The sequence below is a fragment of the Zingiber officinale genome, chromosome 1A, assembly GCF_018446385.1.
Source record: "Zingiber officinale cultivar Zhangliang chromosome 1A, Zo_v1.1, whole genome shotgun sequence".
NCBI lineage: Eukaryota > Viridiplantae > Streptophyta > Magnoliopsida > Zingiberales > Zingiberaceae > Zingiber > Zingiber officinale.
The window spans coordinates 10883825-11026786 of record NC_055987.1 but is presented as its reverse complement, the minus strand read 5'-3'; the positions used below and the strand labels follow the sequence as shown (position 1 = coordinate 11026786).

Below are 142962 nucleotides of genomic sequence, written 5' to 3'. Positions count from 1 at the left end.
TGTGGTGGTATAATCCGACAACTAGGATGAAGCCGAAGGAAGCTCCTGAAGGCAAGGCGTGAAGGATGGGAGATATTTGAGAGACGCAAGGCTGATGAAGGAGGCTATAAGGCTAGTTCAAGGTTGGTCAGGTATGGTCGGATGCTAGGCATGATGTACCAACATGTCATGGATTGACCGGATGTTGATTTTAGGGGGCTTTGGACTTGATTAGGCAAGTCCACAGGAGCTGGATCGATCAACCGATCGATTGGCAGCTTCGATCGGGTGATCGATTGGGAGAGCACCCGTGACAAAAGGTTCTCCCAATCGATCGATTGGGCAGGGGAATTCTCGCGCGATCGCGAGAACACAAAAAGCTTTTAAATCGATCCACCGATCGATTCAGATGTTCCCAATCGATCGATCGATCAATTGGGATTCGACCGTTGGGCAGGATGCAGGTGATGGATGGCTACGATGGAGCGGTGCTGACGTGGCAATCGATTGGGGATGGATCGGATCGATTGGGAGCACTGTTTAAAGCCTTGGCGGAGCGTTTTCTCCGTAGATCTTTATGATTTCTTCCTGCGGTTTTCTGCGATCTTCACTAGCGATTTCCTCCGAGTTTCTTGCCAGTTCTTGACAGTTCTTGGAGTGCATCTCCAAGATTCAAGAGACAACAACAACACACAACAAGTAAGCAAGAAGAGTGTGTTTTCCCTTATATTTTTGTATTTCTCTTCTTGTGTGAGTTGTATTTATGTGGTTGGGGTTTGTACGAGGCTTCTCCGCCTCTGGCTGCGACTGAAAAGGAGTATTTCATAGTGGAGGAGTGTGTCATGTGTGAATCCTTGGATTAGTCACCTCATCTTGAGGTGGATACCAAGTAAACCCTAGGTGTTAGCATTTTGATTTATTATGTCTTCCTTTTCACTGCATATCATCAAGATGCAACCGACGAGCGTGCAACGAGACGCTATTCGTCCCCCTCTAGCGGACACATCGGTCCTAAAATACAAGTCATCTTGGTCATAGAGATTTATACTTTGGCATCTTAAGCAAGCATCTTATTGAGGTGTGGCCCCGGGATGATTGGGTATAAGTTGAAATGTCCAAAGGTGTTTGGATAGCCCATAGAAGATTCACCGCTCCTTGCGAAGAGACGAATACCCTTTGGCCACTCGTCAGGATTATTACTCAAAGTGTTTGGCCAAATCATCACATGTTAAGAGTGTGAGACTCTTGTACATATGTATGAGTAATTTGAATCCGTAGAATGAAGAAGTATTACTTGGGCTAGGTGTGACGTAGTTTAGCCAGTGGGGACAAGACACATAAACCATGTGCTGAACCAAGTGGTATAAGACGAGTGAAAGGAACAAGGCACGACTCATTGTAGCTGCTGAAGGGTTTAGAATTAATTCTAAGATCAACTATGATTTTCCGACTAATTGAGGATCATAATGTACTATTAGGTGTCACTCATGATCATTCTATAATTAAGTAGTTAATTATGGACGACCAAGATAAACTGGTAACTTATTGGATCACACGCACTAACGAGTCTCTAAAATATGTAAAATAAATTAAAGAATATGATTCTTAGATCAAGTGATATGTTAGGACCCTTGGTGGCCGGCTAGAGGGGGGGTGAATAGCCCCTGCACAAATCAAGCAAAACGAACCATTCTCGGACTTATAACTTAATTAAAATAAACACTTGCATAAAAGAATAATAAAGAAACTAAAAGGAAAGAGACGTCGAGAATTTACTTGGTTACAATCGGGAAGGTTGTTAATCCAACGAAGTTAAAGCGCACTAAAAATCTCCTTCGGGCGAAGAAGCCTCTTTACAACAATGAACACACAGAAAGATGAAGCTAAACAGAAAAGTAAAAGTACACAAGTGTTATTTGGATATTTCTAGTTGTAGTTAGCTTCTAGGAGCAGGGCGGCTTATATATGTTGGTGCAACATCCCTCAGGTCAAGGTTGACCTGGTTGACCAAGCTTGAGTCTTGGTTTGGGTTTCGATGTTTGACAATGCAAGGTTGATTGAAGAAAAGTCAAGTAGGTCAAGGATGACCGGATACTTGACTAGGAAGTCCTAACTGGGATGTTAGGCAGAAGGAAAGACCTAGTGAGTGAAGCTAGGCAGGAGGAAAATCCTGGTGAGCCGGTGAAAGACCTAGTGAGTGAAGCTAGGCGGGAGGAAAATGGTGAGTGAAGCCAGTGAAAGACCTAGTGAGTGAAGCTAGGCAATTGGGAAGTCCTAGTGAGTGAAGCTAGAGGAAAATCCTGAGTGAAGCCAGGTGAAAGACCTAGTGAGTGAAGCTAGGCAATTGGGAAAGTCATGGTGAGTGAAGCCAGGCAAGAGAAATCCAGATGGGTCAAGGTTGACCAGACATCTGGTGAGAGTCCAAGTAGGTCAAAGGGATTGACCGGATACTTGGCACGAGGAAGAAAAGTCCAAGTAGGTCTTAGGGAGTGACCGGATACTTGGCAAGAAGAGAAAAGTCCAAGTAGGTCTTAGGGAGTGACCGGATACTTGGCAAGAAGAGAAAAGTCCAAGTGGGTCAAAGGGATTGACCAGACACTTGGTGAGAGAGTCCTAGCTGGTCAAGGGTGACCGGATGCTAGGTCTTATGTACCAACAAGTCACGGTTGACTAGATGTTGGTTTAGGGGGCTTAGGACTTGGTTTTGGGCAAAAACTAAGAGCTGGATCGATCAGTGGATCGATCCAGGAGCTGGATCAATCAGTGGATCGATCCAGGCCTTTCCCAGCGAACAGAGAGCCTCTGGATCGATCAGTGGATCGATCCAGAGGTCCCAATCGATCAGTGGATCGATTGAGACGCTGCTGCTTCGCGCAATAAGCGCTGGATCGATCCAGGCATTTTTCCATAGCACAGAGGCGCTCTGGATCGATCCGTGGATTGATCCAAAGTCTCCCCGATCGATTGGGAATAATCGAATCGATCGGGATCCGACCGTTGCGTCGTATTTGAGCCGCAGGCGAGCGTTGTCTTCGGCAGATTTTCACCGATTCATTCCAGATTCATCACAGCTCCTCCCCAGCACTCTCTAAGCTCCTCACCGCCAGTTCTTGAAGGTTCTTGGAGGTTCATCCAAGTCAAGAGGCGAGTTGCAACGAGAAGAAGAAGAAGCTAGGGTTTTTACTGCATCTCTTGTAAGCTTTTGCTTATTCTTTACTACCCTTTCTTCTACTTGTATTGAGAGTCTTGTAGGGCTTCTCCGCCTTCGGTAGTTACCGAAAAGGAGTGTTTATTAGTGGAGGTGTGTGTGTGTGCGTGGATCCTTCGACTAGTCACCTCTTGTGAGGTGGATACCAAGTAAAATCCTATTGTTAGCATTGTTGTAGTTTGTTTCTTTGTATTCCGCTGCGCATCACTTTGAAGAAACAAGCAACGAAGCACGACGAGCACACGCGAAGCTATTCACCCCCCCTCCCTCTAGCTACTTTTCGGTCCTAACAATATAGCTCTGCTCGAGGCGCCTGGAATGGGATAATATTTTATCCCTGACTAACGGTACGCAACACGTCGAATTTGGCTAAGTTTTGGGTTCCGAACGCCCGTAAGGGTTCCGAGTGCCCCGGACTATTCCGGGTGCCCGGATTGGTTCCGAGCACCCTGGACTGCTCCGAGCGCTCGGAATGGTTCCGGGTGCCCCGAAGGTGAAAGTCAACCTTTTGTTGACTTTCTCTTCGGGCCTCCAGCTTCGGTTCCGCTTGCTTCGGTCCAGGTCTTCAGCTCCAGCTCCGCTCGCTTGGGTGATTTCGCCCATTCGGAACAAGGCTCACCCAAGTCCAACTTCCGGCCTTCTCCTAAAGTAAGCTTCCGCTTTGGCTTTTCGTCCCTCGGAATCACCGCGTGCTTTCTTCTTGCCTGCCAGTGTACTCTTTTATAGCTTTTTGTCCCTCGGACGCACCGAGCCCGTCGGCTCTTCCCGTGTTGACCTTCTCGCTAGCTACGTCTTTTGCTCCTCGAGCAATCTTCCGCTCCAGGCTTCTCGTCCCTTGGAAACACTGAACGCTCTCTTCTTATCCGTCAGTGTACTCTTCCGCAGCACCTCGTTCTTCAGACGCACCGTGCCCGTCGGCTCTCTCCCATGTCATCTTTCTCGCTAGTTGCGTCTTTTGCTCGACATCCTGTGCTCCTAAGTTCCTGCACACTTAGACATAGGGTTAAACATAACAAGACTTAACCTAACTTATTTGATCACATCAAAACTACCTTGGGATACCAACAATCTCCCCCTTTTTGATTTGAGTAACCTAAGTTAAGTTAGGGTAAATCAATCATAAAGTAAAGATAATAATTTACAATTAAATGCAAAAATTTGAAATGGAGTACTAAAAAAGTTAAGCTACCTCCCCGTAGACTTAATCTTCTCTTCTCCTCCTTTGATCACATAAAAAATGGGGTACCAAAAAAATCTAAGGGTAATTTTTCAAAAATAAGAAAACTTTTAGTTTTAAAAAACTTTGAATTTATCAACTGAGAGTCAGATTAATTTTCATCTCTTTGAGCTCTCGACCTTAATCTCTAACTTCCTCAAGGCCTTAGTCTCTCTCGTCGATCTCATCGAGGTCTTGACCTCTGCAACTGATCTCTTTTTTGGGGTCGTGGTGGTCACTGATTTATATCGTTTCTCGTCTTAGGTGGGACTTGGAGTTGTTTGGACCTAACAGGGAGGCGACCATTGTGGGGTCATCCGATCCTTTTTCTAGGGTTGGACCGTGGCTCATTCCTCAGTCTCAGGATAGACTATCTCATGAGTGCCAACTCAATGGCGGGAGCCGGTGTCTTGGTAGAAGAATTAGAAACCTTGGGTTCGGCCTTGACAACAAAAGATTCATCCTCTTTTGGAAGACAAGGTGATGGTGGCTCTGAGGAACCTTTAGCTGCATCCTCCGAAGCCCATATGCTATCTATGAAAGTCAAATTTCAATTTAAAAAAATAATTACCTAGACTGGGTAACGTCGATTCTGGGATGACCGACCTGGTCTCACGGAAGGTCAAATTCAATTCAAGGTGTTACTCATCGAGGGTCTAAACATGATTCAATCTTCATGTACAAGAAAATTAGCCAGTTAAAAAAATAAGCTACCAAAAGGAATGCAATACTCAGTGTGTCATCTAGTGAGGCAGCTTAGGGCTTAGCCCCAACTCGGAAGAGCAAGACCTCATTCTCCACTAAATGGTTAGCATTGAACTTCAATCTAGTTAGTATCTCAGTCACAGTCAAGTAAGTCTGCTCCAGCTTATAATGACCCAGCAGTGACTAAGTCGATAGATCATCTCAGCAGACAGTCGGCCAAGTGTATGAATGAGGGATCTTGACAAAGATAAAACGGTTCTTCCATCCCTTGTGTGAGAACATATCTGGCTAAGAAAACTACACCTTAATCGAGCCGTGAAGTGAAAGACTTTGGGCTCTATTTGTTAGGGATAAAAACGATAGTGGAAGATGGTGGAGTCAAGCGGGATTTGATATAGCTGAAAAATAATAAGTGCAGGATAAATCAAACGGTAAGAGTTGGGTTGCAAACTGAGACAAAAGAATTTGAAAGTAGATGGAGAGGTCTTGAATGAAGGAGGGGATTGGAAACCTTAGGTCACTCACTAGTTGGCTCTGGAAACAATTGATGTAACCTAGAGGTGGCTTGTGCGACCGATGCTTCGACATTGAGACCCTGATCTTATGATCAGATGGGATACCATAAAATATTTTGTGTCGTGCTTTAGCACCCCTTGTGTATACAATCCGATTGGACTCATACCACTGGGCCAAAGTGTTAGGATGTATACTAAAAGCCTAGCTTTTGGTATAAACATTTATCTAGAAATAAGAATCACATTGGTCAAATGTCTACATTTATGATAAATGTAGTTGTTCAATTAATTTATATTGTAGATAACATGGTGTGTGGTGTCACACACAGAAGATCATGTTATCGGTTCCTTATAAATTATAAACAGTAGCTCACGACCAAGATGGAAAGGAACAAACCATTGGAAGGTCGTAGTATAATTAGGTATTAGTTTATCTTAACTATATAATTACACTAGTACACTTAGAGTGTATTGAGTAGAACCATTTGAGGTCGTTCCTTTTATACTGACTTTATGAAGGAACAAAGACCTCAGTTATTATGGAAGTGTGTGCACTTAATCCTAATATAATAACAAGCACATATATTTGATATTTATTTCTTTAATTTATCAATGGATGAGATTTAGTTCGATGAATCAATAAGCCCGATAAGTTGGGAAATGATATCACTTATAGTGTGTGTTGTTGATTATAGAAGGAAACTGTGTCCTAGTGATCTAGGTTGAGAATGTCCCCAAGAGGAGCTCATAAGGATTGTCATGTTAAACCCTGCAGGTGGACTTAGTCCTGACGATGAAGTTGAGTGGTACTACTCTTGGAGCTAGATATTAATTAAGTGAGTTGTCAATAACTTACTTAATTAGTGGACATTGTTGTCTTAAACACAGGAGACTAACACACTCATAATAAGGAGCCCAAATGTAATTTGGGATTGGTGCGGTAGTTCAATAATAGTTCTTTAGTGGAATGAATTATTATTGATGAAATTAAGTTGTGTGTTAGGGGCGTAATTTCATCGAGAGACCAAACCAATTCCTCCTCTCGGTCCCTATCGTAGCCTCTTAATTATAGAGTACTATACCCACATATACCCACCTTCTTACCCATCCTATAGGGGCCGGCCAAGCTAGCTTGGAGACCAAGCTAGGGCCGACCATGGGTATGTTCATGGGTGAATTCATGTGGCCTATTAAAATAAAAAGGAATTTTAATTTTAAAATTTTTCTTATGTGGATAATATAATTTAAAAGAGAGTTTAAAAATTTAAATCCTTCCTTTTATAAGATTCTACAAAAGATTAAGAGAAGAGTTAAAATCTCTTTCCTTATTTGTAGATTAAAAGGTTGATTTTAATTTTGGTAAAAACTTTCCTTTTAATTATATTCATGATTTAAAAGAAAGTTTAAAAATTAAAAATTCTCTTTTATTAGTTTCTACAAAAGATTAAGAAAAGATTTAATATCTTTCCTTATTTGTAGATTGAAAGGAGATTTTAATTTTTAGAGATAACTTTCCTTTTTGGAAATTATCCACATGTTTAAAAGAAAGATTTTAATTTATAAAATTTCTTTTTATTAACCAATCATGAAGGGATTAAACTTATTGGAGAAATTTTTATAAATTTCTAAAAACAAATTAGGAAGTTTTAATTTTTGTTTTAATTAAAACTCTCCTTGTTATGGGGAGAAGAGTGGTCGACCATTATAATTTGAAAAGAGAAAATTATTTTAATTAAATAAATTTTCCTTTTCAATGACAAAAGAATTAAGAAAGTTTTTATTAAATTTTCCTTATTTGCCAAGATCAAGGATTATAAAAGAGGGGGTAGAGGAGGCTTCAATGCTAACGACTCTATTCTATTTTTCCTCTCTTTTCTCCTTGGGTGTGGCCGACCCTTTCTTTCCTCTCCTCTCCTTTGTGTGGCCGAAACCTTCTCATGGTGGAGATAGCTTTGGTGGCCGGATCTAAGAAGGAGAAGAAGGAGAGAAAAGAAGCCTCTTTTCTAGCATCCCTTGGAGCATGGTGGTGGTGGCCGAACCTCTTCATCCTAGGAGAAGTTTTGATGGCCGAAACTTGTAAGGAAGAAGAAGGTGCTTGGTGGTTCTCATCTCGGAAGATCGTTGCCCACACAACGTCCGAGGTTAGAAGAGGAATACTGTAGAAGATCAAGAGGTCTTTCTAAAAGGTATAACTAGTAATTTTTGTTTCCGCATCATACTAGTTATTTTTGGAAATAATACTAAATACAAGAGGCATACGATTCTAGAGTTTCGAATTTGTTTTCGATATAGTGTTCTTTTGTTTTTTTTTCCCTTTGTGATTTGATTGTTCTTTTCGGTTAACCTAAAGTTATTTTAGGAAATTAAATATTATCTTTCCATAAAAGGTTTTGTCTAGTCGGTGGTGGTTGCTCCCATATCCAAGAAGACCATGTGCCTCTCCACGTCAGTACTGGGAACCAATTATGGAAATTAATATTTAATGGAATTAATAACTTAAGGTGATTTGGGTCGAACGTGTTAAGTTCCGCAGGAGACCCAAGTCAAAACCTAAAAGAACGAATAGATTAAGTTTTGGATCAAACGTGTTAAGTTCCGCAGGCGATCCAAAATTTAATTTAAAAGAACACATGGTAGCTAGGAAAAGGTTCAGACCTTTGTACAAAATTTTTGTACAGTGGAACCTCTAGGTTTTCCGAGTAGCAACCAACACAAAGATCGCTAGAAGTCATAGGAGGAAAAGGAAGGCACGAACAAGAAGGCAAGGGTTGAAGATGGAAGGAAAAAAATTAGTAAACTTACTATGTCAACAGACGAAGAGTGGAGGAAGACGAAGGCAAGGAGCAGCGAGAGCGAATGAAGATGGTGTCACTTTCGAATAACTGAAGATACTTTAGTGACAACACAGTAGGGGTTGTCACCTCAACTCGCTAAGCCATCAGATGGCAAGGAGAAAATACCTTCAAAGCAGTTTGATCGCTCGACTAAATGGTGTCGATCACGATGCAATCTTCATCATTAAAACACAACAATGAGAAGTTATGGAGCAACACATCAATTTTCGAGGCAATTCAAAAGTGGTCGTTGGATATAGAGGCTAAATAGGCACCAACACGTCATTGTTGTCAAATCCAAGGATGCGTCTGTAGTGACACAACTGCCCACTTCTATAGTTAAGGCAGTAAGGTGTTCCCATAGCTCGAAGTGGATATCGCACGTCGTCCATTACTGCAATAGTTCAGTGTGCCATTCATAAGCGTGATACATGATCTTGCATATTGCATTCATTAAATGCGATGAATTATCTCTTCAGACTCGGCCAGTTGCTTCACTTGGATACTGACATCTCAGCTCAATATTCTGGACAAATCATCATTGGTAGGCAGAATGATAACTTAACATAGTCCAGTCAGTCAGACTACACTTTTTTCAACTAGACTTGAAGGGAGACTTGTGATGTGAAGGTTTTTTATCCCGTGCGATCAAAAGTCATGTTAATATGTTAGTCAAAGTCATGCTAATATGTTAGTCAAAGTTAAGATGCATAACCCAAAAGGAATTAAGCTATGCTTACTCCGAGTCTAATTGAACTGGCTCAATATGCTCATCCCAGATATTCAACTTTAGTTAAGTGCAAGATGATTGTAGTGACTTCTATCTCAGCTCTTAATCCTGACATCTGTTCCGGCCTCAGTCGCCAACACCTTGCGGGCCTCCATCTCTTATTCCGACATCATCTATTTAGCTCGGTCTTAGTCGACGACATCCTTCAGATTTTAGTCTCAAATTTCGACACTCCTACCTAAATCGCCCGCAATCACTGACAATCATTAGGCCTCAGTCTCAGATCTCGACACCATCTACCTAGCTTGACCTCAGTCTCCGATACACTCTAGGCCTCAGTCTCAAATCCCAGTACATCTACCTATTTCGGTCTCGGTCATCGATACCCTACAAGCCTCAGTCTCAGATTGCGACACTATCTACCTAGCTCGGCCTCAATCACCGAGATCTTTCTGGCCTTAGTCTTAGATTCAAACTTTGTCTACGCTAAAGGCTACTTCACAATAATTCTAATTTCTCGCTTTCTCATCCTTGTATCCGACCCACACCTCACGTGGCTTGCTTAAAGCACGTGAGGGACAACATAACCTTCTCATCATTTAAATCATTCCTATGTGAATATCTCAGGGCGTGTGGCACTTTAATTTACTAGATTGTTAGAGTTGGTTGCTTAGATGTCATCCTTTAGACGGATCTCCTCAGCGGCCGTCTAACTCTCTATTGAGTGTGTTTCAGGACTTTTTCGTCATCCACTCTAGCAATCTCCGAGGAACACGTGAGTTGGATTGTCCGTTGACTAGTGGCTTGACCATCCACGATATTTGGTCGGAAAATATGTCCATCACAATACTTTCCCTTCCACTTGTCTCTACTGCAACCTATGCAGCTAGAGGAAAATATGTCCATCACAATACTTGCCCTTCCACTTGTCTCTGCTGCAACCTATGCAGCTAGAGGATGCAATCCATGGGAGAAAAAAAGAGACAGGTTTGCGAAGGTATTATTGTCCTAGACTACATAAAATGCAAAACCTTTAGTTTCGACAAATGAGGCAAACCACATAGCTATAAAAGACAGTCACTGATAAAAAGGTTTACCACAAAGAATAAGTAGGTAAACAAACAAAAATTGCCTTGTTACAGATTGTGCATCTATGTGATGCAAGTTAGAGAGTCACCAAAGAATCCCCAAATTCTAATAGAATAATCAATTAACGAGTTTGCATCTTCATCTTTTCAGACTGTCTTGGACCATTCCTTAACCAACCATGCAATCAGTTGGCTCCTTTGACTTGTTCCACTGCGACACAAACTATTAGGGTATTAGTGATGCCATGGTGCTCAAGTACAGCTCGCTGTAAGTAAATTTTGTGATGTACCAGACACAGGAGGAGGAATTGCAGTAGGCTTGGTGGAGATGATGGTGGGGATGGCAGCAGTTGGTGAGGTAGGGAAGAAGTGAGCTGTAGGAAGTGCCATGCCCTGAGATTGGTGAGGATGCCAGTGGAATAAAGGGTACATTGGCAGCATTCCATTAGCAGCTGCTGCTGGGTAAGCGAACTGCCCCTGGTAGAATCCTCCTCCCCCACCACTCGGGCTCAGCTTCTGTAACCCAACTCATGTCATTTATTTGATGTTCATTAGAATTTAAACAATTATTATTATTTATTAGAATTATCAATTTTCCTTTCTATGTACGAGAAGTGTGTAAGATTTACCGAATTGTTAGGGAAGTTCGTGTAATTCGGCGAGTACCTGCACGTGATTAGAAAGAAAGACGACTTATTAGTTACGACAGTGGCATGTGCGTCGCACGTGATGCGCATGTAATTAGATGGCACTCGACAGCTGCGATCTGACTCAATCTAAGACGTGGGGACCACAGTGAAACAGGACCACGTGGGAGCCAACCAGCGGGCGCCGGAGACGGCGCCCGGCCACCGGCTCCATCGGCGAACCGCAGGCTGTGAGGGCGGAGAGACTTACGCGTCGGCGGAGTAGAAGGGGATGAGGCCGTGGGGGTACTGGTGCAACTGGAACGGCGGAGGCGGAGTTCTCGCGGGGTTCGGGTAGTACCACTGCGCAGCCGGCGGCGCTGGCGACGCGACTCTCGATCCCACCGCCATGCCTTTCCGGTAAACAAACAAAGACCACATTTTCGTCACCAAATCAGCAACTTCCACGTACTCAAAACCAGAGGAAGGGAAATGCGTCCAAGGCTCCGTACCAGGCGGTGGCTGCTGGCCCCCACGCGAAGTGAACGGTGCTGGAGCGGAGGGAGGAGAGTGTCGGATCCCGACGCCTCCGCGCTTGGCTCCCAGCGAAGCCAGGTTGCAATTCGCTCGGCGGCCGTCGATCACCGGCGCCGCGTCCTCGCACGCCCTCTTCGCCGCCTCTGCTTCCTTGAACGTCACCTATATACCATTTCCAAAGCACTACTTTACATAAGCCGCAAGCTTCCTTAGTCAGACATTGCGAAAACTTACGAAGCCGTAGCCCTTGGATCGGCCGGAGATCTTGTCCGAAATGACGACGGCTTCGAGGATCTCCCCGTACTTCTCGAAGTGCTCGCGAAGCGCCTCCTTCTGCATCTCCCACGCGAGCCCGCCGACGAACACCTTGGTGAGCGTCGTGTCGACGAACTGCTGCCCCATCTCCGAACGAGGAAGGCAGGCCAAGAAAGCAAACCGAAGAGAGGGATTACGGTGAGAGAATGGCGAGGAAGAAAGAGGACGATCGAAGAGGGAAAGAGGAAGTGGATAATATAAAAGCAGCGACAGCCTATCAACGTGCTCTCCTCGTCTTTAATTGGCCTCCACAAATTAAGGCCGCGACGTCATGCGCCCGACTTTCGCACTGCCAATGAGGCGGCACGCGGAAGCCACATCAACCCTACGACTGACGGTCCTGTTCCCGCGTCGAGGATGCCGTTCTGCCCTTCCCCGTCCAATCACGGGCGCCACTCCAGAGGCTCAGGAGAGGAATCCCGGTCCCCAATTGCACGTGGAAACTGGTCCGAGACGTACTGTTGAATGCAGTCGCCCAACATCCGTAACAGACAAAACGGTCTCCTACGAGGCTACGACCGGACAATCGAAGCTGCAGACCGCAAAGATCACGCTACGTAACGGAAAACGACAAGGAGAACATACAAACTAGTATCCGACCAACCCAATCCTTTAGATTCCTTTCGTGTTGCATTCGTATGGACAACTGTAGGGCAACTAAATTAATGGATCATTCAGAGTTAATTAGCACGTTGGACGGATGAATCAAGTGAAATTTAATGGAATAGCAGATTGCGGATGAATTAGCTGGAATCCCTGACAAGTGAGCTGGCTGAGGGACGACGACATAATACTGAAGAAAAAACGTAGCTCCATAAGCTCAGAATCAAGCCAGTGGCCACATGCACTAGAGCTGAGTCCAGATCCTCTGCGCCCGCCTCCCGTGCGCCCTCTGCATCTGTCGCTACGTGATAAAAAACCCACGCGCTAAGCACGTGCGTTTCTCCGCTCCAGTAATAAAACCCAACTCCAATGCCGCGTAACGACAGACGCAGAGGGCGCACGGGAGGCGGACGCAGAGGATCGGGACTGACTAGAGCTAGTTACTCTTGTGCGCGTAGACACAGGAACTAATCACTGCAAATCACATGCCTCCATGTGTCGAGAACCCTTTTCAGCTGGGAACAATTACATAGCGGAAGTTTGGACTAAGCCACGGAGTAGCACACAGGACTAGCAGATCTCACTTTTTGTTTTTAATGATTAACCCTAGTTGGCATGCATTGGTGCAGCTGGCAGATGGACAGGCATGGCACCATGTCGAGGTGCCAGCTGCATTGGTACCGTCGTGGACTCCCAAACACATCAAAATGATTTATAAAATAATTTTACAATAAAAAAAAAATCAGTAGATAATCTAATTTATAGCATTGTATTTACCCAATTTAATATATTGGTAAAAATAAAATAAAAAAAAAATCCGGAGATAGCGGCAAATAGGGGATCAAATAAATCACGTATTTATAAATAAGTTTCGATTTAGTAAAAATTTATTTATATTAGTTCAATATATATAAGATTAATTAAATAAATAAATTTAAATAATTTATTAAATTAAATAATAAGTTTGAACATATATATGTTTAACTCATTAATATTTGTGAATAATGTTCACGAACCATATTTATTAACAAAATTCTTATCAATATACAAAATAAATAATAAAATAAATAAATAAGTTTGAATTATTAATCTCAGTAACCAATCAAACAATTAAAAGTTTCAAACAATCAAATAAATTTGAATTGAGAGTTCGATAACATCTAAACGAACCAAGCACAAACAAAACTCAAGCCAAACTTGAATTAAAAATTCAATAACAACAAAACAAACTAATTTCAAATAAGCTCAAGCTTATAAAAAATAAATCAAATCAAACTTGAAAAATTATTTCAAAAACTTAGTTTATTTTAAGTTTAACTTGACTCGATTACCTAATTAAATAAATTTGAACACCCTAAAATTTAATTCGGTTAAGCTCATTTACAACCTTTGCGGCAGAGCCTATTTCTTAATTTATCAGACATCTAAGTATGGATGAATTTTTCTCAAACCAACTAAAAAATAAAAAAATGTCACTTTAGTTTTAAATAGTAAAAAATGTCCCACTTTGACTCTTTTTGTTTTAATCAAAAGCACACTCCAGCCGAATAACCTATTTAATAAAATGATACAAATAGCGACACACACATTAAATCCTTATACAATCGACTCATTTTATAAATATGACAAAACGATATAGTAATAATTACGATTTCATAACTACTATAATTATAATAATTATAGTAACAACGGAACTATATACTATAATAATAAGTTGAATTATGTTGTAATAACTATAAGATCATAGATCCTATAGTGAATATTTTTGAACACTAAGTATGTCAAATGAATTGTAGCAACTATGAAACCGTAATTATTATGATGTCACTATAAAAAAAATCAGTAATTTGGAATGAATTTTGTGATGAATTAAAAAAAAAATTCATCGTAAAATAAATTTGCGTCGAAAAAGTTTTCCTTGTAAATAAGCCATTGCCAAATTATGCGATGATAACATGTAAATTCATCATAGAATTTGCAATAAATTATATTTTCGTCACCAAATTCATTGTAATTTTGCAACGAAAACTAAATTTGTCGCAAAATTACCAAACGCAAATCTACGATGAAATTCTATTTTCGTCCCAAATTTGACGACTATTCTAGTTTTCGTCATAGATTTGGCAACGTTCATCACCAAATCTAGTTTGCAACGAATCCCCATTACGTCCTTGATTTGGCGATAATACTATTTTCATTGTCAAATATGTGACGAATATAAATTTGTTGCCAATCTATAAATTTGCCAAATCTGCAATAAATATAATTTGGTGACAAAAATAATTCGTCTCCAAATTCAACCCAAAATTCTAAAAGAATTTCTGGAACCTAGCCTTTTCTACATTTTATTATATTAATACAATATACATCAACAACCATTTACAAACTTGTTTATATAACACATCCTATTTAACATATAGATCCAATACATCCTAATTACACATCCTATTTCACAATATACACATCCTATTTATATCCTAAACCAAATCCATATAAAATTCATACATCCAAACAAGTCAATAGGTTACATACACATCGTATTTACATATCAAATCTATAAAAATAAGTCAATACAAGAAGTATCAATTACATATTAAATCCACCATACAAGTTAATTGATACATCACCAAATCATCTTCTTCTTCCATACCAAATACTTTATTTTCCTTTAATTTTGTTTCTTTTCCTGCATCAAAACAGACAAAAAAAAAAAAACAAATAAACAAACAAATAAAAAGTATCATTTATAAAAAGAAAGAAAATACTATAAATTAATACAAAACATAATACTTCGTGCATGGATTTTCAATTTGTATTGGTCTCACCAGCTCTGTTCAAAATAAATTAATAGTATTAATCATAATTACAAAAACAGATTAAAAAAACACTCATTTTTTTTTAAATGTGTAGGCGAAAGTATATATAAATGCAAGTTCCTTCCCTGTTTCCTCGGTTTGAAAAAACACGGCTAGAAATAATAAATAGATTAAAAATTTTATGAGAATGTTAAAAACGTTACTAATCTGCATGCATGCTCATCCATATTAATAGAGTCTCCTGTAAGTACCCTGTGTTAGTTTTGATATGATCAACTGAGTCAGAATTAGATTATGTTGTCTTTTGATACTTTGTGTCTAAGTGTGCAAAAACTTAAGAGCATAGAAACTTGAGCAAAGACACCGCTAATGAGAATGACACCACGGGAGAGAGTCAACGGGCTTGGTGTGTCCAAGGCATGAGGCGCTGCGGAAGAGTATGCTGGCGGATGAGAAGGAGGCGCGCGATATTTCGGAGGATGAGAAGCCGGAGCGGAAGGTTGCTTGAGAAGGCCGGAAAATGGGTTTAGGTGAGCCCTATTTTGGATGATCGAAATTATCCAAACTAGTAGAGCCTGAGCAGAAGACCCGAACGGGAGTTAACTGGAGTTCGGGGGTCCAGAGCTGTTCCGGGCGCTCGAACCGGTTTGGTCCAACCGGGGCATCTTGGCGAGGTACTCCTGTGCGAAGGCGGTTCGGGTGCCCACAACCCTTCTAGGCGCCCAAACCGAAAAGTTTATCTAGACTCATTGCGTCGCGATCCATTACGATGTGGATAAAATTTTATCCACGTCCAGACTCCCGGAATCCTTTCAGGCGCTCGGATCAGGGCTATAAATACAACCCTAATCCTAGTAGTTCAGAACAACATTTGTAAATAATATTTTTTTCTGTCCTACTTTGTGATTTAGTGCTTTAATTATTGTAAGAGCCTTCTTCGCCCGAAGGAGATTTGATAGTGAGCTTTCAACATCTTGGACTTACAATCTTCTGATTGCAAACCAAGTAAATTGTTGAGGCTCTTTTCATTTATTAATTAGCTTATCAATCTTTATTATACAAGTGTTTTATTATTTCCAAAGTCGAGAAGGGTATTTGTTTATTTTATATTTTACAGGACAATTTACCCCCTCTTGCCGGTCGTAAAGGACCAACAAGTGGTATCAGAGCCCAACCGCTCTAGAAGGACAAACTACTGACCAAAGCACAAAAGAATATGGTCGAACCGAGCATTTATCCACCGAAGTTCGAGGGAGAGTTTGTGAACTAAAAAAAGAATATGGTCGAACCGAGCATTTATTATGAAGTATGATTTTGTAGCACCAAAGGATAAAAAAGAACATCAGTGGACGAAAAAGGAACAAGCCTACTTCGTGGCAAACGATAAAGTAGAATTTCATTTGCTGAGTGTTTTATCGCTACAAGAAGTCAATTGAATCGGAGCCTACGAGTCAACCAAAGAGCTCTGGGATAAATTCTTGGAACTACACGAAGGGACCTCGGAGGTAAAACTCGTGAGACGAGACCTACTCCTGAACCAGATCAGCAACCTCTGGTTAGAAGAAGGCGAAATCGTCACACACCTCCACTTGAGAATCAAAGAACTTATCACCGGACTCATGAATCTCAGAGAAAAGGTAATCAACCGAAATTCACTAAGGTACGCGCTTAACGTTTTTCCTAGGACTCCTGAATGGGAAATCCTAGTAGATGCATATTTCATCTCTTGGGACTTAGAGGTAAGTAGTTTAAAAGAACTTTTTTTAACTTTTGAAATTCATGAGTCAAGATATGCAGATCTAAAGAAAGCGTCAAGGCACAACATTGCCTTAAAGGTAAAAATTGATGAACCAAAATCTGAAACTTTTCTCGATGATGACGAAATGACATTCATGTTAAGGAAGTTCAAAAGTTTTTTTAAAACTAATAAATTTAATGAAAAATGATATGTTCAAGGAATGAATCTCAATGAAATGTCGAAGGATAGACACATAAAATGATGGAGTCCACAAAAAGTGAAATAGTAGACCATGAATTTATGTGTCTATCCTTGAGCATTTCATTGAGATTTTTCCTTGAGCGTATCATAAGTACAGGGTAAAAGAAGAAGAAAAAAAGTAAGATGCTACCACTGCAATGAGGAAGTGCATGTCAAAAATAACTGCCCAAAATTAAAGAATAAGGAGAAGGACAAGAAGGGAACCCAGACAAAGCATAGAAACTTAAAGGCGACGTGGGAAACATCGTCAGAGTCGGAGATCGAAGCCCACGCTAGACTTGCGCTGATGGAAAGTCACCAAGAAGAAGAAGATGAAGCGAGCTCATATGAGATTAGCATCGAAAGCATCAAAGAAGGGGAAGCAACGTCAGGAAGAAAGCAGCTCTATAGAGAGAGCATTAGATATCAACAAGGTAAGTCAAGTACGGTCTCTACTTCCTGACCAGTTATTTAAATTTTATAAAAAAATTATTATAAATTAGAAAATTACAATAACAAATTATTAACAAAAAATAATGAGTTAAAAGGAACTTTAGCACGTACATCTTGCCAATTAGAAGATTTCAACAACCTAAAAATTGAAAATAAAAAATTAAAAGTAGAAATAGAGAATCTAAAGAATTCTGCATGTTCGAATATTGCTATTTCAAATTTCAAAAAGTATCAAGGATTAAATTGATAATTTAGGTACCACAAGGAACAAATTAAAACATTATCAAGAAAATATATTCTTAGAAAATTCTTGATTAATTCAATTGGTAGGAACTTATTTTGAGTTCTAAAATCGTGCTTAAATTAAATTTGTATGCATATCGTACTTTTAATTGATTTAATTTTTATTGTTTGCTTAGAATTATCTAAATAAATTGTTTCATATAATTTTTATTGGAAAGTAATTTATTCTTTAAGTTTTTCTAAGAAAAAGAATTTCATCACTTATCTATAAGAAAATTTTCAAATTTTCCTGACTGATAAATTATTTTTTATAAATTTTATAATAAAAATTATATTTTTCTTTAAAAATAATTCATAGAGTAATTTTTGAAAACTTTATTTTTCTTTGAAAAGTTATCATGCTCCTTGTTCAAAAAAATATTTTCAAAATGTTTTGGCCATTATTGAATTTTATATGAATTATTTATTCAAGTGCTACCCTTTAATATTAAAAATTCTAGAAAAGTTATTTTTTGAAAATTTATTTTTTTATGCAAAGTTGCATGCTATAATACATACTCAAACAAATTTTTAAGATTTTTTGAGCTTAAAAACTATTTTAAAGAATTTTTCTACAAAAACATGTCTTTATATAGAAAAAAAATTATTACTACTTAGGGTAATTTTAATTTTTAGTGAAAATATTAATTCTGCTTTGACTATGTGTCTGATTAACAATTTTAAAAAATTTCAAAATTTTTCAATGATTAAACATCTTTTTTAAATTATTTTTTTCAAAAATAATTTATAAATTATGAAAATCTAGATTTTCAAAATTTAAAGTTCATTATTTTTCTAGATAATAGTCATTATATTTTTAACCCTTAGACTCTTTTTGAATTTATTTCAAATTCTTTTCATGGTATACCCATATTTTTAATGTGATCAAAGGGTAAGAACTAAAGGTTAAGTCTAGGGTGAGGGTACTGATCCTGCCCAGAAGCTGAGTAGATAGCCACCAGGATGCGACGCTGAGGTGGCCCTTCGTCTTCACTGATGCTCCCGCGCTCCTGCAACCACAAGTCGTTAGTGTCAAGACGGGAAGGAGTTCCCGGCGACGGCCCTCCGACGCTCAAGTCACACATCGGCACGCGAGGAGAATAAGGGAAGCAAAGAAGAAGAGAATAGTGGCTCCAGAAGACGTCTGTGCGTACCTCCGCGGGAGGGTTGCTCCTCTCCTTATATAGGACTTCGACGGGTAGACTGCACGCTTCCCGAACGGACATGTATTCCCAAACTTTCCCCAAAAGCTAACATTGAAAAAGGATCCCTGACCTCTTACCATAACGGGCCAAACGTATCTCTGCCACGGCGGTGCGATCTTCTTCCGTACGGTCCTCCGTCCTTCCCCGCCGTCAATCGACGAAACCGACTCCCAAAAGGATATTCGCCCCATTAATCGGCGGCACTGACTCCCAGAAGGATATTGACATATATCCCCGTCTTATTTGTCGGTTGTCGTCTGGTCGGCTTCCCCGTGATCGAGCCAACCGACCTCTTCTTTGGCTTCGTACGCATATGTCTTGGCCGATCGGCGTGAATGTCTTTTGCCTAGCTGGATTCCGCCTTAATCGGTCCGATCGGCCTCTTCTTTGGCATCATGCGCCTATGTCTATGTCGATCGGCGTGCTATCCCTTGCCTAGGCCCGACCAACCCCCTCCGAACTTCTTCTGATCGGACGAGGACGAGGGGCCTTCTGTCACCGGCTAGTATCTCGGTTGACCACCCCTTGACTTCGACATCTACCAAAGCGCTGAACTTCCTTAGGGGACTTCCTTGGAGGTGGGCCCTTCCAGGTCATCACCGGCCGGATCACATGCCTCCCCTTTAAGTCTAGTCGAAGGAGGCTGTAAGTCCGACTGACTGGACAAAATAGTGCGAAGATATTACTCCCTGTTTAGCGTTTTGGTCGGCTATGCTTCTTCGTGGGAGACCTACCGATCGGCCTAAGTTTTCTTTACGAGGTGAGACCCTCAGCGAGCCGATCGGAAAGTATGAGGGATTGCCTGACCATGAGTCAGCTACTCTTATTGGCTCAGCTTGTAGAGTCGTTGCCTTGGAACCCACATCGATTCTGAATCATTAATGCGGAGCATGCTTCCTTAATTCTTCTGACAACCGCCCTACGATTGCACGCCACGTGTCACCGCCTGCCGCCGCACGCTTGATGTGACAGGGGGCTGACGCGACGTTTGGCGATTTGAATTTTAACGGCCAGATCTACCTCTGGGTGTTTGTGCTGTAAATCGGATGGCTGGGCGGGGTCTCTTGATATTTATAAGCTAGTCGCCGCCGCCTTCTTTCTTTAGTGCTTTTGTTTCCGGCGATTTCACTACAAGAAAAAAACCTAACAACAACGGTTTTTCTCCGTTGTCGTAGCCCATTTTGAACTGTTGTTAAATGCTGTGTTGTTAAAAGGGGTGCCCAAAAACAACAGTTTTTAACCGTTGTCTTTGAACGCAAAGACAACATTTTTACAACAGTGAAAAACAGTTGTCTTTTCCTTTAAAGACAACAGTTTTTCACCGTTGTCTCTTCAACAACAGTTTTAAACTATCTACGACAACGGTGAAAAACTGTTGTCTTTTTTAGATAAAAAATAAAAAAAATACACAATTTTCCAATATTATAAATCATTCAAAATACTAAATTTCAAAATAAAATTTAATATACAATTTTCTAACATTCAAAAATAATATCTATAACATTCTGAAGAAATTTCATAAGCAACCAACAAAATAATAACACTATTAAAACAAAGGTAGAACAATATAACATGAGATTTTCTACTTAGATGTCGGTGAAGAGGAGCGACTGCAGCTCCTAGTGCTCCTTAATTTGTTAAAGTCTCTCCATGTTTTTTAGCTTGTCGCCATTCTTCCCAGTACTCTTGAGGACACCTATTCGAATAAAGATATATATTATAAATTAGAAACTAAACTGTATGCGTGATTCTAATTGCACTGCATAAATGTTACATAACCATAAAAACCATTTGATCTAGTCATCTAACAGAAGTGCAAAAAGCGTTATCTATGTAACATAAATGGTAACCTCTTGAAACAATATGGTGGCTCTTAAATTTCTTATTAAGCAGAATTTTCATTCTATGTCACTGCATACAAAGCTTCTATTATAAACCATGTAAACATTATTTTTCCCCGTGATTAAGCAACATTAATTCTAAAAGGTACAATCTAATGCAAATATTCCCACACACTCCATATGATGCTAAGGAGTAAGTCATACATTAAATTCTAAAAGGGACCATTAAATGAAAGAATGCCTTAAATAAAAATGAATTCAGAAAGTTACCATAAGCTTTGTATTAATACTTTAAGTTTACATTGATCATGAGCTAAGAGGGTGTTTGGCTGAGCTTATAAGTTCTCTAAAACAGCTTATAAGTTGTTTTGGAGCTTATAAGCTCTTCAAATTTGTTTGGTAATTTTTTTTTCAAATAGCTTATAAGCTGTCAAAATAAGTTGTTTTGGAGCTTATAAGCTGTTTTTAAAAAAGTATAGAAGACCCTACTTTTTTAAAAAAGATCTTATTTTAATAATTTGTTTCTCTAAAATATCCTTATATAATTTTATAAATCCCCATCTTATCTTCCATAAATTTTTATAAGCCTAATATCTTTTTATCTTCGCCGACTTTTCTTCCAACATTGTATCATCTTCTCCGCCAACGCCTCTTTCTAATTTTCTCTCCCCCGGTACAGAAATTCACCCAAAATCCTCTATTAATAAAAATCTCAAAACCCTCTATTAATAGTATTATATCCTTTTTGGTAATTTTATTAATAAAAAGATCTTCATACCAAACACATCAATATCTTTAAGTTGATTGTAATAAGTTCACCCAAACACTTTAACAACTTATTTTTAAAATAAGACCTAACAACTTATAAGCTCCTAAAATAACTTATAAGTTGTACAAGCTTATAAGTTGTTTTTAATAAGTTTAGCCAAACACCCTCTAAATCATAAAAAGAGGTAGCACTGTAAATCCAAGAGGCGGCACTGCAGATATTGCAATACAACAAAAAGTAAATTCTTTTTTCTCAAACTAGTAAAGGAAAATAAAAGGACTAATGATCTATAAGTGTGAAGGTTTAATGTGAGATTTAGGCTACGTTTGGTTGGGTGTAATGTAATATTGCTTGTAATGTAATCAAATCTGTAATGTAATGTAATGTAATCTTGATTACATTACTACGTTTGGTAATATAATGTATGTAATTTTTTTATTACAAGGATGATTACATTCTTTTGTTTGGTGTCCATTATTTTTTATAAAGAATGTAATTCGTATTATTATAAAATGATAAAAATATCCAGCGAACTCTATCAATGACCGCCGCACCTCTGCCGGAGCTTGCGGCCGGCCGGCGGTGGTCGACGACGGCCGACAGTGGTCGCCTACGGCCGGCGGTAGTCGACGGCGGCCGGCGGTGGTCGACGGCGGCCGGCGGTGGTCGTCGTCCGCGACCGGCAGTGGTCGTCGGCGGCCGACGGTGGTCACCGACGGCAGTGGATGGCAGCCACGGTGGACTAGGAGTATATTCGACATTTAAATTTTGGTTAAACGGTGACCTCGTAATGTAATCCGATTACATAGTATTTGTTTCGTAATCCATATTACAAAACTTCACTATCTTTTGTAATTCAGATTACATTACATTAAAAGTTTAAAATTAAATCAAACAAAATAATCAACCTTGTAATGTAATCCTGATTACATTACAAGGCAGATTACACCCTACCAAACGTAGCCTTAATGTTCACAGATTGCAACAATAATTTCACCTTGCTTGGTGGTTGAGGAGGGAATGGAGTATATGATTTCTTCTCTTTAGCCTTTACTTTCCTTTGAACATTCTTCCTTGATAGTGATCTTCAAAATTATATTAATTGTCAAGATGCATGCTATAAAGCTATTCAAACAATGACTTAGATAAAGTATACTGATATGATTTTTGATACTATCACTACAAGCCAAGTTTGATTTTCAAAAACTCAATGTAAATGGGAAAGAAAAAACACAAAACTCTTATATGGTACAAGAACAAAAAAAACTAATTATTTATCCTTAGAACTAGATGAATAGAGACACGTGTTAAAGATTGCCAAGTGATATGCAAACACAAGCAATGGGATTGGTAGTGTAAAACATACAAGTACATACTTTAACTTGTTGTCAATTTGAGTATAAGTTTCCAAATAAGAGTTGTCTATTTCATAAACCACAGTAGCATAGTTAGGCAATCCAAAGGTCTGGAAATTATGACTTTAAAAATGATGACAATAGAAAGAGGAATTTCAACAATGATGATTTTTTGTTCGTGAACTAAAAAATAATCGAAAAATTTCATCTTTATGTTTAGACATTCAAAGAACGAGATAATATCATCTTTTGATACTTTGTGTCTAAGTGTGCAAAAACTTAAGAGCATAGAAACTTGAGAAAAGACACAACTAATGAGAATGACACCACGAGAGAGAGTCAACGGGCTTGGTGTGTCCAACGCATGAGGCGCTGCGGAATAGTATGCTGGCGGATGAGAAGGAGGCGCGCGATATTTCTGAGGATGAGAAGCCGAAGTGGAAGGTTGCTTGAGAAGTCTAGAAAATGGGTTCAAGTGAGCCTTATTCCGGATGATCAAAATTATCCAAACTAGTAGAGCCTGAGCGGAAGACCCGAATGGGAGTTGACTGGAGTTCGGGCGACCAGAGCCGTTCCGTGCGCTCGAACCGGTTTGGTCCAACCGGGGCATCTTGGCGAGGTACTCTTGTGTGAAGGTGGTTCGGGTGCCCAGAACCCTTCTAGGCGCCCAAATCGAAAATTTTATCTAGACTCATTGCGTTGCGATCCATTACGACGTGGATAAAATTTTATCCACGTCCAGACTCCGGAATCCTTTCAGGTGCTCGGATTAGGGCTATAAATACAACCCTAATCCTAGTAGTTCAGAACAACATTTGTAAATAATATTTTTTTTCTGTCCTACTTTGTGATTTAGTGCTTTAATTATTGTAAGAGTTTTCTCCGCCCGAAGGAGATTTGATAGTGAGCTTTCAACATCTTAGACTTACAATCTTTTGATTGCAAACCAAGTAAATTGCTGAGGCTCTTTTCTTTTATTAATTAGCTTATCAATCTTTATTATACAAGTGTTTTATTATTTCCAAAGTCGAGAAGGGTATTTGTTTATTTTATATTTTACAGGACAATTCACCCCCCCTCTTGCCAGTCGTAAAGGACCAACAAGTGGTATCAGAGCCCAACCGCTCTAGAAGGACAAACTGCTGACCAAAGCATAAAAGAGGATGGTCGAACCGAGCATTTATCCACCGAAATTTGAGGGAGAGTTCGCGAACTAAAAAAAGAAGATGGATGTATTCTTCAAGATAGATTTTGAATTATTAATTATTATGAAGTATGATATTGTAGAACCAAAGGATAAAAAAGAACATCAGTGGACGAAAAAGGAACAAGCCTACTTCATGGCAAACGATAAAGTATAATTCCATTTGCTGAGTGTTTTACCGCTACAAGAAGTCAACTGGATCGGAGCCTACGAGTCAACCAAAGAGCTCTGGGATAAATTCTTGGAACTACACGAAAGGATCTCGGAGGTAAAACTCGTGAGACGAGACCTGCTCCTGAACCAGATCAGTAACCTCTGGTTAGAAGAAGGCAAAATCATCATACACCTCCACTCGAGAATCAAATAACTTATCACCGGACTCATGAATATCAGAGAAAAGGTAATCAACCAAAATTCACTAAGGTACGCGCTTAACGTTTTTCCTAGGACTCCTGAATGGGAAATCCTAGTAGATGCAAATTTCATCTCTAGGGACTTAGAGGTAAGTAGATTAGAAGAACTTTTTTTAAACTTTTGAAATTCATGAGTCAAGATATGCAGATCTAAAGAAAGTGTCAAGGTACAACATTGCCTTAAAGGTAAAAATTGATGAACCAGAATCCGAAACTTCTCTCGATGATGATGAAATGACATTCATGTTAAGGAAGTTCAAAAGTTTTTTTAAAACTAATAAATTTAATGAAAAATGATATGTTCAAGGAATAAATCTCAATGAAATGTCCAAGGATAGACACATAAAATGATGGAGTCCACAAAAAGTGAAATAGTAGACCATGAATTTATATGTCTATTCTTGAGCATTTCATTGAGATTTTTCCTTGAGCATATCTAGGGCTGAGCAAAAAAACCGACAAACCGAAAACCGGACCGAAACCGGTAACTTACCGGTTCCGGTTAACCGGTTAACTGGTTCGGTTTTCGATTTAATTTTTTTTAAACCGGTTAATCTAAGCTAAGATCTGCTTATGCCGACATGTTTACAGGCGACGCTAAGGGATCTGCTAATGCATTAGTATAAAGAACAAAAAGACAACATACATGAATTAAAAGCTGTAGCTTTGTTGATGTAGAAGGAACCAGTACATTGTTGATGCAGTGCTCTTCTGATATATTATGACAAGTGATGAAGAGAAAGCTAAGGAAAATCAAAGGAAGGCTGATGATGAGAAGGCCAATGGACTCCTTCCCTTGGGCATGGCAGAGGAGCTGGTTGAGCAAGGTATGTTGGATATAGCTGCCCTGGCATCAACACTAATTAAGAAATCCACTGCAATGCTACTTGCTTCCTGCAACAACCTAAATCGGTTTTGTGATCTCCTTAACGAATCGAATGGGGTGAAATTTACTTGTTTCATGAAATGAATTGCTAAAAGCAAAGAAGCATTGATCTAGAAACCATTTCAACGATTAATGTTAAACTCAACTTGCACTGTGTGAATTCTTCTTCTTCTTTGCCTGAGTCTAATCTGCCTCTTGTCGCACTCTGATGGCATCGTCGAGGGGAGATGACGTGTGGGAGGCCCTTGATCTGAACATGTGCTCAAAGATTGCCATGAAGAGGAACATCAAAATCAAGATTGCAGTGGCAAGAAATCCAAAGGACAGAGAATTCATGGATGATCCATAGTTCCTGAATGGAGCAGCATTCTTGTCACTTGTTACTTACTAGGCTTACCGATTCTGGGTTAGAACCGGTTAACCAACCGGAACCGGTAGAACCGGTAATAATACCGGTCGGTTAACCGGTTGGCAATAAAATGTGTTTAACCGGAATTAACCGGAACCGATAAACCGGTAAACCGGTTAACCGACCGATTGAACAGGCCTAAGCATATCATAAGTACAGGGTAAAAGAAGGAAAAGAAAAGTAAGATGCTACCACTGCAATGAGGAAGGGCATGTCAAAGATAACTGCCTAAAATTAAAGAATAAGGAGAAGGACAAGAAGAGAACTCAGATAAAGCATAGAAACCTAAAGGCGACGTGAGAAACATCGTCAGAGTCGGAGATCGAAGCCCACGCTAGACTTGCGCTGATGGAAAGTCACCAAGAAGAAGAAGATGAAGCGAGCTCATATGAGATGAGCATCGAAAGCATCAAAGAAGGGGAAGCAATGTCAGGAAGAAAGTAGCTCTATAGGGAGAGCATTAGATATCAACAAGGTAAGTCAAGTACGATCTCTACTTCCTGACCAGTTATTTAAATTTTATCAAAAAATTCTTATAAATTAGCAAATTATAATAAAAAATTATTAACAAAAAATAATGAGTTAAAAGGAACTTTAGCACATCTTGTTAATTAGAAGATTTCAACAACCTAAAAATTGAAAATAAAAAATTAAAAGTAGAAATAGAGAATCTAAAGAATTCTGCATGTTCGAATATTGTTATTTCAAATTTCAAAAAGTATCAAGGATTAAATTGATAATTTAGGTACCACAAGTGCCAAATTAAAACATTATCAAGAAAATATATTCTTAGAAAATTCTTGATTAATTCAATTGGTAGGAACCTATTTTGAGTTCTAAAATCGTGCTTAAATTAAATTTTTATACATGTCGTACTTTTAATTGATTTAATTTTTATTATTTGCTTAGAATTATCTAAATAAATTGTTTCATATAATTCCTATTGGAAAGTAATTTATTCTTTAAGTTTTTCTAAGAAAAAGAATTTCATCACTTATCTATAAGAAAATTTTCAAATTTTTCTGACTGATAAATTATTTTTTATAAATTTTATAAATTTTAAGTTTTTCTGATCCGGTGGTAAGGACGGGGGGATCACTCGTTGGCGGGAGGTCAACGACACGCGGAGGCCAAGGGTCAAGAGGGTCAACACCAAGGTCGTGTCGAGCGGACTAGCGGACTATCCCCGGACATCCGACCGACCGGGCGCCCGGTCCGGGTCTCCCAGGTGACCGGACAAAAGACAACTCGACCATGGTGCGGGTTTCCGATGCTCAAGGTAAAAGAGTCTTTAAGCCGAGCGGCCAGGACGCTCAGCCGAGCTACAGGACATTAATCCACAATCCCGGCCGAGCACGTGAATAGGGCTTCTTGGAGGACATGAGCGCCGAGCGACCGCTCGGCCCGGCCCGGGAATAGATAAGAGCGTTAGGAGACAAAAAGGACAGCTGGTAGCTTCATCCTCGAGACACCTGCCGTCGACAAACGGCATGATCGGCGGCTAGAGCGGACAGAATATCATACGGTAGAAACTTCCACCGTCACATTCGAGATATGGTCGGACGATTGCGGAATGACGTCAGACGTACTTTTCTGACCCAACCTTACTAAGGTATGTTTGGGGAAGCGTGCACGCATCGAGAAGCATGCCTGCGCCTCCCCGGGGTCCTATATTAGGACCCCCAGACTTCGATGGAGGTATGCAATCTTGATCACTGTAGCCACAGTAACATTACTCTGCTTCTTCGTTGCCTGACTTGAGGGTCGGAGGGTCGTCGCCGGGAAACCCCTCCCGGCTCGGCTTCTTTGCAGGTTCGCCGGAGGTCCACCTCAACACCAAAGGACAGCGGAGAGTGCCACGTCCCCAACGTCCGTCGACTCAGCGCTCGGATAGGATCAAATTGGCGCCGTCTGTGGGAACACACCTGAATCCGAGCCTAGAAGATGGAAGAAGTTGGACGTCAACTCCTGGTAACGCTCTCTCCTGAGGAGCTCGAAGCACTCATTCAAGCGCGAGCCGCAAAGATGGTTGAGCAACAGCAGAAGGCTCAAGCAGAAAGGATAATGCAGCAGGCATCATCCGTCTCTGGAGGCCGAGCGGCAATGGAGGACCGGCCGGAACAATATTCTACGTGGGCTCAGAACAAGGGGCAGACTGGCACACCAGGAGACGCGTCGGCCGCCCCTATTCCATTCCATCGAGCACTCTTCCAGACGCCGTCAGAATTGGCCCTAGCCAACCAGGGATCGTCCGACGAAGCGCCTATCCGAGACGCTAGGAAGGGCAAGGCGCCCTGGACGGATTCATTCCCCGAGCGGATCAATCGACAGTTCTCCGACGCCATCCTGAGAGACCCACTACCAAAACATTATGCGCCTCCGGCGATCGGAGAATACAACGGGACCACCGACCAGGATGACCATCTGGGTAAGTTCGACAACATGCCACTTTACATCAATATACAGATGGGGTGAACTGTCGAGTGTTCCTCACCACCCTTTCTGGGTCGGCACAGCGGTGGTTCCGAAGACTGCCGGAGGGATCAATAACAAGCTTCAAAGAGTTCCGCACGGCTTTTCTCCACCACTTCGCGAGTAGCAGACGCTATCAGAAAACTAGCGTCAGCCTATTCACCATCAAACAAGGACCAAGAGAGTCGCTCCGGGCCTACATCCAACGCTTCAACCAGGTGGCCATGGATATCCCGATGGCCACCTCGGAAACTATGATGAACACATTTACACAGGGGCTTGTGGATGGGGATTTCTTCTGTTGACTCGTCAGAAAGCCGCCCCGTAGCTACGACCACATGTTGAACAAGGCCAATGAGCACATCAACGTGGAGGAAGCTCAGATGGCGAGGAAAAAGGAAGCACCAGCCGAGCCACCAGTCCCCGCCGAGCGGAAGACGCCTTCCCATTATCAACCGCCAAGAGGACCCCGCGCAGAGATGACTCGTCCCCATCAGCAAGCGAGGTCGCACGCCATTCAACAAGTAGCGGACGACCGGCCTAAGCCAAAAGGGAAGGTGTGGACTGTTGGTGCAACATCCCTCAGGTCAAGGTTGACCTGGTTGACCAAGCTTGAGTCTTGGTTTGGGTTTCGATGTTTGACAATGCAAGGTTGATTGAAGAAGAGTCAAGTAGGTCAAGGATGACCGGATACTTGACTGGGAAGTCCTAGTGAGTGAAGCTAGGCAGGAGGAAAATCCTGGTGAGTGAAGCCAGGTGAAAGACCTAGTGAGTGAAGCTAGGCAATTGGGAAGTCCTAGTGAGTGAAGCTAGGCAGGAGAAAAATCCTGGTGAGTGAAGCCAGGTGAAAGACCTAGTGAGTGAAGCTAGGCAGGAGAAAAATCCTGGTGAGTGAAGCCAAGTGAAAGACCTAGTGAGTGAAGCTAGGCAATTGGGAAAGTCCTAGTGAGTGAAGCCAGGTGAAAGACCTAGTGAGTGAAGCTAGGCAATTGGGAAAGTCCTGGTGAGTGAAGCCAGGCAGTTGGGAAGTCCAAGTAGGTCAAAGGGATTGACCGGATACTTGGCACGAGGAAGAAAAGTCCAAGTAGGTCTTAGGGAGTGACCGGATACTTGGCAAGAAGAGAAAAGTCCAAGTGGGTCAAAGGGATTGACCAGACACTTGGTGAGAGAATCCTAGCTGGTCAAGGGTGACCGGATGCTAGGTCTTATGTACCAACAAGTCATGGTTGACTAGATGTTGGTTTAGGGGGCTTTGGACTTGGTTTTGGGCAAAACCAAGATCCGGATTGATCAGCCGATTGATCCGTGGATTGATCCGTGGATCGATCCGGATCTGGATCGATCGGTGGATCGATCCGAGATCTGGATCGATCGGCCGATCGATCCAGAACCCCCGGATCGATCGGTGGATCGATCAGAGGTCAATCGATCGATGGATCGATTGGCAGCGTGTTGATCCGCTGGATCGATCCGTGGATCGATCCGGCATTTTTCCAGCGCGCTGGATCGATCCGTGGATCGATCCAAAGCCTCCACGATCGATTGGGAGCAATCCAATCGATTGGGATTCAACCGTTGGCGTAGGAATTCTAGAGAACTCAAGAACTTCACCGATTCATTCCAGATTCATCAGCTCCTCCCCAGCACTCTCTAAGCTCCTCACCGCCAGTTCTTGAAGGTTCTTGGAGGTTCATCCAAGTCAAGAGGCGAGTTGCAACGAGAAGAAGAAGAAGCTAGGGTTTTTACTGCATCTCTTGTAAGCTTTTGCTTATTCTTTACTACCATTTCTTCTACTTGTATTGAGAGTCTTGTAGGGCTTCTCCGCCTTCGGTAGTTACCGAAAAGGAGTGTTTATTAGTGGAGGTGTGTGTGTGTGCGTGGATCCTTGGACTAGTCACCTCTTGTGAGATGGATACCAAGTAAAATCCTATTGTTAGCATTGTTGTAGTTTGTTTCTTTGTATTCCGCTGCGCATCACTTTGAAGAAACAAGCAACGAAGCACGGTGAGCACACGCGAAGCTATTCACCCCCCCTCTAGCTACTTTTCGGTCCCAACATGGACTCCCATGTTTTGCTCGCTCCACGAATCCGCCACACACAACACCCGGAATTGTCGGAGTCTCCCTCCGATCGCTCATCCCGCTCCAAGGAGTTATCGTCGTCAATCCCCATCTCCTGATAAGCGACATCGGGACCAAGAGGTTGGGCGGCGGGCGGCCAGAGAATCACCCGAGCTGCACCGTCACCAACCACACAGAGCTAATCCCCGGACGTCACATGAACGACCTAAGTCGTCCGCCCGGGAGGAAGAGAATAGAGGAAATGCCTCGAGGGGCGAAATCAACATCATCGCCGGAGGCCCGACCGGAGGAGATTCCAACAGGGCACGGAAGGCGCATGCAAGGTAGCTCACGATCCATGCAGTTGGCTGCAGTCAGGAGAGGGCGAACGGGCCCGAGATTAGCTTTGGGCCTAGGGACCTCGAAGGAGTTGAAATCCCGCATGATGACACCCTTATCATTCGAGCGGTAATAGCTAACTACACTATTCACCGCATTTTTATTGATACAGGCAGCTCGGTCAATATCATCTTCCGGAAGGCATTTGACCAATTGCAAATCGACCGAGCCGAGTTGCTACCGATGACAACCCCCCTCTACGGATTCACCGGTCACGAAGTTTTGTCGGTCGGACAAGTCCGGTTGGCTATCTCGTTGGGGGAGGAGTCACTCAGAAGAACGCGGACGGCCAACTTTATCGTGGTCGACGCTCCCTCCGCGTACAATGTTATCCTGGGGCAACCGGCTCTCAACGAGTTCCGAGCGGTCGTCTCCACCTTCTGCCAGAAGATCAAGTTCCCGGTGGAAGATCAAGTTGGGGAGGTCCGAGGAGATCAACTAGCAGCCCGACGATGCTACGTAGAGATGGTCCGAGCCGAGGCTAGATCCATTCAGAAAATGTCACGAGTCGAGGTAAACACTATAACCGAAAAGTCACCTTCTCTAGTTTATGAAGAAAAAGATGAGGTACAGATCAACCCTTCCCGACCGGAGGCCACGACTTTCAGAGCAGCCGACCTGGAAGCAAGTCACGCAGCACGAGCTTCACGTTTGACTGGATGCTCGGCCGGTAAAGCAAAGGAATAGGGACTTCAGTGCCGAACAGAATATCATCATCCGGGCGGAGGTGGAGAAGCTCTTGAAGGCTGACCACATACGGGAGGTGCAGTTCCTGAGCTGGCTCTCAAACGTAGTGTTGGTCTCCAAACCAAGCAACAAGTGGAGAGTCTGCATCGACTTCCGAGATCTGAACAAGGCCTGCCCAAAGGATTTCTACCCCTTGCCCCGAATCGATCAACTGGTAGACTCCACGACCGGATGCGAGCTGATATGCATGTTGGATGCATATCAGGGCTACCATCAAGTGTCGCTCGCTCGAGAAGACCAAGAGAAAGTCAGCTTCGTCACTGCAGATGGCACTTACTGTTACAACGTGATGCCGTTCGGACTGAATAACGCGAGAGCTACCTATCAGCGGCTGATGAATAAGGTACTACGGGAGCAAATCGGGTGCAACTTGGAAGTGTATGTGGACAATATACTTATCAAATCCTTTCGAGCGGTGGACCTTTATGCGGATTTGGAAGAAACTTTCCAGACACTGAGGAGATACGGGGTCAAGCTGAACCCCCAAAAGTGCTTGTTCGGAGCAAAGGGCGGGCGTTTCTTGGGTTATCTTGTGACCGAGCGGGGCATAGAAGCGAACCCCGGCAAGGTAAAAGCATTGCAAGATATGCGTCCTCCCAAAAATCTTCGAGAAGTACAACGCCTCACCGGTCGGATAACGGCGCTATCACGATTCATCTCCCAAACGGCCGATCGAAGCTTCCCATTTTTCAAGATTCTGCGCAAGGCTACCAAGTTTCAATGGGACGAGGAGTGTGATCGGGCGTTCGAGGAGCTGAAGACTTATCTCAATTCTTTACCCGTGCTGGCCAAACTTGCTGTAGGAGAGCCGCTCCGTATTTACTTGTCTTCGACCGAGCATGCTGTGGGCTCGGCGTTAGTAAGGCCGAACGGCGAAGAACAGTCCGTGTACTTTTTAAGCCATATTCTAAAGGATGCTGAAGTTCGCTACACTGGTCTCGAGAAATTGGCTTTTGCTTTGATCCTCACCGTGCGGAGACTGTGCCCTTATTTCTTGGCGCATACAATCATCGTGATGACGAACAGCCCACTGGGAAGAGTGTTCCTGAATCAAGAAGTGTCCAAGCGGCTCATCAAGTGGACAACGGAGCTGAGTGAGTTCGACATTCAGTATCAACCCAGCTCAGCGATTAAGGCCCAGTCCTTGGCAGATTTTGTGACCGAAGTGCAAAATCCCGACCCCGAAGCTATGTGGAAGGTATTTGTGGACGGGTCGTCCACTCGGCTCGGAAGCGGAATTGGCATCCTGTTGCTTTCCCCTTAAGAAGAGCGGATGCACCTGTCCGTCCGGCTGGACTATCGAGCAACCAATAATGAAGCGGAGTACGAAGCCCTAATAGACGACCTACACGTCGCGCGACACGTGGGAGCTAGCCGGGTGACTCTGTTCTCAGACTCCCAGTTGGTCGCTCAGCAACTCTCAGGGTCCTTCGAGATAAACAGCGCGAGGCTCAGGCTCTACGCGGAGGCCTTTGAAAAGCTCAGGACCAACTTCGTAGAGGTTGTCATACAGAAGATCCCCCGAACCGAGAACCAGTCTGCGCACGAGCTAGCCAAGCTTGCCAGTTCGATATCGCCGGTCGTCATCCAGCAACCAATCGAGCAAGTGTCTCTGGTGGCGCACATCGACCGGATGGAAGGTCTCACATTCCCGAGCGATTGGAGGACATCCATAATTGAATTTTTACGATCGGAGGCCACGCCGTCAGATCAGGATGAAGCCCAACTATTGAGGAGGAGAGTCGGACAGTTCACGCTCATCGGGGACCAACTCTACAAGAAGGTATTCTCCCGACCGCTACTAAAGTGCGTCAGCTCGGAGGACGCAGAGTACATTCTCCAAGAGGTACATCAAGGATCTTGCGGAGGTCATCCGGGTGGCCGGTCTTTGGCTAGGAAGATCCTGCTGGCCTGATACTTCTGGCCACCTCTACAGGAACACGCCGCTCAATATGCCTACGACGGAAATGAAGGCGTCCACAGTATCCTGCCCATTCGACCAATGGGGCATGGATATCGTAGGGCCTTTCCCCATGGCGACCAGTCAGCGGAGGTTTCTACTAGTGGCAGTCGACTACTTCTCCAAATGGGTCGAAGCCGAACCACTAGCCAAGATAATCGAGCATATGGTCAAAAAGTTCATTTGGCAGGATATAATCTGTCGGTTCGGCATCCCTCGTCGACTCATCTCAGATAACGACTGACAATTCGTTGGTCAGGAGCTTGGAGAATGGTGCAAAGGATACGACATCGAACGACACTTCACTTCCGTGGCATATCCTCAAAGCAACGGTCAAGCCGAAGTGGCCAATCGAGAGATCCTGCGAATACTTCGGGTTCGGCTCGATCACATAGGAGCAAGCTGGGTAGATGAGCTGCCCGGCGTACTATGGGCCATCTGCACAACCCCAAAAGAGGGAACGGGAGTAACACCATTCCACTTGGTGTACGGCGGCGAGGCAGTTGTCCCAGTCGAGGTCGGAGTGGAGTCCGATCGGATCCAAAGCTACGATGAGGACAATGCCGAGCGGAGGCAAATGGAGTTGGACTTGGTGGATGAAGCAAGAGCTAAAGCAGTCGTCCGGCTAATGGCTTATAGGCAAAGAATGAAGCAGAATTACAACGGGCGTGTAATTCCTAGAGCATTCCAGGTCGGTGATCTTGCATGAAAGAAGGTGAAGCCGGTCGGCGACGTAAGCAAAATGGCGACTCCCTGGGCGGGGCCCTTTAAAGTCGTTGAGAAGCTCCGATCGGGTGTCTACTACCTGGAAGATGAAGGCGAACGACGGCTAGATCGACCATGGAGCGCAAACCACCTCCAGTCGTATCGTGCTGGATAAAAGGTGCACCAGTGTAATTCCTTTCATGTACGTTCCGTTCGTATGTATCCTTTGGCTGCAGGATTGAAGATGAGAAAAATTACGAAGAGTCTGAGCGTTATTCGCCGAACGGCAAACTACTAGAAGACCGTCGAGCAGCGACGTTATACTCTAGAGTCGAATCGGCGACTATAAATACCCCTGCTTGAAGACCGTCGAGCGGCGACGTTAAACTCTAGAGTCGAACCGGCGACTGTAAATACCCCTGCTTGAAGACCGTCGAGCGACGACGTTAAACTCTAGAGTCGGACCGACGACTATAAATCCCCTGGCTTGAAGACCGTCGAGAGGCGACGTTAAACTTTAGAGTCGGACTGGCAACTATAAACCCCCAGAAGAGGCAGCGTCGTGTTGAAGCACTTCAGCGAGACACTAGCAGAAAGTCCATGTAAAACAGACAGTCGTTTGACCAATCGACGAAGTTAAGAAATTCCCTGCGGGAAAAAGGTCGAGAGACCGGTCGGCTCAGTTACAAGGAACACCCAGAATGAAAGACTAACGCAGCAAAAGTTGACATTCATTTAAAAATTACTTTTAAAAGTCCGCCGACCGGGTGTAAAGTTACAAAGGCCACTCATTAACATTAAAGTATAGCCGATCGGTAGAATTACAGAAAATACTTCATTCAAGGTAGTTGAAAATATGTTTCGGGATGGTAGTGAGAAGCACTGCATGCTCTGTAGCAGGGATGACCACGGAGTCGGGGAGCTGGCCCTTGGACTTCAGATAGTCCGTAGTAGCGGTGATGGCCAACTCGAAGGCGATGACCAGCCGGTCACAAACCTTCTCCACAAACTCCGCCGAGCGGATGTAGTTTTGCCTTGAGTTTGGTCACCTCCTCCGAGCGGCCTTTCTGCTCTCCTTCTAGCAGCTCGGCTAGCTCATTTACACGCTGCTCCAGAATTCGGGCTTCCACATTCTTTTTATCTAGATCTGCGATAGCGGTGTTCTTCCGAGTGGTGGCTATCTCAATCTTGCGGTCATAGGTTTTGACCTGCTTGTCAAGCTGGTCCAACATGTATGCCTGGTCGGCCGTCTTTTTCCTCTCGGCCTCTAGCAGATCCTTGGTTTTGGCGAGCTCCTTATGCAGCTCGGCATAAGAAGGGTCTCGGGAAGACGACGGGCCGCCCTGACTCTTCAGTCTTCTCAGCTCCTCCTCCACCATCGCCAAGCGGTTGACAACAACAATTTCTTCCACCCATCTCTGATATACAAAGGCATGTTAAAAGGCCGACCGGGAAGGCTACATAAGGCAGAAATGAATCTTACCCCTGTGGACTGCTGCATATGACTGTCGGCCGGCTTGTCGAGTGGTATCATGGCTACACGGGCCCGGGCGTCCGCCCACATCTCAGCGAGGGGCCCCTTGATGGTGATCATATGTTCAGGAGTTGTAGGCTGATCGGACTCGGTCATAAACGCCTTAGTAGGGAGGTGCAAGGTGACCCTAATAGTGCGGCGTCGACCCGGAGTCGTCTGAATGGACACCAAGGGATCAGAGGCCGGGCTGGACATGGTGGACAAAATGCCCGAGCGGAGGACTCGGTGTGGTGCAGGAGGAAGGGAGGTAACCGTCGCCGCTTCGATGGGGGCCGCATGCGCATCCAGCTGAGAGGGAGTCCGGTCGGAGGAGAGCGCCTCGACCAATGGTTCTTTGCCGCGTTGAGAGGCGGTGCCCGCCCGCTCGGACGCTTGCACTGCGGAGGTTGCCGAACGGAGAGGCTTCTCAACTCGCCGTCTTTTCCTGTCGAGCGGGAGTTCGTCCTCCGGATCGGAGTCTTCCTCCCGAACGGCCGACTCCCCTACCTGCGCTTCACTCTCGTCCTCGTGAGAGCTGACCGGAGCAATGCCCAATTGCTCCATTTCCTTGGCAGCTGCCGCTTTGAGCGTGGGCGCCTTCTTTTTCAAAATCTCGAACAGCACCGACTCCATTACGATGTTTGCTGCAAGGAAAGGAGAAAGAAATCAGTTAGAACTCAAGGCAAATGTACAAGTGAAGTTCTTACCAAAGCTGCTCGGGAGCGGGGTTCGGCTCGGACTCAAGGCAAATATATACATCACTCCTTCAGGTAGAAGCTTGTTGATGTCGAGCTTCAGACCTCCGGTCGGGTCTTAAACTTCTTACTCGGGAGAGGTTGGCGGTCCGACCTGCCATTTAGTCTTGAAGGGGAGCATCCGGGAAGTTTTTCTTTCCAATGTTTGTTGGAAGAGGGAAGCGATCAAAAAGACTAAGTCGACGAGCCTAAAAGATAAGTGCGCTCGGATTCTGATTGGAGTAGAAATAGAAATAATAGAAGACTTCCATGAGGAATGTTGTGTATCTTAAATAATACACAACTCCATACTAAAAGTGTTGGGAACCAATTGAGGCGGAATGCCAAAGAAGTTACAAATTTCGACGATGAAGGGTGGAGAGGAACCGCAGATCGAAATTCATCGGAAAATAGATAGTGTCGCGGGGTTATATGGTCGAGCGGAAGGTAGGATAAGATTCGATCATGGATCGAAGGGTCGAGCGTTAATCATGCCGAACGATGTCATCGAATGGCCGGTATCATCCATGCGGATGCTTGACCGTAGTGAGAAGTAGGGAGAGGTGGTGAAGGAGGCTTGAGAGCAAAGGCAATGAGAGCGGGGGTGGGAAGGCTTGAGAGGAAGAGAATAATTGACAATAATTCGGAAAAACAAAAACACAAAAAGAAAGAGGAAAGACAAAGAACCTTACAGAGAAATTGAAGGAAGGAAGAAGGGATTGGATCGCCGAGGAGTCAGGAGCGTGGTCAGTGGGGCAGAAGAGGCTCGACGTGGGCCCCTATGCCGCAAAGGAGAAGAAGGCTAAGGCTATAGGGTTATGCCCGATCATCCCTGAGCGATCCGTCAGTGAACCTAGGCCCACATCGCGGCGTCATTTCAAACCGCCGTCGATGCGTGTGTAAGGAGGCGAGAAAGACGCCACGCGCACGTGGCACTCGGTCGGAGAAGGCATTTAATGAGCCCCATCACGAGAGGCAGCAGCTGTACTCAACCATAATGGCGGAGATTTGCATCCCGAGGACATCATCACATGCCATTGCAGCGCACCAGCCGGCTATATTATAAATACTATACTTGTATTGAGAGGGCTGGACGTCGATTGCTAGACTCAGTCAATCGGACTTAATGCCTCCTTCGACTAGACTTGAGGGGGAGGCATGTGATCCGGTGGTAAGGACGGGGGGATCACTCGTTGGCGGGAGGTCAACGACACGTGGAGGTCAAGGGTCAAGAGAGTCAACACCAAGGTCGTGTCGAGCGGACTGGCGGACTATCCTCGGACATCCGGCCGACCAGGCGCCCGGTCCGGGTCTCCCAGGTGACAGGACAAAAGACAACCCGACCATGGAGCGGGTTTCCGATGCTCAAGGTAAAAGAGTCTTTAAGTCGAGCGGCCAGGACGCTCGGCCGAGCTGCAGGACAGTAATCCCCAATCCCAGCCGAGCACGTGAATAGGGCTTCTTGGAGGACATGAGCGCCGAGCGGTCGCTCCGCTCGGCCCGGGAACAGATAAGAGCGCTAGGAGACAAAAAGGATAGCTGGTAGCTTCATCCTCGAGACACCTGCCGCCGACAAACGGCATGGTCGACGGCCGGAGCGGACAGAATATCGTACGGTAGAAACTTCCACCGTCACATCCGGGATATGCTCGGACGATTGCGGAATGACGTCAGGCGTACTTTTCTGACACAACCTTACTAAGGTATGTTTGGGGAAGCGTGCACGCATCGAGAAGCATGTCCGCGCCTCCCCGGGGTTCTATATAAGGACCCCCAGACTTCACGGAGGTATGCAATCTTAATCACTGTAGCCACAGTAACATTACTCTGCTTCTTCGTTGCCTGACTTGAGCGTCGGAGGGTCGTCGTTGGGAAATCCCTCCCGGCTCGGCTTCTTTGCAGGTTCGCCGGAGGTTCACTTCAACACCAAAGGACACTGGAGAGCGCCACGTCCCCAGCGTCCGTCGACTCAGCGCTCGAACAGGATCATTGGCGGACGAGGAGGCGCGCGACATTTCCGAGGGACGAGAAGTCAGAGCGGAAGGTTGCTCGAGAAGGCCGAAAAATAGGTTCGGGTGAGCCTTATTCTAGATGGCTGAAATCACTCAAAGGAGTGGAGCCGGAGCGGAAGACCCGGATGAAAAGTCAACACATAGTTGACTGGAGTCTGGGCGCCCATACCGATTTGGTCAAGCCAGGGCGCCTTGGCGAGGCACCCATGTGCGAAGGTGGTCCGAGCGCTCGGAACCCTTATAGGTGCTCGAATCAAAATGTTTGTCTAGACCCATTATGCTATTATCCGTTGTGACATGGATAAAGTTTTATTCACACCCAAGTGTCCAAAACTCTTCCAGACGTTGGGAGCAGGGTTATAAATACAGCCCTGATCCTAGTAGTTCATAACAACACTTATAAACAATCTTTTTTCTGTTCTACTTTGTGATCTAATGCTTTAACTGCTGTAAGAGACTTCTCCGCCCGAAGGATTTTGCCCCAGAGTTTTCACCTAAAGTCCTCGACTCTAGGATTTTGCCCAAATTCCTCGGCCCGCCAAGACTTCCCTCAGTCCTCCAGACCAGGACTTCGTTGCCTAACCACAGCTAGAACTTTCCACTTGTCTAACCACAATTAGGACTTTCCTTGCCTAAGATCACTTGGGACTTTCTTATATACTTAGTTCAACTTGTTAAATAACAAGAAACCTTAACTTTGAACCCTTTATCATAAACAAAACATAAGTTCAATTATCTGGTGTTTTATACACCGACATCTTTTAGTCTCAGAAATCCACATAACTTGAAATAAGTCAATTAGACTTGTTTAGGTCTATTAGTGGATTTTGACATAAATCCACTGATGGACATGTTAGGTCTGATGTAATTCATATCATACCCACATTGGGGTTTAGAGTCAATTCTTCCTTATTATATTTTAACACATTTAAGAAGTCGAAATAAGCAACGAAGGACGTCGTTGGATTCCTTGTAGTCTCAGAAATTTACAAGACCTGAAATAGATGCAATCGATGGACATGTTGGGTCTGATATGAATCATATGAGGCCTACATTGACCCTGATATGATTTATATCGGGCTCACATTAGGGATTTGAGTCGATTATTCCTGATTACATTTTAACACATTCGAGAAGTCAAAATAAGCAATGGAGGACATCATTAGACTTCTTGCAATATCAGAAATTCGCATGACGTGAAATAGATCCAATCGGACTTGTATAAGTTCATCAGTGGGGTTTGACCAAAATCCATTGACGGACACATTGAGTTTTGGTATGAACCATATTAGGTCCATTTTAGGGTTTAGAGCTGATTCTTCCAATAATATTTTAACACCTCCGAAGAAACCAAAATAAGCAATAGAGAATATCGTTGAAGTCTTTGCAACCTTAGAAATCCAAAGGACTTAAAATTGATACAATCAGATATGTCTAGATCTATTAGTAGGTTTTGACCATTTGACTCATTTCATGTCTTGTGAATTATAAGACTACAAGGAGTCCAATAATGTCCTTTATTGTATATTTCGGCTTTTTAGGGAGGAAGAATTATGTCTAAACTCCAACGTGGCCTTGATATGAATCATATTAGCCCCACGTTAGGGTTTGGAGTCGATTCTTTCAATAATATTTTAATTTATCCGTATAAGTCGAAATAAACAATGGATGACACCGTTAGATTCCTTATAATTTCAAAATCTCATATGATCTAAAATGAGTCTAATATGACATGCTTATGTTCATCAATGGATTTTGATAAATTTTAGGTTCTGTGAATTTCTGAAACTATAGGAAGTCTAATGATAACCTTCATTACTTATTTTATTTTTTTTAAGAAATATTTAAAAAAAATGTAATAATAAGAAACAATTGACTAATCCTAATATGTTCCTAATATGAATCATAGATCCAACATAGACCTATATGAATATTTATACATACAGATGTTCCTGTATAAAAGAAAGGAAAAAAAAAACAAGATAAAGAGAAAAAAAATAAATTTAATATGATGGGAAGAGCGCATAATTGAATGCGTCTTTTATATTAAAAGTAGCGTGTGCATATTGGGCCAGTTGGAAATCTAAATGGGCTGATAAAATGCTATTTTCAAAATACAAATGAACCTCCCGCCTGTAGGGTAAAATGGTAATTTTACCATCATATAAAAACACAAGACGCACGCAATTGGATTAGGCTGATTCTGTCAGAGTACGTACATATATAATTAAAAAAATATATCTACGAAATCATAAAAATAATTTTTTAAACAAAATATTTCTATTGGGCAAAGTCAAAGGACTATTTTTTTTTAATCGATCGTGATTTTTTAATGAAAAGAACGCCTCTTATCAATTAATACAATTATGCTTCACTCATTTAAATCGAATGAGTTTTAACGTATCGATTTCATGTTGATGCTGAGAACCAAATTATCTGTAACCTAAAAAAATTAAATATTTTTTGAGTTTGGAAATCGCATGATTATGAGTTCCATTATATAATATATAATTAAGATGTGTATTGTATGGTTCAATCCCCATTCAAAGTTATGATCTTTTAAAAATTAAGATTTAATATTCATATTATATTGGTTCAGTAGTTATTATAATTTTTTAACTCTAGTTGAATTATATAGTACACAATATATTAAAATTCTGTTTAGTAATCTGCAACAAATTATTAAGCGAAATCTATAATAACCTCGTTTAAGACTTAAAAATATAATTTAGAGTAATTTGTAAGATTTCAAACCATTATTATCATTCAAAAGTAATTTCCCTAAAAGATAATATATTATTTTATACAGTATGATGTCTTTATAAGAAAAAATAATAATATATTGATTAATCTAGGATGACTGATTTGATACTATAGAATTTTTCTATCGATATCAAGATAAATTAAAAGTGTTGGTGATGAGTAGTCAAGAATCCTAACATCATTTGCCTACACGTCCCATTAAAAAATATTATAAATTTAAATTATTAATATTTGAATAATAACTTAAATATCCTATTACTATATCATAATTATAAGAATAAAAAATAATAAATCTAATTAGATTTATTGATTAATCCTGAAATGATGGATCTAATTTCATAAAATTTTCTCTTTGATAATCAGAACACCATGCGATCAACTCAAAATTTCAATATCTTTTGATTTTACATATAAGGTGTTTAACTAAACTTATTAAAAATAGCTTAAGGTGTTTAACTAAACTTATTAAAAATAGCTTATATGCTCGTACAATTTATAAGTTATTTTAAAAGTTTATAAGTTGTTAGATCTTATTTTAAAAATAAATTATTAAATATTTGGGTAAACTTATTACAATCAACTCAAAGGTATTGATGTGTTTGGTATTATAAGATCTTTTTATTAATAAAATTATCAAAAAGGATATAATACTATTAATAGAGGATTTTGAGATTTTTATTAATAGAGAGTTTTGGGTGAATTTTTACACCAGAGGATGAAATTTGGAAAGAGATATTGGCCAAGAAGATGACACAACGTTGGAAAAGTCGACAGAGATAAAAAGATATTAGACTTATAAAAATTGATGGAGGATAAGATGAGGATTTATGAAATTATATAAGGATATTTTAGAGAAAATAATTATTAAAATAAGATTTTTTTTAGAAAAGTATGATTTTTCATATTTTTTTTAAAACAACTTATAAGCTCTAGAACAACTTATTTTGACTTATAAGTTGTTCAAAAAAAATTTTATCAAACAAATTTGAAGAGTTTATAAATTTCAAAACAACTTATAAATTATTTTAGAGAGCTTATATAAATTCAGTCAAACACCCTCTAAATTAGGGGTGATCACGGATCGGGTTGATTCGATTATTGTGGTAAAAAACTATCCGGTCCTACTAGATCAGATAATGCAATATCAGGACCTACATCCGATCCTATATCCAGCGGTTCTTATGTATCAGATATCTGACGGGTTGTCAGTTATTTGGATATCTGACCCTATATCCAATGAAATATAAAATATAAATATAAATACAACAAAAAAAAATTAAAATGATAATAGGCATTACTCATTATACGTTGTAGCAGCTAATCAAAAATAGCTACTATAACATGTAGTAACTTATCGACAGCTAATCAAAAATAGCTACTATAACATGTAGCAACTTATTGACAGCAGCTGCTATAACGTATAGCAGCTTATCAACAGTAGTTGCTACAAGTAGGGGTGATCGCGGATCGGGTTGGTTCGATTATTGGGATAAAAAACTATCCGGCCCTATTAGATCAGATAATGCAATATCAGGACCCTAAAATCGGTCCTATATCTGACGGATTATTTTTTTCGATTCGATTCGGGTCGATATAAGCGGATTGGTCGATTTGACGGGTTGACTGTTCATCCCTACTCTAAATATATTATAGTTGGCATTAAATCATAAATACGAAGATGATTTGACTTTCTTCGCATAATTTGAATTCACTGTAGGTTTTTAATCGTGCTACAAAGTCCATATTAATGGCTTTAAAGGATGCGAGTCATGCGACCATTTCTTCCACATCGTGGTTGTCCTTGCAGATCATCAGTCCACGACACGTGTTCTCCGCCTCTCCCTCCGCCTTCCTCTCTCCCTCACCCTTCACGCTGTCTTCTTCTTCTTCTTCTTCTTCGTCTTCACCTTCGACTCTATCTCCGCCCTCGGCTTTGTTCCCAAGCTATCTATCGCCTGGTATAAGGAAGAAGCCTACTCATCCAGCCTTGCTCCATTTTGCAACAGCAACAGCAAGAACAATGGCGCTGGCTTCCTCGCGTGGGAGAATGGAGCCCCTGCGGCAGTGGAAGGATCAGGACACCAGCCCCGAGAGGACCAAGGTCTGGAAGGAGCCTAAGCCCAGGAAGGTCGCTGTCGTTTACTATCTATCCTCCCGCAGTGGCCAGTTGGAGCACCCCCACTTCATGGAGGTCACTCTCTCCTCCGCCGACGGCCTCTACCTCCGAGGTATGCTCCATGCTCTCCGCCTAATCTATGGAAAGCCCCATTGTTCTTTGCATGAGATTTGTTGTTTTCTAGATGTGATCGACCGCCTCAGCTTCCTCAGAGGCAAGGGGATGACTAATTTGTATTCGTGGTCTTCTAAAAGGTGTGGCTGAATCGAGATTTGCTACGCTGATTTTGGTTTCGTCTTCTTATTGGATTGAGAATGTTTCAGGAGCTACAAGAATGGATTCGTGTGGCACGACCTCACCGAGGATGATCTGATCCACCCGACGCATGGCCATGAGTACGTTCTCAAGGGTTCTGAGCTCTTCCAACCTCTCGCCTCTCCCAGCTTCCAGGAAGACAGTGCGGCAGTTCCTGCCTCCGAGAAGCCGCTGCAGGTTCCCAAATCCGTGCACGACGATTTCGAGAGCTTGCAGATTAGAAGAAAGAGGGCGCCCTGGGGCTCCTTCGACCTCAACGAATACAAGGTCTATAAGACCGACCTGACGGCCGACGCATCGACGCAGACGGACGACGGGAGGAACAGGCGGCGGTCGGCAGTCCCGAGGGCGGAAGAAGAGGGTCCACCGACCACGGAGCTGGAGCCGGAGGATATCTCACCTCCGCTGTCGTCGTCGAGTTCGGAGACTCTGGAGAAGCTAATCAAGGCGGACGGCCGTGCCATCACTGCCGTCGCCGCTGGGTCCGAGGGCCAGGGGAGGACGGCGGGGACATCCGCGAGCGGGCGGATGCGAACCTCGACCGTGCTCATGCAACTTCTCTCGTGCGGCTCCATCAACACGAAGGACCGCCACGGCCTCTCGGTGTCGACGCAGACGCCAGCACAGAGCAAGCAGGGAGCGGCTGCTCGCGTTGGGTCGGGTTCAGGCGGCAAGAAGGAAACGGACGGATTCACCGACGGCAAAGAATACTTCAGCGGGAGCTTGATCGAAACCAAGAAGGCGAGTTATGGCCGAGACGAGTTCCCATGCCTGAAAAGGTCCTCTTCTTACAATGCCAACAGGTAAACTTTCACAAGGATCTTCCTTTTCGTCCTCAACTCTACCAAACATTTGCTTTAGTAGTCGTTTTTGATCAACAAAATAGATTGAAATATGTTTGGATGGATCAATGTTTCCTCGATCTTGATTGAATATAATATACCACACAACACCACTGAATAGTTTTACTGCCAAGATGCTGAAGCTGACCTCTCAGCTAGAAGCTGTGTACTATAGCTCTGATAGGAATTCCTGTTTATGGAGTTCAGATCCTCTGCGCCCGCCTCCCGTGCGCCCTCTGCGCCCGTCGCTACGCGACAAAAAACCCACGCGCTAAGCACGTGCATTTCTCCGTTTCAGTAATAAAACCCAACTCCAACGCACACATATCGCTTCCTGCTGATCGATCTGTTGACCGATCAGCAAGAATGCTGATCGGTCAGCAGACCGATCAGCAGGAATGCTGATCGGTCTTGCTGACCGATCAGCATTCCAGCAGGATTTTCATACGCAACTTACAATGTTATCTTTCTCACTGCAAGACTAGGCAACCTTCTGCAAGGTTACAAGTAGCTCGATCGATAGGGGCTAATGACTGAAATGAGGTTTCCTTTTTCTCTTCCAGCTTGATCTTTTCCTTCGTAGACTCCTCTAGTCCAAGGGCCCCAAAGATGTAGTCTTCCACTTCTTTGAACCTTGCCTCCGAAAGAGAGACCTCAGCTAATAGCCTCCAAGCATATTGCTCTGTTGCCTCTTCGAAGTCTTTCTTGCGCTTCAGCACCATATGCCCACTGATCTTCCACACAGCAGGGTTCACTTGAGTCTCTAGGATCTCCTCACTCACTTCGCCCAAGGCTTGTTTTTCGGCATAACACTGCAAGAATGATACGATAAATAATACCTCTTTATTGACTGATAAATCTAAGAGCTATATTTTGAATATGACTAGTAAGTTCATGTGATCAATAGAAGTTTACCTGGGGAAAGAGAAAGATCCTCCAGCCTGAATCAGAAATAAGAACATTAAATGGGATATTGTTCTCTTGAAGACACTTGCAAGACTTGGAAACTACATCAGATAAGTCTTTCAAACTAGTTCCTCCCTCGTAAACAAGGCCCCTCACTGGATAGTTCAGCAATAGTGAGATCTTCACTCCACCATGGCACAGCAGACCTTTAGCAATTGGAACTCTTTGAGTAGGAGCTCTCTCCACAGGAAAAGGCATGGACAAAAAAGAAAAAAAAAAAAGTTAATAAAGCAAATCCTGCTGGAATGCTGATCGGTCAGCAAGACCGATCAGCATTCCTGCTGATCGGTCTGCTGACCGATCAGAATTCTTGCTGATCGGTCAACAGACCGATCAGCAGGAAACGATATGTGTGCGTTGGAGTTGGGTTTTATTACTGGAGCGGAGAAACGCACGTGCTTAGCGCGTGGATTTTTTGTCGCGTAGCGACAGGCGCAGAGGGCGCACGGGAGGCGGGCGCAGAGGATCTGGACTCGGTCGAAAGAGCTACTGTCAGACATTCCTTTGCAGCACTCTGGTCTTGTCTGCAGAAGCACAGCCTTTTGCTCTGCTTGTTAAAGAAGAGCTGAAGTCACTGCAGTCGAGTCCATTTAGCTGGCCTCCTTTGCCTTGTTCTTGAAACTTTTCTATGTTGCCATTTTCTAACAATGGATGATAAGAGAGGTAGTTGGATGCTCATTACCTTCTCTTTATAACAACTTGGGCATCTAGCTGAAACTGTTTATTAAGCTTTCAATTTACATGGCATTATGCTAAAAGATTAGCCTACAATGTTAGCAGGAGGCACAAAGGCACAATGGAAAGGGAGTGAGGCAACCACACCAATCTCACCCAGCTCTCTCGGAAGCAAATGGATTAACAATGAGCCCAAGGAAGGAAGAAGAAGAAAAAGAACAAAGTTACAAAAAGAACTCTAAGATAGAGACTGGATCCGCCTAAAAAGACCCAAAGAAACATATAGTACTTATGGGTGAAGAAGGCTTTCTTTTGCCTTCATGATTAAGGCACGTAGTTAAGCGGCCGAGGGAGGAATTTTAGGAAAGTTAAATGTTATTTGCTTCTCCAAAACCTCTCTTTGCGTGCATAAAGAAATGGCACTGAATCCTTTTTTTTGTTCATTGAGAAGCTCAAATTTTATTGACTCTTTTCGACTTGTCTCTTTCTCTTTACGTGTTTAGCCCTCCGTTTTGGTTCGTTTGGTAGCTTACACAAGTCAATGTATGTTTGTCTTCTACTGGTTGCTGCCATTATATTTTTATAGCTGGTGAAAAAAAAACCAGAGGTTTATTTGTCTACTGGAGTGTTACTTTTTTGAATTTATTTATTATATAGCAACAAAATTATAAATTTGCTAGAAGCCAGAGAAATTTTAAAAAATGATTTAAGCAAAAATCAAAAGGCAGATAAACTCAAAGGGATGATTTTATTTCAAAAATACCGTTTAACTCAGTGTTGTAGTAGTTTGAAGCTTCAATAACTGGTACAACGTGAACAGGTTATCTAATAACTACTAAAGTATATTTAAGGTGAATTTTGGATTTAGAATAGTAGCAACTACCTTATAATTTTTATAATTATTTTAAAATTATTTCGATAGAGTTTACATAAATTTGATTAAGTTTTTAAATTCTAAATCTAAATTTTAAATTCTAAATACTGATAATTTTTATATAATACCATGTAAATCTTAAATTATAAATCCTAATTTATCTTAAATATATTGTAACCGCTATTGGATACTTGTATAAACTATTTGATAGCTTGCACGCGTTGTAATAGTTATTGGCAGCTGAATGAACAGATTAATTTCTAGAAGAATGCAACTATATATATTTTTAAATATTTTAATCTATCTAATAATTCAATACTATCTAATCTATCTAGCTAGATGTATGTTAATTGTTTTATTAAAATTATTAAATAATTTAGAATATCTAAATTTTAAAAATAAGTCCGAATTATTTTTTCACATCATTTCAGTAACACAAATATGTTTTCATTTTTTCACGTGAAATCCATTTTGTCTCTTTAGAATAATCGCAACCTTAAACTTATAAACTTAACTTCATTATAGGACCTACTATATAACATCATTACCACATCAAAAAAAAAAAAAATCTACAACTTTTATAAATCTCTTTCTACAATCATAAACCCAACAAATAATTTTATATTGAACCCATCACATCATTATCTATATTTTTTATTTACTATCTTTATTTAATATTTATTTATATATTATCATAAAGATATATTTATAATATACATATTAATCAATTTATTAATAATATATATTAATTTTATTTAATATTTTGTAAATAAATTATTAATTTACTAATTAATATATAATAATTAACTCTCTTTTTTATTTTCACTAATTTTATTTACGAACAAAATAATAATATACAAATATTATTGAAAATTTAATAATTTACAATATTAACACTTAAATCATTACGATGAGAAAAACACTATGAACCCAACAACCCATTTTGGATGTTGGATTCTTGTATCCTCAATTTTTACAACACGTATAATGCCATTGGATTTTGTAAATCCAACTTCTTAGGTTTTGTAAATCCATGTTGCATATACCCTTAAACACTATTCAATAAATGTATTTAAAAATATCCTTTAGTTAAAAAATAAAATTTAAGATAAGTTGTTGCATATACCCTCAAATAGTATTCAATAAACGCATTTAAAAATATCCTTTAGTTAAAAAATAAAATCTAAGATAATTTGTGTAAGTAGTCGGGTTTGTTTTGATATGATTAATCGAGTTAAGTTAGGTTTTATGTGTATTTTGATGTATTGTGTCTAAGTATGTAGGAATTTAGGAGCACAAAAAGTCGAGCGGATAACGCAGTAGATGAAAATGATAGCACGAAAATCGAGCCGACGGGTTCGGTGTATCCAAGAGATGAAGAGCTACAGAAGAGTACACCGGTGGACGAGAAGTCGAAGGGGAAGCTTGCTTGAGGAGAAGGTCGGAGTTGGGTTTGGATGAGCTCAACTCTAGATAACCAAAGCATCATCCACACGAAGAAGATAAAGCGACTCTAAGGCTTCATGGGCTGGAAGCCACTGCCTTGAAGAAGACGTCTTTCATGGACTGGAAAGGCGCTTTCAATGTCTCATGGAAGGCGCCTTCTTTAGCCGTTACCTAAGAATAAAGTTTTATCCTTGATGAATAAAATATATTCGATGGAAGACGCCTTAGACCATTTTGAAGGTGTCTTTAAGTTGCGAATAATATTTTTCAGGGGTTTTAAAAAAATCTTAGATCTAGGAAATATTTAACAACTTCTGTATTTATTTTCTAACATATTTCTAAACTTTGAGTGTAAGAGACTTCTCCGTCTTCAATATAGTTGAGATTTTTTAATGTTTTTATTTACTTTAGATTAACAAGGTTATAACTAAATAATTTCCTGTCTTTTTTTATTTTATTAATTGTTTATTTAATTTATTATAATTATACTACTAAGTTGAAAGATTAGAAAATGATTAATTTTATATTTATAAGTAATTTACCCACTCTCACCGACGGAAGGACAAATAATTTGGATTTTTTTTCAAAAAATTTAGGTCGGTACAATTTCAAGAAGCGGAAATATGATTCTGTCTTCTCGTGTGAAGTTCAATTTGTCTATTTAATAAAGGTTGAGAAAAGATCGATTTCCTCTGGTCAAAAATAGAACGTGAGAAACTTTGGAAAAATAAAACCATTGAAAGATAATTCAGATTTTTCCAAACGAACGAGTCAAAGTAGGATGCTTATTTTTGACTAAATTAAAGAATTAAATCAAACTGATACCACACATAATTATCGATCACTAAACCCGATTAATGTTGCAGTGGAATATTCACCCGATACCCAGATTACAAATAAAAAAAATCAAAAAATATCTGACTCTCTAAGTACTTGGATAATAGATTATAATATGAAAGTAAAAATTAAATCTCCGAAAAAATAATTCTTCATAAATAAAATCCCTCTCATCCTACTTGGTCATCATATTTACCTATTTCATCTCACAAGTCACAATCGGTGAACGAGTCACCTTTTTCACATGCTCACAAACACATAAAAAAAAATAAATAAATAATAAAAAGAGCTTCCAAACTTTGCCCACGCAGGTTGGAATCCTGTCGACCACGATATTTAGTTTAATTTTTATTTTTGTCACCCCAGACGGTACGTCTGATTAATCTTTTTTTTTTAAGAAAATCAAAAAGATATTGATATTTTATATTAAAAATACTTCTTATTTCAATATTATCTATTTATTAATTACTATAATTTAAAATTTTAACTATTTAATTTTTATTTTAATTATAATTAATCAAAATTATTTAAACTTCGATCACTTTTAAATCTAAAATCTTGAATTCTAAATACAACAACAACAACCAAGTCTTTTCCCACTAGGTGAGGTCGGCTATATAAATCCTTTTACGCCATTGAGCTCTATCTCCTATTATATCATCATCTATATTTAAATAAATTTTATCTTGTTTTATTGTTGCTAACCAAGTCTTTTTTTTTTGTCTTTCTCTTCCTCATTTGATATGCATGTTTATCATAGTTTCACATCGCCTAACTGGAGCATTTATTGGTCGTCTAAGTACATGTTCGTACCATATTAAATGTGTCTCTAGGAGTTTGTCCTCAATAGATGCAACTCCGACTTTCTCTCTAATGCTCTCATTTCTTATTTTGTCCATCTTCGTATGTCCACACATCCACCTTAACATCCTCATCTCTGCAACTCTCATCTTCTGCTCATGTGCTCGAGTCATAGCCCAACATTCAACTCCATATAACATAGCAGGTCTAACTGCGGTTTTATAAAACTTATCTTTAAGTTTAAGAGGTACTTTACGGTCACATAAAACATCCGACGCTCCCCTCCATGTCACCCATCCTGCTTGTATTGTATGTAAGACATCTCTCTCAATCCCTCCATCATTTTGTAAAAATGATCCTAAATATTTAAATCTCTCGGTTCCGGGCAACTCGTCCTCTCCTATCTTAACAATTATTTCATTACTTCTAATATTGCTAAACTTAAATTCTATATATTCTGTCTTTAATCTACTAAGCTTAAAACCTTTTCCTTCTAGTGTTTCCCTCCAAGATTCTAGCTTAGCATTTACTCCTTCACGTATCTCATCTACCAAAATAATATCATCTGCAAACAACATGCACCATGGTACTGTGTCTTGAATGTGCGGAGTGAGTTCGTCCATAATTAGTAGGGGTGTCAATTCGGGTGGGTCGGGTCGGGTTGGGTCGGGTTGGATTTTTTTTTATATTTTTTTTAACCCAACCCGAACCCGACCTGAACCCGACTTCAACCCAAAACACTTAAACCCGAACCCGAACCGATCAACCCGATCAATCTGAACCCGACCCATATAACCCGAAAATCCGATTCAAAACGATTTTTTTGGGCTATTTTCCCTATAATTCTTCACTTTTATCTCAATACACCATCATTATCATACAAACATGATATTAATATACATAAAAACATCTAAATTTTTAAAATAAAATTTGATTTAACCCCAAAAACCCTACAAAACCCTATATTTAAGTCAACCCGGGTCAACCCAGGTCAACCCGAACCCGACCCGACCCGACCCGACCCAACCCGAAAATTTTTAACTCTCCAACCCTCCAACCCGAACCCGACCCCGACCCCGACCCCGACCCGAACCCGAAAATGTCCAACCTGAACCTAATTTTTTTCGGGTCGACTCGGGTTGGGTTGTCGGGTCGGGTTCATTTTTGACACCCCTAATAATTAGTGTAAAAAGATAGGGACTTAGGGCTGATCCTTAATGTAACCCTATCTTTATTGGAAATGCTTCAGTTACTCCGCCTGAAGTATTTACTATGGTCGTTACATTCTCATACATATCCTTAATTAGTTCAATATATGTTACGCTAACACATCTCTTTTCTAAAATTCTCCATATAAGTTCTTTTGGGACTCTATCATAAGCTTTTTTCTAAGTCAATGAATATCATGTGTAGATCTTGTTTTTGCTCCCGACATTTTTTAATTAATTGTCTAAGGAGATATATAACTTCTATTGTCGACCTTCCAGGCATGAACCCAAATTGATTTTCTGTCACTGTGGTCTTTTTCCTTAATCTATTTTCTATTACTTTTTCTCAAAGTTTCATAGTATGACTCATTAGTTTAATACCCCTATAGTTTGCACAATTTTGTATGTCACCCATATTCTTATATAAGAGAACTAGAGTACTTATCCTCCATTGATCAGTCATTCTTTTCATTTTCAATATCATGTTAAATAATTTTGTAAGTCATTCAATACCTTGTTTCCCTAAGCACTTCCATACCTCTATCGGAATATCATCTGGTCCAACGGCTTTTCCATTGTGCATCTCATTTAAAATTTGTTTTACTTCTGAAGTTTGAATTCTACGATAAAAATTAAAATTTCTATACTCATTTGACCTAATTAAATTAGCTAAGTTAGGTTGATCACCTAAACCTTCATTAAAAAGTTGATGAAAATACCTCTTCCACCGCTCTTTTATTTCTCTATCATTTACTAATACCCTATTATATTTATCTTTAATATATTTTATTTGGCTAAGATCTCTTGTTTTCCTTTCTCTCACTTTAGCTATTCTATAAATGTCTCTTTCCCCATCTTTTGTATCCAATTTTTGATATAACCGTTCAAAAGTTTCATTTTTTTCTTCACTCACTACTTTCTTAGCTTCTTTCTTGGCTATTGTATATTTTTTTTTTAAGTTTTCCTCGTTCTTATAAATATATAATTCCTTATAAGCTATTCATTTTTCCTTTACTTTCTCTTGTACTTTCTCATTCCACCACCAAGATTCTTTACTTAGTGGTGCATGTCCCTTTGACTCACCGAGTACACTCTTAGCTACTATTTTCAACTTTGATACCATCTTATCCCATGTTGTATTAGAGTCATAGTATATTTCACCTAATGCTTGTATTTCTACCTTCTCCTTAAATATATTTTGTTTCCCATCCTTTAATTTCCACCACTTAATTCTAGGAATTGTATATATTTTCTTTCTATTGATACTATGTTTGAGGCAAATATCCAACACTACTACCCTATGTTGGGTAGTTAAGTTTTCTCCAGGGATGACTTTACAATCTTTACAAATCTTTCTATCCATCTTCCTAACCATAAGAAAGTCAATTTGCGATTTATTATTCCCACTTTTGAATGTGACTAAGTGTTCTTCTCTTTTCTTAAAAAAATGTATTAGCTAATATAAGGTCATATGCTATTGTAAAATCTAATATAGTTTTCCCTTCCTCATTCCTCATTCCAAACTCATAACTCCCATATACTCTCTCATATTCCTCATTTTTCACTCCGACATGCTCATTTAGATCACCTCCTATTAAAATCATTTCATTTGGTGGAATATTTTGTAATATTTCATCTAAGTCCTCCCCAAACCTTGATTTGGTAACTTCATCTAATCATACTTGTGGTGCATATACACTAATTATGTTCATAGTTTCTTTCGCCACTATTATCTTAAGGGTTATAATTCTATCTCCTTTTCTAACTACTCCTACAACTTCATCTTTTAACAAACTATCTACAATGTTACCCACTCCATTTCTTGCTTTACTCTTTCCAGTGTACCATAACTTAAAACCCGAGTTCTCTATCATCTTTTCCTTCTCGCCTGCCCATTTTGTCTTTTGTACATACAAAATACTAAATTTTCTCCTAATCATCATATCTACTACCTCCATTGATTTACCAGTGAGAGTTCCTATATTCCATGTTCCAAATCTTATATTATTAGTTTTTCTATCATATTTGTTCTTATCTAACCTATGGTGTGAGAACTCTTGCCTATTTAACACTACACCCAAGTTCTCATGGAGATGTAGCGGTCTTTGCTGAGACATTACAGTCGGACCCTGTAACGCGAACTCTTGCATATTTATCACTACACCCGAGTTCTAGAGATGTAGCGGTCCTTGCCGAGACGTTATAGTTGGACCCTGCAACGCGTTCATTCCGGGGAACAACCTAGCATTAGCACAATAGTTTAATGGATTCATTCATTGAATATTTGCCATAGTTTGATGTTGGCTGGTAACCTAACGCAACCCTCCTTCTTTATCCAGACTTGGGACCGACCATGACCGGTCATCATAGACGGAGTTAAATACTTGATGACTTTCACCAACTTAATATTAAATACTTAATTCTAAATACTAAACATTATTATATTAAAATATTATTTACCAACTTAATTAAAAATTATTTAAATTCATTAAAATCACTTTCACTTGATCACGATAATTTTAAAATAGTTACAACCACAATTTAAAGGCTACTATAATACTATAATAATATCGTATGTAGTAAAAAGACAGAATCCATCATCTAGCGGTCACACGACTATATATGATAGGTAAATTGAAAAATTGTAATTGATCAATGGGGAGATTTTTTTCCTCAACTTTATCGAGATTCGAACCTTATCCGATGATAACAATTCTGCATCATACTAGCCAACTCAACCCTATATGGGGACAATGTTATTACATATTGTAACAATTAATCTATAACTATTAAATGTTGTAGCAATTAATCGTAGTTGGTATAATAATATTAGAAATAAAGGCATATATTATGATAATTAATCATAATTGTTACAATATGACTGAACATAAAACCGTTATAATATTATAGTAATTAGTCTTAGTTGTTACAATATAGTGTTGGAAGTAAGGATATTTTTAGATATTAGATTGTTCATTTGATTGGAGCAAAAGGTGATTTCATTTACCTTAAGTAGTCTAGTATTATAGGTTCCGCGATAAGATAATAGATAAATTATAAGGATATTTTACCTTAGCACAATAAGTTATATGAGAAAGATCATGTACTTAATTAATCAAATAAGAATGGATCCAAATACCTATTAGAATAAATATTGACGTAGATAGTAACTACACCAACATGACATGTGGAGATTAGAGTGTTCATTTGATAATTTTTATAAAGAAGATGTTAATTTGACGATAAGTGAAAAATGAAACACCCTCTTAAGTTTTTACATATAAAATAATCATAACGAAGGAGATAACTTGTATTTAAAAATCACAAGAACTAAGGGCATCCACAGTGGTTAGAATCCACTGTGAACTCCTTCGTTGTCATGTCTGTGCCACATCAAAAGTTAAAAACCTCATACCTCTTTCCACTATCAAAAAACCTCTCAATAACTTATTCATGGGTCTCACACTTTTCATTATATATATTTCATTATCTCTTCTTCATATTTACATTTTATATAATTAAATTTTAATAAAATTTAAATTCATAAATTACTAACATAAAATAACTTTCATAATTAAAAAAATTACATAAATATCACAATACATATATCACAATTAATAAATTATTTTTTTCACATTACAATTATAGTGTGCCCAGATATACTCAACTAAGTCGGCTCGAAGTTGATGATGTAGTTGATTATCACATAGCTCGTAATTTTTGCGGATGTATGCTTGGAATTCTTGAGTGGAGCCTTGAAATATTTGTGATTGAGAATCTCCTTCATCGTCCGACCAATTGACTGCTGCATCTCCCTCATTCTCAATAATCATGTTGTGCAAAATAATACAGGTATACATGATGTCCTTCAAATTATCCTTGTACCAAAATCGTCCTGGACCTTTTATCATTGCCCATCATGATTGGAGCACCCCAAATGCCCTCTCGTCATCCTTTCTCGTGGCCTCCTGTCATTCCTTAAATATTTTTCTTTTGGGATCCTGGGGACATGAAAAGTTCTTGACGAAAGTAGCCCATTCTAGATAGATCCCATCAGTCAGATAGTATCCTTTTGTATATTGTGTATTATTAATCGTAAAATTAACCTCGGGTGCATTCCCTTGTAAGACGTCGTTGAATAACGGTGATTCGTTAAGCACATTGATATCATTACGTGACCCTGTAATCCCAAAAAGGCATGCCATATCCACAAGTCCGAAGATGCAACGGCTTCGAGCACAATTGTTGGGACGCCATGATCTTCTAGAGTAAACTGGTCTTTCCAAGCGACAGGGTAATTTTTCTATTGCCAATGCATACAATCAAGACTGCCAAACATGCCAAGGAAACCATGTCTCTGCTTATGCATTTCAAGCAAATGTTGGATATCAACAGCATTAGGTCTTCTTAAATATTGGGCCCCGAACACTTCAATTACACATCGATAAAAGTTGAATACACATTAGATGACAGTAGTTTCAGCAATTCGTAAATACTCATCATAATGATCAGCAGGGACTCCATATGCCAATTGACAAATAGCTGCTGTGCATTTCTGAAGTGGTGACAAACCTTTTTTCCCCGCTGCATCGACCTTCCAATATTGAAAATATTCAGAATGATTTTTCACGGCATCAACTATACGAAGGAATAACTCTTTTTTCATTCGAAATCGACGTCGAAATATGCCATCAGGATATACCGGATCATCAGAAAAGTAATCATTGAAAAGACGAGCATGCCCAACTTCATGATCCCGATTCAAATACCTTCTCCTCTGTGTTCTACCGGAAGAACTTTGAGCTCTTTGACGTACCGTTTGTCGCTGCTCATATAGTTGGAGCATTCTTCGTTCATCTTTATCCTCCGCATCTTCCGCCAATTCATTTCTCCATAATTCATGGAGCATAGATCGATCTGGATTTTGAATCATTTGAAATTAATCAAGATATTTTTGTGGTTGAAAAATATAGAGAGTTGATGAAAGAAATCGAACGCAAAGATAACAAGGAGATGAATGGAAAATATGAAATCAATCATGTATTTATAAAAAAAATAAATAAAAAAAATAAAGTTAACCGTTGAACAACGGCTACGACATAACATACAAAGACTATTATTCTGCCCCTTATTTTTAATTTTTTATAATTATTAAAAAAATTAATATAAAAAACAAATTAAAAAGCACGACGAAGCGGCTCCATAACTACGGACCGCTTCGTCGTGTGAAGTGAAAAACCTCCCTCCCACTATGGGAGGGAGGTTTCTCCCTCATGACACGTCTGCAGTGGGAGCTCCGAAGGAGCTCCCACTGTGGATGCTCTAAGAGCATCTTCAAGTGGGGAGCTGTTAAAGAGTTTCCACTCTACCATATCATTGTGACATTAAGTAAAAATCTCATTTATTTCTTCCCTATTAAAATTTTCTCAACAACTCCTTAGTAGGACCCATACTTTTTCAAAACAAACTTAAGAGACGTTTGGTTCTTTCCTAGGAATAGAAATCGGAATAGGAATCATTGTATTGTGGAATGAAAATGAGTATGAGCATGAATATCACTCTTAAAAGTAATGTTTGGTTAGTTGCATATTTTCTATCGGAATAAATTAAAATTTTCTTTTTTACCCTTAAAGGAAAAATAAGAGAAAAAATTAGATGTGAGAGAAAAATATGATTAAATAGAATGAAGAGAGAGAAAGTATGATGAGAGAGAAAGTGGGATGAGAAAGAATGAAGAGAGAGAAAATGTGATGAGAGAAAATGAGAAAAGAGAGTGTGATAGGAGAGATCATGATGAGAGAGAAAATATGATGGGAGAGGGTAACGAGAGAGAAAATGTAATGAGAAAAAAATGAGAAGAGAGAGTGTAATGAGAGAGATTGAGGAGAGATAACGTATAGTGAGAGAGAAAGTATGATGAGATAGAAAGTATGATGAGAGAGAAAGTGTGATAAGAGAAAAAGAGAACAATGAGTGTGATGGGAGAGATTGAGGAGATAGAAAGTATGATGAGAGAGAAAGTGTGATGAGAGAAAAAGAGAACAGTGAATGTAATGGGAGAGATTGAGGAGCGAGAAAGTATGATGAGGAAAAAAAAGAATAACAAGAGAGATTGAGGAGAGAGAAAGTGTGATGAGAGCGAAAGTATGATGAGAAAAAAAAAGAGAAAAGAGAGTGTGATGGGAGAAATTGAGAAGAGAGAATGTATGATGAGAGAGAAAGTATGATGAGAAAAAAAAGAGGGAAGAGAGTGCGATGGAAGAGATTGAGGAGAGAGAATGTATGATGAGAGAGAAAATATGATGAGAAAAAAAGAAGGAAGAGAGTGCGATGGAAGAGATTGAGGAGAGAGAAAGTATAATGAGAAAAAAAAGAAGTATATTGAGAGAGAACGTATAATGAGAAAAAAAAAAGAAAAGAGTGTGATAGGAGAGATTAAGGAGAGAGAAAGTGTGTGATAAAATGATGAGAGAGAAAATATGATCAGAGAACAAGGAGAAGTGATATGAAAGAAAAAAAATATTATGATATTTGATATTAAGTAAGAAAATTTTAGTTTTAGGTCAAGGGTATTTTTGGAATAAGGGAATATTTTGATTGATGAAAATAGAGTAATGACTTATTGAAGGGGAGGTACATGAGAATGAGTTATTACCCAATTTCAAGGATTCATTCCCTTATTTGTATTCCTATTCCTATAATCCAAATATTAACAATGATAATCAATAATTTTCATTCTTAATTTTCACTCTATTCTGTTGGACCAAATGTCCCCTTACTCTTTTATTATTTAAAAAAATTAAAATAAAAAAAAAATCAAGGAGCGGCTCCTAAACAGAAGAGCCACTCCCTAACTAGCCGCGCCTCACGGGGTTATCTCGGCTGGTAAAGGCGTGGAAGTTTGCCACTGAGAACATGGGTTCGAGTCCGCAGGGCAACGGGGATTTATTCCCTATCCCTGTGCAAAAAGTCTCGGCCCACTGCGTACTTGCCACCGAGCTACCGTGATTTACCTCCCTCGTGATGACCCTGGGCAGGGTGCGGCGGGGGCCCTGAGGGCGAGGGTTTCGCCTTTTGCCATTGCCACTCCCTAACTAGCCGCTCTCTACAGAAAACATAATCGATTTTTTTTTAAAAAAAATAAATAAAACAACCTGTGCCAAACTGTGCGATATGTTATTTATTTTTAAAATAGCAATTAAAATATGATTAATCATGAGTCATACCCTTGGAATTAGATCGCATGTGGTTTTGGCGTGTCCATCGGTCGGGCCTCTTCCGAAGCGCTACGTGTCGGTGACATGGGCACTAAACCCCCCATTGCCGGTGGTGCAGTACGATTTTCTCTTTCCCATGTGAGAAGTTTTCGCCTGCCCATTGCCTTCGTCTCGATCTTTGCCTTTTTCGTCTCGCCATCGGAGTGGCTAATTTAGATCGGAGAATATCGGAAAAGGGCTATTTTGATCTCGATCTCAGGGTTCTTGCGTTCCCTCCGCGGGCATCGACCATGCCTTCGGTGATCGGAGGGCGCCTTCCTCGACGCGCCGCCATGATCCCATCGATTACCTCCTTCGACGGTGCTTCTTGCTCCCATCGCCTCATACAACTCGAGAAATGGAGTCGGCGCGGCAATCTGACTCAGTGATACAGTCCCATCCCGTCGTTGCGGTTTCCTGGATCTCCTTTTCATTTCCTGTCTCTACTCGTTCGCGATCTCTCTCCCTTTTCCCTCCTTCGACCTTAGGGGTTTCTCCAATACTCTGCGATCTTTTCCTGTGTTGGTCGTCGGCGCCGATATCTGTGTTGGGGATTTGTTTGATCCGGTCTAGCGTCTTTTCGGACTGAGGTAATTGATGATATACCGTCTTTATGGTTGTTACAGTTTCTTTCTTTTTCGGATCTGTCCGGTGCCCTCCTTGCTATTGTTTAACTTATACGATCAACTGGCTTCTTCTACCTTCCGCTAAATTTCAAGCCTTTGTTGGATTTTTCCAATTCATTGTAGCTGCTGTGTCAGACTGCTGGGGCACCATTTAACAACAAAATCTAGTACATGTTTTGCTTTTTGAGTCAAAACCAGACAATGACTTTATTCAAGGAGAGGCTTATGGCAGCTTCCAGATAAATAAGCTTTTGCATATTGTAACTAGGGATATGCTTTACTTCACAGTTACTTCATTAATATGATTATTTTTGGCTTGCTCATACTAGAACCAAGTGAGAAAGTATGGAATTGTCATTTGTTCATGACAGAGATGAGATGTACTTTTGGCAAGCTCAATCAGGATCTTTAGCACTTTTTTGTGTGTGATTTACATCTGGTATTTTGGATGATAAGGTAAACTGCATGCTCTTATCGAGTAGTTTGTTACTTTTGTTTGTTTAATCATCCACTATGTAATGTTCTATCTGATTTAAGTAAAAATTGTATGGATGCCAAAGCTTTACAAGGGAATAATGACCTTTCATCTCAATTTTGCTTTTTCTTGGTTAGGCATGGTTTGATCCATATAACTAATTTATGTATTCATATAAATTTTAAGATATTTTTACTTTGTAGCATCTGATTTTTAATCAATTAGGTGTATGCTGGAGATGTCTTGTCTCGACCAGTTATGTTAATTTATTCAAGCCTGATTTTAGTTTATCTTAACTCTGAAATTCCAGCAAATATATATCTTATAGATATGTTAGTATTGTTTTCTTTTAGAAAAAAAAATATGTAACACCACTGGCATGCTTGTTTAATTTAGTGATAGTATAGTATAACCGTGTTCATTTCATATATGCCTAGATCTTAGGACATTTGTGATGCAGGATTGGTTTAAAATTGTTAAAACGAAATGGATGCAGTAGCTTCAATGCCTTTTGATTAAACATGTTTGAGCTTTTTCAGTATTATTAAACTACACATTTGACGATAAGTGCATCATCAAAGTCTTGCACCAGGAACTTCTGTTACGGTATTATCATGTCTACTCAATAGCCTAGGATGAGTTAAAATTCATTTCAATGCCTGACTTTATTAACAAAAATAGTGCTCATTGTATGAGAAATCAATTGCAAGATGCTTACCCTTGGCAGATCTTCGTACACTAGCAGCTTCATGGGAAGTTTCTCTTGTTTAGATACACTATGTGAAACTACGGTCTGCATGCATGAATACTGTGTCAGCTGTGAGAAATCACATGTAATGATTGAAACTTGTGTCCATTTGGATAATAATCAGACTGCCAGGACCACAAAGCTAGGGGTTTCAAATGTTGCTTCTATCTGTAATGAGAACAAGATAGCTACCCATGAGGTTGATGACACTGAAGCTTTGGTTCTGTCAATTGATGATCCTCAAGGACAGTTATCTGTTTGTGATTTGAGCCATTTGACTTCAGATGAGAACTTACTTGAACCCAAGAAGACAGAAACTCACCAAGACTTTTGTCTTCCTACTGGCTGGAATGCGAAGAAACAGAAGGCCTTGGCCAAATCTGCAACATTTCCTTTGCCACTGGTGGCGGATGACAGTGACCTTTCTATAGGGGGTGCTTGTGACCTACCAAGCACTGAATTGGAAAATCAGTGTTCTTCGACAAAGTCTAATCCTACATATGAAAGATCAATATCTCTTCCTGTGAGTTCCTGATACTCTAAATTGTGTCTCAAATTCTTTGGTTGGATACTTGGATTGTAATACTGAAAATTTACCTGTGAAAGATCATACAAATTTATTATTTTCTGAGTATCACATGCTAACATCTAGACGCTGTTTGGATATGCTAGCTTATTGTCAAAGGTAAAAAAAACAATTTTTTATTTTGAACGTATGAATTTTTTTGCCCATAAAAAAGAGATTTTAGTATGAAAATAAGCTCGTTATAATTTTTCATATGGATTGAACTTCCTTAATTAGTATTATTCCAAAAAAGACATTTGCATTCTTTGCATAATGCAGCCGATTCATGTCTACAAAAATGATTTGCTCCTATTTATAGAAAATAGGACCATGTTAGTTGCAACTCGCAAGAATTGGTTCTACTTCCATTGGATTATAATTTCTTTAGCGGGATTGGCCATATGGGTGTGATATACGTTCATGTTTGCAAATTTCATACTTCTCCTTAATGCATTTATTGGACTGCTACTCCAGGTGCTCCCAAAGCTTATTTCTGCCATGAAGGGAAGTCGCGCACAACATGATTCACCATCGAACTTCAAGTTACATGTGAAATGGGCTCCTGATGTCTATGATCCACCATGCACCTTACTATCACACACTGTGAAGAAGAATCACCATCAACTTCCCAAAGCAAGGAAAAATTATTACAAGCACAGGACCAAGTCAGCTCGAGGAAGTAACAATGATAGAAGAACTGCAAATAGGAGCCTGACCAGCTATAAGACTGAATCCTTCAACGCAAGGTTTATTCTGGTTTAAATTTCATAATTACCATGCAGAATTTATTCCATTAAGATCGAAACTTGTATTTTTTTTCCTTCTTCAGATTGCAGACTGTTAGGAATAGTAGATCAGTGTTGAAGGAGTATGGCAAATCCAGCACTGAAGGTGCAGAGTATGCAGTCGACAACCAAGATTCAAAATGCGGAGGCAACTTCTTGGCGGAGGCGCTTGCAAAAGTCAATATATCATCTGTAACCGAGGTTACATGATTGCTCTTGATCTTAATTAGGCGTTGCTCATCTTTGTATATGAATAAGCCGGATACGTTTCTTGTTGTTTTGATGTGCTATTTTGTGGATCGAGGACTAAAATCTACCGTCGTTTGATGTTCTATTTTTGTGGATTGAAGACGAAAATACTATGGTAAATTGGTAATTGGATGCATCAGAAACTACCAACCGAGCTGTCTTGTTTTTGAATGATGTTCTATGTGCTTAAGTTCAGTAACCACTCATGAACTACGGATTGCCTTGTTATTTAACCTCTGTTTGAAAATATTCTCAAATTATACATATGTAAACTCAATATATTTTTTGATAACTCATGTGCTTCATTTGTTAAAATAACTCTTCAACTACTTAATAGGTTATTGACATTCATTTATATTTTTAAAATAATTAAACTACTCGATCATCTTGTTTCAACCTAAACTATTGAATGTTTTTTTTTTAAAAAAAAATTACATGGTAAGGGAAATGTGGGATTGGTCTGTTACTATAGGATTATAAGATATACCTGGTTAAAAAAAAGTTGGTTTACAATTTGAGGAAAGCCGAAATCAAAAACAAGAAATTTGCCAAATTTAATTTAATTTACATTATAAAAATATATTTTATTATATATATATGGAACGTAAACAATTAAATTAATTTTATCCAGGCAAACGAATCTTTCCTTATATACGGCGTCGGCGATGCCCAAATCGTGATCTTCGGTTTTTAGAGCAGGAAACGGAAGGAGAGAGGGGGAAGGAGAGACTCAGCGATCCCCTCGAGGCTTCTCGTCTCTTCTCCTCTTCGATCCATTTCCGCCGTTCTCCTTCCGATCCAACTCTCCTTCGTCGCGGTATCGGGATCCGTCCGGAATCGAGGACGCCGCAGAAATGGCAGCCACATCCGCCAACCGACGCCTGCGTGACCTCCAATCGCAGCCGGGCAACAAGACGTGCGTCGATTGTGCTCAAAAGAATCCACAGTGGGCTTCCGTATCTTACGGGATCTTCATGTGCCTTGAGTGCTCCGGCAAGCACCGCGGCCTTGGCGTGCACATCAGCTTCGTCCGATCTGTCACCATGGACTCCTGGTCCGAGGTCCAGCTTAAGAAAATGGAGTCTGGTGGTAACGACCGCCTTAACGCTTTCCTCGCTCGCTATGGCGTCCTCAAGGAGACGGATATCGTGGCCAAGTATAATACACGGGCGGCATCTGTCTACCGCGACCGCATCCAGGCCCTCGCCGAAGGCCGATCCTGGCAGGATCCGCCTGTCGTCCAGGAATCGCTGGATTCCAAGTCAAAAAAGCCACCGTCGGGATCGAGTGCTCGGAAAGATGGCAATTTCTCAAGTAATAGTGACTGGGATAGTTGGGATAACGATAATTACCAGTCCTCATCCTTTTCTGATATGAGGAGGAATCAATCGTCCGGTGATGTTAGGTCTGGTGGTGGCAGAGGATTTGGAGGGACGCAGCAGCCACCCCGATCTAGATCGACGGAGGATATGTACACCAGGGCACAACTCGAGGCGTCCGCGGCTAACAAGGAGAGCTTTTTCTCGAGGAAGATGGCTGAAAATGAATCTCGTCCTCAAGGGATCCCACCATCCCAGGGTGGCAAATACATTGGATTCGGGTCTACACCGCCTCCTTCCCAGAGCAATAATTCGCAGGGTGATGTGCTTCGAGATACAGTTTCCGTGGTTTCTCAGGTGATGAACAAGTCATTGAATACTTGTTTGTGCATTTTACTTGGCTTATCATGAACGTATCTACTACCCCAACTTTGTGATCTCACTTACCGGTTTGTTCTGATCATGAAGTTGTTTCTGATATGAAAGTTAAGATTTGGAGATCCAAGTCACTCACCTTTTTATTTTATTTTATTTTATTTTAATTTTAATTTTAATTTTAATTTTATTTTATTTTATGGTGTTCCTTCATGATACTTCTACTACAAATGCCATCATCAAGATAGACACAGGTTCTTAAAATCAAGAGACATTCATGTTTTTACTAATAGGAGTTCACAAATAATTTCAAGCATGATATCCTTATTACTATACACGATATCTTTAAATAATTTACAGGCATATGATTAATAAAACATCTTCCTCATTCTTGCTTAACTATCCTCTATGCCTTAAGTTGTTCACGGTATTATATATGTTATTGATGTTTAATTAAAAGGTTAAATGTTAGTGGTTCTTGAAAATATATCCTGGTATAGTTATATCTGTTAAAATCCCCCTTCAGCACATTGTGCTGTGATTACAAATTATTTAATCAGTGATCTTTTATCCTGTTTGCTTCCTTAAGAACTTTCATGAAACTGTGAATCATTAGCATCAAAATTTTATGACAAAACTGATGTTTGTTAAAACAGTAAGATTTATGTTAAGAAACCTTGAAAGTTACTCAAATAATCTACTCTATGGGATTTCTCTACTAATATGCATCTACTCAAATTCCACCATTTGAGAGTGTCTCATCAAGGTTGCAAGTCCTTAATCAACATGTGAAGCCCAACCAATGATGGTTGCACGAAGTTACCAACTAAGGAAACTGTTTTTAATTCTAAGACCTCATTAACCTTGAAGTAAGCCTTCTGTGCCACAGGACCATCTAATCTATAATATAAATTATGTGAAATGTATATATGTGTATTTTTGTTTGCTCCAACTATCATGGGCCGGCCACATGAATTTGATCATCCATTGAACTTACACAAGGCTATATTACTAGTCATATTCTAATCAATTAAATAATTTTTATTACATTAACTAGGTTTCTTTAATCTCACTCAATATTTACACTTTCCACTCTAAACAATACAATTTGTCTAGTTTTGATCTATTTGTCATCTATGAAAATGTTCTTACCATCTCAATTCATTTACAGTTATACCTAAATGCTCTTGGATAATACTATTTTTTATTTTACCTTTTATGATAATCTTACATATCCATTTATTTCAAAGATCAGTTTTTGTAAAAGTTTGACAAGTCGTCCTATGGTCTTATAAAATTCCTTTTTTGACTAAGGGATGTACAACATCACAAAAGATCAGGACAAGTTTACTTATTTCAATCATCATATTTGTGTGCACATGCATGTGTGCGCGTGCCTATCTGCTGGACAAATCAGAACTATGCTTTACAATGTCCTTTTTTTTCTGTGTATTTTTAGACAACCTTAGAAAAGCGACCATTGCAAGGATTGCTTGATGTTGATACATTCATTTTCATATTTTTGTTAAAATTCTCGCTAAATGTTGGTTATTTTTTGCTACCATGTCTGCCTCTTTCTGGGCTTGTGATTAGCTAGAAAGGATACTTTAACATGAACAAAAATTACAAGATTCTCATGCAATAATCCATCTGTGATAAACCATGTGAAATTACTCAGAGATATTTAAATTTAATTGTATAACATACTATAACATATATAACAAGAGGCCCAATTTCTTATTGAGCCTACTCAGTTATAGATTTTCTTCACTTTATTTTAATTGCAAATTGTTACCCCTAATCATTGAGATTCTCTCTTTAGTTATTCTATTTTTCTATAATTTCTGTGCACTTCCACTATGGGTTCCACTTCCTTGAAGGCTTGAATTTCATAATAATCTATTCTCCTTCCCAGGATATACTGTCTATATTTCCATGGTTTTAACTTTTAATCATAAAAAATGTTGCTCATTTAGTTTTATAGTTTTCCTTGTATGGTTTTATAGTTATATACTGAACATGCATTTAGTTGGCTGTGAGGTTCTTGTAGTTGCCTAGTGTTTTGAACAATTGATATTGTAGTCCATATATGCAGTTGCCATCTTCAGCATCATAATTTCATTTTCTAGGCTATGATGTAATTAACTGAAAGAAATAATCTATTTTGCATTTTGCTAGGGTCTTGGCCGGCTATCTTTGGTTGCAAGCTCTGCTGCACAGTCTGCTGCTAATGTTGTCCAAGCTAGTACTAAGGAGCTGACATATAAGGTAGTGTCTATTGTTTTTTGAAAATGTTACTGGCTTTTGAAATACTATATTTTTCAATGTTAGCTTTATTTCAGACACAGAGCAAATATTTATGAATGACATTTAGATTTTATAATGTTTTGCCAAAATCATATTTAATGCCTCCTTATCTGTGGTTGAAAACTTACCTTGTTCTGCATGCAATCTCAGGAGTTTGATGCTTCATGTCAAATGACATATATCTGTAATTAATCTTCCTTGTTGATAATGTAATATTCAATTCCTTAATTTTGCATATGACAAAGTGGTGGATTTAGTATAGATGATGGTGAAGATGAGAAAGGGAAGAGGAAAAAATAAGAGGGAAGAGAGGTAATCTAAGAAAAAAAAGAAATTTGTGTTATCCATTAAGAAGAACGTGTTTTGTCTGATTCATAAGCAGAATTAAGAACCCAGTTTGTATTATACTACTGAATACAGATTGATAAACTGTATTAACTTCTACTGACTGCATCAAAGTTGAATTATAAAATGGATAAAAGTCTTCTGTGGGACTTCTGCTTTTCAAACTTGGCTTATTTGTCAATATTACTTTGTCCTATCAATTTTCATGTAGCTTGAGGACATCTTAGTATCCCATGGCATATTGAATCAAAATTGCTGTTCATTAAAATGCAACTAACTACCTATTTAGGCATTCATTTATTCTTCTGCCAGAGAATGTTCTTTGTGCTATTTCTTAGTTTTTCTTTTGCTTCCTTCAGATGATCTCATCCTTATCAAGAGTAAAAGGATTTTTCTTTCTTTGATAATACAGATGAGGGAGTCAGGGTATGATCAGAAGGTCAACGAAACTGTGAATGTGGTAACCAACAAAACCACTGAAATTGGGCAGAAGACATGGGGAATCATGAGAGGAGTCATGGCAATGGCTACACAAAAAGTAGAACAGTACACTACAGAAGGCAGCAGCTGGAAAGAGAACTTGCCACAAAAAGAAAGCGAGCAAAATGGTTACTATCAAGAATTTGGTCAGGACAAGTCTTGGAACAAACCTACGGGGAATTCAACCAAACAGTCCAGTTCCTATAGCTCTTGGGATGACTGGGGTGAGAGTGACAGGAAGGAAGAGCCAAGGAAGGGCAGCACTCAGAATAGCGAAAGTTGGGCAGGTTGGGATGACGTGAAAGACGACGATGGCTACGATAGCTACAAGCATAGCTTACCAAATAAGGGTGTGCATCAAAATGGAAAATCGACTTGGACCGAGGGTGGTTTTATGTGAAGTTGATCACTGGGTCTGTTATTTTCATATAGCTTTTTTCTATTGTTATGTTTCAATGATGTGTCCATGGAAGTTTATATTGGTGACAGTTTGGAAGTTGTATCCTCGTAATTTTGGTTTTTTAGATAAACTGTCTTTTGTATTTTTCTGCAACTCTGACAGACAACTACTATCCCCGGATAAGTTTATAGCATTATTTATTGACATATTTGTCTGATTCCCGATAATGAATTCTCCTAGTTGACATCTTTTGGCTCTAAATAGCAGGTTCAATTATAGACTTGAAGTTTGTTTTTTAGTTGGGAATGTTTGGAGCTAAAATTTTGCGGCTTTTTTTTTCTTCTTATTGATAGAGTTGAATTGAATAAAATAGCATAGATAATCCTATGCAGAAAGTTAATTCAATGTTTGGATCCGAATCCTATTCGAAAAATATTATTCGGTCATATCGGGTTGGATCCAAAATTTTTCGGACTAAATTGTTTGGAGACTATTTGGAGGGAAAGATAAATGATTTATCTTTTTATTTTCATTTTTAAAATTATTTATTTTATTAATATAGTTTTTTTTAAAATAAGAAAAATAAAAGAATAAAATCATTTATTCGGATTCAGATTTATAGTTTTTTAATTTAGAGGGTGTTTGGTTAAACTTATCATATACTTTATAAGTTATTTGGAAGTTTATAAATTATTAGGTTTTATTTTAAAAATAAATTGTTTGATTTTATTTGGAACTTATTACAATCAACTTAAATGTATTAATGTGTTTAGTATTATAAGATCTTTTTATTAATAAAATTATAAAAAAAATATATAATATTATTAATAGAGGGTTTTAGATTTTTTATTAATAAAAGATTTTGGACGAATTTATGCACTTAGAGAAAAAATTGGAAAGAAAAATTGACAGAAAAAATGACACAGCGCAAGAAGAGAAGTCGGTGAAGATAGAAAGATATTAAATTTATAAAAATTTATGAAAGATAAGATAAGGATTTGTGACATTATATAAGGATATTTTAGAAAAAAAATTATTAATTTTTTTTTTAAAAAATAGAATCTTCCATATTTGTTTAAAAACAACTTATAAACTTCAAAATAACTTATTTTAACCGCTTATAAACTATTTGAAAAATAATTTATCAAACAAATTTGAAGAACTTATAAACTCCAAAATAACTTATATGCTATTTTAGAGAGTTTATAAGCTTAGTCAAACACCCTCTTAATTTAATTTCATACTGGATTATAATTTTTTATAACATTCTCATTTCAATCCGACCCAAACAAAAAAATTAGTTGTTAATAAAATTAAATAAATTATATAATATAATAAAAAAGACAAAATTCTAAAAAATTTAATTGAGTGTCACATAAAAAAAATAGTGTGTTTTTTTTATAATTATTTAACAGCCACCGCACCTCAATGAAAATTGATTGTAATTCGCGATGAACATTAAGTGGGAAAATCAAAAAAAAAAAAAAAAACACAGCGGAAAACATTTATACGTGGCAGTGTAGAGCCTAGGAACTCTTTGTATCCGGTCTCCTCATTTTCTCCCAACTTGCAATAATTTTGTTGATGAAGTAGCAAAAAAAAGCCCTAATGCAAGTCTTAATGAAGTTCCAACAAGAAGAAGGCCAACACCATGGATACAGCAACCGGAAGAACAGGCTTATCACATGCCGCGGATATCGACCAACCTGTGCAAACATGAAACATTCAGAAACAATCAGGCAGGGTCAAGTATTCAAACACAAGTCTTTTATTTATATATTTATTTCTATATATTCAGTCAAACGATTATGAACACAAGATTAGTCACCGGGAAGAGAAGATCCAACGTTTCCCAGGCTGCATGTCGTACGGCTCTTGTTGGATACATTGGGCCTCCGGGTGAAGTAAAGCTGTAAAGGCAAGCCTTTAGCCGTGTACTCGTAGTCATTCTCAACTCTAGTCCTTTAAAATTTTTAACAGAATCATGTACCATGAATGAAAATGAAGATTAGAGTCATCTGCAATTGTTAGAATATGTATCTAACCTTGAAGAGTACTCATTCGAGAGATATAATGTAGAACGACTGGCTCCACTTTTAACTTCTGAAGCTGGAATAGTACGGGGGCATTGATAATGCAGCAGTTAATGATGATATTGTTGTAGAAAACTAACCTGATCTGTGATCTCAATTACGAAAACATCTGCTGGACCTCCAATCAGAAAGGCATTTGGGAAGGCAGGAAAGTGTTTTATAAAAGTTTCTAGCATATCATCATCTGTAGGTTCTAAAATCGCATTAAGATTACGGACGTTAAGCTACTGTTAAGGGGGATAGAATAATGTGATAGAACTTGCACCTAAATTGTAGAAGAATAAGAATCTCGAGAGAAGAAGATAGAGGTCTCGACGGGCCTATAAAAGAATATTATGCTCACATATAAGAACAGAGTAAAACTTAAGTATCAAGATATTTCAGAAAAAATAGATGGAAGCGGTAACCAATATAGTATATTCGAAAGCAAAGAAAAAACCTGCACTGCTATCTTATTTCTTTCATGTGGTACAATGGCAACCTTCTCAAAGAGAAACTGAAAAATGAAGCTCAAGGTAAGCTTCGCAATACACTACTAGATCATAGGAAGTGAACCAGGTGTATCTTACCCTGAACAAGGATAAAAATCTCCTCCTATTTGTCTGAATATCAATCCTGATGGTGGATGTAACAAAGAAAATCTTAAGAAAAAAGAAGAGAGGAAAGTATAAAAGTTGAAGAATCATGATTGTTTCTTCTGGCCATTTGCATGGTTCACATTATTGAACGATTGCAATATAGCAAACCAAACAAGGCGCAGGAACTATATGCAACTAATTTATCTTGCACATCAAATTTTCATGTAATTCTGAGGAATAGTACATGTACTCACCTACCAGATCCAAAGATAATGTTCAGAATAAAGCATTGGTGTATATTTGAATGAAGCTGAACTTTTCTTTTTCGGTCAAGGAATGAAGATGCAATGTTGATCTCTACTAGTTTAACAACTCAACACTAATTAGTATGTGTTTAGGTGATCTTATCATTGAATTTATTATCCGACTCAAAAACTACTCACCAAGTTTTTTGTTAATTGCTCCCTAGGATGGTCCACAAAGGTTAATCTTGGCATCTATGATCTGTTTATGGAGCATATGGCCAACATGCTATTTGTTCTTCTATTAAAGAGGGATTCTCACTGAGACGACATTGTCAAGAGGCTCTTGTAATCATGCAACTTGATTGATCCTTGAGTCACACTCTTCTATCATCATCATTTAACAGCATTTTAGTCTTTTCTTCATTTCCTTTTTTATTTCCTTTTTTTCACTATTTATTATTGTTTCAAACCGTTGACATTGTGATTTTTTTTGTGACATCGAAGAAAACAGCCAAATTGGCAGGACTAATGATCTTCTGGCGGTGCTGATGTTAATCCAGCACGACATTCATCGAATCAATTTAACAACAACAACAAAAATCTAACGTGATATAAAATGTTGGTAGAACCTTGAACAAGATAGGTCCATAAAAAAATTTCTAACGTACCAGAAAATATTAGAAGAACCTTGGACAAGGGCAGATGCATATCGTAACAAAACTTCAGTGTTTTCAACTGAAACTTCGAATAACTGCAAAGCAGAAATCATACTATCCAGTAACAACACCCTTATTTACAAAGATAATGAGAATGATAAATAAGATACTTGAAACACATTATAAGAGTACTCTCTGAGATTGTCTCTTTGCACATTCATAGCATGTTTCATCAATTTAATTCTGTCTTTAATTTAGGTAAATACATTACAAGAAGGATGAATCATGTAGATATATTATCTATAGGCGTTGCTCTCATGTTTTTCCTTGTATCATTCCATGCCTCTTAACCAGTTCCTCAAAAAAAGATAACATTCCGAAAGCATGGGAAGTTGCCTAGGCAATCTTTGGTGTTGTCATATCAAAATTCGTATTAAGAAAAAACTGGTTTTAGGAATTTGCATCATTTTCTGAAGTGATGTACCATGTCCGATGTCTCCATAACTGCTTAAAGTCCACCTATATGGTGTGCTTTCATGCCATAATGAAAATGCTAATAAGGGTTGATTTTCAGCCCTTAAGGGTGCATTCCCTTGGCAAGAGACACCTAAGGAAGAATACTAAGCTAGGGAAAGAATTCTCCAGCTCCCTTTCCCTCTGTTCCCTTAGGTAGAATTGAGTAGAAACTTCACTGTACAACACAAATCCATCAACGTCAAAATATTTTAATATATTCTCTCTTTTTAAAAAAAAACAATTAGCACATCAATTTTAGAACTTTTAATTTCCCTCTCTTTCCTTCCCTCCAAAGAAACAGTGCAAAAGGAAATTTCTCCTAGTTTCTTTCCTTCTAAAAAATGCAACTAGAGAAAAATTATTCCAACCTTCTCAATAGTTTTTTTTTCTGACCTCATTTGTTTGCTAGCTGTTGTTTCCTCCATAGGAAATATGGATTAATTGTAGTCCCTATACTAATCTACTAATAGTATATACAAACAGAGATTGGGTGCACACTTATTAAAGATTAGAAAATAGGATACATGTTGAATACATATTTCAATAATTGCAAGTCATAGTATTGTTTAATTTAAAACATTTTACAAAGAATTTATTATTATATATCATAGTCGAATACATATCGATTTCTGTAAGCATGGAGAATACCAGATACATGTTAGTATGGTACAACGAACCAATTTCCAATTACCTATGCAGGCTGTGTTATATGACTATATCTAGTTTAAATGAAGAACTCAGCATATTTTGTGTTATAGACATAGCCATAAAAACTGGAATGGGCTGCCGGCTCAACTGGAAAAAATTGGAACCGGATACTTCTCCAGCTTGGGTTAGTTTATGGATCAGCTTGGGGTAAAACATTACATTCCCCATTCATAGATATTTACAAAATCGTTCATATTTCTCTTGTTAATTTAAGAACCAAGATGTATGACTATCAAAACAGGTACAAGAGAACTCATGTTGGGGATTAACACTAAACAAGAAATAGGTTATAGCATATATGGCTATGGTTCTTTCATAGACAGGATTTGGTTCTTTCCATATTTTCTTTTATAGCATATATGGCTATGTTTTGTGCACCACATGCAAAATCATGTGGTTATCTCACAGTATGAAATGCAGTAACGCACCATCTTGAGTAATCATATAATAGATAGAAATGTCATGTTTATATATATAATAGATAAAATTTACTGCAATGCAAAACTTACCCATTTGTGGAATAGGAGAGCAAATATATGTGACACAAAGTACTGGCTCCAGAGTTGAACAATTAAATCAACAATACTATTTCCGGCCTGGGGAGCTTGAACATAGTAATCAGCAAGAAGATCATAGAAACACAGGCTCTGCTCAGTTTTGGTGATTTCATCTTCCTCCTTGTTCAATATTATCTCTGCTAAGTACATTGTACGTAAAGTAGAATCTAAGAAGAATCACGCAACATATAAAGTAGAATCTTCCTCAGAATTGTTGTCAGTCTTTTTGCAAGAAAAAAAATTATAAATACCATACGATTTGTTTATGTTTTATAAACTCCAGCATATCGCACACGCAGAAACCCAGAAATTATGCAACCCAACTATGTTTTGTTGTCAAAATAGGCAACCGCGTTGTGCAACCTCTAACATATTATCCATAAATGCAATCACGAAAAATGATCACATAAATAAAGTAGCACCTCGAGCCTCATCTTTGACTTCCAAAGCCACATCGGCAAACAATACTTCGAGCAGTCTCGGCCGCTGCACTGGCATGTTCAAGGCCTGCCATAACACAGAAAATAACGAGGAGGAAAAGCAGAAAACACATTGCCCTACCTATTGCTAAAAGAAAGTCATTTTCATCGATTTCCGACAAGGAAAAGAAACAAGTTATCCACTTGGGGCTTCACAAAAAGAACTGCTACCGCGCAAAGCTCAACGTCCGAGAATCGGGGAAAGTCGTTAATCAGATTAAAACATACCCCGAAGGCTCGAACACTAAATCCTCTTAAGCAAATAAACTGTGAGCTGCCCGATCGAATGAACGGGAAAGAGGGAAAAAAAAACCTTTTGGAGCTTCTTCTGGATCTCCAGAGTGAGCGCGGCGAGGTAAGTCTCTCTCCGATCCGCTTGAGGTTGCTCCATCCTCCCGATCGCGCGAGCACGAAAGAATCTTGCGATGCGAAGCGATCGCTAATTCTCATTCCGATCTCAATAACCTCGATTTGGATGGATGGGAAAACCACCGACTTCTTCGGCTTTTAGTCTCCCTCAACATCTCGATGCAACGGAAGCTGACGTGTATATATATCTTTCCCGTTTCCAAATGCCCACGGAAAATACCCAAAATTTAATATAATTAATTTAAATAGTGAAAGGAATTTATATTTCCTTGTAATTTCTTGGTGCATTTCGTATATACCGTATTTTTTTAAAAAAAAATGAAAAATAAAATAGTTAATCTTGGATCTAGTCAGCATTTTAGGACGGTGACGATGAGGTGGTCCTCCGACTGGCAACGACAGGAGACAGGAAAAAGAAAGGAGAGGATAGGGGAGGGAGTGGTTCTCTCAGTGCATCTCGGCCGTCGGTTGGGTGGTCCCGGACCAGGCGGCACTCTTCAGTCCGACGTACGTACGATTAAGCACCCGCGACGGACGCGGCGCTGTCAGGCTACATCGCGGGCCGGCCGACCGACCGACCCTCATGGTTCGCAGGGCCACTAAGTGCGCCCCGGACGTTGACAGCTCAGCTCGCGGGTAGCGTTCTGAGTCTTCTGACGAAATTGAAAAGGAGGAATGTTACTAGTCGGTCCTTAAACTTGTCTGCATTAGCAAATATGACCTGCCAAAGAGTTTTGTTTTTTGACGAATTTTCCTAAATTCATAGATTTAAATCAAAATTTTCATTAAATGAATAATATTTAAAGAACCCAAATACAACACTTTGTTAATAGTACAAATATTTATTGTCCATGTTCATTATCATAAGTTATCTATACATGCCATAATTAATAACTATATAAAATACGATTTCACAAGAAAATAAAATTTATGTCACAAATGTAAATAAACTGACAATTAGATTACTAATTTGGCAACTTCCTTGCGTTTTTATTTTAATCTTAAAACACTAAGGATTTAACGTCTTTAATTATATTATCATAGTGAATAATTTTTACACATTGTGCAACATACAATGTCATACTTAGGAGTGTAATTCAATCGAGCCGATCCGAACAGTAGGAGGCTCGAGATCAAGCTTAGTTCATTTTACCTAAGCTCGAGTTCGGCCCGAGTTCAATTGAAGTTTTAATTCTTAAGTTCAAGTTCGACTCATAATAAAATTAAATAGTTCGTGAACAGCTTGAGATCAGTTTAAAATGACTTGTCAAGCTCGGTTCAAAATGACTTGTTTAAAAGTTAAATGAGCTTAATTCGAACTCAGTTCGAAAATGACTCCTTTAAAAAATTAAATAAGCTTAGTTCGAACTCGGCTCGTGTGTATATATATAATCTTGTCGGGAATCTGAGAAGACGGAACTGTCGAAATGATGTGGCTGGAACGCTAACCAAGTCGCCATGACCCAGAGGGGGAGTGTGATGAGTTGTCTTCTATGTTGACTTAGTCGTCATAAAATCTCTGATCAACGCTATCTACAGACAAGGCCCGGGATTCCCCGATCCTTGGCACCCTGATGCTCGAGGCAGATCCCACGAATATATAAGGAATAGACTAATGGTAGAATAATGAAATGAATAAAGAATAAGTACAGTGACATACTCTGGCCCAGGGGCGCCCTCGGATGGATTAGTGAGTTAGCTACGATACTGATCGAGTCATCGTGATCCAGAAGAGTAAATGAATGTGAGCCGGAGGAGCCGGATCTAATGGCACAAAGCCAAACCTGATGACATGGAGTCGAATGCGACAGGGATCTGTCGGCACAAAGCTGGATGCGGTCTGGATCGCCATAATATGACAACGGCTTGCATGCCTGAATACAACAATAGCTCAAACGCCGGAATATGACAACGACTCGATGGCCGGAACAGAATAGTAGCTCAAAGGTCGGAGATAGGCTATATCAAAGGAGTGAATGCTAGATCGTCATCGGGCATGTACAGTCGGCTACGAGCGTCGACCGACTGCGAGTAGCGTCGGCCGCTGGATGCTGTGAGGAAGCCAAAGACGACTCATGGGTCGGAGACGGCTCGTGAGTCAAAAACTAGAATATAATAGAATGAACAGTCCTCCCTTTTTTTTTTCTCCCTCTCATTTCTCCTCTTCCCTAACCTTTATATAGAGGGCACTAGCCAAGGGGTGTGCCTCTTTGAGGGAAGGCTAAGAGTTGCATCCCATTGAAGGATGTCATTAAGGGGGAAGGGAAAGAAAAGTCTAAGAGGTCTTCTCTATTAAAGGAGGAAGAGAAGTCTACAAAGTATTCCTCTTGGAGGGAGGAAGGGGAAAAAATCTCCCTTCTCCACATGACTCTTATTCATCTCCACATCACAAGCCTCCCCTTCAAGTCTAGTCGAAGTAGGCGAATCTGACTGACTAGGTAGTCCATCGCAAAGGCTGAATCACTCCCGAGTATAAAGTAAGATCGCTGGGTTAGTCGTGTGACGTCAAGCTTGCATCATTGAAACATAAGGTGAGGCAAGTGCCGATCGAATCGGCGAGAGTCTGGTAGAGTGGCGAGAAAAACAAGTGTCGACCGAGTGACGAAACATAGTGCCAAGAGCATACCAAATAAGCGATCGATCGAATGCCGAGGGAGACCAAGTGATATCGAGCAGATGGTCGGGAGAATGCAACATGACAATTGGGAGGAGGTCGAGCGGGTGGAAAGACGACGGACGAGCTGTTCCGAGCGCTCGATCGAGAAAATGCCAACCGATAACCCGAATGTGACAAAACGAACAACCGAGTGGTGTCGAATGAATGCAAATCGTACCGACAAGAAGTGCCGACCGAGAGCACACCGACCTGGAGCGGATCTTGAGAGAATATCGAGCAGGCGACTGAGAGAATGTCGATTGAATGATCGTAAAACGACGACCAGGCAACCGAAGAATGTCGACCGAATGACCGTAACCAAGCAATCGAAAATTATCGACCGGGTGATTGTAAAATGCCAACCAGGTGACCATAAAGATGTCGGATGATACAAGCAAGTGGCTAAGCAGACGGTTGAGCGATAAGGATCAGGCGACTACAAAAGTGCTAACCAAGCAGCCCAGAGAATGCCGACCAAGCGATCGTAAAATGCAAGCCCGTTAGTTGAGTAGTACCGAGCGGGATGATGCCGAGTGGGAGAGGATCTCGAGAGCGAAAAGCATGATGTTGGTGTCCAGAGCGCGTGCGAGGCTCGTGCGATCGGAGAGCATGAAACCCGCGGGATACCCTTGGTCTGAGACCAGCGAAGATACTCCGATCCAAGACTGGTGGCGATGCTATAGTCCGAGCCCCGTGGAGATACCTCAACCTCGAACGGTGGAGATAAGAAATCCGATATGCTAGTTTGAGACCAGTGAAGACCACTGGACCCTAAACAAGGGAGATAAGAAATCTGATATGCTGGTCAAAAACCAGTGGAGACGACTCAACCCCAAATGGGGGAGATAGATATATCAATAAGCTGGTCCGAGACTAGTGGAGATGGCGTAAACATGGATTTATAGTTGTCGTGCGACTTCTAGAGCATGTGACTCTAATATAACTCAAACCCGGTCGATCAACACGGGAGTCTCTGACTCAAGAGTTTATAGTCACCGCTCGACTTCTAGAGCCCGTGGCTCTAATATAAATATAACTCAAATTCGACCGATTGGCACGGGAGTCTCTGACTTGAGGATTTATACTCGCCGCTCGACTTCTAGAGCCCGTGGCTCTAATATAACTCAAACCCGATCGATCGACATGGGAGTCTCTGACTCGAGAGTTTATAGTCGTCGCTCGACTTCTAGAGCACGTGGCTCTAATATAACTCAAACTCTGCAGTTCGACACGGGAGTCTCTGACTTGAGGGTTTATAGTCGTCGCTTGACTTCTAGAGCTCGTGGCTCTAATATAACTTAAACCCGGTTGATCAGTACGAGAGTCTCTGACTTGAGAGTTTATAGTCGTCGCTTGACTTCTAGAGTCTGTGACTCTAATATAACTTAAACTCGATCAATCGGCACGGGAGTCTCTGACTCGAGGGTTTATAGTCGCTGCTCAACTTCTAGAGCTGGTGGCTCTAATATAACTCAAACCTGGTCGATCAGCACGGGAGTCTCTGACTCGAGGGTTTATAGTTGCCACTCAACTTCTAAAACCCGTGGCTCTAATATAACTCAAACCTGGCTGATCGGCACGGGAGTCTCTGACTCGAGGGTTTATAGTCGCCGCTCGACTTCTAGAGCCCGTGACTCTAATATAACTCAAACTCAGCCAATCAGTATGAGAGTCTTTGACTCGAGGGTTTATAGTCTCCGCTTGACTTCTAGAGCCCGTGGCTCTAATATTGTTAGTGCAATATCCCTGGGTTAGGTTGACCAGGTTGACTAAGTTTGAGTTGACTCAAGCTTGAATCTTGATGTTTGGGTTTCAATGTTTGACAATATATGGGGATTGCATGAGCAATCATCTGATTGAGGAGATTGTTGGAGCAATTTTCCTCTGGTTAAGGTTTGACTGGTCTGATGTGAAGAATGTTGGTGCAACCTTAGGTCAAGGTTGACCTGGTTGACCCGACTCAAGTTGACGTGACTCGAGTTGTATTTTGATGTTTGACTTGGGAAGATTGTCGGTGCAACCTTTGGTCAAGGTTGACCTAGTTGTGTTGCATGTTGATGTTTGACACTCGTGAGAGAGTTCTATTCTTGATGTGGGACAAGAATAGATGTTTGGGAGATTATTGGTGCAACCGTAGGTCAGGGTTGACCTGGTTGACCTGACACTGGAAAAGTCCAAGTATGGAGACTTGGCACTGGAAAAGTCCAAGCAGGGAGCTTGGCAAGTGGGAAAGTCCTAACTGGGATGTTAGGCAGGTGGAAAGTCCTGGTGAGTGAAGCCAGGCAGTGGGAAAGTCCTAACTGGGATGTTAGGCAGTGTGGAAAGTCACGTGAGTGAAGCCGGTGGGAAAGTCCTAAGCGGGATGTTAGGGTTGGAAAGTTAAGTGAAGCTGCGGTGAGAAAGTCCTAACCGGGATGTTAGGCAGGTGGAAATCCGGTGACGGAAACTTGGCACGAAGGGAAAATCCAGATGGATCGGGGATGATCGGACTGGTGTTGGAAAGTCCAAGTAGGTCAAAGACATTGACCGGGTGCTAGCAGGTCAAAGGAGTGACCGGATGCTAGGGATGATGTACCAACAGTCAAGGTTGACCGGATGTTGGTGTGGAAGCCTTAGGTTTAGGGTCGAGAAGTTTGGATCGGTCCGGTGACCGATCCAGCTGAATCGGTCACAGTGACCGATCGAATCGATCGATGGCTCGGTTGTGTCTGTCGATGCGGAGACCGATCGAGGCAACGCAGCCGTGGATCGGTGGCGATCATCTGATCGGTGATCGCATATCGATGGCTAAGAATCACGATCGGTCATGGACCGATCGGGAGGTTCAGATCGCCGGCGCACCGATCGATCGAGGACGAGCCTGATCCGTGGACCGATCGGAGGTTCCCTGATCGGTCCATGGACCGATCAGAATCTAGCACGGCTAGTTCTCTTCTTCTTCGCGGTATAAAGAGGCGGCGGACTTGGTGAAGACTCTCGCTACTACTTCTTCCTTCCGGAAGTTCTCTCCTGATCAAGCTTCTTCTTCCTGCTGAGCTTTGTTGAGCTCGTTGGGTGCTAAAGCTTCGCGTTAGCTTCTTCCTGTTGTTGGTTTTCTAGCTAGGCTTGGATCCGAGAAGCTGCTGCTTCACCAGGGTTCCTGCTGACTTCGAGAAGGCAAGCAAGTGTTGTTACATTTCTGTTTTGCTTTCTTGTTCTATTTTGTACTCCTTATTGCTGTTGCAAAGTATTTGTGGTGAGGTTTCTCCACTCATAAGGAGTTCATATTAGCCGGTTTTCCGGGGACTCATCCACCGACGGATTGATAGGGCTCGTCCACCTTACGGACACGCCGAGGAGTAGGAGTATCATCTCCGAACCTCGTTACATCGACGCGTGTTGAGGTTTGATTTCTCCGCTTTCGTTTCTACTGTTTTATTTCCGCTGCGCTAACCCTAGTTTGTAGAAAGAAACGCGAACGATTTGGGGCGGCTATTCACACCCCCCTCTCTAGCCGAGTACGAAGGATCCCAACAAGTGGTATCAGAGCGAGGCCGCTCTTCGACGGATCAACACCCGGGGGAGCACGGGCTAGAGATGGATCTCTATGGAGAAGACATCACCATTCAACCCTTCTACGAGTCTCACGACAACTTCACATATTGGAAGGTAAGGATGATGTATTTTCGTAGAACTAATATGTTAAATTGGTTTTGTGTACAAGAAGGGTTTTCCCCTCCGATGGAAGAGGAAGGAAAACCTATCAAGAAGAAGGAGTGGACGAAAGAGCAAATCCGACAATCCGAAATCAATGACGAGGTAACAAAAATTATTGAATTTGCTTTACCTAATAATGTTTTGTGCAAGATAGATAGGTACAACAATGCCAAGGAGTTGTGGAACAACTTGGCCAAACTCCATGAGGAGAGCTCCACTTCAAGCCATGAAGAGGAGCCTAGTGAGCCAAGTAGCTCACATCATGGAAGAAGCGAATTGGGAGTTGAGGGCTACTCAACATCCAAGGAAGAAGAGGAGGAGAGTTCTTCTTCAAGTTCGGAGCAAGAAGAAGAAGCTTCTACCTCCGGGAGGGATGAAGAAGAGAGCTCGCATCCACCCTCAACCCTAGGTAACTCAAGCAATTTAAGTTCAATTAAATTACATATTATGTGCTTTGAGTGTAGGGAACGTGGACATTACAAGAGTAAATGTCCAAAGAGGGTAAGAAAGACTCCACCGGCGCCAAAGGTCAAGGAAGCCGGAGTCCCGAAACGCAAGGGCAAGGAGCACATCGTGTGCTTCCAATGCAAGCAAAGGGGACACTATAGGAGTCATTGTTCAAGGGGAGGCAACCTCATAAGGGCAAGAGACGCACATCGATAGGGGAGCTAAGGCAAACCCTAAGGTATCTTTTAAGGCTCATTCGTGCAATTCTAGTAGGATACATGCTAGTAATTTTATTGCATTAGTCAATAATGATAAGCATGTTAACACTAGAAATCAATACATGTGCTTAGGTGCTAAACATGTCAACCTAGATAGGGATACTACTAGGAATGCTAACCCTAGGATTAACACTTCTAAGGTTAAGGAAAACCTAGGTAGAAACCCTAAATCAACTAGACACATGCCTAGGAACACCTCAAGAAAGAATGACAAATCAAAACTTGAGGTATTAGAGAAAGAAAATCAAGTCTTAAGGTCAAGACTTGACTCTCTAGAAAAGACTCTTAAGGATTTGACTCTAGGGTCTAGGGGTCAAAAACCCAAGTCCAAGGACAAGAAAGGTTTGAGTCACAAACCTAAGTCCCAATTGGTCAAGCCCACCTATCATAATGTTCCATTCGATTATGGAACAAAACCTAGGGCTAGGAAGACCACTACCAAGGTGACAAGGGAAGTCACCCCTATAGTTGACCTTGATGAGACCCAAATGACCAAGGCTTTAAAGCCTAAGAGGGTCATTAGGAGGGTTGCTAGGGAAGTTATCCCTAGTGAATATTTAGTGAACCCAATGAGCTCTAATAGGTATTGGGTTCCTAGGAGCATCTTCTACCCCATAGATGGGTTAGAGAGTGTCAACTCCAATAAGAAGGGTAGTTAACCCAACTTTGAGGAAATTGACACTCAAGGAGCATTTTCAAGGTGTTTGGGAACCTTTGAAAATGAAATGGAATAATCTTTGTCATTCACTCCTTGGAAGAGTAAGTTGTGCCAAAGTGAGAATATATTAATCTTACTTTAAATTGACACAATTTGGAAAAACCTAGAGAAATATCAAATTGGGATTTTGATATTCTCTTAGGTAATCAAGGCAATCCGGGCCTTAACTTAGAAGTGCTACTCTTGTAGAATTTTAAATGGTATAAATCAAACAAGAGATCAAGAAATGTCAATTTGGGTTGTGACATTTTCTTGGAGCACTTTGGGCAATCTAGGATTAGAATTTAAGTTAGCTAAGTGATTAAGGATACTTAGATAGGTAATCTAGGTATTTTATTTGTGTTAACTTACCATGGTTGTTTGCCATATGTCATGTCATGACATCATATTTAATTTATGATCATTTGAAATGCCATGATAATGCTTAGGTTATTATATGTCATGTGTTAGTTTAGTCTCAAACTTTATGCCATGACATCATGACATTGGCACATGTTTTTACTTATGATATCATTATATGCCATGTCATCATCTCTTGCATTATAATCAATGAAATTGATTTAAGGACAAACATATAATTTGATATTGAGATCAAATTGATGTTTAGAAAATGCATGAGAACTTAGCCTAAGTTGACCTTAACCCATATCTCACATCAAATTGACTTGAATGTGGTTTGATACACCTTAGATGTGTGTGAGATATTAGGATCATGAGTTAGGATCAAGGTGCATAGTTTTTGTACCTAGATGAGCCTAATTCAAGAAAAGGAGGATCATAGGGAAAGCTTGTGTACAAGTCATGTACATCTAGCCCTAAGATTATGGTCCTAAATTCAAATGATTTTAAAAGCATTTTAAAATTGATTTGAAAAACCTTGATGAAGCTTTCCTAGTGATAGCATTCATCATTGAACATTGTGATACAAAGTTGAGTTAAACTTGAACTTTTTCAAAGTTTTTGAACTTTGTATCAAGATTGAAAAATGGAAACTATTTTCATAGAAAATTATTTTTCCATGATAGTATATGGTATGAGGAGTGTATCCTCAAAATTTTACGATTTTTGGAATTTTCCGAGAATTTATTAGGAGTTTCTGAATCTCTGATTTCAGAGTGTGGATCGGTCACCGGACCGATCCAGGGAAGTTCTGATCGGTCTGGTGACCGATCAGTGACGATCCAGTGCGATCAGTGAAGCGTGGATCGGTCCGGGGACCGATCCAGATCGGTCTGGGGACCGATCAGTGCGTGCCAGTTTCTGATTTTTCAGCTGTTGGTCTGAAATTTCAGCTGGAAGTTGGGTTTTGTGGATTTTTAAGGTTTGGAACTCTCAAAGACATTGTTGGTGCAATGGTCAAGGGGGAGTTGACCTCTAGGGGGAGTCTTACCTAATTGTCAAGAGGAGTTGATTTTTAGGGGGAGTTTGTACTCCTTAAGACTCTTGAGGATTAGTGATATGGAAGTATCACTAAGTTGATTGTTGAGTTTAGTATCAAAGGGGGAAATTAAGAGTTTCAATGAAAGGTATGGGACTTTTATTAGGAAGAAACTCTTGACCTTGATACTCTCCTTTGTCTTTTTGATGTGTGTCAAAAAGGGGAGAGTATTCATTGGAGAATTATTGGAGAACCCAAGTTAGGTTATCGGGTTAACCTAAGCTTGGAATTCTTTTTGATGTGTGTCAAAAAGGGGGAGAATTATTGGAGAGCCCAAGTTAGGTTATTGGGTTAACCTAAGGGGAGAATGTCCAGAGAATGTTCAAGAAAAGAACATTGGACATTGGAAAGATGATTGAAAACCTAAGTTAGGTTATCGGGTTAACCTAACTTGATTATGATTTTGTCAAACATCAAAAAGGGGGAGATTGTTGGTGCAACCTTAGGTCAAGGTTGACCTGGTTGACCCGACTCAAGTTGACGTGACTCGAGTTGTATTTTGATGTTTGACTTGGGAAGATTGTCGGTGCAACCTTTGGTCAAGGTTGACCTAGTTGTGTTGCATGTTGATGTTTGACACTCGTGAGAGAGTTCTATTCTTGATGTGGGACAAGAATAGATGTTTGGGAGATTATTGGTGCAACCGTAGGTCAGGGTTGACCTGGTTGACCTGACACTGGAAAAGTCCAAGTATGGAGACTTGGCACTGGAAAGCAGGGAGCTTGGCAGTGGGAAAGTCCTAAGCTGGATGTTAGGCGGTAAGTCCCGGTGAGTGAGCGGAAAGTCCTAAGCGGGATGTTAGGCGGTGGAAAGTCCGTGAGTGAAGCCACGGTGGGAAAGTCCTAAGCGGGATGTTAGGCGGTGTGGAAAGTCCCTGGTGAAGCCGAGGCGGTGGGAAAGTCCTAAGCGGGATGTTAGGCGGTTGGAAAGTCTGGTAAGTGAAGCGAGCGGTGAGAAAGTCCTAGCGGGATGTTAGGCGGTGTGGAAATCCGGTGAGTGAAGCCGGTGGAAAGTCCGTGAGTAAAGCGGGCAAGGAAAATCCGGATGGATCGGGGATGATCGGACTTGGTGTTGGAAAGTCCAAGTAGGTCAAAGGTTGACCGGACACTTGGCGGAAGTGGGTCAAAGGAGTGACCGGATGCTAGGGATGATGTACCAACAGTCAAGGTTGACCGGATGTTGGTGTGGAAGCCTTAGGTTTAGGGTGAGAAGTTTGGATCGATGCGGTGACCGATCCGGTGACGGTTGCCACGATCGGTCAGTGACCGATCGAATCGAATCGATGGCTCATCGATTGTAATCTGATCGATGTCCGGAGACCGATCGAGGCAACGCAACCTCGCGAAAAGAAAGCCGTGGATCGGTCGAATGTGCGCAGCTTCTGATCGGTCGGCGGACCGATCGAGCATAGATCGATGGCTAAGCGAATCACGATCGGTCATGGACCGATCGGAGGTTCTGATCGGTGAGACCACGATCGAGACGCCGATCGACGAGGACGGCCTCGATCGGTGCGTGGACCGATCGGAGGTTCCCTGATCGGTCCATGGACCGATCAGGGAATCTCCTGTCTTCGCTAGTTCTTCTTCGCAGGTATAAAAGAGGGCGACAGGACTTCGGTGAAGACTCTCCCCCTGCTACTACTTCTTCCTTCTGGAAGTTCTCTCCTAACTGAAGCTTCTGCTTCTTCTTCCTGCTGAGCTTTGTTGAGCTCGTTGGGTGCTAAAGCTTCGCGTTAGCTTCTTCCTGTTGCTGGTTTTCTAGCTAGGCTTGGATCCGAGAAGCTGCTGCTTCACCAGGGTTCCTGCTGACTTCGAGAAGGCAAGCAAGTGTTGTTACATTTCTGTTTTGCTTTCTTGTTCTATTTTGTACTCCTTATTGCTGTTGCAAAGTATTTGTGGTGAGGTTTCTCCACCCATAAGGAGTTCATATTAGCCGGTTTTCCGGGGACTCATCCACCGACGGATTGATAGGGCTCGTCCACCTTACGGACACGCCGAGGAGTAGGAGTATCATCTCCGAACCTCGTTACATCGACGCGTGTTGAGGTTTGATTTCTCCGCTTTCGTTTCTACTGTTTTATTTCCGCTGCGCTAACCCTAGTTTGTAGAAAGAAACGCGAACGATTTGGGGCGGCTATTCACACCCCCCTCTCTAGCCGAGTACGAAGGATCCCAACAAAGAAGAGTCAAGTATGTCAAAGAGTTGACCGGATACTTGACTGGGAAAGTCCTAACTGGAGGTTAGGCAAGGGGAAGTCCTAGTGAGTGAAGCCAGACAGTTGAAAATCCTGGTGAGTGAAGTCAGGTGAAAGACCTAGTGAGTGAAACTAGGCAGGTGAAATTTCCGGTGAGTGAAGCTAGGTGAAAGTCCTGGTGAGTGAAGTCAGGTAGATTGAAAGTCACGAGCTCAATGGCGCCATTATGATCCTGTAGGGAATCTGAGAAGACGGAACTACCGAAATGACGTGGCTGGAACGCAGACCAAGTCGCCATGACCCAAAGGGTGAGTGTGATGAGCTGTCTTCTATGTTGGCCCAGTCGTCATAAAATCTCTGATAAATGCTACTTGCAGGCAGGGCCCGAGATTCCTCGGTCCTTGGCACCCCGATGCTCGAGGCAGATCCCATAGATATATAAGGAACAGATTAATGGTAGAATAATGAAATGAATAAAGAATAAGTACAGTGACATACCCTGGCCCAAAGGGGCGTTCTCGGATGGATTGGTGAGCTGGCCGTGATGCTGATCGAGTCGTCATGATCTGGAAGAGTAAATGAATGTGAGACGGAGGAGCCAATCTGATGGCATAGAGCCGGACCTGACGACATGGAGCCGGATGCCACAGGGATCTGTCGGCACAGAGCTGGATGCAGTCTAGATCATTAGAATATGACAATGACTTGTAGGTCAGAATACAGCAATAGCTCGAAGGCTGGAATACAACAACGGTTCGATGACCGAAACATAATAGTGGATCAAAGGTCGGAGATAGACTATATCAAAGGAGTGAATGCCGGATCGTCATCGAGCATGTACAGTCGGCTGGATCTGAGGGCATACGGTAATGATGATGATCTAGAGGACAACTGAAGACATGTCATCCGGCTGCGGGCATCAACCGGCTGCGAGTAGCCTCAGCTGCTGGAGGATGTGAGGAGGTCGAAGACGACTCATGGGCTGGAGACGGCTCGTGGGTCAGAAATTATAATAGAATAGAATGAACAGTCCTCCCTTTTATTTTCTTCCCCTCATTTCTTCCCTTCCCTAATCTTTATATAGAGGGGACCAACCAAGGGGTGTGCCTCTTGGAGGGAAGGCCAAGAGTTGCATCCCATTGAAGGATGTCATTAAGAGGGAAGGAAAAGAAAAGTCTAAGAGATGTTCTTTGTTAAAGGAGGAAGAGAAGTCTAAAAAGTATTCCTCTTGGAGAGAGGAAGGGAAAAAAAATCTTCCCTCTTCACATGACTCTTATCCATCCCCACATGGCTCTTAATATATATATATATATATCCATCCCCACATGGCTCTTAATATATATATATATATATATATATATATATATATATATATATATATATATATATATATATATATATATAATTAAATGTTCACGACCCTCTAAATAAATATGTTTACGATCTCATGAACTAAATATCGATAACTCGAGCTCGGCTTATTAACTTAATTGAACAAACTTTTTTTTTGAACCGAAATATGAATAACTTACTAATAGCTTGATTCATTTGCACCCCTCTCGTGCTTAAAATACATGATTTGTCAATAACTTTTAAAATCTTACATACTAAACTAAACTGGTTACATCTTAAAATTCCAATCTCGAGATAACTCCGTAAGATTAATTTTAAAATGTTGGTATTACACTTCTAGGATACCCTATCATGCAAAAGAGTTATAAACAAGTCAAGTCGAGCTAAATTTTATGATATTCAAAGTTATTTGATAAAATAATTAAGCCGAGTCTAAAATTTTTAATTCAAGATTATTTGATTGTTTGAAATTTTTTATATTTCAAATTTATTTAGTTGATTATTGAACTTGATAATACAAACTTATTTGTTCATTTTAAAACTTTTATTTATTTTTTTATCATACTAATAAGAGTTTTATTGATAAATATGATTCACGAACGTTGTTCACGAACATTAACAAACTAAACATATATATTTAAATTTATTTATTTAATTTAAAAAATTATTAAATTTATATATATTAAATGAATATAAATAAACTCTGATTAAATTGAACATCAAACTGATTCACTAATACTCAATTCATTAACAACCCTATGCATAACTGAAATGGCATGCCGCCATTAAAAGCTTAAGGGCTAAGGCTCAGGAATCTCTCTACTTCTCTTTGCCAACCGGACACAATCAATTAAAAATATATTTATATATATAATCGCCACTACACGATAATGATAATATAGAAATAATAAATTAATTCCTTTCTTCCTTTTTCTCCTCTCCTCCTCCCCCTCTCCTTTGTGTGCCTTGCTCTCTCTGCAACTCTCTCCTTGTGGATGTGTGATTCTCCACCACTATCAACCTTTTGCAAAAAAAAGAAATCACTCTTAAAGGTTAGGAGGAAGCACAAAGCTATAGCTAGCTTCTTGGCCAACCATGGTTTTCTCTTCTCTTCCTCTCTATCTAGATCCACCTAATTTGAACCAGCAGGTGAGTGCCTTCCTTTGCTTTCTCCTCTTCCTCCTCCTCCTATCTTTTTCTTCCTTAATTCAGTGCTTTCTCTTTAATTGCATCTCTCTCACACACACAAAAAAAAAGACTTTAAAAAAACCTCACTTTTGTTCTTGAATATACCACCACTACACACACCATTAATTTCTTGCTTTATTCTTTTTTTTTTTTTTGTTGTTGTTGTTTCAGAATTATCATGATCATTTGAATATTCATCTATTCTTATAGCAACAGCAACCACAGCAGCAGCAGCAGCATCAACAAATTCGTCTACTAGGAAGCAGTAGCGGCGGCGGCGGAAGCGGAGATGGTAGTTCCCAGTTGCCGCCACCGGCAGGCTTGGCCCTCGCAGCCGGATCAATCCGGCCAGGCTCCATGTCGGACCGAGCCCGACTGGCGAAGATCCCGCAACTGGAGGCGGGGATGAAGTGCCCCCGGTGCTATTCGGCCAACACCAAGTTCTGCTACTTCAACAACTACTCCCTCTCGCAGCCGCGCCACTTCTGCAAGACCTGCCGCCGTTACTGGACCCGCGGAGGCGCCCTCCGCAACGTCCCCGTTGGGGGAGGATGCCGCCGCAACAAGCGCACCAAACCCTCCTCCAGCTCTGCCAATTCAACCAACACATCCACCGCGGCTGCCGCTGTGATCCCTTCGGCGGTGGCCACCTCTGGATCCTCCTCGGCGGCCACCACCTCGGCCGCCTCGTTGCACCAGCTTCCGTTCATGGCCTCGCTGCACCAGCTTCGCGACTTCGGCGGCTACGGAGCTGGAGTAGTCCAACCACCGGCGAACACATTGGATTACCAGCTCGCGACCGCAGCCGAGAATTTGAGGCTACAGCAGTTGACGCAATTCCCTCTTCTAGGAGAAGGGCATCTCGATCACGCACTGCCGCCTCCGGCTCCGATGCCGGTCTACCCTTTCCAAGGCGACGGCGGCGGCTCGTTCATTGCCGGATCATTTGCGGGACACGTGCAATCGTCTGAGCCGTCGGCGGTGAAGATGGAGGATAAGAACAACAACCAACAAATGTTTCATAATTTAGCGAGGATGCAGTATCTTGGTCTTTCTCGCAATGATCAATTATTTTGGAATGGAAGCGGCGGCGGCGGCGGCGGAAGTACCAGCAATGGTGGCGACGGTGGTGGTGGTGGTGGTGGATGGGCTCCCGATTTATCTGGATTCAACAACTCTTCCCTGGGCAATCTAATGTGATCATGATAACTGCAATATTGTGGCGTTGATAGACCAGAAGCTAATTAGTTTTTGAGCAATGGCTTCGAAGAGCACCGATCGACGGAGAGCATTTGAAGAAGAATTAAGAAGTTAATTAGTAACTTGTGATGATATGATCATGACGGATTACTACTACAAGGGATATCGAGTCTAAGAAATGTAGGTAGGTGGTAGCTAGGTTTCATTCAGCTCGGTTAATTTCGGATTACTATTAACTAGGTTGTGTGTTCTTAACTAATATGCTGTGTATTTTACTTATATACAGTCGAATTATATATAAACTGATGCACGATATGCATCAGGTTGGCTGGATCATTTGCTAATCGATCATGCTAGCTTCAGTGTCTCGTTGATTTTTTTTTTCCTAAACAAAATGTTCTAATTAATCAAGTTTAGAAACATCTCTCTCCTGTTGCATATAATGGCTTAATTACATTGATCATGTAATTATATTGCATGATGAATATTTATATAATTAATTACATTGATCATTTACAGGTTTACAAGATCATGTGTGCATCTTGTTAAGAAAAAAATTATCTAGCTAGACTACTCATATCTTATTTGTATATCATATAAGCTAAAAGTAGCATAAATTATTAATATTATTATTACAATTGAAGCTTTATTTTTTCCCTGCATCTTTGTAAGAGAGATTCAGATTAAAGCTTTCATGAAGCATTACTTCTCATCTTTTGAGAGATAGAGGAAGAACAGCTTTTGACCAACAGTACTACTTCTACTTGCATGGATTGGTTTGTATCAATGTGTGTAAACATGCATCCTCGTGCATGCATGCACTGTCATTTACCTTTCATTAGGTACAATAACCAGGCTGTTGGATTAATTTCCATTCACTAGCTACGAACATGTAGATCCACAGTTAATTTGATGTTCATCATGTGTAGATCAAGTAAAGGCAGTGTACTATATACAGATAAAAGAGAGCCGAAAGCTAAGCCACTGTGTCACTAAAATTCCTGCAATTGCCAGTAGTCGTAGAAGCCGATCATGCACTGAAATATGAGAGGAGAAATGGAGAATGGAGAAGAAAGAGAATGAAGAAGGGGCAATTAACTTAACTAGGAGAGGGAGGGGGCCTGGGGTCCATAGATGCATGAGTAGTGTGGCTGAAGGAATCTAGGTTATCGTCGCTTTCGCAAAGACCAAGGCAGCTTTCTTAAATTGGCCCTCCATTGGAGAATAAAGGTGGTGTCTGAGGCTTTTATCCAAGTAGTACAAAATTAAAGGAAAAAGAGGGGTAAAAAAAGAGAAACCTCCCTGCATCTGCATGGGTTATAATTGTCAGAGTGCATATAGCAAGGTGTTTGATATATAGTATGAGAGATCTGACAGAGTATCAACCTCTGTAAGATGACAACTCTACTTATTTATTCTCAATAACTCTACTCGAGTTTATTCCCAATGTAAATAAACTCTAGATCGAGTGTAAAACAAATGTAAGTTTTGAGTTATGAAAGAGCTTCTTCTGTCAATGGAACATGACAACTTTAGCTTTATGACTTAGTCCCCCCTCCCTCTCTCTCCCTCTCTCTCCCTCCCCCCTCTTTGGTGCAACAAAGGATGGCAACAAAACAAATAAAGAACCAAGAGGATGGTGACGGTGATGGTGGTGGAGGGCGAGGCCACCACCATCAGATTCCTCTCACTTTGCCTCACATGCATGATCTCAATCAGACTCCAATATTTGTCAAATGTATTTTTAATTAACTAGTTAAGTATCTCTTTAATGTATAGATTGCTTGAGTCATATTATTATAGTGAACATGTGTTAATGATCATAATTATTATTTATTGGTGGGGGTTTATTGAGATATTAATCATAATTATTGGTTATATGATTAATTAGATTTCTATGACATTGTTGATATATAGTCGAATTCTTTGAATAAGACAAGTAATATAATTAGGTTTTGAAAAGACTCGGGGTCAATTTGGAAATGTAAACTTTTTAGTGTACTGTTCTCAATTTGCAGCTTTCTTTGAAGGATAAGATTCATTTATTGATTTGATATATATTAAATCCTGCTCGCAAACAAAATCTTTATATATATATATATCAAGATACTGCAGCTATATATATTCACTATTAAAAGTGGAGCTAAAAGAGCATTGGTTCATTCTTGACTTGCAGCTTTTGGATTGATTCATTCTTGACTTGCATTGGTTTTGAAATATGAAATTCTGATCCGAATATATATTATGTTTGATGATTACTAATGGCTCCAACCACTTATTTTTATAATTTGTTGACAATGAACAGAAGATCTGTTAAGTCAACAAAATTATATATATTATTCCCCGAGAACACTTAATTAAGCTAAGCAGCAACATCAGTGAAGCTTTAATATCAGTGTTGATGTGACAATGGCATCCTAGAATTTTGTAGTGCAATTCCAGGTAGCCATGATAATGATCTTATTTCATGGGTTTGATGTGATGCTCGATGAGCTTTTAATGGAGTTGCATCATCCTGCACCGGAAAAGAAAATATTAATAAAGGAATTATACCTGAATGAAGAATATAAAGAACAAGTTTTGTGTATAAAAGATATCATTATTCTATGCTAAAGACAGGATGATGGATTAATTAAATCAAAATTATCTTCCTAACAAAAATTTCTTCATCTTCATCTTCCCGGCATGTTGAGGATTAAGTGAAAATAAAATTTTCCAACAAAGCTCTTCATTTCCTATAATAAATTTAGTTTTCAAAGAGTCATAAAATTAATGTCGTCTTTAATATCTTCTTTGATGTTAATGTGTTTTACAAGCCATTCAAAAGTGTATAAAAGGAGAAGACGTGTATTATTTTTTGAGAGATATAGTAAAAACCAAAAAGCTTGGCTTCATCTTAATCTTCTTTCTTCTCTAAATATACTCTGTTCCTTGGGTAATCTACCTTCAATATGGTATCAAAGGATTGGCCAACAATCTCACTTCTCTTGTGCCTCGATTTAATGGTGAAATTTTTTATTATTGGAGCACTCTCATGAAGTCATGTCTTGAATCATAAGACTTATGGAGTGTTATTGAAGGAGTACCAGAGGAGGAAAATCAATTAATCGAACCACAAAAATAAATATTTTGAAATCAAGAAGCAGAAGGATAGAAAACTCTTTTTAATTTATCAAGCACTTGAAATTTTAGTTTATGGAAGGATTTCAAAAGCAAGGAGTGCTCAAAGAGCATGGGCGATTCTACAAACAACTTATTATATCCAAGACCAAGTGAAAAAGGTATGCTTACAATCTCGACGAGCAAATTTTGAAAAATTAGAGATGAAAGATAACGAAAAAATTTCAGAGTACTATACACGAATCCGTTCTATTGTGAATCAAATGTCATCAAATGGAGAAATTAAGGAGACCCAAAGGGTGGTGGAGAAAATCTTACGAAGCCTATGAAACAAATTTGATCATGTGGTAGTCGCTATTGAAGAATCACAAGATATTTCACTAATGTCCTTGCAAAGTTTGCAAGGAAGATTGGAAGCTCGATCATGAGGTTAGAATCCTACGTGTGAAGTCCTCTTATCTCTTCTTCAAATCAAGCTTTGAAATCCCAGTTCACATCCACGGGAGGCCGTGGCTCTTATCATGGACGTGGAAGAGGTCAAAATCAAAGAAGAGGTGATAGATTTTCTTACCAACAGTTACAAGAAAATGGAAATGAAGAGTCTCAAAAGAGGAGAGACAATTTTCCTACAATCTCCAAAAAGGACGAGGACGTGGGAATTACAAAAGTACAAAACCTTATATTGAATATCATTATTTTCATAAGCCAGGACATAAAATAAATAATTGTTGGGAAAAATATCTAGTGAAAAAACGTGAAGCTGGATTAGTACATGAAAACTGAATATAATTAAAAATTCTAAAACTTTACTGATTGTTAGTGATGGAAATATTGAAAATATTTAGTATTTGGATAGCGGTGCAAGTCGGCATATGCTTGGTAATAAAAACTTATTTTCAACCCTAGCAAAAGCTAACCACGGGCAGGTAACTATTGGAGATGTTAAGTCCTACAAAATTGAAGGAGAAGGAGAAATCTCTTTCAAAAGAAAGTCTAGAAAAATTGAAAAAATGTCTGAGGTATTTTATGTTCCTGGTTTATAAAGTAATCTACTTAGTGTTGGTCATTTATTAAGAAAAGGTTTTGATATTCATTTTGTTGATAAGTATTGCGCCATGAAGAAGAAAAATCAGTATGTGTCAAAGATCAGTTTGGGTTCAAATAATTTATTTCCTCTCAAATTTAATATTATAAATGTTGCTTGTTATCTTACTGCAAATGAAGAAATTTCCAAGTTATGGCATGATAGATTTCGACATTTGAATTTTCAAATCTTGAAGGAGTTAGCAAGCAAAAATATTGTTCAAGGACTTCCTAAACTTGATGGGATAAGTGAAGTCTGTGAAGAGTGTTAGCTTGGACAGCAACACCGAAAGACATTCCCATCTAAATCTAAGTGGAAATCACATTCATCCTTGGAACTTGTCCACATAGATCTTTGTGAACCTATGTATGTACCATCTCTCGGAGGTAACTCATATTTTTTTTATTATTTGTTGATGATTATACCAGAAAAACTTGGATTTATTGTGTTAAAGGAAAATCAGAAGCTCTCTCTTGCTTTAAAGTCTTTAAAAGTCAATGGAAAAATTTTCTAACTATCAAATAAAAAATCTGAGAAGTGACCGAGGAGGTGAATTCCTATCTTTTTTATTTGAAGAATTTTGTCAAAACCATGGTATTAGACATGAATTGACAACTTGGTATACGTGTGCAACAAAATGATGTCGCAGAAAGAAAAAATAGGATAATCATGGATATAGTCAGATGCATGTTGAAGAAGAAAAATTTATCAGCTGAATTCTAGACTGAAACAGCTTCTTATGCGATCTACCTAATCAACATACACCAACAAAAAGGTTACAGAATTCTATTCCAAATGAGGCATGATATGGAAAGAAACCAAATGTTATTCATTAAAAAACTTTTGGTTGTCTTGCATATTATTCTCATATTCCATGCGTTAAGAACTAAACTTGATGACAAGTCTGAAAAGTGCATTTTTATTGGATATAGCGAGAGAAGCAAAGCTTACAAGCTTTACAATCCAAAAACAAAAAAAAAAATAAAAAATTATGATTAGTAGAGATGCCCACTTTGACAAAAAAGCTTCTTATGTTTTCTCAAAATTGGCAAGTTCATCAAGTTAGGAAAATTTTGAATTTGAAGATGATTCTTCATCACTAGAACCTAATATTCTTGAAAGAAACATTTCTCCATCACCATCACAAAGAAGAATAAGAAGTTTGAGAGATATTTATGATGAGATCGAAGAGGTAAATGTGACAGATCAAGTCTTTTTTGCATTCTTTGCAGGAGAATATCAAATCACATATGAAGAAGCATCAAAATAAAAGAAATGGATTCATGCTATGAATGAAGAAATAATCTCCATCGAGAAAAATGGTACATGGGAGTTCAATACTTTGCCACCATACAAGTCTCCGATTGGTGTGAAATGGATCTTTAAGACTAAAACAAATCTAGATGGCTCCATTAATAAATACAAAGCAAGATTGGTTGAAAAGGGATACAACAAAAAGAAGGTTAAGATTTTCACTGCAACAAAAATATTAAAAGACAACGGTTAAAAACCGTTGTCGTAGACCCTTTAAAATCGTTGTAATTGACAGTGTTGTTAAAAGTGGGGGGCTATGACAACGGTTTTAAACCATTGTCTTTGAATGAAAAGACAACAGTTTTGCAATGATTTTAAACCGTTGTCTTTGAATGAAAAGACAACGGTTTAAAACCGTTGTTGTTTAGAGCATTTTTATTAACAATGCAAGTTTACAATCGTTTTTGGGGCTATGACAACGGTTTTTAACCGTTGTCTTTGAGGGTGATAAACAACAACAACGATTTTAAATCGTTGTCTTTTAAATTATTATCTTTTAATACCAATATATATCATATTTCAATATAAATATATAATAAAGAATCATAATCACAAAAGAAAGAATATTTTCCATATCAATGTCATTCAAAATGTTACTTATACAAGAATTACAATCTCAAAAGAAGAAATATGTCTAATATTCAAATAAAATTTATCCCAATATAAATAAATAAATAAACTTCATTTACAACTAATGAACAATAGTCAAAAGACTAGAAACTTGTGATGGTGGTTCATGCCATATACGATTGCAAGTAATTATTGTCAACCCAAGCCCCTTCACAATCTTCAACTTGTAGAATTTCATTGGACTCCTCTTTCTCACTTGCTGATTCTTCCATGTCAACCTTTTTCAACATTGTTGATCATCAATTCCATAATAAATCCAGTCTTCCCACACTAGCTCCATCAAAAAGTCCAATCTTTTCATCCCTTTGATAAGGCACCAGGAGATCTCGACATATAAAAAATGCACATGAGACAACCAAATATATACATACAAGATTGTGCAGCAAGTCTGGTTGTTCTTCAAACAAATCTAACAGATTTTTTTTCATAGCTTCCTCTAATTTTAAGGCATCTTTCCCTGCGACTCCATACCATATTTTTGGTGCACCCCAGTGCATATAGTTTAATGAGTATAGATGATGATCTTCCACATGTTGTTAACAAAAGAAACATCAATTAGCCTATAAGTTGAAAGTAAATAATTATGCATTTTCAATGTGCAAGTTTATTAGATGTCAATTCTACGACAAGTTTATTAGATGCCAATTCTATGGCAGCCTCATGCCACATGTAAGCTATGGATTTGCTGAGTGTGTGCTTTGAGAAATACTATCTTACCCAACAAAAGGAGGAAAAGCACATGTATGAAATCAATCTAACAAAAGTGCTTTCTGTTTTGGATCTCCTTCCTCCTCAACCTGTAATCCAAATATATGCATAGCGATAGTTATTTAACGGCTTGTTTTTTGAAGAATCATTTGAAATATAGAACAATAATTCAAATTGATATCGTATGGCAACATAAAACCTCCAAGGTCTCATTTCAAAGTGAAAACAATAAGGTATTATTCATGAGACAAAAAGAAAACATTGCTTGGATGATAAAACAAATAACAAAGGGTAAAAGGCCAAATGGCCAAATAAGGCTCTTTTGTATCAAAACAGCCGACTATCTCCCTATTTTAAAAAATTCTCTACTAAGCAGTTGCCACAAACAAGTAAATGGAAAGAACTTTCAGACATGATTTATAGCTGTTATAATCAGGACAAACGAAGGTGACTGGTGCTGAGAAGCTAATTATCAGTAAAAGCATTTTAGAAGATATTTAGTAGGGCCAGCTGATTAAGAAGATGATGCATACCTCAATTATTACCCGACCCTTTCTATTTGGCTTTTTGCCAGCATAGTCACCATCTATCTTTTGTGATTTAGATTCCAACAGTGCTCGTAGTTTCTTGGGAATGTGTTGTTCTAAACGATCCATTTCTTCATTATCTTCTTGCATTCCATCTGTACCAAATTAATTTATTGCTTAGGAAGTCCAAACTGATGAATTAATCAAGCTAAGCATACTACCAATCATGGAGTTCAGTACAACTATTACATTTTATATATCTTCCCTATAGTCATTAAGAAATTTACTTATTGCTGGTTTGTGCTATTGTTACATCAATCTAAATACCTGGAGGATAAAGGGATTAGAGGAAAAGTTTTTACCTTCATCATTGCCCAAAAAGGATTCATCATTCATGAGACCATCAAAATCTTCCATGTCCTCTTCCTCTTCAAGTCCATCATAGCCTTCAACATACTCTATTTCTGCCTCCTGCTAAAATAAGAACAAACTGGATTGTCTACCAAAAATAGTTGCGAGAAAAGAAGATGAGGTAGAATGAGTCTGATCATTACTTCTTCTTCTTCAGTTGCACTTGGTTGGAGACCTTCCATTTCCAAGATATTATTATATGCCTCGACAGGGTAGTTGTATATGTCACCATAAACACCTTTCTTCAGGCACTCTAGCAGTTCAGTCTCGATGCTCTGTCACAAAATAACCAATTACACTAAATGGAGTGCTACAGATGATGAAGAGTCACAAAGCAATGAATGTAACCTTATCCAAAACTGCAGCCTTTTCAGCTTTTTCCTCTCTCCTAGCTTCTCTCTTCTTCTTCTTTCTAGGCACTGTCATTATCTTTTCCCTAAGTAAATGGCATAAGGTTGCAATTTCAATCATTCCCTAACATAAATGGCATGATGATGATGATGATAATGACCATGATAATGAAAATAAGAATATTTCTCCTTTCTGGACATTGACTAAGACTACTGTATACCTCACTTTCAATTCAATCTTTCTCATGCGGATTCGACATTGAGTCATTTTGGTTAGTCGTTGTTTTATTTTGTGCACAAGTAATTTAGGCCAGAACTCTTGAGAAAAACAAAAACAGCAAATCATTCAATACTTCAAAGATAGATTTCAAGAACTAGTCAGTGAGAGTAACAATACCATATGCTTGTCAATAATTTCAATAGCCTTCTCATAGTTTCTTGGAAGTTTAACTCTCTCCCATAGTTCCTCGACAGTCAGCAGTTCCTGCAGTTCAGTTGCTTCCACTGCAAATAAAGTGGCTCTTGTATATACCATGAACTATTGAGGGACAGATCATTGCTGGAATACAGGCATTGTTCAATTGTATGGTCACCAATTATTCCAGTTCTCTCACATTGCTCCACACAATTTATGATACGCAGGGATGACATGAAACACAAAACATAACCTCATGTGTGAAGTATCTACTTCCAAGTAATTTAAGTCCAATTGTCGATTGTCAATTAAAGTCAGACACAAGAAAAAACAATTAAAAATAAAGAAAGAATTCAAAACAAATGATTAAGGAAGTCTCAACAATCAATAGTTAAGAATTGTAAGACTTCTAGCCATATTTGTTAAACATATTAAAGTTGTATAACTCAATGCATCATAGAATGTGAGAAATCAACATAGTGGTACTAAATTGATGAATATTATGATCTCAAAATTGGATAGCTGTTATTTTTTGTATCATGCTAGTATGAAGTTCCCAAAAGATGTGCATGCACTAATGATAAATTAAAAGGACAAAATGAATGTTCATCTCTATTTCGAGGCCTGTGACTAACAAGATAAGAAAGAGTTGAAATTCTGGAGTAAATTAAACAACAGCATTCTGGACGTCTCTGGCTAACTAAAGCAAGGACACAAGCAAACAAAACAATATTTTAGCGGTTGTCGAGGCTATACATAATTCCAACAGTGTTCAAAAAATTATATTAACCATCATCTGACGGTAAAATTTTCACGCAAACTTTTAGACAAATTGTTATGCTTTGGAAATACATTTTGCAGTCCACTCATTGACTGTAGAAGTAATTGGCAAGAGAAAAAGCCCTAATCTCAAACAATCTGACAAAAAAAAAGAAGAGAAGAATCCCTTAAACAATTTAATCTACATGCATCCATCAAATGTTGTACTGAGAGAAAGAATTGAGGTAGTGCTTACGATTGTAATGGATGCAGCGGTGGCGAGATGGAGATGCCCTTGGAGTGCGGAAACCAAATATATACAAGGGCGGAAACCAAACCTTAAAGAGAAAGGAAAGGCGAGGAAATAGGGCTCTTGTCACCTCATCGATGATCAAAGAGGAGAGGGCCACCTCCTCTTCCGGTAAATAAAGGGAAAAGCTGTGATCTGCAAGAAGATCGAGTATGCAAGAACCGAGAGGGAATTGCGTGAGGAGGGAAAGATTAGAATCGGCTTTGCTGAAATCATCGTGGTAAGGTTTTCCAACCTTGTGGCCTCTGTTGCCCATCTCTCTCCCTCCTCGTGACTGGTTCTCTATGAGTCATGAAGGGGCGATGGGTTTAGGGCTTGGAGAGGAAAGGAGAAAAAAAAAACCTGAAGTAGGTGAAGAGATCATAGGTTGGACGAAAATGCTTAAAGATCGAGAAGGTAAAGGGGGGAATGCAGCGGCAAAAAATTTCGAGGAGAGGGAAACAAAAAATGCGGCGGCAAAAAATGGCGAAGGGAAAAAACGACGAAGGAAAAAAACAGTGTATTCAACAAACACTTAATAGACAACGGTTTTCAAAAACCGGTGTCGTAATCCCAAAAAGGCCACATAGACAACAGTTTTCAAAAACTGTTGTCGTAGCATTTAAAAACCGTTGTTGTAGACCCAAAAAAACATATAAAGACAACGATTTTTAAAAACCGTTGTCGTAAGCCAAAAAAACTGTTAAAAGACAACAGTTTTTGTTAAAACCGTTGTTAAAAGGTAAAAATATAACGATTTGGCATAAAACCGTTGTCGTTTGAGTGTTGTTGAATGAGGATTTTCTTGTAGTGTTCAATGAGGTATTTGCTCCTGTTTCTAGACTTGATACAGTTAGATTAATTATTGCACTTGCTGCTCAAAATGGTAAGAAATTATTTCAAATAGACGTCAAATCAACTTTTTAAAATGATTTTCTTCAAGAAGAAATTTATATCAAATAACCCTTGGTTTTGTGAAAATAGGTGATAAGGATAAAGTATATAAGCTCAAAATTCATTATATGGGTTGAAGCAATCACCTTGTGCACGGTATGGCCAAATTAGTGATTATTTTATCAAATATGATTTTGAAAGATGTCTGATGTGGTGATAAGGAGGGGCCTCAACCAATCTACCACGGTGGAAGTGGCCACGGTGGAGGTCAACGAAGGTCAGAGTCAAGGTGGTCAATGTGCTAATATCACTGGCCGATCGGGCAAGTGGTTCTAGCGATCGAGATACGGAGAGGCCCGACCCAACAACATCACTGGCTCGACTACTAGCTGAGCACCTAACGCTCAACACGGGAATGAATGCCAAGTATCTGCAGAAGTAGGACGAGCGGCTTCTGCACTCGGCCTTACATCAATACTCAAAACAGTGGAGTAGGGTCAAGGCTGAGCAGACTATACAATGCCACTATAACCGAGCGGCTATCCCGTTCAATCAAAGTACACGTACAGCAGCTAGATAGCGGAAGTATCAGCCGGGCGGCTATCCCGCTTGGCCAAGTAATAGATTCGCCATCCAGACGGTGCCCAAGTCGAGCGGCCATCCATTCGACCCAGCAATGGGCAACGTCACAAGAGACTCTCAGCCGAGCGGTCATTTCGTTCGACCAAGCAACAGATATAGCAAGATATCCTTCAACATCCTTTTGGGAGTTAGTGCCACCGACGGGCGGTATGGTCAGACAGAGGATCGTATGACGGAAGCTTCCACTGTCACTTCAGATATATGCTCGACCCGTTAAGGTACTGTGTCAGGGACACTTTTCTGACATGTCTCTTTAGGAAAAGCTTGTGATAGTGTGCCTACTTTAAGAAGAATGCACACACGCTACAAGAGTCCTATATAAAGGGGGGGGGTCCAAACATCAGTGAAGGTATGCTTTTCTCGCGATCTCTACAGTTATGCTACATTTTCCTTTGCTTCTTGCTTCACCGGAGACTAACTTGAGTGTCAAAGGGACACTGTTGGGGACCCCCTCCTTGGCTCGGCACTGACGTAGCTGTGGTTGCAGGTTAGAGCAAAGTCTACACGCGGTCAGCAGGAGAACCACATCCCCATTATCCGTCGCCTTGACTCTCGGACAGGATCATATTTCGCGCCATCTGTGGGAACATCACCTGAATCTGAGCCGAGGAAATGGAAGACGCTGGGCGGCTAATCACCGTGATGCTCACGCAAGAGGAATTGGAGATGCTTGTGCAAGCACGGGCAGCAAAAATGATGGAACAACAACAACAGCAAGCGGTAGCCAATCGGCTAGCACCATAATCGGTAACCTCAACGGCCAATCGGTAAGCGGGGCAGGAAGACCAAGTAGAGCAGCTCTCCATATGGTGGCAGAATAGAAGGTCGACCGACACCCTTCCACCCAATTCCCTTCCACAAAGGGAAGCGTCGCCTGCGCCGATTCCCTTCCACCGGGCTTTGTTCCAACCCCCTCAGAGATAGCCCAAGTGCATCAGGAGCGGGGATCATTTTTTGATGAGGCGCCTGTTCGGGACACGCGGAAAGGAAAAGCGCCCCAAATCACTGTGTCCCTCGAACGGATCAATAGACAGTTCTCAGAGGAGATCTTATAAGACCTTTGCCTCGACACTACACCCGATTGACAATCGGGGCGTACAACGGGACGACCGACCCAGATGATCATCTGGATCGGTTCGACAATGAGGCTACGTTGCACCAGTACACACACGGAGTAAAGTGCAGAGTCTTTCTCATGACTCTCTCTGGATCGGCGCAGCGGTGGTTCATAAGGCTGCCAGACAGCTCGATACGAAGTTTCAAAGACTTCCGAGCCGCCTTCCAGCACCACTTCGCCAGCAGCCGCCGCTATCAAAAGACAAGCGCCAACCTCTTCGCCCTGAAACAACGACCTAAGGAAGCACTCCGAGCGTACATCCAGTGCTTCAACCAGGTGGCCATGGATATCCCCTTGGTCTCGTCCGAGACCATGATGAATGCCTTCACCTAGGGGCTCGCCGAAGGGGACTTCTTTTCGTCGCTCATACGGAAGCTGCCCCGGGACTTCGACCACATGTTGAAAAAGGCCAACGAATACATCAATATGGAGGAGGCCCAAGCAGCCAGAAGGAAGGAGGTGTCGACCGAGCATTTGACGTCGACCGACTAGCAGCTATATGACACCCAAAGGACCTAGGGCTGAAGGAGTATGACTACATCAAGAAACCAGGAACCATGCCGTACAACACGTGGCATCTGGTCGGCCTAAGGCGCCCAAGGATAAGGTATGAACACCCATATTTTGCTCGTTTCACCAGTCTACAATGCACAACATACGAGATTATCGTGAACTGACGCCAATCATCAGCCGACTGACCCCAAGGGATATCATCGTCGCTCCCCATCTCCTGATTGGCGGGATCATCACCGCTCAACCGAGTGTCGAGAAGAGAGAAGAGAGAAGGGAGCCCGAGCACCATCATCAGCGGAGGGAGAAAACCGAGCCCTCCAGGATCCTGGTCGAGCGAAACAGGCCATCTGCTCGGGAAGAGGAAAATAGAAATAATGCCTCTCGGGGAGAGATAGGTATCATTGCTGGAGGGCCGACCGGCAGAGACTCCAACCGGGCTAGAAAATCATACGCTAGATGGTTGGAGATTCACGCCGTCAGGTGCAGCAAGGAGAAGGCCAAAGGGCCTCAAATCAATTTCGGCCCCAACAATCTGGAAAGGGTTGAAATCCCCCATGATGATGCCTTGATCATCCGAGTGGTGATCGCCAACTACACCATTCATCGGACCTTCATCGACATGGGGAGTTCTGTAAATATAATTTTCAAGAAGGCGTTTGATCAGCTACAAATTGACCGCAGTGAATTGCTGCCCATGGCGACCCCACTCTATGGGTTCACGAAAAATGAAGTATTGCCGATTGGCCAGGCAAGATTAGTCATCTCGTTGGGAGAAGAGCCTTTGAGGAGGGCCCGGACCGCCAACTTCATAGTTGTAGACGCACCATCGACTTACAATATTATCTTGTGCCGACTGGCCCTCAATGAGTTCCAGGCGATAGTATCCATGTACTACCAGAAGATAAAATTCCCAGTGGACGATCAGGTGGGCGAAGTCAAGGGCAACCAACTAGCTGTTCGATGATGCTACGTGGAGATGGTCAAGTCCGAGGCCAAGGTATCACGGAAGGCTCCACAACTAAAGGTAAACGCTATTATCAAAAAACCTCCCACCTTGGTATATGAGGAAAAGGAGGAGGTGCAGATCCACCCGAGCCGGTCAGAAGCCACGACTTTGTGGCTGCTGACCTAGAGGAGAAGCAGAAGGCGAAGCTAATCGCCTGCATCAGTAAAAACCACGATGTGTTTGCATGGTTGACGCACGAGATGCCCGACATCTCCCTAAGTGTCGCTGAGCATGAGTTACATGTCCGACCGGACGCCTGTCCGGTAAAGCAGCGTAAGAGGGATTTCAACGCCGAGCAGAACTTGATCATCCGGGCGGAGATAGAAAAGCTGTTGCAAGCCGGACACGTGCGGGAAGTTCAGTTCCTGAGCTAGCTCGCCAACGTCGTCCTCGTCTCTAGGCCGGGCAACAAATGGTGAGTCTACATCGATTTCCGTGATCTGAATAAGACGTGCCCAAAGGACTTCTACCCGCTACCTTGGATCGACCAGATGGTGGACTCCACTGCGGGATGCGAGTTGATCTGCATGCTGGATGCCTACTAAAGTTATCATCAAGTGCCACTCACCCGCGAAGATCAAGAAAAGTCAATTTTATTACGACCGATGGAACGTATTGTTATAACGTCATGTTGTTCGGACTCAAGAATGCCAGAACCACTTACCAAAGACTGCTGAACAAAGTATTCCGGTGGTAGATTGGTCGTAACATGGAGGTATATGTGGACGACATATTGATAAAATCCCTCCGAACTGCTGACCTATGTGTAGATATTGAAGAGACTTGTCGGGCGCTGAGGACCTATGGGATAAAGCTAAATCCGAGCAAGTGTCTGTTTGGCACGAAGAGCGGGCGCTTCCTAGGCTACATCGTTACCGAGGGGGGCATCGAGGCAAATCTAAGCAAAATAAAAGCACTGCAAGACATGCCATCACCCCGAAATTTAAAGGAAGTTTAGCGTCTCACTGGTCGGATCACAGCGCTGTCCAGATTCATCTCCAAGTCATTTGATCGAAGCTTACCATTCTTCAATATACTACGCCAGGTGACAAATTTCAATGGGGCGCGGAGTGTGATCGGCGTTCGAGGAACTCAAAGAATATCTCAACTCCCTGCCTGTCCTAGCTAAGTCATGTGTCGGCGAACCACTTCGGGTTTACTTGTCATCTACAGAGCACGCGGTCAGTAGGAGCGCCACATCTTCAACATCCGTCACCTCGACTCTCGGACAGGATCAATGTCATTTTGAGCATACTCTTCATATCAAGAAAAATTATGAAGGTGATATTATGCTTGTGAGTATCTATGTAGATGATCTTACTTTTACTGAAAATAATCTAAAGATATTGACAGATATTAAGAACTTTATGATGAGTGAGTTTGAAATGATAGACTTGAGCAAGTTGCATCATTTTCTAGGCATTAATGTCCTATAATCAGGAGAAGGAATTTTCATCTCACAAGGATACTATGCAACTCAAATTCTTAAAAGGTTTAAGATGGAAAATACAAATCCAATATCAACTCCGTGCATCATGGGTTTGAAGCTAAGTAAGAATGGTGAAGGAAAGATGGTGAATTCAATGATGTTTCATAGTCTGGTTGGGAACTTGATGTATCTTACTACCACTAGACATGATATCATGTACACAATATGTTTGATTAGTATATTTATGGAAAAACCTTATTTGAACCATTGGGAAGCTGCAAAATGAGTTCTTTAATATATTAAAGAAACAATCGATTATGAAATTTTCTACAAAACACATGTGCCCATCAAACTTGTTGGTTATACATATAGTGATCTTGGAGGAAGTATTGATGATTCTCGAAGTACCTTTGGCTATATTTTCAACCTTAGAAGTGGGGCAATCTCTTGGTGTTCAAAGAAGCAACCAATTGTGGTACTTTCAACTACCAAAGCAGAATATATAGCAATTTCTTCGGTTGGATGTCATACTTTATAGTTAAGAGGAGTTCTTGAAAATTTAAAATGCAAGCTAAAAGATACAACAATCTTATATTGTGATAATAGTTCTGTAATTTCTATTACTGCATGGAAGACCAAAGCACATTCCCTTGCAATTTCATTTCTTAAGAGAACTTGTTGATGTAGGTGAAATTAATCTTGAATATTATCCTAATATTAAATAACTTACTGATATTTTTACAAAGTCACTTAGGGAATCTATATTTTCAAAGAATATTATAACTCTAGGAGTCAGAAGTAAATTTAGTTTACAGGAGATATTGATGGATTAATTAAACCAAAATTATCTTCCCAAGAAAAGTGTCTTCATCTTCCTTACATGTTGAAGATTAAGTGACAATAAAATTTAACAATGCTCTTCATTTCCTATAATAAATTTGGTTTTCAAAGAGTCATAAAATTAATGTTTATTAATGATGTCTTTAATATCTTCTTTCATGTTGGTATATTTTATAAGTCATTCAAAAGTTTATAAAAGAGAAGAATATGTATTATTTTTTGGGAGATATAGTAAAAAGCAAAAAACTAGACTTCCTCTTAATCTCTTCCTCCTCTAAATATACTCTATTCAATTCCTTGGGTAATCTATCTTCACAAGGAACAGAATTTCTTTAGTCGTTTCTTCAATTTGGACTGAACTTTAAAATTTTGCCTTATACTGAATGAAAATTAATTGAATGAAGGATATAGGTTTCGTCTGTGTTTTATTGAATGAAAAAGACTGGAAAATTGAATTTTTTTTGCATGAACAATTTGATTTGGTTCAAGTGATCACTGCATGCATGTTTTTTTATTTGTTTTAAATGGCAGAAACTCAAGTGCTTTGTTTCCTTGTAATTATTATAGCCGAGGGAATGAGAGGTGTATTTTTTTTCCAATTTATATAAATACAGTTGATATTTAGGATACTTCAAAAAAATATCGTAGGGGATACTCAAGAAAACTTTACAAAATATTGTATAATAAAATATTTATATAAATAGATAATAATTATTAGTAAGAATCAAGGACATATAGTCAAGATGGCCGAGTTGGTCTAAGGCGCCAGTTTCAGGGAGAAATGATATGCTCAGCGAATGCAAAGCACGAAACGCTCAGCGAATGAGTCAGCACTGCTTACATGGAGAAAAAAAAACAATAAACAAGAAGAGCAATGATATGCTCAAGGAAAAAACTCAAGGAAAAGCTCAAGGATAGACACATAAAGTCATGACCCACCATTTCACTTTTTGTGGGCCCCATCACTTTATGTGTCTATCCTTGAGCTTTTCCTTGAGTTTTTTTCCTTGAGCATATCATTTTTCAAACAAGAAACGGAGTCAAACAGCCAGCACTAAATCGCACGGACTCAAACAGCAAGCCCTAAATCTAATCGCTGCCTCCCTCCTCCACTGTCGCCGCTCCCATCGCTGCCTCCCTCCTCCTCCACTGTCGCCGCTCCCGTGTCTTCTCCTTTCTCCTCCACCTGCAACGCGACGCGGCTCGGCTTCGCCCCACGGCCGCGGGAATCGCTGCCTTTCCCTTCTCCTCCACTGTCGCTTCTCCTTTCTCCTCCACCTGCGACGCGACGCGGCTCGGCTTCGCCCCACGCCCGCGGGAATCGCTGCCTCTCCCTTCTCCTCCACTACAGCTCCTCCACGCCCTAACGCCACACTAACTTGGTCGATGTGGAGAGGATCTCGTTCGGAGGGAAGGTAAGGGTTATTTTCTTCCTTATAGTTCCTTCGGAGGGAAGCTAAGGTACGCTGCGTTATTCATTTGCTATATTGCTGTCGGAGTTACTAATTTTTCGCAGTTCTTTTAAGGCTACTATAGTTCTTCCCTGACCTTTAACAATGTTGCTCGACAATTTATCCAATGAATTGAGTTTGCCTTTGTCTTGCTGGAAGACTATCTCGGTCATTTGCATGAGTCAATTCAAGTTTTTGTGATGATGATATTCCTAGAAAAATTGAGAGATATCTAATGTCTATATTTCGGATATCCAATGTCTGTATTTCGATCATTGTCTTAGTTCAAATTATAGACTTTTTCATTCAGAATGTTGGAGTAAGCCTATCTTACCTGAATATTGTCGAGCATGGACTGACCAAGATTTCGCAAACTGTCTATTATTTTTTTATCTCTGGCTTCGGGTCTCTTAGTTGCCCCACATTATGTACTAGTTTCATCACAAGTCAACATGTCAAAGCTATCCTTTTCGATATGCTTAGGATTGGAAGAGTGCTGGCATTTCTTCTTATATTGTTGTATTTTTTTCCTATTACATGTTTTGGTCATGATTGATGAGTTGTTCTTCTATAGGATTATTTCTTTCTTTTATACTAGGCACTTGTATCAAAGGAAACTGTGGTCCTATTTCTTTGCATGTGAACACAACACTGGAGTTTGGTTTAGAAACTCAGAGATGCATGTGAATTATTTGTGAGAAATGATTAGAGTATGTATCTTGTTAACTAAGGATAACTATTGATATGAAAAAAATTGTAGGACAAAGGAACAAATATCCATGGAAGCCAGCTCTTCATCAGCAACATCTTTGACTCGAAGATGCATGAATGATGAACAAGGTGAAACTCCCAATATATCATGTTATTGTGGGTTAAGAGCTACCCTCTGGACGTCATGGAAGGAAACTAATCCAGGAAGGCGCTTTTTTTCATGTCCAAGATTTAAAGTTTTATTTATATATAATTGTTTCAAAATCAAATTTATTTATATATTGAGATCTCTTATATGTTATTTAACTATTGGGTTTTCATTGAGTTTATTCGATATGCAGGATAGGGGATGCGGCTTCTTCTTATGGCATGACCCAGAATTGTCAGAGAGAACTAAGGCAATTATTAATCATTTGAAGATGGATAACAAAAAATTACAAATGGAGATTAGTGAATTGAAGAAAAATAATAGTTTCAAGGGTGCAATTGATTGCAATGATCTCCTGGAGGATGTGAACAACTCTGTTACTATAAAGTTGAGTGATGAAATATGTTCACTGAATAGGAAGTTTAGAGTTGCTATCGTTGTAGTTGTCTTTACTTGGATTGTGATGATTTTGAGATGGTTGATGTAATTTATTATAAGCAAATAACTTTAGATGTAATGAAGGATGTTTCTAAGCTTTTAATGTACCTTATCAGTGTTTTTATAATTTAATGTACCTTCTTAGTTATGTTACAATGGTTTCTTTATAAGCTGCAAAAGAAAAGTGTTGCACATTAAGCATACCCTTGATTCTGCAGTGTTATGGGTTTGTGCGTTTGGTGGTTATTGACATAGTGTCTATATCGGGAAATTCTTTCGATAGATGAGTTGTATATGTTGATGAAATATAGTTGCTGTCCTTAGTGTCTCTCTCTTGAAGTGTTTTGCATGATATCTTTTATTGGAAAAGATTTCTCATTCTTGACAATTTGTCCTTGATATCAAGATATGATTTCTTTAAATGTCTGATGCATAGGGTGTGCAACGTGGTGGAGCATTGCACATCAATGCCTCCGCTTTGCAATTCAAGTCTTCATTGCTTGTACAAATCGTTTGGGTGCTCAGGGAATGCAATCCGGTGAAGCTCATACTTTGGCTACTCCTTTTGCAAACCAAGTCTTCATTGTGCCAGGGAATGCAATGTGGTGAAGTTCACACTTCGACTCCTCCCTTTGCAAAAGTCTTCATGTTCAAATTATCTGATCTGCAATGAGAGGTTCACAATTCAGTATCTCCCATTACAACTGGGATTTCATTGTCGTTCCTTAATCAAGGTTTATGATATCTTCAAAATGTGATAATATTTTAACGTTGACAAATATTAAAAAAAAACCTAATTGTCATAGAAGATCAACAAGAAAATTTTATTAAATGAATGGAATGCCCCCTTTTGTGTAAAAGTATGCTGGCTACTCTTGATGTTAAGAGGGTGTACCTCCTTCAATTTGTTAACAATATTATTAAAAAACAAATCGATCTACCATTCTGCAAAATAGAGAAAGCTAAGAAATAAGAATTCTTTTTCTTCTTCAATAGAGATAATAGATGTAGTGCTTACCAATAACCTTGACGTACTGAAAAGTAAAATAAAATAAAAATCCATTATGGATTTAACAGTATCACCCTTGATGATAGGCCAACATTTTAGAATGTCATAAAAATAAGAAGAATTAGAATCACCTAAGGAAATAACCTGTTCACCAGATTTATGCTTCATTTCAAACTCTAAATACACAAAATTTAAAAGTTCAAGTGCATTACAATCTTCTATTACATTCCAGTAGCAGCATTTTAACTATCATGTCTTCATGGAATACTTCATCTCCATGCATTACAATCTTCTATTACATTCCAGTAGCAGCATAATCTGGATAATCATTAATCAAAATTCATCTTTGCACTTTTGCCTTCCTGGAACAAATAGAGAATCATGAGCATCTACCATCAAGCCAAGGAGTGTGAAAAATTCTTTTTAAAATTTGTATCTTTCTAGATAAGAGAAGATACCTTCAACAAATCAGCATGCATTTGTAACAAATCAATAGGCTTCTCAAAAGACCTTGTTCTCTCCATTGTCTGCACATATATCCACACACTTGAATATTTTCTTTCCAAACCAAATGTTACATAGAAAACACAGAATTTTGATACAAAGAATGAGGCTACATGATAGTTACCGATAATAGAAGGGCTACATGATGGTAATATGTCAAACATTAGAAAGTTTACAATGAAAGAAGCAATAATGATACCTGAACAACATCATTAGGAACCAACAGTTCTTTATCCAATCTAAACAATCTCTGACTCTCTATAAGAATAGAATCATCACTTAGATTTAACAAAAAAAACTGGAAATACAATAAATGAAGAATCTACAATCAAACCTGCAGATTTATCAATTTCTTCAATGTTTGATAAGTCATCTTGCTTTCTATCAATTATAGAACCCTGTAGACAAATGTACTTATACAAATTATCAATATAACATAACATCAAAGTAACAAATTACACCCAAATATACAAACCAAACCTTTTTTCGAGACTTTGCCTTTGCCCTTTTCTCAATTTGTTCAATTTTGGATTGTTTTCTTTTCGTGGGTGGACGTCCACGAGACCTTACTTTCAGTGGGCTGTGAAACTTTTTGCTCTCATTTCTTGATTCCTCATGTATTATGTTGCTATCCTGAACACCATCCAATGAATCACCAATATTGGTATCCATAAACTTTTTTTTTGCTTCTTTTAATATCCCTATTAAAACAAAACATCTCTCATCATTTTTTGACCCAAGTTGTCCCACTTCCTGTAACAATGGTTGAAGATTATTATATCTTCATCTTTCCTCTGCATGCTGAGAAGAATCATCATAAATATTAGTGATTCCTTGATATCCACGTTTAATGTCTTTGCGCCATCGTTCCAAAATATAATTTTCTGGAACTGTAGTGACTTTTCTTTTTACCAAAACAGAAAGCAAATGTCTACACACAATTCCACGAAACTCAAAGAGACGACACAAACACTTTATCTCACATTGTAACTCACTATATTGTACCCAAAAGGAAATCTCTTTTGGAGTTGTTCCATCTTTTCCATATACAGTTTCCATCACCTCAAAAAACAATGTTGATCCTTCTTCCTTCATAAATGAAGTATTACAAAACATCAAACCTCGTAGTTCATTTTGAAACAACTTAAATATCTTGTTAGTGTAAACACTTTGAAACTGCTTTTCAATTGGATTGCCACTGATAACTGGAATTATTGAATTAAAAGATGCAAAATCAGAATTATCTTCCTTTTCAATCTTGCTTTTCAAAGCATTGTCATATTGTTCAACAAACTGCTTCAAAGTTGTTTTTGAATGAACATAATCATCAAAAAAAGCATTCATACTTTCACTTCTTTGACTTGTCGACATCCCTGCCCAAAATTTATCTTTCACATACACAGGCATCCACTTATGACGAATTTCATATAAAGAATTCAACCAATCATTTTTCTCCAAGTTAAATTCTTTGATAAATTTTTTCCAGTTGCTATCACATTCTGTAGATGTCAAAGAATTATAAACAATATTCTTCAAGTTTCTCTTTATCAACTTATAATCGGCATGACTACTAAACTTAGCTGGAAGTTTTTTCATAATATGCCAAAGACATAACCGATGATGAGAGTCCGGAAATACCTCAAGAATTGCAATTTCCATGGCTTTGCATTGATCCGTAATAATAGCTCGTGGAGCTCTTCCTCTCATGCATGCCAACCATGATTTAAATAACCAAATGAAAATTTCTGAATCTTCTTTAGATATCAAACCACAACCAAGTAATATAGATTCACCATGATGATTTACTCCAACAAACGGAGCAAATGGCATATCATAACTATTAGTAAGATATGTGGTATCAAATGTAACGACATCAGAAAAAGAATCACATGCAGCCCTACATCTTGCATCAGCTCAAAATATATTTCTTATGCGAGAATCTTCATCTACATCAATTACATAAAAGAAATTTGAATTTCTACATTGCATACGACAAAAGTAATTATTCAAGGCTTCTGCATCACCATTCCCAAGCCTTAATCTCCGAGCTTCAGCCACATAATTTCTACACTTTCTCTCATCAAACGATAAATTTTCATAACCACCAGCTTCAACAACAAATGATTGAAAACTTTTACTCAAAGTTATTCCCGCTTGATCATTCAACTCTAATTTCCTCTTAGTTTGGGAATCTAACACTTTATTGCATCTAAAATGTCTTGACTTCCTTGGACTTAATGCATGATTATGTTCTAGTTGAATACTAGTAATGACACATAATTCATCATTCTGAACTGTAATATTAATCTTTGCTTTGCAATCTGTTTTGCTACAAGCTCTAGGATAAAAGGAATTTTTCACTCTAGGAACGGTCTTACCATTTTAGAGCATCCGAATGAAAAATACTTTATTTGACCATCATCTCCTTTTTTGGAACCCAATTTTGAAATACCAAAACCAAGACCTTGGGCATATGATTTGTAAAAAGCACGGACTTCTTCTTCAGATGAAAAATACATCCCAACTTGTGGAGCATCAACTGTATTTGAGCTTGACGAATCACCCAACACTTGCACATCACCCTCAATTAATAGTTCTTGCTCCATAACAATTTTATAACCTAAATTCAAACAAAATAGTTATTAGCAAACATAAATAAATAATAGCACAAAGAAATGTTTAAGAACACCATTAAGAAAACTGAAATGAGAACTATGAGTCGGAATTGTGAAGAAACAACAAAGTATCAATCAAGGTTCCGCTTTAAGCAGGATAATAAATCATGAAATTTAACTAAAATACAAGAGAAGATACAATGAATGAATCCACTTCCAATACATTGAAAACTCTTTGCATAGAAAGAAATCTTAAAGGTAATAGATTCTGCTATGTCTATTCATCCATGTTGGTTCATCAAAAATAGACAAGAAAGTTCATGAATTGTTCAATCATCACCATTGTCGAGCAACATTGTTAAAGGTCAGGAAGAGCTATAGTAGCTTTAAAAGAACTACGGAAAATTAGTAACTTCGACAGTGACAACAATATAAGGGAAGCATATTTGCTTACACAACCTACCTTACGCAGCCGAGCCGCGTCGCGTCGCAGGTGGAGGAGAAAGGAGAAGCGACAGTGGAGGAGAAGGGAGAGGCAGCGATTCCCGCGGCCGTGGGGCGAAGCCGAGCCGCGTCGCGTTGCAGGTGGAGGAGAAAGGAGAAGACACGGGAGCGGCGACAGTGGAGGAGGAGGGAGGCAGCGATGGGAGCGGCGACAGTGGAGGAGGAGGGAGGCAGCGATTAGATTTAGGGCTTGCTGTTTGAGTCCGTGCGATTTAGTGCTGGCTGTTTGACTCCGTTTTTTGTTTATTGTTTTTTTTTCTCCATGTAAGCAGTGCTGACTCATTCGCTGAGCGTTTCGTGCTTTGCATTCGCTGAGCATATCATTTCTCAGTTTCAGGTACTGGTCCGAAAGGGCATGGGTTCAAATCCCATTCTTGATAATAAGTTTTTGTTATACAATTTTATATTTTTTAAATATATATGTTCTACAAAAAAGTGAAATAATTATATAGAAATTAAATCATCGCGAAGACTTGAATTAGCCATTTACCATAGCAGATGAAACATTAAACATAATGTAAATATATTTACTGGATTTTTAAAGGGCATGGGAAGGCTAGATCATTTTCTTGTCCATCTTTCTTTACGTTTGTTTGTTTGTTTTATTCTCATTAAAATTCAAATCATTAGTTTACAATGTAATTATTTCAAAAAAAAAACAATTTTTCAATAATTTTTAAAATTAAAGATATCTTTTTTATATTTTCTTCCGTCTTTATTGACAAAAGTGAAATCATTACCACGGTAATTTATTTAAAAAAAAATAAATTATGAATGACCAACAAAAAAGAATTAAAATAACCAACAAGATATTATTCCGTACCAATTAAAAATCGATCCTACATTTCTTTGACAATATTATTACGTGAGACTTCTTCAGCTTTTATTATTCAGTTTCCAAGTCCACGCCAGGCACATGTGAAACACGGTCAACAATTGCGCGTGGACGTAGAGTTTGGGTGTCTCCCAAGTCTTCCTCACTCATTTCGGAGAACAGATTCTTTAGATCATATTTTACAATTTAGAAGATGGATCATTCCATTCAGTAGTCCATTTGAATGATCTCATCTCTTAGATAGATAAAATCTATTTAAATGAATCAATCATTATTTATGATCTATCTTCTAATCTATAATACGGATCAAAGGATTCCGTCCGTTGACTCTAAGTAGCAGTCGCCTTTGTCCTCATCACCATTGATAGATTTCTTTAGTGCCTCCTTACGTGGACTTTAACCATCAATGTTGAGGGGGTGTTTGGTTTAGGGGAATAGAAGTGAAGAATGAGAATGAGAATCATTGATTGTCATTGTTAATGTTTGGATTATAGGAATAGGAATAGGAATAAGGGAATGAATCCTTGAAATTGGGTAATAACTCATTCCCATGTATCCCCCTTCAATGAGCCATTACCCTATTTTCATCAATCAAAATATTCTCTTATTCTAAAAATACCCTTGACCTAAAACTAAAATTTTCTCCCTTAATATCAAATATCAAAATTTATTTATTTATTTTTTCTTCGTATCACTTCTCTCTCCTTGTTCTCTCTTATCATATTTTCTCTCTCATCATTTTATCACACACATTCTCTCTCCTATCACACTCTCTTTCTTCTTTTTTCTCATTACACTTTCTCTCTCATCATACTTTCTCTCTCCTCAATGTCTTCCATCACACTCTCTTCTTTCTTTTTTTCATCATACTTTCTCTCTCATCATATTTTCTCTCTCCTCAATCTCTTTCATCACACTCTCTTCTTTCTTTTTTTCATCATACTTTCTCTCTCAGCATACTTTCTCTCTCCTCAATCTCTCCCATCACACTCTCTTTTCTCTTTTTTTTCTCATCACATTTTCTCTCTCCTCAATCTCTCTTATCACACTCCCTCCTTTTTTCCTCAACACACTTTCTCTCTCATCATCTCTCCCATCACATTCACTGTTCTCTTTTTTCTCATTACACTTTCTCTCTTATCATACTTTCTCTCTCCTCAATCTCTCTCATCACACACTCTCTCTCCCCTCATTTTTTCTCATTACATTTTCTATCTCTTCATCCTCTCCCATCATAATTTCTCTCACATCATATTTTATCTCTCATTATGCTCTCTTCTATCACACTCTCTTTTCTCATTTTCTCTCATCACACTCTCTCTCTTCATTCTTTCTCATCACATTTTCTCTCTCATCATACTTCCTCTTTCATTATTCTCTTTCATCATATTTTTCTCTCACATTCATCTTTCTCTCACATCTAATTTTTTTCTCTTATTTTCTTTTAAGGGTAAAAAAGAAAATATTAATTTATTCCGATAGAAAGTATGCAACTAATCAAACATTACTTTTAAGAGTGATATCCATGCTCATACCCATTCCCATTCCACAATACAATGATTCCCATTCCGATTCTCATTATCATGCTTATACCAAACGCTCCCTGAGTCTTATTGTGAGCAACTCAGATCTTCTAGTCGCGGACCAAAGAAAAAGCCATTTTTATATATTGATGGAGAGTCAGGATCCCGATCTATAAAATAGATGGGACCATAACTCCTGATCTATATTCTCACTGCTTCTCACAAAATAGGACAGCTTGTTGGTCCACTTTTTTTAATAAGGGAGGATCATTTTATATATATATATATATATATATATATATATATATATATATATATATATATATATATACGATAATTTCAAAATTTTAGAGAATATTTTTTTTTAAAAAAAATCTCCAAAATTATTCATTTGTTGTGTGCTACTTGATACCTTTTCGTGGGACTGTACGATGACCTTCAAAATTAATTAATTTAAAAAATTAAATATCTAAATTATGAAAAGAAAAATTAATATCTGTCGTGCCCACGTTTTTCTCGCCATCGCGTCCGCCGCTCTGTTTCTTGCTTCCCTTTCCTCTGCCAACGAGGGAAACGCCCTCCTCACCGGCGACGTCCTGTCCACTGGCGGCCAGCTCTCCTACGGCCGCAGCGCCTTCGTCATGCAAGACGACTGCAACCTCGTCCTCTACAACTCCTTCGGCGGCTTCCAGTCGGACCCACGGCGCAAGCGGGAACTGCACACTGTCGCTCAGCAATTACGGCGGCTGACCGTCACCAGCGCCAGAGCTACGGTGTGGAGCCCCCCTGGTTCTAAGAAGGGCAAGTTCGCGGCCGTACTCCGGCCTGACGGGGAGGTGGCCGTCTACGGCCAAGCTCTGTGGGCGACGCCAGATTTGAACTCCGGCACCGCGAGCGCGGAGGTGGCCCTGTCGGAGGTCGCGGCGAGGAACTTGTTGTTCTCTGGCCAGAGCATAAGCGTGGGGGGTGGAGCTGGCCAGCATGGACTACACGTTCAGGATGGCGGCGAACTGCAACCTGGTACTGAACAAGGCAGGGACGGACGTGGTTTGGCATAGCGCGACAGCAGGGAGAGGTGCCCATTGCTTCGCCAGGCTCGACCATTGATATGGTGTATAATGATAGGGTCTGATAAGATACAATTAAAAATTAAGAAGTGATATTTAAAATAATCAAAAGTCAAAAGGATACGACAGTCAGAAGTCAAGGGGAGATGACAGTCAGAAGTCAAGATGACGTGATAGTCAACATTCAGGAGGACATGACAGTTAGCAGTTAGGGAAAGAAAAGATAGGACCGCCTGATGTCATCAGCCGCATGATATACGGGTGGATGATTACATATCAGGATCCCAGACCTGAATCAGGATGTGCAACCGGGGTGATGCCTGACCTGCTCTGACTGGTCGGGTTTTCACAGCGCGGTCATATCCAGGCCTGGTTCTCTCAGTAGGTCAACTCCTGATTAGGTCTTGAACGATTTCACCACAGCTCTTCTTGCTCTTCAAGACTTAGGCCAGGTGTTATACCTGACAGATCACCCCGCGCGATCTGCCCTTAGTCATACCCGTGTGGGACAGAAGGCGCTACGCGACAACACGGTCAGGGAATCGTAATCGCCTGTCAGAGAATAACTGATGTATGTCAGGAAATATTCCAATGGTCTACGGTCATCTGCGAATGGAACCTTCTTCCAGTCCACGAGAGGGTGTCACACGTCCTCCATCACTAGACAGGTCTTGACACCCGACATTCCCTGAGATCGGTCAGGCTCCAGAGATATGCATTGTCATATAAAAAGGGAGGCCCTCTTCCTTGAGCAGGTACGCTCTCTCGCACATTAGCACTTGTCTTCTACTTTTTTTTCTCCTTCGTACACTGTTCTTCCGAGGAAAAAGTACCTGACTTGAGCGTCGGAGGGCCTGCGCCGGGGACTTTTTCCCTGGTATATGGTTTTTAACGTTCTGTGTGCTTGTCTAAGTGTGCGCAGAGCTCTACGTACCTCAGTGACCGTCGTTCTTCAGCGCTGCATGAGGGTCCATTCTCTTGGGAACATGCGATAAGGGTGTCCTAGTCGTCTCTCCGTCAACCCCAGCAACAGCTCATCCGACCTTCGTCTAACTCAGATTCCGGACAAGATCAATTTGGCGCTGTCTGTGGGAATCTCTTTCACCTATTATGGAACGTGAAAATGGAGGATACCGGAAGAATCAATGTCACAATGATAACAGGAGAATATGAACTGTTCAAGGAAGTCAAGAGACGAGTGGCTTCCAAAAAACAAACCATTGCTTCACGGTCGTACAAGATGCCTGAGATTTTCAAGGACCCGACTCGCATCTCGAATAGGGGATCTAAGAGAAAGCAGCCCCAGGATTTCCCTCCAGCCTTCTATCGGGAGCCTAGCCGGACTATTACCACAAGGGTCTGGACTGTTACAATAAGAAAGAGCAACCACAAACTTCTATCATCGAGAGCTCCTCGCCCAGAGATTCAAAGAAAGGAAAAGTCATAGTCCTCAGGGAGGAGCCCCGGGGGGCGCTTGAAAAGTAAGTGCCCTTCTCTCTAAGGGTACTCGAGGAGAAGCTACTGAACGGCTACAAGCCCTCAACTATTAGAGAGTATGATGGTAGCAAGGACTCGGAAGATCATCTTCGGAAGTTTCGGAATGCTACGTTGCTGCACCAATACAATGACACCATCAAGTGCTGAGTGTTCCTAAACACTCTATCTGGCTCGACATAAAAATGGTTCGATGGTCTGCCGAATGGGTCCATCACCTGCTTCCATGATTTTAAGGCCATTTTCCTACGCCATTTTTCTAGTAGCAGGAAGTACCAGAAGATAGACCATTATCTCTTTGCCCTCAAGCAAGGGTCTACTAAGCCCTTGAGAAGTTATATCAAATGCTTCAACCAAATAGCCCAAGACGTCCTGTCCTCTACCTCTAAAATACTGATGAGCGCCTTCTCCCATAATCTGATAGAAGGGGAGTTCTTCTGAGCCCTCATCCGAGAGCCTATGAAGAACTTTGATGAGATGCTAGGGAAGGCCGCTAGCTACATCAACATAGAAGAAGCCCAAGTGGCTCGGCGGAAAGCGGACAAGGCACCTACTCCTGCCAATAAACCAGAGAAGAGGCCTCCCCAATCGCAAGCTCAGCCTCTTCCACGCGCCAGGGATTCCCACTCAGGAAGGACTCCCAGATGGCTCAAAGGGTGGAAGTTGTCCAAGCCCCAAGATTCGGTTAGTAGGGGTCTCGCTACTGCACTTATCACAGGTCCCATACTCATGCCACCGGGATTGCGTCTAGTTCACTCGTGATTCCTGGCGCGCAGCTGAACTGGGTCTGCCTCCACTTGAGATTGCACCCAAACTTCAGAGGTTGCTAGTCGGCCAGCAGGCCGCGGTAGGTCAGTCAAGTAAATCCCCATCTGACAACGTAGGGCAAGGAGGCCAGCATCTAGGCCGTGGCAAGGAGCCAAGAGAATCCCTGGAGGAGGAAAATAGGGGAAATGTGGTCATTCGGGAGATCGACATGATCTCTGGAGGGCCCACAGATGGAGATTTCGCCAGGGCTCGGAAATCTCATGAGCGTCGCCTGGATATACACGCTGTAGGATGTAGCCGGGAGTAAGTTGTCGGACCCACAATCAGTTTTGGGTAGTAAGACCTGGAGGGGTTGGAGCTCCCTCATGATGATGCCCTAATAATCAAAGCTGTCATAGCTAACAGTCGCGTGGCTAGGGTTTTCGTTGATACCGGAAGTTCTGTCAACCTGCTGTTTAGGAATGCATTCGAGGGCATACAAATTGATGCCAGTGAGCTCCAGCCTGTGGTCACTTCATTATATGACTTCACCGGCAATAAAGTAAGACTCATAGGCCAAATCAAGCTAGTCATATCTTTGGGTAGCGAACCCCTAGTGAGGACGCGGAGATGCACTTTCATAGTTGTGGATTTGCCGTCCTTGTACAACGTTATCCTGGGGAGACCGACACTACATGAGTTCTGGGTGGCAATATCCACCTTCCATCAGAAGATTAAATTCCCTGTAGGAGACCAGGTTGGGGAAGTCAAAGGTGAGCAATTGGTCTCTCACAGGTGTTACATTGACATGGTGAAGATGGAGGCCCGCAAGGCTCAAAGAACTCAGGATGGCAGGATCCACGTCATCTAAGAGGAACCTCTACCTATAATAGAGGAACCCATACCTTGGGAGGAGGTCCAGCTCTATCCGGAGCGTCCGGACAGTCTCACCCGCATGTCTAGCGACCTGTCGATCGAGATCAAAACAGATCTGGTCAAATGCTTGACGCGCAATAGGGACGTCTTCGCTTGGCCCCTCGAAGAGCTACCCGGAGTCAAGCTTGAAGTAGCTGAGCACAAGCTATATCTTCTGCCCGATTCTCGGCTGGTCAAGCAGAAGGAGTAGAACTTCTCGGTCGAGCAAAATAAGATCATTCGAGTTGAGGTAGATCAGATCTTGAAGGTAGGGCACATTAGAGAAGTACAATTCTTGCCCTAGGTCTCTAATGTGGTCTTGGTGTCAAAATCCAATAACAAGTAGAGAGTTTGTATCGACTTCCAAAACTTCAACCGTGCTAGGCCTAAGGATTGTTACCCGCTACCCAAGATTGATTAGATGGTGGACTCAACCTCGGGTTGCAAAAGGATCTGCATGCTCGACGCTTACCGGGATACCACCAAATCCCTCTAGCACTGGAAGATCAAGAGAAGGTCAACTTCATCACGGCAGATGGTACTTTTTGTTACACCATCATACCTTTCAGATTGTGAAATAAAGGAGCTACCTACCAGAGAATGATGGATAAGGTTTTTTGAGAGCAGATAGGATTGAACATGGAGGTCTATGTGGATGACATCCTCATCAAATCCACCTTAACCATAAATTTGATTTTTGACAAAGGGGAGACTTGTGGCACCCTACGACAATATGGGCTCAAGTTAAATCTATTGAACTGCTTGTTTGGAGCTCGAGGAGGGGGGGGGGATTCTTGGGATACCTCTTTATTGAGTGGGGAATTAAGACTAACCTGGAGAAGGTTCAGGCACTTCGAGACATGAAAGCGGTTAAAAATCTGAAAGAAACCCAGAAGTTGATGGGCAGAATAACTGTGCTATTCAGGTTTATATCTTGGTCTGTAGATCGAGCATTGCCTTTCTTCAAAGTATTTAGGAGAGCGACCAAGTTTCAATAGGATGAGGAATGCAACCAAGCCTTCGAAGATATGAAGAAGCACCTAGAGACCTTGCCTTCACTGTTTAAACCTATTGCGGGGGAGCTGCTTTGGGTCTATCTGTCAGCTACCCCTGAAGTCGTGGGGGCGGTGTTGGTGAAAGAACAAGATGATGTATAACGACCAATGTACTTCTTCAGCCACTTATTGAAAGGGGCTGAGTCCCTATACACAACCCTGGAAAAATTAGTTTATGGATTGGTACTCATGGCTCGCCACTTAAGACCTTACTTTCTAGCACACCTCATTATAGTCCTGATCAATAGTACCATGGGGAAGGCTCTCACTAACGTGGAGATAGCTGGTCATCTCATCAAATGAGCAACTGAACTGGGAGAATATGACATATAGTATCAGCCCCGAATGCCTATTAAAACGCAGGCCCTGACAGATTTTCTGATGGAGGTCTATCGAACTGATTCTAAAGAAACTTGGAAGGTCTATGTAGACGGGTCGTCTACCTAACAGGGAAGCGGAGTAGGGGTACTTCTAATATCCCTTCAAGAAGATATCCTACAACTGGCCGTTAGGCTAAATTTCAGAGCTACTAATAATGAGGTGGAGTATGAGACGTTATTGGCAGGGTTGCAAGTAGCTCAGCAAGTTGGAGCCGCCCGAGTGATCATTTATTCAGATTCTCAACTGGTAGCTCAGCAAGTAGCGGACAACTTTGAGATTAACAGTAACAAGATGCAGTTATATAAGGAAGCATATGAGAAAATGAAGGAGGGTTTCAAGGAAATCATAGTGACTAAGATTCCCCGCGCAGATAACCAAAGGGCTGATGACCTAGCTAAATTGACCAGCTCTTTGACTATTTGGGTGTTGGATAGATCAATAGCACAAAGCTTTCTAATAGCTCAGATAGACCTATAGAACAATATAGAAGAGCTGATCGACTGGAGAGCCCCAATGATCATTTATCTTCAGCAGGGCATCCTGCCTACCGATCCTAAAGAAGCTAGATTGATCAGGAGAAGAGCTCACGTCTATACTCTGATCGGGGATCATCTGTACAAGCGGACATTTTCCAGACCACTGCTCAAATGCTTAGGTGCGGATGAAGCGGAGTATGCCTTGTAAGAAGTACATCAGGGGTGCTGTGGTAACCATGCTAGAGGTAGGATGTTGATTCGAAAAGTATTACTGGACGGGTGTTTTTGGCCCACTTTGCAAAAAGAAGCCCAACGATTGGTGAACACCTGCTTATCTTTCCAAAAGCATCAGAACTTGACCTATCGGCCGACCGATATACTGAAAACCTCAATAGTCTCATGACCCTTTGATCAATGAGGTATGGACATTGTAGGATCGTTCCCAATGGCACCAGGTCAGAAACGATTCTTGCTTGTAGTAGTAGACTACTTTTCCAAATGGGTGGAAGTAGAAGTCCTGACTAAGATTACTGAGGGCATCGTTATTAAATTTCTATGGAAGAACATCCTATTCCGATTTGGAATACCACACACGCTATTATTAGATAATGGAAGACAGTTCTAAGGATGCAAGATCCAGGAATGGTGTCAGGGATTCAGAATAATCCAAGCCTTCACGTCCGTGGTTTATCCTCAGAGTATTGGGCAGACGGAGGTCACCAACTGAGAGATAGTTCGGGGTTTGAAGATTAAGTTGGATCATGTAGGCGGTGATTGGATGGAAGAGCTACCTAGTATCCTCTGGACATACCGCACAACTCCACGAGAGAGCACCAGACTCACCCCATTTCACCTGGTCTACGGTAGTGAGGCAGTTGTTCCCATAGAAGTTGGGGTGCCATCCGTCATAAGGTTGCTATATGATGTGAAAAATGCCGAGCGACGACTTTCAGAATGGGACTTTATCAGCGAAACCTGAGAATGAGCAGTTGCCCGGTTAACTGCATATCGATAGCGGATGCGTCAAAGTTACGATAGGAGGGTAATTCCTCGGTTCTTCAGAGAAGGGGACTTAGTGTGGAAAAGGACGAACCCTATAGGAGAGGTAATCAAGTTAGCACCTCAGTGGGATGAGTCGTATAAAGTTGTTAAAAGGTTAGCGTCAGGTGCCTACTACCTGCAAGACGCTCAGGGCAGGAGGCTGGACCAACCATGGAGTACTAACTACCTCCAGCCTTATCGTACCTGAGTAGATCATAGATCACTCCTTTGTAAGACTTGAGATCGAGAAAGCATGACTGGTCCGGGCATGAAATGCTCTGTCGGGATAACATGGTCTAGAATGTGCTCGAATCTTCTTTAAGACCCGCTCAAGTCTCTGTGCTAGTGCTAAACAGCTCAAGCTCCATTGAGTAAGGACTAAGGAAAAGACATAAAATCTAAAAAGGAAGTAGTAGCAAGGATAGTGAAAATTAATTTTTATAAAGTACATTGGGTTGTTTATGTACAATAGGAAGGGTTATTTAAATTCTGAGAATACATCGCCGGACATCTCTTTGAGAATCTGATGATGATCCAGGAAGTCCTCAGGAGGGTCGGGGGATAAATACTCTCTCTCCTTGAGTTGTTGGAGTGCTCCTACTGCACCATAGGCCATAGACCATAGACCGGACAAAGCGATCCCCCACTTGAGAGCCAAACTCTGACGAGCGTAAGTATTCTTCCCGGCTCGCTTATAGATGATCGCTCTCCCTGGCCTTAGAAGTCTCTAAGGAAATAATGAAGCTAGATAGGGCAGACTGGGCTTGAGACAACTCTGCTTGCAAGGAGACCAGCTTTGTTGCTTGAGAATCCCTTCTATAGTCTATAAGGAGCATATCCTTGGAATTCAGCTCTTGGGTCAGGCGATCCATCTCGTGTCTATGCATAAACTTGAAGTCCTCCAGGGTTGCAGTTTGCTGAATTAGCTCTAATTGTGCCTTCTCCTTTAGGGTTAGCTCCTCTTGGTACTTAACTTCAGATGACTGGTGGAGCGCTTCTAGTCTCTTTTTATCATCTCGGAGCCGGTTAATCTCTAGTTAGGCCTCGCCTAGGGTCTGTTCCCAGGAGGTATTCACCTTCCTTAAGGTCTCCACCTCTGCCTTTAGTTGGGACACGACTGAAGAAGGGTCAGAGAGTTGAGACTTTAGGTCAGCAACTCGATCCTTTAAGATCTTATTCAACCGATGTATATGTAGAAACATCTAATTTAAGCTGAGTGACTGGGCAAACATCTATTCATAAGAATAGAAAGTTAGAATAGGAGGAGGGGAACCATAGGAAAGAGTATAAGCTTGCCATGGTGGCAGTTTCAGAGGACAGGTCCACCTAGGCAGGTAGTGAGAAGGCATCCATCGCCTTCATGGTCTACTCCCATTGAGTTGCTAGCCGACCCTGCAGTAGGATGGAGTGAGTAGGAGTGGAATGATAGTGACATAATCCCCACTCTAAGGGCAGAGTAGCCAGGAAATGAGAATAGCGAGACCGGGATGAGTCAGGAGCGGTCCCACTAGGGCCAGACTGAGAGGAAGTAGACCCTAACTGAGTAGAAGGACCAAGTTGGGAAGAGGTAGGTCCAGGTTGAGTAGCAGGGCCATGTTGAGAGGAAGTGGTCAGTTGAGGGGAAGAGGGTCCGACCGGGGCGTTGGGTATAGATTGCCGCTTCGGAGAGATCTCTTCTTTAACGATCGGGGCTTTCCCTCGATCAGCTCCTGCCAGGACTTCTGGCGACATGATAGGGTCACTCTGGAGTTGTAGATTGGAAGCAGAAGCTGGGGCTAGTCGGGACGATGGAGTAGCAGTATGGGCCTCGGATACCAGGCCGGGTTCAGTGGGTCTGCGTCTTGACCTGCGTGAGAGCGGTTGTTCATCTGAGTCTGACTCCTCTGATAGAGTCTAGGGTTGACGAGCAAGAGGAGTTGGAGGAGCACGACTTATAGATCCAGGAATTGGACCGACATGCGGGGTTTCCTGAGTGACAGAACAAGAAACAGTTGGGGCAGCCACCCTTAGGGCGGGCGGAGCAAAATGTGAAAGACCCTACCTATCCAAAATTATACGTCTTCGATAATTTATTTCCAAATCGCTTAGTGAGAGAGGCCTGGTCAAGGATGCTCGAGTCAAAGTATTCGCTATAAGAGAGCACCAGAATCATAATAAGATGGCAAAGGCAAGACAGGACAAGGTAACCCTTACCTAAAGAATGTGGTAGCTTTGAAGGCATACGACTCAACCTGAATAGAAACATTACATCTTCCATCAGAAGCATGAGCAAGTCAAAGCGCCAACCTGCTAGTTGTGCGGATGCCTCCATAAAGTTAGGGTCGGTCTGAAAATCCCCTAGATAGGGCACCAAAGGAAGAGCTGATCGCCACTGAGTTGTTGGAGTGTATATTGAAAGCCTAAGCTTTGTAAACATTCATTATGAATAAAGAATCACATTTGGTCAAATTGTCTACATTAAGTTGTAGTTGTTCAATTAATTTATACTGTAGATAACATAGTATGTGGTGCCATATGCAGAAGATGATGTTATCAGTACCTTATAAATTATAAACAGTAGCTCACGACCAAAATGGAAAGGAACAAACCATTAGAAGGTCGTAGTGTAATTAGGTATCAGTTTATCTTGACTGTATAATTACACTAGTACACTTAGAGTGTATTGAGTAGGACCATTTGAGGTCGTTTCTTTTATACTGACTTTATAAAGGAACAAAGACCTCAGTTATTATGGAAGTGTGTGCTCTTAATCCTAATATAATAACAAGCACATATATTTGATATTTATTTCTTTAATTTATCAATGGGTGAGATTTAGTTCGATGAATTAATAAGCCCGATAAGTTGGGAAATGGTATCACTTATAGTGTGTGTTGTTGATTATAGAAGGAAGCGTGTCCTAGAGATACTAGGTTGATAATGTTCTCAAGAGGAGCTCATAAGGATTGTCATGTTAAACCCCCGCAGGGACGTGACAATAAGGTGGAGTGGTACTACTCTTGGACTTAGATATTAATTAAATGAGTTGTCGGAACTCACTTAATTAGTGGACATTCGATATCTTAAACACGGGAGACTAACATACTCATAATAAGAAGGAGCGCAAAATGTAATTTGGGATTGGTGCGGTAGTTCAATAATAGTTCTCTAGTGGAATGAATTATTATTGATAAAATTAAGTTGTTCGGGGCGAACACGGATGCTTAATTTTATCGGGAGACCAAAACCAATTCCTCCTCTCGGTCCCTATCGTAGCCTCTTATTTATAGAGTATTATCCACCTATACCCACCCTATACATACTCACCAAGTTAGTCAAGCAAGCTGGAGCTTGGGAACCAAGCAGTGGTGTAGTAAGATTGCCCGGCCCCTTGCCCAAGCTAGTGGGGCCAAATTAAATTAAAAAGGATTTTAATTTTAATTTTTATTATGTGGAGATATAATTTATTAAAGAGAATTAAAATTAAAATATCTCTCTTGTAAAAGATCTACAAAAGATTAAAGAAAGAGATTAGATCTCTTTCTTTATTTGTAGATTGGTGAGATATTTTATTTTCTCTTTAAAAATTATTCACATGTTGTAAAATTAAAATTATAGAAATTTCCTTTTATCAACCATGAAGAGATTTTGAAGAGAAATTTTATTTTTTTAAAATTTCCGGAAACAAATTAGGAAGTTTTAATTGTTGATTGAAACTTGTCCAATTTGTTCTTCATTGATGTGGCCGGCCATAAGATTTCAATTGGGGAAATTTTATTTTATTTTTCTCAATTAAATCATGTCAAGGAAATTGAGGAAATTTTATTGTAATTAAATTTCCTAATTTGCCTAGGCCAAGGAATATAAAAGAAGGGGTGAGGGTGCCTTCATGGGTGACAACCTCTATTATTTCTCTCCCTCTTTTGTTCCTTGGTGTGGCCGGCCATCCTCTCCCTCTCTTCCTCTTGTGGTGGCCGAACCTCTCTCTCTCCCTTGGAGCTCTTGTGGTGGCCGGATACTACTTGGAGAAGAAGAAGAAGAAGGAGAGAAAGCTAGCATCTCTTGGAGCTTGGTTAGTGTTTTGATTTTCTTCCTTGGTGAAGCTTCTTCTTTTGTGGCCGAACCTAGCTAGGAGGAGAAGAAGGTGGTTGGTGGTTTCTCATCTCGGAAGATAGTTGCCTACACAACGTCCGAGGTTAGAAGAGGAATACGATAGAAGATCAAGATGTCTTTCTAGAAGGTATAACTAGTAGTTTTTCCTTTTTCCGCATCATACTAGTTATTTATGGAAATAATACCAAATACAAGAGGCTTACGTTCTAGTATTTCGAATATGTTTTTTCGATGTTGTGTTCTTTTGTTTTATTTTTCCTTGTGATTTGATTGTTCTTTTCGGTTAACCTAAAGTTATTTTAGGAAATTAAATATTAGCTTTCTATAAAAGGTTTTGTCTAGTCGGTGGTGGTTGCTCCCATATCCAAGAAGGCCATGTGCCTCGCCACGTCAGTACTGGGAACCAATTATGGAAATTAATATTTAATGGAATTAATAACTTAAGGTGATTTGGGTCAAACGTGGTAAGTTCCGCAGGAGACCCAAGTCAAAACCTAAAAGAACGAATAGATTAAGTTTTGGATCAAACGTGTTAAGTTCCGCAGGCGATCCAAAATTTAATTTAAAAGAACACATGGTAGCTAGGAAAAGGTTCAGACCTTTGTACAAAATTTTTGTACAGTGGAACCTCTAGGTTTTCCGAGTAGCAACCAACATGGGTATGCCACTCCACGACGATGGGGAAATGTAGGAAAAAATATTTATCCTTCCATTCTGATTCTGAGGATGGGAGGGGAGCGAAGAAGGTAGGATGAGTACGAGCTTGGAGACTGAAGAGGACCTCACTATGGTGACGAGGGGTGAAGAAGCAGTGGAATAGATGGGGAGTTCAGGGGACATCACACACTTCACAAAGGAGAATGAACCCACACAAGATCCACATGGAATTGGGAGTAAGTTTACAAAGAGGAATGCGGAAGTAGCGACTCATGTCAGAGAAGAAAGGGTGGATAGGAAAACGGAGGTCGGCGACAAACTGTTCTTTGAAAAAAGTCATATAACCCTCCAGAGGGGAGGAGACCCTATAAACCTCAGAGGGTATGATGATATGCATGGCCATGGGGAGTTCATACGTGAAGCGGAGATCATCCAGGTTCAGACCGTGAAGGTCAAAACTCTAGGAGCGTATGCAGGCATAGGGGAGTCCATGAGAGGTTGCAAACACAAAGCGAAAGGGTCAGAATGTAGAAGGTAGCGGAAACAAGAGGAAGTCTTAAGTTAGAGGCAAAAGGTTCAGTGGAGCTGAAGGAAAAGGATATTTATAGTTGTCTAGGGGGGTACAGAGGGTCTCATTATTATCGCCCGTCATATGATCCATACACAAGGTAGCTGGCATCATCCACAAACTTAAAAACAACGTGGGTCGTAGGATCGTCTTAGAAAATCATGCCAAAATTCATGTCAGAAGGGAGTTGTCGTGGCTTCGGGAATAAAAAAGGCTACGGTAGCTCCCCTCGGACCTGCAAGGGGACTCTTAAGTATTGTGGCTCGTGACTAGTTGAGTGACTAGATCGCGAAACTCGGTAGGGGTTCTTAGAGTATGGGGGCTCGCGACTAATCGGGTGGCTAACTTGCTAAACCCGGTCGAGGATTGAATCGGCCAGCCAAGATAGATGCCCGGTCAGGTAAAGTGATCTTCCCAGGCACATGCCTTAATGCCTGCAAAAGTGTTAAGCGAATCAAGCTTGACCAGGCAAAAACCCTGGACTAAAGTTTGCTTGGATGTTAAATGGGCATGCCGCTGACACTTAACTGAGCCTTAAGTTGACCAAGCACCTGCAAAAAGGATAGACACTTAACAAACTACTCAGGCATATAAAGTGAAAGGAGCATAGACTTGGGGCGGGCATAATAAGTAAATAGTAGGAATAGTCTACCCGATCATATACCTTCCATAATTTTCAAGATTACAAAGAGAGGCGAGGCCTTACACCCTTGTCAAAAGAAAGAAGAAAATTACAAGGTGAATATAGATTAGTCAAAAGAAGAGAAGGCTTCATCAGGAAGCTTTTTCAGGAGGCAGGCCCAGTCCAGGAAGGTGTCTGGGGGAATTGATTGGAGAGAGCCTTGTTCCTGCAGCTCCAGCAAGACTCCTACGCCACCATAACAAATCATCTGGTCAATGAGGTTGCCTATCTTCGCCTTGAACTCATTGGAGGCTAGGTAGGAAGCCTTGTAAGTTGCTAGACGAGAGCTCTTGCTTTCCTGATATTCTTTCAGCTCTTCCCTAGCTTTGAGGGCTTTAGCTTGTAGCTCAATTAATTCTAGGCAGGTGGCTATGGTATCTACCTTAGCCGTTGAGAGTTCGTCTCGCAGAGACTTGAAAGCAACCTCAGATGCCTCCCATTGCTTCTGAAGGACAGCTTCCCAATCAGCGCCAGCTGACAGATCTATCTTTTTGGCCACCAAGTCCTCCTTTAGAGCGTTGTGCACCTCTTGAAGCTCCTGCAGCCATGAGAAGAGGGTGGTCACCTCTTCTTCCCTCTCTTCTAGGTCAACCAAGATCTGGGCACGCCGCAGTCCTTCAGACTTAAGTTTGGACTCGCTAGTCCTCAGGGCGGTCTGCAGGGACTGTACTTTCTCTGACTCCACATGAGCCATGCCTCTGGTGACTCGAGTCTTCTCCTCCGTGGTCTGCAGATAGGACTGGATCGGGTTGTCGATAGTGGTCAGGTCAAAAATGCGGCTGGCGGCCATATAAGATGTTGTCTCCTGAAGATGGGCCCTCAAGGCCTCATTCTCTCGATGCAGACTGGCCACGTACTTTGAGAGGCTTAGGCCCAAGACATAAGCCTGTCAAAAGTAGAAGAAGAATTAGCAGTATTTTAAAGACACTAAAAGGAAACAAATAAAACTCATCGACAGTAGCCACTGAGAGAATATATATCAACCAACTCTAGTTGGGGGCATTCCAAAACTTGGTCGGTGGTGCTTTTCCATGAGTGAGTCAGAGCCCCATGAAGTTGCACTTGACCACAATTGGGAGACGTGCTGGCGGAAGGAATGGAGCCCAACACTTGTAAGGAGGGCATTTGGAAGACAGAGGTGAAGGCGTACCGACTCTTGAATCGTTCCTTAGGACGAGAAGGAGCAGGAGCCGAAATGGGTAGCTAGCTCGAGGATGGTAGAGCAAAAGGCGTAGAAGCCTTGGGCTGGTCTCCCGCTCTGATTGTTGGATCCCTTTGGATGTTTTGATGTGATCAACCAAGTTGGTTAGGTCCTGCTTTGTGTTTGATCCCTGTATCTAAGTGTGCAGGAGCTTAGGAGCGCAGGAAGTCAAGCGGAATACGCAGCTAGCGAGAAGGACGACATGGGAAGGGAGCCAACGGGCTCGATGCGCCCGAAGGATGAAAGAGCTGCGGAAGAGTACACCGGTGGACGATAAGAACGTGCACAATGTTCGAGGGATGTTAAGCCGGGGAGGAAGACTGCTCGAGGAGAAGGTCGGAAAGTGGGTTCGAGTGAGTCCTATTTCGGTTGGCCACAATTACCCAAATAAACGGAGCCTCGGAAGTCAAAGCAAAGAAGAAACAGAGCTGAGAAGACTGCTCAAGGCGCCTTCAACCAATGTTGAAGGCGCCTCAAGCTGAGGCACATCGAGCCTCAGTCTGAGGCGCCTCAAGCAGTGAGGTGCCTCAGACTTGCTTTGAGGCGCCTTTAGCCTGGTCAAATTTGACCGTTCGCAGCGGATAGAGTTCTATCCGCTACACCGAGTTGGAGGCGCCTTGAACCTTGTTGGAGGCGTTTTGGACCCTCGGGATAGAGTTTCCAGAGGCTATTTAAAGGCCCCTGGAGTTAGGAATTGAAATACAACTTAAGCAATCAACTGTGTAGTCTTTCCTAGCAATAGTTCTAAGCTTTCAAAGTGTAAAAGGCTTCTCCGCCTTCAAAGAAGTAGATTCTTCAGTGCGCTTTTTCTTACTACCTTGGATTAACAACCTTCTTGGTTATAACCAAGTAAATAGTTGAGTCCCTTTTCGTTTATGTTAATTTATCTGTTATTATTTTACTATTGCATTTTTGAGTTGAAAGCACGAGGAGGGTATACTTTACTTTTTCAGGTAATTCACCCCCAAAGCAAGATCGCCTCAGAAGGACTAACCGCCGACTGAAGCACAATGATCAAGACGATGGCCGGAGCGAATATTCATCCCCCAAAGTTCGACGGAGACTTCGTGATGTGGAAACACCGGATGGAGATATTTTTCAAGACAGAATTTGATATTTTCTTAATTATGAAATATGGTTATACAGTTCCAAAAGATAAAGAAGAAAATACGTGGAGCAAGAAGGAACAAGCCGATTTTGTCGCCAACGGAAAGGTAGAATTCCACCAGCTTAGCGTGCTGGCACCACAAGAGATAAGTCGAATCGGAATCTACGACTCCACGAAAGACCTCTGGGAAAAATTCCTGGCGAGGTGCGACATCCTCCGGACCCAGTTAATGAACCTTCGGATGAACAACGGTGAGAAGGTAGCGCAACTCCAAGCAAGGATTAAGGAGTTAATAACTCAACTAAGCAACCTTGGAGAAGAAGTAACAAACCAGGACTAAATCCGGTACGCGCTCAACGCCTTCCCCAGAACTCCAGAGTGGGCCTTCTTAGTAGATGCGTACTACATCTCTAAGGACTTTGAGGTAAATACTTTAGAAAATTTGTTTTCTACATTTGAACTTCATGAATCTTGGATTGGAGAGCCCAATAAAGTGGAGAAAGCAAGTCAGAACATTGCCTTGAAGGCAAGAACAAATGATTCTGACTCCGAAGCCTCGATCGACGAATCCGAAGCTGCATTAATGGTAAGACGATTTAATAAGTTTTTTAAATCTAACAAATTTAGATCGTAGTCGAGTAAACATTAACAAAGAAAAAGAACGGTTCATTGTTACAATTGCAATGAAGAAGGGCACATCAAAGATGGCTGCCCAAAATTAAAGAAAAAGAAGAAAGAGGAGGAAAAGACAAAGTACAAGAAACCAGAATCCTCCAAGCATAAGAACTGGCACTTGCCGATTGTCTTCTTCTGAATACATCGAAGCTCTCCGGGTTAGCACTAATGGCTAACCAATTGAAAAGTGTCAAGCTCGAAATGAGCATAGATGAAGGGGAGAATTTCATTTAAGAAAGCGAAAGGGGAGCATCACCAAGTCGGTAAGTAAGGTACATGATCTAACCCCTACTCGAGTATTTAAATTTATTAAGTCTCTTTCTAAAGACTTATTCAAATTAGAAAAGAAAATGTGATTGAAATTAAACCTAGCAAAAGCATGTCCACTAGAAATATGATAATCTAAAACTAGAAAATAAAATTAAAAGTTGAAATTGAAGAATAATGCATGCTTAAATAAATTTCAAAATCAAAATTAAGAATTTATGGAAAATTGAATTGGTATATTAGAAAACGAGAACAAGTCCCCAAAAATTATGTACCCCTAAATTTTGAATAACCCGAGGGAAAGAATCTATCTGGATTCCTCCTTGCTAGATTAAAAATTTTTTTAGGCTTTGGAAGAAAATTAAACATTAAAATTCTTTAAGTTTTAAGTTTTAATCAAAGTTTGTTGCCCAATAACTAAATTATCGGTACCCATAAAGTGAAATATTGAAATAAAAATGTTTAATTAACTTTCTGAAAAAGCATTAAACTAGAATTAAATAATGTTTTGAAAGTTTTTTCAAACATTTTTGGAAAATTCTAAAAATTTTGACTTAGAAATTATTTTGAGAAATTCTAAAAATTCAGTTTACTTAGAAATTTTTTTTTGGAAAATTCTAAAAAAATAATTTTGACTTAGAAATTATTTTAAAAAATTCTAAAAATTCAGTTTGCTTAGAATTTCTTTTTTAAAAAATCTAAAAAAAATAATTTTGACTTAGAAATTATTTTTAAAAATTCTAAAAATTCAGTTTACATAGATTTTTTTTTGAAAATTCTAAAAAATTCATTTTTGCTTAGATTTTTTTTTTTTTTGAAATATTCATCTTGCTCAGTAATTTTTCTAGCTTATAATTTGCTAAATATTTTTTAAAATCATATTCTCTTATTATTACCCCATTTTTGCTGTGATCAAAGGGAGAGAGAGAAGTACAAGTTTAGGGGGAGAATTTTTTTTTAAAATTAAAAATATTTTTAAAAAATTCTGGTTATCGCTTAATTAAGTAGTTGCAATTTATTGCAAACTTATGCTTAACATATTAGTTTAGTAATTTTATTTAAAAATGACTACTTGTCGAGGTGCCTCAAGCACTGAGGCGCCTTCAGCCTGATCAAATTTGACCATTCGCAGCGGATAGAGTTCTATCCGCTACACCGAGTTGGAGGCGCCTTGAACCTTGTTGGAGGCGCCTTGGACCCTCGGGATAGAGCTTCTAGAGGTTATTTAAAGGCCCCTGGAGTTATGAATTGAAATACAAGTCAAGCAATCAACTGTGTAGTCTTTCCTAGCAATAGTTCTAAGCTTCCAAAGTATAAAAGACTTATCCGCCTTCAGAGAAGGAGATTCTTCAGTGCACTTTTTCTTACTGTCTTGGATTAACAACCTTCTTGGTTGTAACCAAGTAAATAGCTGAGTCCCTTTTCGTTTCTGTTAATTTATCTGTTATTATATTTACTATTGCATTTTTGAGTTGAAAGCATGAGGAGGGTATACTTTATTTTTTCAGGCAATTCACCCCCTCTTGCCCGCCTCCGCTGCACCAACAGGGAGATGGTATGTTCCGGGGTGGGGACTTGAATAGAGGAAGAGGCCGCAACCTCTGTGGTAAGGGGAGTGTCTGTTCGGGCAGGGGTTTTGGCTTTGGGGGACGCCTGGGACGCAGGCAGCCAGCTCTGAGGTGAACATTGGACTGATGGGGTAACACGTCGCATTTTGCGCTAAAGGTGTAATTGCTGCTCGAGAGCTGGAGAAGGAGTCCTCTCACCAACAGCTGCCTTGGTGGAGAGGGATTCAGTGCTAGGGGCCTCAGGGTCCCCAGATTGTTGAGAGGAAGCCTCCGTTGAGGCACTGGACTGTCAAAATCTCTCGGCCCCGCTTCCGAAGGATGTCGCTGGGCATCACAAAAAAGTCAAGAGCGAAGGCTCGAAACATGACAACTTCTGCAAGCAAAAAGAATACCTCAGTTAGTGGAGATGTATAAAGAGAGTCAAGTAATCTTACCAAAAGGTGCGCTCAAGGGTGTCTGGATGGGGCTTAACCGAAAAGTATATAATACACTCTCCCATAGCAAAGAAGGGAGCCACAATTGCACTCCTTACAGTTTTTCGAAGACGGTCAACCAAGTAGCTCGGTTTTAATGATCCCACAGCTCAAAGGGAGAAGGAAGATGGAGGCGCCATTCGACAGGCCAGGTCACGACGTCAAACAATTAGACATAGAAAAAGTGGGACTTCCAGCCTTTATTGGAAGAAGACATGCCCTCAAAAAACTTATACCAGTCCTAGATTGCACCATGAAGACACCGAGTTCAGAACGCTTAAGGGAATAGAAGTGGTGGAAAAGTTGAGTCAAAGGAACTTGATACAAGCGATAAAGAATCACCATTCCACACATGGCACGGAAGGCGTTGGGAGCGAATTGGGATAAAGGAATACCAAAATACTGACTCAAGGATGAGAAGAAGGAAGGAATGGGAAATCACAGACCGCCAAGAAGCTGATCTTTGAAAAAGGTCACGAAGCCGGTGGGGGGAGGATATGGATGGTCATCTGGCCCAGGGAGGCACGGTTGATATGCTTCGGACAACATCAAGCTGGATCATATAGATTTAAGGTCACTCCTGTCCAAATCTGAACGAAAATAGGCATACCAGGGCACTATCATCTCTCCAACCATTATCTAATCAATAAACGAAGGTGTAATGAAGGAGGAAGGAGAAGTACTTACACGAAAGGGAAGGTTAGCAAGCAGAAATGAGCAAGGGAAGAGAGATTGGAGGAAGACGATAGGCTAGTGAGCCACTGCGAGAGGCCTTTAGGGTTTTTAAACTAAAATCCTTAAGGAGCATTGGGAGTCGAACTGGTCAATCGAAATGGCGGAGTATACTATTGTTGGTCTCTTGGTGGCCGGCAAGAGGGGAGGGGTGAATTGCCCTGCAAAAATAAACTCAACTCTTTCTTGACTTATAGCTTAATTAAGAACACTTGTAATAAAAGTTAAGAGACTAATTAAATAGACAAAGACACAAGGAGAATTACTTGGTTTGTAATTAGAAGATTGCTAATCCAAAGAAAATGAAGTGCGTTTTATGAAGATATCTTTCGGGCGGAGTAGCCTCTTACAACATTAACAACTCACAACTAATAGTAGAATAGAAAGAAAGGAATTACAAGTTGTTGTTTGACCTACTAAAATCAAAGCTATATTTATAGCACTGTTCCAGGTGTTTGAAAGGGTTTTGAGCGCCTGAAGTGAGATAGAATTCTATCCCCGATGCGTCGGTCAATGTACATGTCGAACTTGATAAAAGTTGAGTTCTGGGCGCTTGGAATGGATTCGGGGGCCCGGACCACCAAAGTCAATAATGTTGACTTTTTCAATCCGGGCCCTCTACTCCGGTTCTGCTTGCCTCGGTTCGAGTCTTCCGCTCCAGCTCCGCTTGCTCGGGTGATTTCGACCATCCAGAATAGAGCTCAACCGAACCCAATTTTAAGCCTTCTCCTCGAGCAACTTTCCTCCCTGGCTTCTCGTCCCTCTAACGTCGCGTACGTTCTTATCGTCCACCGGTGTTCTCTTCTGTGACACCTCGTCCCTTGGACACACTAAGCCCGTCGGCTCTCTCCCTTGTCGTCCTTCTCTCTAGCCGCGTCTTCCGCTCGACTTCCTGTGCTCCTAAGCTTCTGCACACTTAGACACGGGGATTAAACCAAATAGGACCTAACCTAACTTGATTGATTACATCAAAATAATCACAATGTCCAATAATCTCTCCCTTTTTGATGTGAATCAATCCAAATTAAGTTAGGGTAAAAATATGAAATTAAAGACATGAAATATTATATAATAGACTGAAGATTGACAAATATATCTCCCCCTTAAACTTAACTTCTAATTCTCCCTCTTTGATCACATTAAAAAGAAGGGTACTAAATAAAATCTTTAAGGAAAAAAATTAACAGAAATAATTTAAATGAAACTTGCAATTAAAAGAATTTCTAAGTGAGATTTGAAAAAAAAATTCTAAGCGAAGTTTGTAAGTAAAATATTTTAACAAATGTTAAACCATTGACAAATATTGAAAGCATTTAATTTAATTAACTATTTCATGCTTATCACCAATTAAATATTTAATTCAGAAATTGGCTTCCAGGTTGTGGCGAGACACTAAACCTTCTTTGTTATTAGATCATCAACCACTTCTAGACAAAACCTTTTAATGAATTCAAATATTTAATCTTATATCTGAAAGCCATAAGTCTAATTTTACTTTTAATTTAAACAAGTTTATGGAACCCAATATAGGTTCCACTATTTTTCTCTAACTTTGATCAGATAAACTTGTAGAGAGACGAGAAGTAGCTCTAATGGAACCCAATCTTGTGTTGGGGAAGTAGCTCTAATGTTAACTGTAGAGAGACGAGATCCTAATGATGCAGATAAACTTATGCGACAAAAATAATAGCTGGAGGAACAATGCGTTACCAACCAGCCCAGGGAGGGGGTTCCTAGCACAGACACTCCAACACTTAAGTGAGAACAAGTCTGAAAATGGAGATGATGAATAGTAGAACAACAATGAGGATGCATGTGCACAAAAACATTTCAACGTGAAAAACATACCAGGACAATGGAAATGACCCATTTTTTATATCTCCTCTCATAACCTCTACAATAATGAGCTGGCAGAGAATATCTAGTGTCAGAATATGCTGGGTGATTAAGAATGTACAATAGCTTTCTTCAAGATAGAGGAAGATTCCATTGTGTATGTATATCAGAGTAATGGAATATTCTCTAGCGAATGATAGTTATTCTCTGATAGATGATTGTGGTTCTCTGACAATGTCATCTTCTAGCGGGAGTCCGATTAGCTTGGAGCTGACCAGATTTATGCTGGGAGTCTTGTCCTTAAGAAGTAGATCGAGCTGAGTCTAGATATCCGACCGACTCTATTTTTGCTTGGGGATATATTGAGAGACTTGTCTCTGAGAAGTGTCGAGTGGGGAACTGAGTCCATAGATCCGACCGGCTCTATGTTCCCTCGGGGATATGTTGAGAGACTTGTCTCTGAGAAGTAGGGAGTTGAGTCCATTGATCCGACCAACTCCATGTTCGCTCAGGGATATATTGAGAGACTTGTCTCCGAGAAGTGGGGAGCTGAATCTCAGAGATCCTACTGGCTCTAGGCCTGACCAGCTATAGGCCCCCTGGGGATATGTTGAAAGACTTTAGTATGAGAAGTGGGGAGTTGTGGTTGTAGGTCCGATCGATTATGGGGTCAACCGGCCTTATGATGGGAGCTCTTGCCTTTGAAGAGTGTGGAGCTTTGCCCATGAGAACTGCCACCTCACCTTAACTTTGACCACCACATTACCTTGACTATCGACCCCCCTTTACCCCCAAGGCCACTCACAACATGTCATATCACAAACCTCCCTTTCAAGTTTAGTCGAAGGAGACTGCAAGTTCAACTGACTAGACACTTGTTTTTTTCTATATTTCTCAACCTTCACCTTTCTTCCTTGGCGCTATGTTAATGTGTGCACACCAGATCATGTGAGTAGTGCTTAAACGGTTGCTAACTCGAGCAAGAATTACTTCAACCTATCAAAAGGTTTTCGCCTTAGTGTGTTTACGCAGTGCTGCAACACTAGTGTGTGACAACCCATTTGGGTAATATTGGTTAAGTGATCATATGACCGGATGGTCGAAATGCACAGGCAACCCACTTATAACTCGTCTCTAGGGCTCGAGAGTCTAGGACTTGGCCGCGAGAGTAGACTCGCTTATAACTCGGTTGAGCAATACAAGAGTCTGGGACATGGCGCAAGAGCATGCTCGCTTATAACTCGGTCAAACAGCATGAAAGTCTGGGACTTTAGATGTGAGAGTAGGCTCGCTTATAACTCTTCCGAGCGGCATGAGAGTCTGGAATATAGGTGCGAGAGCATCCTTACTTATAACTCGGTTGGGCAGCACGAGAGTTTGGTACATAGGCATAAGTAACTCGGTCGAAAGGCATAAGAGTCTAGGGTATAGGTGCGAGAGCATGCTCGCTTATAAAACGGTCAAACGACAAGAGAGTTTGGGACATAGGCGTGAGAACATGCTCGCTTATAACTTAACCGAATGACACAAGATTCTGGGACATAGGCATGAGAGCAGGCTTGCTTATAACTTAGTCGAGCAGCACAAGAGTCTGGGATAGCTGATCGGATGGTCGTTGGGCGCGAGAGCCATGCTCGCTTATAACTCAGCTAAACGGCATGAAAGTCTGGAACTTGGGTAGGAGAACAAGCTTGCTTATAACTCAGTCGAACGGGATGAGAGTCTGGGACATAGGCGTGAAAGCATGCTCACTTATAATTCGGCTGAACGGTTAAAGAGTTTGGGACATAGGCATGAGAACATGCTCACTTATAACTCGGTCGAATGACACGAGAGTCTAGGACATAGGTGGGAGAGCAAGCTCGCTTATAACTCGGCCGAGCGGCATGAGAGTCTGGGACAGTCGATCGGATGACCGTTGGATGTGAGAGTCATGCTCGCTTATAACTCGGTCGAATGACATGAGAGTCTGAGAGTTTGGAGACCGGAGACACGGTGTATGACCCAAATGCCTTGGAGACTAGAGGCACGATGAATGACTTGAATGCCTTGGAGACTGGAGGCACGGTGTATGATCCGAATGCTTTAAAGTTTGGAGGCATGATGTATAATCTGAATGCCTTAGAGATTGGAGGCACGGTGTATAACCCGAATGCCTTGGAGATAGGAGGCACAGTGTATGACCCGAATGTCTTGGAGATTGAAGGCACGGTGTATGACATGAATGCCTTGGAGAGTGGAGGTAAGGTGTATGTGTAGGGGTATGTCTGATGTGGTGTGTGCTAAAAACATGTTTCATAAATATGCACAATGGAAGACTTAACGATAAATAAACTAATTTATTACATCAAACACACCACACGCATGCAGGATATAATCGCACGGACAAGGTCATAAAACAAAACAAAAACCAATAACAATTATTCTAGGTATACCTTACGGATGATTTGTAACAAGAAGGGTATCAACTGTAGTGACATTGTCGAACCTCGTCTCTATTCGTATTCACGTCGAGCTCTTCAAGACAACTCCAAGAGAACAAACTTTGCCTTCAGAAAGTACTAACCACGAGCGAAGGAGAAGGATCAAGAAGAGAAGAAGCACACAAGGGAAGAGTTTTGCTCCCTTGTGGTGGTCACAACAACAAGAAGTTGTTGCTTCTTATTGGTGGTCGGCGACAGAGAGAGGAGAGAGGGGAGGAGAGGAGGATTAGGTTTCTAAAAATCTAATTAACCAAAATAATGAATTGTCTGATAATTCTCTCCTAACTGTTGGTGCGAGAAGCATCCGATGATCGAACCAGTGTTTTAATTATGTCAAAGGGTTCAAGTTAAGTTGTTTTGTTATCTAATGAGCTTAAACAAGTGTGCAGGAAAGTCCTAACTGCGGTTAGGCAGGTGGAAAATCATAAGGGGCGGTAACCTTAGGTCCTAGAGGGTGGTAACCCTAGGTCCTAGGGGGTGGTAACCCTAGGTCCTAGGGGGTGGTAACCCTAGGTGGAGGAGAAATCCTAAGGGGGGGGGTAACCTTAGGTCCTAGGGGGTGGTAACCCTAGGTGGAGGAAAAATCCTAAGGGGGGGTAACCTTAAGTCCTAGGGGGTAGTAACCCTAGGTGGAGAAAAATCCTAGGGAGCGGTAACCCTAGGTCCTAGGGGGTGGTAACCCTAGGCACAAAGTCCAGTCGGTCTGGAGGACCGGACTGGCATCAGGTAACTCTCCTAAGAGGAGTAGGTGAGAACGTGTTCCCCGTAGAATGAACAGTAGACGTCGGGTCGACCTAGGGTTTCCGGTCAGAAATCCGAAGTCAGACTCGGACAGTCCATTGACTGTCAATATTTCCTTAAGTATACCTATTCAGTGCTAACTTTGTTTTATAGGGTATGTGTTTGGGACTAACACATTTTATAGGAACAAACAAGCAACCCACACCTCGGATGAACAGTGTCCGAGGCGCCTCCATGGAGCTTGGAGGCGCCTCGGGTGCAAGCCGAAGCCAGCTGTCCAGAGGAGCTGGAAGCGCCTTCATGGGGAATGAAGGCACCTTGGACCGCGGCTTGGAGGCACCTTGGAGTGGCGTTGGAGGCGCCTTGAGGTGGATAATGAGCAGCGGTCAAAGCTTGATCGACAGCAGATTAATCGGTATAAAACCTTGGGTTGGAGGCGCCTTGGAGCTTAATGAAGGTGCCTTGAACACCCTTTATAAGGGTGTCTCGAAGCAGCAGCTAATACATCTTCTTCCAAGCGATCTTTCTGCTACAAACTGCTAACGAGATGATCCCGGAGTGCTGCAACGAGATCCCTATTGGTGCAACCTTAGGTCAAGGTTGACCTGGTTGACCCGACTCGAGGTGACTTGACTCGAGTTGTATTTTGATGTTTGACTTGGGAAGATTGTCGGTGCAACCTTAGGTCAAGGTTGACCTAGTTGAGTTGCATGTTGATGTTTGACACTCGTGAGAGAGTTCTATTCTTGATATGGGACAAGAATAGATGTTTGGGAGGTTGTTGGTGCAACCGTAGGTCAAGGTTGACCTGGTTGACCTGATTCGGGAAAAGTCCAAGCAGGGAGCTTGGCACTGGAAAAGTCCAAGCATGGAGACTTGGCACTGGAAAAGTCCAAGCAGGGAGCTTGGCACGCGAAAAGTCCAAGTATGGAGACTTGGCACGGGAAAAGTCCAAGTAGGTCAAGGGAGTGATCGGATACTTGGCACGAAGTGAAAAATCCAGATGGATCAGGGATGATCGGACATCTGGTGTGGAAAAGTCTAAGTGGGTCAAAGGGATTGACCGGACACTTAGCGGGGAGTGCTAGCAGGTCAAGGGAGTGACCAGATGCTAGGCATAATGTACCAACAGGTCAAGATTGACCGGATGTTGGTTCGGACTTGGTTTGGGCGAAAACCATGAGCTGGATCGATCTGGTGATCGATCCAGTGATACCGCGAATATTCTGATCGGTCTGGTGACCGATCAGTGAGCTATCAGATGCAGTTATAACTATCGGTCGGGTGACCGATCGGAGTCGATCAAGCCGGCAGACGACGAGGCGCAAGAAGGGCTGATGGGGTGGAGGACCCGAGGTCTGATCGCTCCCAGCCCGCGGACCGATCAGGACGACGCCTCGGCCCGGGACCGATCAGGAGGAGATCGGTCCATGGACCGATCAAGATGGCAAAGCTTTTTCTTCACGATCGGTCGCAATCGATGTTCTAGCTGACAGCGCGCAACGCTAGTTTCTTCATTGCTTTTCCTTCACGGTATAAAGGATCGAGGGCATCTTGTTACTTCTTCCTCTTTTTTCTCTTGCTGAAGATTTGTGGGTGCGATAAGAGCTCGCTGAGTTCTTTCGAAAGCTTCGCGTGAGCTTCCCAGAGCAATTATTGCCAGTTAGGGTTTTAAGGTCATCCGGACTCGACGAGAAAGCAAGATTGGTAGAGTGCTTGTGTATTCTTATTGTATTTCTTGCTTATTCTTTGTACTTGTACTCTTGTTTGCTGTTGCAAATAAGTGTGGCGAGGTTTCTCCACCCGAAGGAGTTTTATTAGCCGGTTTTCCGGGACTCATCCACCGAGCGGATTGATTGGGTTCGTCCCACCTTACGGACACGCCGAGGAGTAGGAGCATCATCTCCAACCTCGATATCGCTGTGTTAAGGTTTGATATTCTTCCTTTCGTTTCTTTTATTTTTCCGCTGCGCTAACGAATTGTAGGAAGAAGCGAGTATTTGGGGCGGCTATTCACACCCTCTCTAGCCAAGTCTGAAGGATCCTAACAAGTGGTATCGAGGCGAGGTCGCTCTTCATCGGATCAACACCGTGGGAGCAAAGCTAGAGAATGGATCTCTATGGAGAAGACATCACCATTCCACCCTTCTACGAATCGCGGTGACTTCACGTATTGGAAGGTAAGGATGAAGTACTTTCTTATGACTAACATAATGAATTGGTTTTGTGTACAAGAAGGTTTTACTCCTCCGGTGGATAAGGAAGGAAAACCACTTGAGAAGAAGGAGTGGACAAGAGAACAAATTCACAAATCCGAAATCAACGAAGAGGTAACGAGAATAATTGAATTTTCATTGCCTACTAACATCTTGTGTAAGATAGGTTACAACAATGCCAAGGAATTATGGGATAACTTGGCCAAGTTCCATGAGGAAAGCTCAAATTCAAGCCATGAAGAGGAGCTAAGTGAGCCAAGTAGCTCACATCATGGAGGAGAAGATTTAGAAGTTGAGGGCCACTCAACATCTAAAGAAGAAGAGGAGGAGAGTTCCTCTTCAAGATCGGAGCAAGAAGAAGAAGCTTCTACCTCCGGAAGGGATGAAGATGAGAGTGTTCATCCATCCTCAACCCTAGGTAACTCAAGCATTTTAATTTCTAGTAAATTACACATTATGTGCTTTGAGTGTAGGGAACATGGACATTACAAGAGTAAGTGTCCGAAGAGGGTAAGAAAGACTCCACCGGCGCCAAAGGTCAAGGAAGCCGGAGTCCCGAAACGCAAGGGCAAGGAGCACATCGTGTGCTTCCAATGCAAGCAAAGGGGACACTATAGGAGCCATTGTCCGAGGGGGAGGCAATCTCACAAGGGAAAGAGACCGGGCACATCGATAGGGGGAGCTAAGGCAAACCCTAAGGTAACCTCTAAGGTTCATTTTTGCAATTCTAATAAAATGCATGCTAGGAATTTTATTGCACTTGTCGATAATAACAAGCATGATAACCTTAGGAATCAATACATGTGCTTAGGAGCTAAACATGTGAGTCTAGATAAGGATAATTCTAGAAAGGCTAACCCTAGGATCAACCCATCTAAGGCTAAGGATAACCTAGGTAGGAATCCTAAATCAACTAGACACATGCCTAGGAATACCTCAAAGACAAAGGACAAGTTAAAAATTGAGGTATTAGAGAAGGAAAATCAAGTCTTGAGGTCAAGACTTGATAATTTAGAAAATGCTCTTAAAAACATGGAGAAGTCATCTCTAGGGTTTAAGAGTCAAAAACCCAAGTCCAAGGACAAGAAAGGTTTGGGTCACAAACCTAAGTCTCAAGTGGTCAAGCCCACTTATTATAGTGTTCCATTCGATTATGGAACAAAACCTAGGGCTAGGAAGACCATCACCAAGGTCACAAGGGGAGTCACCCCTAGAGTTGATCTTGATGAGTCCCAAATGACCAAGGCTTTAAAGCCTAAGAGGGTCATTAGGAGGGTTGCTAGGGAAGTTATCCCTAGTGAATATTTAGTGAGCCCAATGAGCTCTAATAGGTATTGGGTTCCTAGGAGCATCTTCTCTACCCCATAGATGGGTTAGAGAGTGTCAACTCCGATTAGAAGGGTAGTTAACCCAATTTTGAGGAAATTGACACTCAAGGAGCATTTTCAAGGTTTTGAGAATTTTTGAAAATGAAATGGAATTATCCTTTACTCCTTTGAAGAGTTAAATGTGCCTAAAGATTGGAAATTTCATTTTTAATCTCAATTGGCACAATTTGGGAAAATCTAGAGAACTCTCGAGGAAAAATGAAATATGCCAAGTGTTGAGGATAAATTTGTGGCATGAATTAATCTAGAGTTCAAGAAGTGTCAAAATTAGGATTTTGGCATTTTGGGGCAATCTAGGATTAAATTTGAAGTTAGCCAAGTGGTTAAGGATACTTAGATAGGCAATCTAGGTATATTTATTTATGCTAAATCTTGCCATGATTGTTTGCCCTCACATGTCATAACATCATGTTTAGTTTTATTATCATTTGAAATGTCATGATAATGCTTAGGCTAGTTTTTATGTCATGCTTTATTTAAGTTTTCAAACTTTATGCCATGACATCATGACATTGGCACATGTTTTTACTTATGATATCATTATATGCCATGTTATCATCTCTTGCATTATAATCAATGAAATTGATTTAAGGACAAA

The 142962-nt window shown here is 40.6% G+C and overlaps 9 protein-coding genes across 24 annotated transcripts; 5 read left to right on the top strand and 4 right to left on the bottom strand.

Moving 5' to 3' along the window:
• Nucleotides 1–10248: 10248 nt before the first annotated feature.
• Nucleotides 10249–11958, bottom strand: LOC121999828 (probable RNA-binding protein ARP1). 2 transcript variants are annotated; one of them, XM_042554471.1, is made up of 6 exons: nt 11673–11958; nt 11414–11600; nt 11173–11314; nt 10905–10941; nt 10566–10791; nt 10249–10486 (listed from the first exon to the last, which is right to left on the bottom strand). In XM_042554471.1, exons 1-6 carry the CDS (start codon nt 11838–11840, stop codon nt 10461–10463), a joined length of 786 nt encoding a protein of 261 aa, XP_042410405.1. In that variant the 5' UTR covers nt 11841–11958; the 3' UTR covers nt 10249–10460. The 2 variants fall into 2 exon arrangements, with proteins under 2 accessions (XP_042410405.1, XP_042410398.1); XM_042554464.1 differs by having other exon boundaries at nt 10249–10498; nt 11673–11956.
• A 31166-nt stretch (nt 11959–43124) lies between these two features.
• LOC122018487 (protein SOSEKI 5-like) lies at nt 43125–46726 on the top strand. 2 transcript variants are annotated; one of them, XM_042575818.1, is made up of 4 exons: nt 43125–43561; nt 43634–43703; nt 43773–44567; nt 46353–46726. In XM_042575818.1, exons 1-4 carry the CDS (start codon nt 43354–43356, stop codon nt 46381–46383), a joined length of 1104 nt encoding a protein of 367 aa, XP_042431752.1. In that variant the 5' UTR covers nt 43125–43353; the 3' UTR covers nt 46384–46726. The 2 variants fall into 2 exon arrangements, with proteins under 2 accessions (XP_042431752.1, XP_042431760.1); XM_042575826.1 differs by lacking the exon at nt 46353–46726 and having other exon boundaries at nt 43773–44800.
• LOC122018501 (GDP-L-galactose phosphorylase 1-like) lies at nt 44836–45838 on the bottom strand. 2 transcript variants are annotated; one of them, XM_042575845.1, is made up of 3 exons: nt 45522–45838; nt 45064–45418; nt 44836–44854 (listed from the first exon to the last, which is right to left on the bottom strand). In XM_042575845.1, exons 1-2 carry the CDS (start codon nt 45768–45770, stop codon nt 45077–45079), a joined length of 591 nt encoding a protein of 196 aa, XP_042431779.1. In that variant the 5' UTR covers nt 45771–45838; the 3' UTR covers nt 44836–44854; nt 45064–45076. The 2 variants fall into 2 exon arrangements, with proteins under 2 accessions (XP_042431779.1, XP_042431771.1); XM_042575837.1 differs by lacking the exon at nt 44836–44854 and having other exon boundaries at nt 45060–45418; nt 45522–45837.
• Nucleotides 46727–58741: 12015 nt separating the features above from the next.
• LOC122018456 lies at nt 58742–62267 on the top strand. 4 transcript variants are annotated; one of them, XM_042575786.1, is made up of 5 exons: nt 58742–59259; nt 59667–59751; nt 60498–61041; nt 61558–61829; nt 61913–62267. In XM_042575786.1, the coding sequence occupies exons 2-5, from the start codon at nt 59744–59746 to the stop codon at nt 62076–62078; spliced, it is 990 nt and encodes a 329-aa protein (XP_042431720.1). In that variant the 5' UTR covers nt 58742–59259; nt 59667–59743; the 3' UTR covers nt 62079–62267. The 4 variants fall into 4 exon arrangements, with proteins under 4 accessions (XP_042431720.1, XP_042431727.1, XP_042431740.1 ...); XM_042575793.1 differs by having other exon boundaries at nt 59625–59751; XM_042575806.1 differs by lacking the exon at nt 59667–59751 and adding an exon at nt 60310–60376 and having other exon boundaries at nt 58743–59259.
• A 508-nt stretch (nt 62268–62775) lies between these two features.
• On the top strand, nt 62776–67551 carry LOC122018440 (probable ADP-ribosylation factor GTPase-activating protein AGD6). The gene is made up of 3 exons (XM_042575785.1): nt 62776–63793; nt 65990–66079; nt 66876–67551. Exons 1-3 carry the CDS (start codon nt 62972–62974, stop codon nt 67341–67343), a joined length of 1380 nt encoding a protein of 459 aa, XP_042431719.1. The 5' UTR covers nt 62776–62971; the 3' UTR covers nt 67344–67551.
• Nucleotides 67552–68697: 1146 nt separating this feature from the next.
• LOC122018394 lies at nt 68698–73711 on the bottom strand. Of its 4 annotated transcripts, none has more exons than XM_042575781.1 (11): nt 73489–73711; nt 73119–73203; nt 72649–72863; nt 70928–71010; nt 70006–70051; nt 69876–69932; nt 69702–69756; nt 69517–69620; nt 69389–69452; nt 69172–69305; nt 68698–69049 (listed from the first exon to the last, which is right to left on the bottom strand). In XM_042575781.1, the coding sequence occupies exons 1-11, from the start codon at nt 73564–73566 to the stop codon at nt 68870–68872; spliced, it is 1101 nt and encodes a 366-aa protein (XP_042431715.1). In that variant the 5' UTR covers nt 73567–73711; the 3' UTR covers nt 68698–68869. The 4 variants fall into 4 exon arrangements, with proteins under 4 accessions (XP_042431715.1, XP_042431716.1, XP_042431717.1 ...); XM_042575782.1 differs by having other exon boundaries at nt 69172–69299; XM_042575783.1 differs by having other exon boundaries at nt 72649–72833.
• Nucleotides 73712–87234: 13523 nt separating this feature from the next.
• On the top strand, nt 87235–89059 carry LOC122018367 (dof zinc finger protein DOF2.4-like). 2 transcript variants are annotated; one of them, XM_042575780.1, is made up of 2 exons: nt 87235–87476; nt 87732–89059. In XM_042575780.1, exons 1-2 carry the CDS (start codon nt 87423–87425, stop codon nt 88713–88715), a joined length of 1038 nt encoding a protein of 345 aa, XP_042431714.1. In that variant the 5' UTR covers nt 87235–87422; the 3' UTR covers nt 88716–89059. The 2 variants fall into 2 exon arrangements, with proteins under 2 accessions (XP_042431714.1, XP_042431712.1); XM_042575778.1 differs by having other exon boundaries at nt 87239–87476; nt 87726–89059.
• A 5888-nt stretch (nt 89060–94947) lies between these two features.
• Nucleotides 94948–98804, bottom strand: LOC122018300 (protein MAK16 homolog A-like). 6 transcript variants are annotated; one of them, XM_042575775.1, is made up of 9 exons: nt 98290–98804; nt 97257–97363; nt 97081–97178; nt 96858–96945; nt 96653–96784; nt 96461–96572; nt 96105–96253; nt 95581–95660; nt 94948–95188 (listed from the first exon to the last, which is right to left on the bottom strand). In XM_042575775.1, the coding sequence occupies exons 1-8, from the start codon at nt 98597–98599 to the stop codon at nt 95613–95615; spliced, it is 1044 nt and encodes a 347-aa protein (XP_042431709.1). In that variant the 5' UTR covers nt 98600–98804; the 3' UTR covers nt 94948–95188; nt 95581–95612. The 6 variants fall into 6 exon arrangements, with proteins under 6 accessions (XP_042431709.1, XP_042431708.1, XP_042431707.1 ...); XM_042575774.1 differs by lacking the exon at nt 94948–95188 and adding an exon at nt 95290–95396; XM_042575773.1 differs by lacking the exon at nt 94948–95188 and adding an exon at nt 95290–95386.
• A 16173-nt stretch (nt 98805–114977) lies between these two features.
• On the top strand, nt 114978–115559 carry LOC121996479 (mannose-specific lectin 2-like). Its single transcript, XM_042550470.1, has one exon. It carries the CDS (start codon nt 114978–114980, stop codon nt 115557–115559), a length of 582 nt encoding a protein of 193 aa, XP_042406404.1.
• Nucleotides 115560–142962: the final 27403 nt, after the last annotated feature.

What these genes read in the sequence shown, in the direction of transcription:
- LOC122018440 (XM_042575785.1), top strand. Translation starts at nt 62,972, where the DNA reads ATGGCAGCCACATCCGCCAACCGACGCCTGCGTGACCTCCAATCGCAG. An exon ending in CAGTTTCCGTGGTTTCTCAG is followed by an intron (nt 63,794 to 65,989) that starts GTGATGAACAAG and finishes GCATTTTGCTAG; the next exon opens with GGTCTTGGCCGGCTATCTTT. An exon ending in CTAAGGAGCTGACATATAAG is followed by an intron (nt 66,080 to 66,875) that starts GTAGTGTCTATT and finishes TTGATAATACAG; the next exon opens with ATGAGGGAGTCAGGGTATGA.
- LOC121996479 (XM_042550470.1), top strand. Translation starts at nt 114,978, where the DNA reads ATGAAAAGAAAAATTAATATCTGTCGTGCCCACGTTTTTCTCGCCATC.
- LOC122018487 (XM_042575818.1), top strand. Translation starts at nt 43,354, where the DNA reads ATGGCGCTGGCTTCCTCGCGTGGGAGAATGGAGCCCCTGCGGCAGTGG. An exon ending in CGACGGCCTCTACCTCCGAG is followed by an intron (nt 43,562 to 43,633) that starts GTATGCTCCATG and finishes GTTGTTTTCTAG; the next exon opens with ATGTGATCGACCGCCTCAGC. An exon ending in TATTCGTGGTCTTCTAAAAG is followed by an intron (nt 43,704 to 43,772) that starts GTGTGGCTGAAT and finishes AGAATGTTTCAG; the next exon opens with GAGCTACAAGAATGGATTCG.
- LOC122018394 (XM_042575781.1), bottom strand. Translation starts at nt 73,566, where the DNA reads ATGGAGCAACCTCAAGCGGATCGGAGAGAGACTTACCTCGCCGCGCTC. An exon ending in TCCAGAAGAAGCTCCAAAAG is followed by an intron (nt 73,204 to 73,488) that starts GTTTTTTTTTCC and finishes GTGTTATGGCAG; the next exon opens with GCCTTGAACATGCCAGTGCA. An exon ending in CGTTGGATCTTCTCTTCCCG is followed by an intron (nt 69,050 to 69,171) that starts GTGACTAATCTT and finishes ATGTTTGCACAG; the next exon opens with GTTGGTCGATATCCGCGGCA.
- LOC122018501 (XM_042575845.1), bottom strand. Translation starts at nt 45,770, where the DNA reads ATGCCTTTTCCTGTGGAGAGAGCTCCTACTCAAAGAGTTCCAATTGCT. An exon ending in GGATCTTTCTCTTTCCCCAG is followed by an intron (nt 45,419 to 45,521) that starts GTAAACTTCTAT and finishes TCATTCTTGCAG; the next exon opens with TGTTATGCCGAAAAACAAGC.
- LOC122018456 (XM_042575786.1), top strand. An exon ending in AAAGATCAATATCTCTTCCT is followed by an intron (nt 61,042 to 61,557) that starts GTGAGTTCCTGA and finishes CTGCTACTCCAG; the next exon opens with GTGCTCCCAAAGCTTATTTC. An exon ending in ACTGAATCCTTCAACGCAAG is followed by an intron (nt 61,830 to 61,912) that starts GTTTATTCTGGT and finishes TTCCTTCTTCAG; the next exon opens with ATTGCAGACTGTTAGGAATA.
- LOC121999828 (XM_042554464.1), bottom strand. Translation starts at nt 11,840, where the DNA reads ATGGGGCAGCAGTTCGTCGACACGACGCTCACCAAGGTGTTCGTCGGC. An exon ending in GATCCAAGGGCTACGGCTTC is followed by an intron (nt 11,601 to 11,672) that starts GTAAGTTTTCGC and finishes AATGGTATATAG; the next exon opens with GTGACGTTCAAGGAAGCAGA. An exon ending in CGAACTTCCCTAACAATTCG is followed by an intron (nt 10,792 to 10,904) that starts GTAAATCTTACA and finishes GTTGGGTTACAG; the next exon opens with AAGCTGAGCCCGAGTGGTGG.
- LOC122018367 (XM_042575778.1), top strand. Translation starts at nt 87,423, where the DNA reads ATGGTTTTCTCTTCTCTTCCTCTCTATCTAGATCCACCTAATTTGAAC. An exon ending in CACCTAATTTGAACCAGCAG is followed by an intron (nt 87,477 to 87,725) that starts GTGAGTGCCTTC and finishes CTATTCTTATAG; the next exon opens with CAACAGCAACCACAGCAGCA.
- LOC122018300 (XM_042575775.1), bottom strand. Translation starts at nt 98,599, where the DNA reads ATGGGCAACAGAGGCCACAAGGTTGGAAAACCTTACCACGATGATTTC. An exon ending in CCGCTGCATCCATTACAATC is followed by an intron (nt 97,364 to 98,289) that starts GTAAGCACTACC and finishes CTTTATTTGCAG; the next exon opens with TGGAAGCAACTGAACTGCAG. An exon ending in AAATTATTGACAAGCATATG is followed by an intron (nt 97,179 to 97,256) that starts GTATTGTTACTC and finishes TGTTTTTCTCAA; the next exon opens with GAGTTCTGGCCTAAATTACT.